Below are 138477 nucleotides of genomic sequence, written 5' to 3' on the forward strand. Positions count from 1 at the left end.
TAGATGATTGTTTACTGAAACACAAGTTGTTATTCCAGTCAGAGAGTACACTTGCCCTATACATCAAAACATTCAAACCTTTTAATTACTTGATGGAAATAGGCAGCTTCCTTTCCCCAGCCCTTCCTGAATGAAATAACATAAAATTTTTACCTCGTATCAATGTTTCATATCACATTATTAGAGATCTGTCAAAGAAATAAGGACATGTAATTTTGATAATGGTAAAATTGGCAAGCAAAAGCATCAACAAATTCAGATATTATTACTAAAGAAGGGGGAAAACAATAACTTCCACACAAATACCTTAGATAGCTGTCTATCTTTTAGAGTCCCCATGGTAACAAAAACTCAAGAAGACTCACTGTCAAAATACTTGTTAGCTTCAGTATGTCAGGATGGGCTCAGAGGAAACTGAATCCTTAATCCTTCTTTTAAGAAACGGATAACACAAGTTGCATTAGTAGGCTCTTTACACAGCTTCATTCACGTGGCCACAGTCTAACTTCAAGTCAAAGATTAGAACTTTATTATCAGTGAATTGAGCGGAAATGGTCCCCAATCCTTATCAGAGATTTTTAATAGCACATTTTTCAATCTTTCCTCACTTAGGAATAAGGAAGAAAAAGTAGAGAACTTCTGACTGCAGGTTACGGCTGTGAATGGAAAAGGTATTACTTAATGCTATGAAGTATGCAAGTTTTCTTAATATGATAGACGGCAAAGAAGTGGATGTTTAATGAGAGAGAACTAGTTTTCTGAAAAGTAAAATAAAAAATGCTATAGGTTCTTGCATCAACAAATACAAAAAATCATGCATGGATTTAAAAAAAACGCTACCTTTTTCATTTAAAATCGTAGAAAAGAAAACTGACAGGACATATGATGTGGGAGGAAGAGAGTTATTGACTGTGAGATGCAGATCACAGAGGGAGAGAGATGAAAGAAAAATTAAATGGATAATTTTCCCTGATAGATTGGGTAGTTGTCTACATTTCATATATGCATAAATAAATTGTGTGTGAAAAGAAGTGGTAGTCTGAATTGCATGTCCCTATTAGAGTGATACGTTATCTTTTGTTTTAAAATATGGCTTACTCCTAAGGATATAGTTCAAAGATTATTCAATCAAGTATAGTTAATGCATGATGGCAACTGTAAATAGAGAAAAATAGGAACAGAGAATTATAATTAAAGTCTTTCTCAAAAGTGCAAAGTTTGAAATAAATAAATAATGATAACCTTAAAGGGGCTGGATGGGGAACAGAGTGTATGTGGTGTTTATTTAGCAGAGCACGTCTGTTGTAAGGACTGATGTGAGCACTGAACAGGAGGGAACTCCAAGATGTGGCAATGAGACAGACAAGAAATTGCGGGCAACAGGAACCGAATTTATTTGCCGTACAGGTAACTGAAATCACACTGATCGAGAGCGTGTGACAGGACAGCGGGGAGCGGCTCCATAGAGGACAACAGTTGCATGTCTTTGCACTCTAAAGGGTGAGTCCTACATTATTTCATATATTCGCATCCCAGTCTAAGCTAAAAAGAGGGAGAAGTTAATGGGAAAGTAGGAGGGAAGTAGATGCCACAAGTGGCATCGACAACTGTTTATAGAGACAATTATATATATTTGCATTAAAACAATCCCCAAGATATATCCTTTCTGGGCAGCATGAAAGAAAACATCTGTTGCAGAGAGCGCAGAGGCTTTGCATTCAGATGATGTTCAATCTTTTATGCGCAATTTGGTCTTTTATGCATATTACGAGACTTTTATAGTGGTGCCTCACATAAACTGTGTCTCCCTTGTGGAATCTCACATTGGGGTAGGATATTGGAAGCCAGTAGCCATTACAGTGGTAATTTGAGCTGGGACAGAGTAATGGCACCACATTATGAACCAATAATGGGATACTAATGTTTGTAGTACGCTCTTGCAGTGCATAATAATGAACGGGAAGTGTAAGTTTAAAATCAATCCTTAATTAGGTGGATGACTTTCTGATTCTGACAAACACTGAAACTTGCCCAGAACTTCAGCGCTGAATCACAGTGTTTGCAGTGTTTCTGCCTTATGAAGCACAGGTCCCTACCACGCCATATTTCAGGGCCTGTTTGCTTTAGCTTTTATTGAATAAAGCCACCTGAGCCTCTGAGTAGCTTTCCGAATCCCTTAGATTTGCATACAGTTTTATTTCTGTAGTGCAAGTGATCTTATGCCATTTGGCAGCAGCCACTGCTGTGGTGAACACGTCATGATTTCAGCAGAATGAAAAAGGCAACAAAAAGGGAAAACGCTGACATTTTGGGAGCAGTTGGCTCACTTTCGATCAGTGTGAGGAAACAGACACTTAGCTGATGAAAATTATTTCAGTAAATATCCTCTAAGCGTGCTTCCAGATGTCACCAGTGGCAAAGGTTGTGAACCTTCCCAGCGTGGGTCATGGCTGGCTACAGGACACCTTGCGTGGGGAGGGCAGCGTTTAAATCAACCTGTTGCGTTAGATCCAGTGTGAATGGCACCCACAGGGAATGCCGTGGATGCAGCTCTTTTCATCTCCTGGAAGGCCTGAATATCATGCGTTAGTCATATGTGGGGGAGGAATTGATAAAATAAACAAACATATGGAATGATTAAGCCTGCCACAGTACTTACACACTGGCCCAGATTCTCTTCTGCTGCACAGTGGCATCAGTCAGAGTTTATAGTCATGTAAATGGAGGGTGAAGTTGGGCTCCTCAAAGCTAACAGAACCTCTTTTTTTTATTTCTATGTTTGTGGTTCTGTTTTAATAAACTTTTTTTTATTTAGGAACTTTTTTTTTTAAGAACAGTGCGTAAGGCTTCTGTGTGTACCCTCAGGTTCAGCTGTACCAGCTTCATAGTCCATTAAGCTAAATGTCCCTGCCATTTTCGCTAATTTTATGGATTTGGTGTAGGGGTTATGGAACTCTGCTAAGTATCTAGGAAACACATTAAAATCCAAAGAGCACAAATACTGTATATAGAGCACGTTCATCAGTCCATGTCTTCAAACATCTGTGAAAGCTGACAGACCGTTTGCCGGGCACTCACAGCACAAAGGAGACGGGAGTTAAGTGAAGTAGGAAAACAGAGCAGCAGAAAGAAAACTGCCCATTCAGCATCTCCTGCTTTAAATGCTTATATTGGGAACTCCTTCATTCAAAATATTATTTGAAGTCCCCTTGCTGAAGCCTTTGGGTCTTCCTAGAAATGAATGGAAACAGATTTAAAATGGTAATCTTCATGGGCCAGGAATTATTATATAAATTATTTGTATTTTCCTATAGAGATGCTTTCTCTTCCTCTCAGAATATACATTTATTATCAATCCCTCCTCAGTTTGTTATTTACTGCCTGCTCACAGGTCAGGCTAACCAATTCCATTTTTTAATATCCGATCATGATTTTAGGTCATTTAATTTAGGGCAATTAAGTAAGTTGTCAGAAATTTCAGCATATTCCAGGCCAATTCATTAAGTTTTATAATTCTTCTGAATTTTAAATTTAACACTTTTCTGCTGAATTACAACTCTAATTAATTATCTTCTACGCTACGCATCAAAAGGACTCTTCCTCTCCTATCTTAACCTGCTAATAAATGGCAGTGTTTATGAAGAGGAATGTGCTAGATTCTCATTTGCACTACGGCTCTTTACAAGAAATGACAGTAAAAGAGGCCTAATAGGGGTGTAAGATGCTTTGTCTCCAGTTTTAAAGACCCCTCTCTACTGATATAATGGGCAGTAATATTGACAGTGTCTAAATAAGCAAAGATCTAAGATTTTGTGAGTAGAGATGTGAATAGGCAATGAATGACAAATGCTAGTTCTAGGATTTAGAACCCATTATAAGTATATACACAATTTTTTGTTTGATACACTGTTCATATATTACAATAGGAAGAGATCTTTACCCAGTATCCCTAGGGACATGCCTAACTCCTTGTTGACTTTTTAAGGTTTGTATTTTTTCTTCTACCAGCTCCATTGTTTTTAAAAGCCAGTCTTAGCAGTTACAGAAATTGAAGGGGGAGACAGAGAATGGGATTTTTTTTGTTTGTTTCTCTGACAAACAGGTATTTCCAGAAGCATGCTGACATTTCATCATCCTCTGGACTCTTCTGTTCTGGAAGAGCTATATTTTGTGGGTGATTGCTTCCAATACACAGAATTACAGCTTCATTCCTGTCCAGTATTAGTTTAAGCACATAACCTTTCTGTCCTGAATGAAATTATTATGAGCTGTTTCGAATGCAAGGAAGGGGAGATGAGCAGTGAGCACAACTGCCCACGGCAGGTATTTGCACAGCTTCTATTCCCTGACCTGAAAAATACAGATAAATTACAGGAAAGTGATTACTTTTAATCAGCTGCAATTGTACTATGACAGAGGCATTGTTGCTGTTCCTGCATTTTTGTGACTATTCTTTTTTTATATATATATATTCCTACTTTAGTATTCCAGTCTTATTTTTCTTCTTAAGAATATCTCTATCCAGTTGAACAGCTCCTGTATGCATAAACATTGTCAGGGACAGTGGGGGCTCCCTGGGGATCAGCAGGACGGGGCCTGGCAACCAGGGCTGGTCCCACCGCCCCAGCCAGGGAGCAGGGCAGCCGAGGCACCAGGGGCAACCCCAGCCCCGGCACTGGGCTGCTCCCTGGGGATGGGGACGGACAGAGGCCAGGACGTCAGTCCACAGGTGGGGGTTCATAAAGAGGCAGACTGGCAGCTTTGCTTACAATTCAAGCATCCCAGACATTTTTTAAACTGTAACTCATCTGCCACCTAAACCTCCAGGTATCTGCCCATCCATCATCACCTAACTACCCAAATGCCTGCAACCTGAGTACACACCAAAGGGTTACACCCCAGGGCTTGTACCCAGGAACAGTCTCCAGCTTATCCAGCAGAACATCTGCACAGCCACATCTGCCACCTTCTGGAATCCCTTTGCTGCTCCGGATTTCCCCGAAAGCCTGATTTTTTTTTAATGAGGTGAGGGACGCACCTGTCGTGCTGTTGGGGATGTTAGTGATGCTGGAGCTGAGCAGTCGTTCCCCGTCGCAGATCTGTGTCCGATACGCAGCACTGCTGCAATGCAATCAGTCAAAAGGCAGCTGGTGAAGAAAGCACCGTGAGCGGATGCTCAAGGAGGGGGAAGGGAAGGTCTGCGCTGGGAGGCAATTATCAGTTCAGTGAAAGGGTGGATTAATCAGAGAGAAAGTTTTCTGGGCCAGACAAGGTTGGCAGAACTTAGAAATGCCTCTCTTCATTTCCCTACTATTCAACTTAATTCTCTTCTGGAGGCATGTTTCTACCCTCTGCAGCATGCCGGGGAAGAAATTGCAGTTTGTTTCCCATTCCACCCTCATCATCCACCTACTGAACAGTTGCTGCTTATTTTCATGCCCTTGAGTCCAGCCTCAAGCCCCCTCTCACGACCTCTCCCAAACGGCACAGAGGAGCTGCTGGCTTCCCCCCAGGAGAATCCACTGATGATTCCCACCTCAGCCTAGGAAAATCATGCTCGCTGAGCACACTGCATTTGCTTCTGCTCCCTCCAGGACCCTCCAGGGCCACTTTCCCACCCGGGTGTCATGGCGGCGCAGGGAGAGCCCAGGCACAGCTCGTGCGGCGGGGCTGTAAGCCCTCTCCTCCTGCAGCTCTGTGCCCTGCAAGTTCAGGAGAAGCTGAGATCAGCTTATGGGCATCACGCCCTGGGCCCTGCTCAGCAAGGGGCCATGCATCTGCAGGTGCCTATCTGTCTATATGGGCATCATTTAAGACTCCGTCTCTGGGGCAGCGCCTCAGCAGCTTGCTGTAGCTTGGGCAAGCATCGCGTGGTTGATATAAGTGGCTGTGTGATCTTCCGCTGCCCTCTCTGCACTTCCCACTAGCTCCGTCCTATTTTTATTCAAGGAGAGACAAAGTTGGCTGCCGGCCCAGATTTGCAGCTGGTGTCTCTAGAAGAAAGCTTACAGAGGGGAAAAAAACACAAACCAATAAACAAAATAACCCAAATTCCATGCTGAATCCGCAGACTACGCAGTTGGCATCATTCAGCCATGTAAGACATTGCAGACAGAGAAGGAGGTTAAGACTGTAACTACTTTCTCCTGTGGTGGGGAGGGTAGCACCTCTAGTGGTGTCCAATAAACTGAGAATCCCAGGTGGGAGCAATCCTTTTAGTTACATGGCTCTGCTGTGCAGCCCAGGAGTTACTGCGTGAAAAAGAAGGAAGAAAATAGGAATTTGCTCACGATGGCTTACAGAGAATACACTATGCCACTGCCAAAAAATATCCCCGCTGCCAGAAATAAATAGCACACTCTTTCAAAAAAAATGTCAAAAAAAGCAGCTTGTTTTCCCACCTGGACTGTATACAGAACAGCAGAGCACAGAAGGTACAGAAAGGGTGATTCTGCAAGGAGGACAATACATCTTTTCTACCATTCAGCATTGCACTTGGGTAATATAAGTGGACTTGCAAATGTTAAGCATTGCAACAGTTAAAGGCAGCGATGGGCCAGCAAATTGTTTCAGACAAGTGCCTTCCACAGAGGCTGAGCAGCCCCTTCCCAAGGTTGCCTTTGAGGAACTTTGGGTGGAATGTCCTATGCAGTCAGCGAGCAGAAAAGTGCCCTCCAGCCACCTACCCCAGTACTTCTGCCTGGTGGATGGGGTTCCTTGGAGAATTCAGCTGGAGATACCCTGCCTTGAGTCTCTGGAAAGGTCTGGGTCTCCATTCTTACAGGTAGCTGAGCTTGCAAAACTGTTAAATGTTCATTTTTTAAACTGTTTAACCAGTCTTTCTGAGGAACATGATGCTCTTCCAGCTATCACTCTCCCATGAGATAAGAACTCATGGCTACCAGCTGCATCAGAATATTTCTCTGCACTGCTAGGACTTGAACAGATGGGAAGCTTAAGGATGCAATTTTAAGGCATTAATCCTGCACTTGGACACCCATGGGCAAGAACCCCATTCACTCACAGACCTTTGCCCAACCATAGCATCTTGCTTAAACATTAGGCTGCAGGACTGGGGCCTATGAAAAACCATCCTCATCCATGCAGAAGCTTTCCTACCTAGTGACACATGACAAAATTTCTCAGCTATCACATACCAACCAGACTGTTCAGTATGGGAATAGGTTGTATGTAAGTGCTTTTTCCTCTATTTTGCAGTTGCATGATATGATTTGTAAGTCAGGTCATCACACAGTTGATGAGCAAACAATAGAGCAAAGTAATTTGATAAATCTTAAAAATATGAAAGTGTCAAAGAAGAAGATAGGTAATTAGGAAGATTTGGTGCAGAAAAGCATGGTCTAGACACGACTTGATTTAACTCACAAGGAGTTTCATTGATTTAAAAACAAGAGTATGAAGAGATTGTGATCTTACCCCACACTGTAATAAAGTTTAAAGAGAACCATTCTAAGGAATACTAATAGAAATTACAGAGAACAACCAATCTCTTTGCATTTATGTTACATTCATTTCAACAGTCCCAGTTCCTGTTTTGTCATTTTCAATTGTCTTGGGGCAGAAGATGAGTCTTTATGCTTAACTGTAAAGCACTAACCATGCATCTCATGCAAAATAAATAAAAAATGAATCATGATAGGCATTCTGGGATATTAAGTAAATCAGCACACGCCTACTGCATCAATAATCATTCTTACTGAATATACTTGGGTGACTGAGGCACCAGCAGGGAAGAGGAAAAAGAAATAACACATCTTCAGAACTGGGAGGAAGCATCAACCAGATAATTGCATAAGCACATGTACAGCTTAAAAACCTGGTATCTTACTGCTAAAAATAATCCTTTAATAGTTGCAGTAAAAACAAGATATGATAATTCCGGACATGGGCCCTGCATAGTATTGCAGTTTTGCTGAGATCTTCTGAAGTCAAGATCATGATGGGATGTGGCACACACCCAAAAACGTAATTCCTGGGAGTAGTATATGGCACTTGCACCATTGTTAAGACATGATCTATGAAATTACATCCGTGTTTTCTAAGGTGGGGTATTGACGGTGTTTGGGAGATGAGGCCTGTGATGGCTGCTATGAAGTCAAGCAGGATCTCAGCTCCTGATCACCAGCTAGGAACTATTCAATAAGCTGGGAGCCCCAGCCCACAGGATGTCCATCAGCAGACAATCAAGATAATCATGTGGGGAGTATGAATTTAAAGCACCTAAAGATCTCACTGCTCCCCAGGTACTTGGAGACTGGAGAAAACCACTCAAGTCACTTTCAAAGCCATGGAGAAGCTTTTTGTCCTGTTCTTGACTTTTTTCCCCCCTCTCTTCCCATCCATGACAGCTTCACTGTGTGTAGACTTACAGAGGAACACAGAAGCTTTCTGTAGATTTTCAGAAACACTGATGTACAGCTAATTTATTGGAAGCACCATTGCTTGCCTCCTACTGAGATGCCTATCACAGGCTGGCTCAGGCAACTGCTGTTTACCACAGTGTGAGAATGAGACAGATTCACAAGGAGTATTAAAACATAGCTCTTGTCAAACAAACTTGATTATTCCTTTCAGTAACCACTACAGAATTAGTGGATGAAGGGAACGGGACAGTATAGTAATTCCTGATTTCAATTTCAAGAAACTTTACTTGTAAAATTAATTCAAATTGACTTGGAGTGGAAGTGGGAAGCTGCAGTTAAAGATGATTGACAGGTCCTGTTGAATGAGGGGAAGGGCATAGGCATCATTACAGAGATAACATGAGTTTTTCAGAGACAGGAAAAAAAAAAAGAGTTTTGTGGTGAGTTGACCCTGGCTGGATGCCAGGTGCCCACCAAAGCCGCTCTATCACTCCCCTCCTCAGCTGGACAGGGGAGAGAAAATATAACGAAAGGCTCATGGGTCAAGATAAGGACAGGGAGAGGTCATTCACCAATTACCATCACAGGCAAAACAGACTCAACTTGGGGAAATTAGTTTAATTTATTACCAATCAAATCAGAGTAGAATAATGAGAAATAAAACCAAATCTTAAAAACACCTTCCCCCCACCCCTTCCTTCTTCCTGGGCTCAACTTCACTCACAAATTCTCTACCTCCTCCTCCCCTCGAGCGGCACAGGGGGACAGGGAATGGGGGTTGCGGTCAGTTCATCACACATTGTCTCTGCCGCTCCTTCCTCCTCACGGAGAGGACTCCTCACACTCTTCCCCTGCTCCAGCGTGGGGTCCCTCCCACGGGAGACAGTCCTCCATGAACTTCTCCAACGTGGGTCCTTCCCACGGGCTATAGTTCTTCATGAACTGCTCCTGTGTGGGTCCCTTCCATGGGGTGCAGTCCTTCTAGGAACAGACTGCTCCAGCGTGGGTCCCCCGCGGGGTCACAAGTCCTGACAGCAAACCTGCTCCAGCATGGGCTCCTCTCTCTCCACGGGTCCACAGGTCCTGCCAGGAGCCTGCTCCAGTGCGGGCTCTTCACAGGGTCACATCCTCCTGGGCATCCACCTGCTCCGGCATGGGGTCCTCCACAGGCTGCAGGTGGATATCTGCTCCACCGTGGAGCTCCATGGGCTGCAGGGGGACAGCCTGCCTCACCATGGTCTTCACCATGGGCTGCAGGGGAACCTCTGCTCTGGCACCTGGAGCACCTCCTCCCCCTCCTTCTTCACCGACCTTGGTGCCTGCAGAGTTGTTTCTCTCACATGTTCTCACTCCTCTCTTCTGGCTGAAACTGCTGTTGTGCAGGGTTTTTTTCCCCCCCTTCTTAAATATGTCATCCCAGAGATGCTACCACTGCTGCCGCTTGGCTTGGCCTTGGCCAGCGGCGGGTCCATCTTGGAGCTGGCTGGCACTGGCTCTATTGGACATAGGGGAAGCTTCTAGCAGCTTCTCACAGAAGCCACCCCTGTAGCCTCCCCTGCTACCAAAACCTTGCCACGCAAACCCAATACACCAAGTCTCAGTAAATGCCACAGGGAATTGGGGATCTCTCACCTGTGTGCCTTTGAAAATTTCTCTCACGGGTTTTATTTGCCATCTTCTATAATTATCTAAGATAAAGTAAGTGGCATGTTCATGAAATTCGGTTAAAAAAATAAAAAGCAAGACTCATGAGTAATTAGAAATATAGAGAAAGGTAAAATGTGACTGAACTTTTGGTCTGGTTAGAAATAATTGAAAATCTGTGCTGTGTATTTCCAGAGGGCTGGAGTAACCAGGAGAAAGAGATGTTAAAAAAAAAAAAAAAAAAAAAGTCAAGAAGAGTGATTCAGACCAGACATAAGTTTGCAATATAAGAAGGCAGTAAAAAAAGACCATACAATAATGAATTCTGTATATGGAAATCACAGTGCAGGAAGGGAATAACTTTTTTTTTCTACCTATGTCATAGAATCATAGAATCATTGAGGTTGGAAAAGACCTCTAAGATCATCGAGTCCAACCGTCAACCAACACCACCAGGCCCACTAAACCATGTCCCTAAGCGCCTCATCTACACGTCTTTTAAATACCTCCAGGGATGGGGACTCAACCACTTCCCTGGGCAGCCTGTTCCAATGTTTCACCACTCTTTCAGTAAAGAAATTTTTCCTTACATCCAATCTAAACCTCCCCTGCCGCAACTTGAGGCCATTTCCTCTCGTCCTATCGCTTGTTACTTTGGAGAAAAGACCAACACCCACCTCGCTACAACCTCCTTTCAGGTAGTTGTAGAGAGCGATGAGGTCTCCCCTCAGCCTCCTTTTCTCCAGGCTGAACAACCCCAGTTCCCTCAGCCGCTCCTCATAAGACTTGTGCTCCAGACCCCTCACCAGCCTCGTTGCCCTTCTCTGGACACGCTCCAGCACCTCAACGTCCTTCTTGTAGTGAGGGGCCCAAAACTGAACACAGTATTCGAGGTGCGGCCTCACCAGGGCCGAGTACAGGGGCACAATCACTTCCCTACTCCTACTGGCCACACTATTTCTGATACAGGCCAGGATGCCATTGGCCTTCTTGGCCGCCTGGGCACACTGCCGGCTCATGTTCAGCCGGCTGTCGACCAACACCCCCAGGTCCTTTTCCGCCAGGCAGCTTTCCAGCCACTCTTCCCCAAGCCTGTAGCGCTGCATGGGGTTGTTGTGGCCGAAGTGCAGGACCCGGCACTTGGCCTTGTTGAACCTCATACAGTTGGCCTGGGCCCATCCATCCAGCCTGTCCAGGTCCCTCTGCAGAGCCTTCCTACCCTCGAGCAGATCAACACTCCCACCCAACTTGGTGTCATCTGCAAATGTCCTTCCATTACTGACCAAAACTAAAATATGTGCATTTGCAGGTACTTCTTTCCCAAAAGAGTACTGAACAGTTGGAAGAAGTTCAAGGACAGTAACAAGACATGTTTGAAAAGACAGACCGGCACCCCATATCAGTGAAGATACTTGTCAGGGAAATTCCAGGTAATTGTTCTCATAAATTTAGTGACTGTAGTCACAAAAATAGAAGCCAAGTCTACTTTCCCTTCAGGGACCAAGGAGGCACTGCTTAATTTTTCCATGAGGACATTCTGGACTAGCATCATAAAACCTGTGAAAGAGCAACTGTTTTTTCCCAAAGACTAGGCTTAGTGAAACCAAGCTTTCCCTTGGGGAAGGGTACACAAGGGCTTCCCATCCCTCCCTGTCCAGAGATGGAAGCACCACATGCCGTGTCCTGGAGGGGCTGGGGCTTCTAACCCTTTGGGATGCCTCCAAATCCACAGTGGCATGGAGGACTATTTTTAACCCTATCTTCTTTAAGCTCATTTCTCGACTGATGGCAGGTGTTCAATCACTCAGAGTCATCTCAGCTGCTGATGTCAGAAGCTTACTAATATAATTTAAATCAAGGATAGGTATAAATCAGAACAATTCAGGGCCAAAGCGTCAGTGACTGTTTTGTGCTGCATTGAATCTAGTGCTACCTTCGACAGAAAAATGACACCACATGAAACACACAATTCATCTAAATAGGAAGCGAAACAGGAGAAAAGCTTTTTAGGGTCATTGATTGATGGTTTCCACACTTCATCCTAGGCCAAACTAGCAATCTAGTAGGGATGAGAAATATTCCATCAGGTGTTGCCCGCTGTCAAAATTTACGTTTACTGTGTACAGTATACATTTATGAAGAAAATCTTTCAGAAATTTATCATGAGGAATCTAAGCTTTGGGCACATTATGAATTGGTCAATATCAATTTAATTAATTGCATGCATGTTAAGCAGATAGTAGATAAAGTGACAGTATTTCGGTGTTAAATGTTGCTCTGGAATCTGGAAAGATTATTTATTGCCTATTTGTGATCTCCCTTCCTTTTATGTTAATTTAATTTACTTCTTGTTACTGGTACTCATCTGTTCTGGGGTGACTTCTTGCTAAAAATTACATTGCATTGTAATTGAAATACTTAACATGCTCAATACTAGAACTTCATCTAATATATGTATGAAAGATTATACGATCTAGGATCTCAGAACTAATCCCATCAAGCTATTTCTACATTCCCTTTTTCTTACATAAAGGAACATAAAGTAACATTGTGAAGAAATATAGGAATTTTAAAAGGCAATGCAACACAGAGACACAGAAATTCCCACTACCTCCATCTGGTCTGTTATCATTTTTCACAATCCCTTTTCCTTTCTTGCTATCTGAGGAGAAGAGATGGCCCAGCAAGAAGAGGAGTCGTCCTTGGGGGAGGAGAAAATTCCCAAATATTTATTGTTATATTCAACACTAACTGCACTGACTCCATTTGTGCTTTTCCCCAGTGTGTCTTACACAATCTAATGCCTGCAGCTGAAGAGTGCCAGGGTGCCAGGCTCCAAACAGATGGGAGCACAGTCGGTGCTGAGTTTCTCTTCTGGGCACCACTTGTACTCTGTTTTCTCAGCACCCCATTTCACACTGTCACGAGCCCAGTTTCAAAGAAGGAACAGTGTGCTAAAGCAGCAGAGATCGCCATCTTCTGCTGTGGATCTACATGTAGGGATACCAGGATTTGGTCCCACGGGACAGCTGTTTTCTGTGCAGTGACGATCCAGCAGAATAAAACAATGGTCCCAGTTCAGATACAGTGATGCAGGGTGTACCTCTGTGAAGGCAGGTATCCACTACAGCAGCCTGCAATAAGTAGTATATCTCCATGAAGGGACAAACTGCGTGAGTAGTAGCTCTTACAGCTGCACCAGCCTTGAGCAGCCCAGCATCACCATATCTGAACTGGGATGATCGATTTAGATGCAGTACCAACATACAGCAGGTGTAGATGGCAAACTGGATGCTGACAGCATCAGCGGCTCATTTATCGGTGAATAACATCTTTGTGGCTCGCTTCATTGGATGACTGGACAGCGCTGAAGGTCTTGGATGCCTGACAGTCTGAAAGTGAGCACGAGCTGTAGGGTGACGTGACTTTGCCTTCCAGCTTGTGCTTTATGGCATCTTGGCAGCAGTGCTGAAGGTTATTCGAACCATCAGCACTCCCAGTGTGCCCAGCTTCCCCCATCGTTTTCCAGTGTGAAGACTACGGTAGTCCCTTCTGAATTTGGATATGTGTCTTCAAGCAAGGAACAGATCAGCTCTTAAATAAAAGCGATTGTATGAATGCCCATAGTAACAATGGAAAAGAGAGGGGCAGAACGGAAATTATGACACAGGTTGAAAATTACTTCTAGGTAACAGATCCTGGGAAAGAAGAAACTACTTGACGGCCTGCAATGTATAAGCTGCAGTAATGTGTGAATGCTATTTTTATGGTAAGCCATACCAGTGGTGTGATCCTGCAAAAAGCTAAAGGTTTCTTGAGAATTTCTGAGCATCCCAAAGAGCTTGGTTCAGGACATGAGTCACTCGCAGAGGGAACGCAACGTTGCCCTCTCGTTACCAAGTATACTAAATTGGGTTTTCCACCTCCAGTAGGAAGTGTATTTTTGAATATCATTACTTGAACAAAGACAGCATTAGCAAGTCAAATGATTTTGCATAAGCACTTTTTTTTAAAGAAGGCCACAAAATGATGCTTTATACAATTTAGCAATTTTTAATTCGTTCGAAGGGAATCAAAGTGAATTCTAAAATTCTATTTCAGAATTAATTTCAATTATTCTAAGACTTGTAAATTTTTGTTAGTGGAAGAAGGGCTCAGAAACATTCCTTCAGCAATAGACTAATTAGTCCACCATGTAATTCTGATCTTTGTTCATACATTTTAAAGGTGTAAACATCATTGTATGGCAAAACTGTATCTCTATTCCCCATCTGTTCAGTTAGAACAATAAAGTATATAAAAATTGGCGCACATAACATCCATTATGAGGTCTTAAAATTAACTTTTATAGTGAATAAACATGGGCAATGATAACAGTATTTTTGCAGCAGATTCTTATATGTTACTCTGGTGAACTACTAGCTTAACTGGGAGACTACTTGTGAAGGAAGATTTTTTATCAGCTCCAAATCTTTAAACGTAATCTAGAATATAGCATTCTATATTACTGAACATGTTAAAAATTAAGAATGAAACTCGGCTGAAAAACATGAAGGGATATGTATTCCACGTTGAATTCCCAATATGACCATGATTTAAGGGATTGTGTTGATTTAGAAAAAAATTCTGAAAAAGAAATAATTCTTTTTTTTATAAGAATTACTTTCCTTCCAGAAAGATGCTTCATTTACATGTTGTATTACTTCTTTGTATTTTATCTTATTTTTTTAAATTTTTTATATGTTTTATCACAGCAATCCTCAATTACAATTAGTAATAGCAACTGCTGACTAAAAACTACTAGGTTTTTAATGACACTAAACTAAATATGTCATAATTATCACTGTAAAACATAACCCTATAAAACTTGAAATTAATCTAGAAATCGTAATTGAAATATTGAAAGAAAAATACAAACTTTATTTATTATTTACATTCTTTTTTTAATTTAAGATTGACAAATGTCAGTATTTTGATCTTTCTTTCCTTTCCAGAAAAACGTTATTTTTTAAACCCATAAACTTCATATGGAGTGGAATTTTAATGTACTGACCACCTCTGCTGAAGTCCAATAAAAGCCACAGATTCCCATGGTAGGCTATTCCTGTGTGTAACAAAGTGAATAGCTGGAAAGAAGAGAAAAAGAAGACTGAAATGGAAAAAGAAAAAGCAGCTGTCATGGAAAAGTAAGAAAAACAGAAGACAAAGGGAAGCAATCGCACCCCTCCCCCCCCATGTGCTTCTAATACACAATTTTCTTGTAACACCTGGGAATTTCCTACCAACCTTAGCCATCTAACCGTCCACAAGCTCCTCTGTTCCACCAAATGTCTCGGCTTACTTTCTCCCTAATTACACGCTGGAATCTGTAGATTAATAACCGTATAGATAGGGTTGGAGCTGTAACTGGGTGAACTGGATGAAAAGTGTGATGGGAATTAGAGAACATGACTGAAGGATTCACAGGAGCCGTTGTTTTCTCCCACTCTCTCTCCGGCTATAACACATCCCAATTTTTCACATTGAAAGGAGGAGGACAGCGTACACTGTGCATTTCCAAAACCAAAACACTTCATCTTAAGATGCCAGTGCGGTTGCTAAGTAACAGCAATGATGTAGTTTATCTGCCACATCACTCACATGCTTCGTGAACACATGGAGAGCGGTTATCATAAATCTTACGCTGCCCATGTATTAAGATAATATTCCGTTCTCCTCAAGAATGAATTAAAAATGCTCTGAGAAATTTTAGGTAGTATGTTAAAAGAAAAAATTAAAAAGCTCATAAAAACATCTATATATGGACAAATTAAAATGGATGGACAGATCAAACAAACACCTAAGCGTACCACAAGCAGCTACTGCGTGGAGTACTGAGAATAACTAAGGAGGCAAAAGAAACCTCCAAACTCAATGGTAAAGTTTAATGGGAAGGTTCAAGATGCTGTCTGAACCTAAAAGATATCATCCCAGATGGAAAATTAGCCTAAACAAAGGTAACAGAAAACAGTGTAAGGTGTGAGAAGTGCAATGAAGATAGATTCAAAAGGCCAGAAGACAACTCAGCGTGAGATTTTTAAAAGCTCTCAACAGTCTAACTTCAGACTAAATAAAACCAGAGTTGTATCCACTGGAGGTTAGTAAGTCATGGTTAAATAGTTGGAAATTTCATCAGGTAAAGACTAGGAAGCCAAAGATTAAAAGAGAGAATGCAAATGCTAAACCAAAAGGTTAAACCACGACAATGCCTAAGAAGCAAAAAACTTTCAAAAGAAGGAATGGGTCTTTTGGACCTCAGAGAAAGAAGCAAGCAAGGAACATAAAGGAACAGCTGAGAAGCCAAACGATTTCACATTGGACTGCATCAGTTCAGACTAGACTTATCCCAGCTACACTCTTTCAAATTATAAAAATGTTGTCAAAAGATGAAATGTTGGAGCCAACTGATTAACTGAGTAGGAGAGTAACTAGCTCTAGATAGGTTAAAAAAAAAAGTGAATGAAGTCGCTGAGCTGCTATCAAAAGTATGCAGTATTTTTTTAAAGTGGCCTGTTAGAAGACTGAAAAGTAATACAGGCATTAGGAATAACCCTGGAAATTACAGCACAAGAAGTCCTCTTTACTTTAGCTAAACAGTTAAAATGACCATCAGATGTAAAACATCTCTTCTGACACAACTGTACAGTTCCTGCTGTAGAATACGTGTGGGGATGAACCCTTCTAAATGTGGATGTGCATGTTTGCGTCTGTGCGCACAGTAATAATTTCAAGTCTGTAAGAACTCAGCAGCTCTGTTGCAGACTCCAGCGGCCCTTACCCATTGCAGCTATGGCTGTCTGAACCACAATCGTCTTCTTGGTGGTGGTGTAATGAGAAAGGTGTTGATTTTCCTGTATCTGGGCTGAGAAAATAGGTTTGTCATATAGAGTTGACTATTCATAGAAAACTTTTCATTTGTAAATGTAGTGCACTCTGCTGTGATCTTTTAAATCTTCTATTTCTAAGCTGATTTTTGTGAACTTGTCAAATTGGAACTGCTTTCAGCTCTGTTAGTAAAACCACTCAGTTTTTTAGTTCATTCCCTGCTGCTTCTTAGCATAACTCTTCCTCTTGGAGAGGCTGTATGGTGGTTCCAATTAAATGGCACTACCCTAAATATTTTTCACCCACTCTTGAAACGTGTTTTTGTTTTGGGTTTTTTTTCAGCAGAGTAGTTATGAAAACGTTAAACAAAAAGTAACAATTTGCTTGATTCTATTTTTAAAAAAGAGAGGAGATAACGATAGCCAAGAAAATCTACCAGATGGTTCTTTTAATAAATACATTAAAGTCTCTTTTATTTTTCTCCAATTTTCGTGACTAACATAACAGAAACTTTCAGACCACCAAACCAGTTTTCACAATCTGCCATAAGTTTGCATTTCACAGAAATAATCCTGACAAGCACTAATAGATGAACGTTGTTGGTGCAATAATAAAACAGTATAAGGCATATTTACACCATCCTTACATACAGAACACAGTACACACAAAAAAATCACAGATCCAGAACAAAGTAAATTCAATCCCTTAGACGTTTTACGTTTATAGGCTTGGTATCAAACAAATAATTCTCGAAGCAACAGACAACCTCTTGTTCTTGTGTGATTTATTTGTAACATTGTGCTCATGCAAAATAGGTATTTGCTTTATTGCATTAACATTGAAAGAACGTTGGGAATTAGTTCTGAAACCAGTTCAATCGAATTTTAAACCCTGTTTCTCTTCATCCATAGCAAGTCTGAGTCATTTTTATTGGTGACATAAACCGATGCGTTAACTGATGATTGAGATTTTTATTCTGTAAGTTCCGAAACGATAATGAAGCTCAACTGACTACAGTTTGAAAACCATCTTTCTTGACCATGCACATTTTTCTTTGCTATTATGAGGTGGTTTAGATGAGATGCCTTTTGTATTTTTTAAGTTTCTATCTTTTTATATATATTTTTAAAGAAACCATGTACTATCCAACATCCACTGTTCACAGAAAGAAATAAGCAGCAGGAATAGCTCTGGTGGCAGAGTTGGCCAGAAGGAGGACATCAGTAAGTTAGTGGCAACTTAATAAACATCAAATGCCCCAGAGATACGCCATGAAAGAGTTGATTACTATAACCCATATTTCTGTAAGAGTTCAGACTGCCAGGGACGTTTGCGCTCTGGAAAGTAATCTGGAATGTGGATTTTTTTAAAATCTTGGATACATTTTCTCATTTCTTCCTCAACACTCAGCTTCTCACATACCTTCTTTTTGGAAAGATTTGTTTCTCTGGACTTGCTAATGAGAGTTTGAAAGAGTTCACTGTTCCTGCGTTTGTCTGGTGGTGGCATCCACTGCACCGGGGCCTTCTTCGACGGACGATCCAACGTCAGCGTATTTGGCTGGTGGGCTGTGGATGGCTGAGTGCTGGTGGCGTTTTCTTGAGGGGTGCTCGCTTCTGAGTGGCTGTCACAGCTTGAGGTGGACAGCTCGTTACAGGAAGTCCCACTTTCACTGCCCTTGTCCAAGACTTTGTCGTGCTTCCTTTCTTCGTGGTCTTGTTTGGGGGAAACGGTTCGCTGGGGGGGTCCTAATACAAGGCAGGAAAGAGAAAGTATTAAGCAAGCACCGGTTTGCACAGAAAACGGATCAGCTACCACTTAGAAAAACGTGACTCAGAGTCTCGGCTGGGATAAATTGGTGGCATTTCCTTTCAGTCAAAAGAACTATACCAGACCGGTACGCAGTTTGAAGGTCTGGTCCTACATGCCTGTTCAGTTGTCAAAATTCTCGCTCCTGAAAATGTTTATGGCAAGAATAACTTCACTGCCTGCCTGAGAATCCAGGTAATGAAACGTGCATAATGCTCACAGATTATCTGCACCGGAAATCCCTGCAGGCAAGTTTAAATGAGCTAGTTTGCTATTACACCCCGAGAAGTTTATTATGAGAAATTAGATTTTGTGGTATTATGAAAATACTACCATACAATTTGAAAACTTTTTGCTTAAATAAAAACATTCCAAGGGCTTAGATTTTTTTTTGGAAGCTCTTAACTGACCTTCCCAGAGCAGTCTACTGATATTATGCTCTGCAGATGTCAACTCTGCAGAAGCCCCGGACGGAAAAATGAGTATTAATCCTAGAATAACAGAGAGATCGCTCACTACTGACAGAGGCTTTAGGCTTTTTTTTTTTTAATCATATAGTGATTTCACTGCACTTCTTACTGTCAGTTATTATCCCAGACTCGCCTCAGCGCAAGCTCAGAATTCAGTTGTACACCTCTTACTGCACAAGCTGGCAGGGAAAAGGAGGTTATGAAGTTATCAGTAAAGAGGCACTCTGCAAAGGCTGGGAGAGCCATCTGATGGCCCATCAGCAGGCACTGCTCAGCGCTTCACGCGCCTGAAAATCGGAGCTAGGCTGTTATTCTCTCCAGATATCACTTTTGCTTTGAAGTCTTAAGCAGAATATGAATGTGAAAATTAGGTGGTAGCCGCTAAATCTGTATAAGCGTTTTCATTTCTGAAGCCTTATTTCAAAACTCCAGCTGTGAAGTGAAATGATGCTATGCTGGCATCATAGAAACGTCACGATCTTAATTTAGGACACTATCTAAAGCTCACAGAAATATCTACAGAGTTCAAGAGGCATTGGATCAGACCAAAGGGAAAAATTTCAAAGATGTTTAAACATCTAAATGAAAATGAAGATTGGGACATGAGTGGCAGTTGTGTGTCTGCTATAAATCCTGAAAGAGTCCAAAGAGTTTAGGTATCTAAATATGTTAGAAAAAATAGATTATCCTTACAGTTTACCGAAAACACCACCACCAGTTAACCACCTTTGCAAGTACCAAAACTCAGGGTATGACAGCTCAACCTTGAGTTACTGGGACAGAGTTGCAAGGAGATTTTTGAGTCACTTAGTATTCTGTTTTTCATAATTACATATCAGAAATATAATTACAATTATAAAGAATGCAGGAGCAATATGAACACTAGTGTCTTTTTGACAGTGCAGTTCTATGATTCAAAGGAATCTAAGATGACTACAATATTTTATATGAGACACAGGGGAAAACAAAACAAAACAAAATACAAAAGCAAATAAATAATAATCCAACAACAGCAGCATTCAACAACCTGCTTTTCTTTTGTTTTAGCCAGCATCCCAGGATGAAGTGTCACATTTCTGCAGTCCACCTAGAGAAACCCATGAATAATGAAGGTCCAAGGAAGAGAGACAACAATCCATCAGGGCTTGTACTTGCATTATTCAGAGTGAAAAACACAAGTGATTTTCTACTTCATTATATTAATCCCAAATATTTAGCGCACAGCTGCAGCGATTTCCTTCCTCTTTCTCCTCCAAAATAGGTTCCCCTTCTTAAATACATTTACACACCTTCCTTCTGTTGTTGTAGCTGGCATTTCATTTCATACCTCAAACCATGATATGAATATGCTAAATCGAGAGTCAGCTGGCATTATGGAGTTACTCCGGCTTTGCAGCATGCGATTATAAAACTGAGTAGTTAATCGGATAGTGATTTCAGTATCATTACTCTGATTTTCAGTAACATGATTAACATCAATATCTAACTTAGTTTACAGTCTTAGCTTCTTCAAATGTAACAACACACCCTATGACTAAGAAACTAAAGTTTTCTGTTAGCAACACCCTGTAGTCTTCAACTCTCTCTTTCCTGCCCAGTTTTTTGTTGTAACTTCATAAATCAAGATATTATTTCTAGTTGGTCTATTTATACTTACTTCTTTATTGGTACTCCTTGCTTCTCAAGGGCTCAAACCTGCAATGTACTAAGAATCTATTTCAAAAAAGCGCTGAAATACACCCTCAAGAACATAAAAAATTCCATTTCCTGCTACAAGATTATTCAGGAGCTTGACAATAGGCAGGCATTTAAATGCTTTTTTGGATCAGAGCCCTGAGGTTCAGTACCTTACAGCACTGAGCTCTGTATGCTTCACTGAATCGCCTAAATTCACGATGACTTTAATCCAAACACAGGTTTCTCCCACACCTCTCCTTCTAAAAATTAACAAATCCTCCCTCACAAAGAATTCTTTATATGCTCCTGCACTTCTTTCTCAATAGTGTGTTATTAACAGAAGTAACAGTCCTGCTAGAGGGGAGGCTTTTCTCACGATATTTTCCACCTGTTAAAACTCAAAAGAATTTATAAATACATAAGAAAGGATTCTCAAAAGATAGTTGTTTAATTTTCAACATCAGGGATTATCAGATAAATGTAGCTACATCTCTAATTCAGAAAACATCTCCTTATTGCCCTCTGTGCTGGCACACTCATTTGTGGTCGGGATTGTGTGATAGGATGCTGTCTCCGCTGTACCTTCTCAGCCCTCCCAGAATAACACCAAAGACCTTCAAATAGCTCAGTCTACCTGAAACTACTTACTTTCCAGGAGTGCAGAATAGTTCTTAAAAACTCAGAGAAAGTATACTTGCTCCAACATGCACATAACACTAAAAAACTTCACTGATTTACAATCTGTCCCTCCTGCTCCTGCCCTTTCTAGGATGTCCCACCTGCTGCTGGTTCTCCAACTTCTCCTCCAGGCAGTTCCAGTAGACACTGAACTTCCCACTTCTTTTTCCTTGATTGCTCTTAAATGGCTTCTTTTCCCTCAGAAAGTTAGAAAGTAAGCTCGCCCTTTACATGGGCTTACTCACCACCTCTACCACGGCAGCTACTAGACTCCCAAGTCTTGGGAGAATATCTCAAACACATTCCTCTGATCAGGAAGAGAAATATTGCATTTACTTTGACTGTATTTATTCCTCATCTATGTTGTGCTCTGCACACATTTTAGCCAACATTTACTGGCAGAACTGACTGACAAAATAATCACTTGCAAGCAATTACTACAAAATAGTGATGGAAAAAGAACTAGAAATTTATAAACCTAATTCTCTGCAGTGAAAATCTGCTTCTGTCAGTTAGGACAATCAAAACAGGAACCAGAAGCTCTCTCTGGCTTCCCTGTCGAACAACAACTGAGCAACAGAGCTCCAGTCAGGAACAGAACATGACAAATACAACAGCAAACCATCCACTGGCCAATAACTACTGGTTGAAAATTGTAACCAAGTACTTCTGGAAGTCAGAGGAAGCTTAGATAGGTCTAAATTGCTTGTGGATATTCATAAAGTGCAATCTGATAACTATTTGAAGATTTCTTTAGCTCTATCTCCTGCGACAGAGAAAAATACCACACTGGAAACATTAAAAGCATAAAATAATTATAATCTGCTTATCTATACTTCAGTTTTTGTGTACACTTATTTTCTTAAATATGAATACAACAGGCTTAAAATAAAGGAAATAATATTTGAATCCAATTAACCTGACTGCTCCATTCTCCTCTCTCTCTCTGTAAGTCAAATGCCCAGTTTATTACATGTGCAGTGGCAGATTCACGAATAACTTCTTCCTCACTCAGCTACTTTATTCCTACGGTGTCTCAAAGATCATTCGTTTGTTTATAAATCAGTTTATTTTTACTGCAGAATGTAAAAGAAGTTGTGAACATATGCATAGATTGCTGAGGTTAGCTATTTTAATAACAACTACATTGACATGAAGAACGGAAAATCTTAGCTCTGGAGTACAACAGTTATAGCTGGATTTAAGACATGTAGATAAAAGTTGAAGCTGATATAAAAGTAGTCATTTGGAAACAAAACATAACCAACATTTTTAATGTGTTCAATATGCAGTACCTCAATCAGGAAGAACAGAATCTCTTAAAGCGATTCTATCTTTTACCGTTGGTCCAGAAAATATACATTAAAAAAGTGAAATGATTTTAGTTTTATCAATCCCCTTGCCAGCACTATAAAATTAAGCCTGTTTGTTGATTTAAATAAAAAACTAAACCAACTAAAAAACCCAACCAAACACAGCCAAAATCTTGAGGTTTTCCATGATGTAATTTTAGTGAAAACAAAGTTCTTTTATCTTTATAATTTTCTATTTCTTCAAATGCACTTTTTAAAAACCCCCCCAGTTCTACTAGATATAGTCCATAGAATGAATCAAATAATCCAATTAAGGGTTTCTTTGAACTGATAGAGCTATAAACGGAACTAACTCTTGCATAGGACAGAAATTTTTAGCAAATACTTTATTGAGAATGCATCTTAAAAACATTGCAGCAAAATTGTTAATGAAATTATGATGTAAAAAAATTCCATGTTTTAAACTGATTTCATCAAAAATGAAAACAGGAGGGCAACAGGGTTTTAAACTGACTGACTATACTGGAAGGCTCAGAAACATAACAGCAAAAAGAACAAGTTATTTTTATTTGTATCTGTAAAGAAATGATATCTAATCCAACAATACTATTTGCATTTTTATTCATAATTTTTGCACGCTTGAGAATATTGGCAGTATGTGATTTGCACATGATTTTGCATGAAATGCAATTTTTTTCACATTGTTTTGCATAGGGAAAAAATCCTATCTTTTATAGGCTACACAGGACCTTCAGTCTGGTACACAGATATGTTAAACCCCTGAATGAACTTTTCTTCTACTTACTATCTCAAAATTACATTATGTTCAGAGTGAATGTAAGATGAATCCTATTGTGTTTTATGATTTAATCTTAAGAATCTAAGTAAAATTAACTATAATTCATATACAAGCATAGAAAAAATACTCATCAAATCTCACATTATGATGAACTTATCCATCTTACATATCTAGGTATTTTTATTACCTTTCACCAACATTCAAAGTACACTGAATGCTTAGAGAGAAGTCACCTGTGAAATCTGATGACAGGTTATGTCTACTGTGGGAACATTTTCATTACCAGACTTTTGAGTACTTAATATCACACTTCAATGGAAAATTATTATCTTTTACGTTTAATTTCACTTTGATTTTATTTTTAAAAAAGATTATTTTTAAGAGCTATAAAAGGATAGCTCTAAACCCCTGACATTTTCTGTGGCATATTAATGATATTTCCAGTTTTAGAAGAAAATCCTGTTCTTAGAGCCCAGCTCAACAGATGAATTCACTCCCTGAGACCAGCAAGGGATTCAGCTTGCCTCTCACCACTAGAGCTGTAGGTTAAAACTAGCTTTATGGCAGGCAAATTGACAAGGGACTTCCTGACCACTGCACTCTGTCCTCTTTAATGCACTACAAAATCAAGTAAATCTGCTGCTTGGATTTAGCAGTGAGAGTTCATGTAGATTTTTTAATTCCATACAGTTTGTCAAGGAGACTTTTCTACTTATTTTAGGTATTGTGATTTACATCTAACAGTCCTGTTGGGAGAGGGGAGAGAGGGAAGGCCATGTTCCACTTAATTTCTACTTTAAGGCTAATATGCAGGCCTACACAGGAATTAAGTGGCACGCAGTCCTTAGCTGCCCCTCTGCCTATGGATGAATTTTATCCATTATGAACATCCCAGGCAAACAATACTAATAACTAAGTACGTAATGTGAGAAATATCTAAGTGCTTTTGACAAGCTCTGCTCTTGACAGCTTGCACTTATGGGAAAAATTGAAGAGTTCAGTGTAGAAATTTCCGTGGAACAAAACTTTGTGTGGGAGTCTTTATGCTGTGTGGTTTCAAATCACTTCAAGTAAAAAAAAAATAGATATTCAGTTTCCAATTTGGGTCTCATCTGGTAAAAAATTGCAAACCACTTTTTGGATTAAAGGCTTGATCCAAAGAATGCTTAGTATATAATAGTGAAGTATTTTTCAGAGAAGAGGATTGAAACTCAGCATTTCCTATTTTTCTTCCTCCTTTCAGATGAGTGATGAATTGCTATGGATAGCCAAATGCTCACACTTCCATGTTCTTTGACTCAACTGAGGCTTGGCTTTAGTCAATGCAAAGTAAATAGCTTCAATAAAATGCAGAGAATGTTCCCTTTGCCTTTGATTACTTCAGGGTAACATATTCATTTGGAAGAAGTGAGTTAACTTCCCTCAGGCACAAGAGAGAATTAGTATCTGGGAAGCTGTGATTTATTAATGTGCTAAGCCCTGAACTCTTGGGTAAAAGGCCAGCACTGTTGACATATCAACTTCAGTACTTTGAGCAGAACCTGAATTTTTATGTGATTTAAGAAAGCCAAGCAAGTCGGCTTCCAGTTGAGACTATCACAGAGAGGTCTTGCGAATCTCAGCAGGGCTTCCCTGACATGAAGAATAGCACTTAGGTTACTCAGATTTTATCAAAACAGTTTTGCAAATATGCCCTATGCTCTGGCAAAGCTTCAAGTTCTTATCTACAAGGCATGTAAATTGGTTTGGCTTCACTAACAAGCTAATTCTGAGCTGTGAGTCTGGGCCCAAAAGTGCATTCATTTACAAAAAAGTTTTAGACTTAAATGTTGACCCCATTCAAGTCAGAGACAACACACTCTGTGACCTTAAGTTACAAAAAATTAATTCAAAAATAAAGCCTGTTCATTCTAGTGTGAATGCAAAAAAAGATCTTAGAAGGAAAGCAATTTAATGGTGAAAGCAGAAAGGGTGACAAAATACTGTCTCTTCTTACAGAAAAAAAGGAAGTTAGAATGATTTCTATAACTTTTCATACTTTACTCAGAAAGCATAATTTTCTTGGCATCCCTGGACAATTCATCTTTAGGTGAAACCAAGCAAAAATATTGCAGATAATACTTTAGCCCCCAAATATTTGAGAAAGAACATGTGAAAATACTATGTTCTAAAGAAAACCTCACCATAGACCTCATTATCGTCTTTGCTAGAATATAGAACCTATAATAAGAGGGTGTTCAATGAGTCATTGTAGGCAAACTAAAGAAATGATGAGAAATTTAAAAAAAAATCATGGCAATTATGAGAGATGAAGGCAAAATATACTGCTTGATTATTCTGAAATGTTTTACTACATTCAGAATTTAATAGGAAATGCAAATTTTCCCATAATATTTCCTGTCCTCTATTGCCAAGCCCATGAGGCACCTCACATGCTTTGATTCCAACACAAAATTTCAAAGTGCGAAGTGTACACTGAAGTCTCCTTGGTAACGTTTAGGAGCATTAAGATTTTTAGGAGTGTTTATTTGCTGTTTCATGGATATTTCAATAGGAAGAATATGTCTGTGATTGCACTCTTGATGAAGCCTTTTATTTAAATCTCCTTACCTGCCATGGAAAGATAAAAAGACACTGTGTAGAGATTGCGGCTGTATTGGGCATAGCTCCCACAGGGGAAATTACCCTTTAATAGTGTTAAGCTCGATGGTGTGTGAATGGTTATGCGGTACTTGAAGTGAATGAACCAATTCATCTTTCAGATTAGGACCACATGCCTGTAAGTGACAAGTGCTTTGTCTCAAAAGAAAAAAAAAAGAACACAACAACATAAAAATATTTTTCTGTCACATTTACTACCACCTGATGTTAAACTAACTTCTAGAAAGGGTACAGTAGAATGACTTAAGTAAATCCATGGGGAAAATTTCTTTGCTTATTGCCAGTCAGGCCATGTTTTAAATATTAACATTTTTCACAATATAAAAAGACTAATTAATATATAGAGAGGGAACTATTTTTGTTATTTGGAATGACAGAAGATATATAATAAACAATTCTGTGCCCAACTTGAATTCATTAGATACTTCACCCTAATCTTGTTTTGAACAAATAACAAAACCATACTCTTTCCATTTGTTACTTTTCCAAGTGGGTTTCGTGGTAGGCAAAACAGTACTTAAATAGGAGAGAGCCAGTGAAATTCTGACATGGACAATATTTGTTGCATTCCAGTAAAACTAATGCAAAGTCCACAGCTTTTTATTAAATATATTAATCTGAAAATTTTGAAGTCATTCTGAGAAGTGTCTTTTCTTGTTAGATAAGCTAAAGATAACAGGAAAGACCAGTAATTTTCATATCCAGCTACAGACAGAGTCAAATATTGAAGATGATATTTTTATTTTGTGGACTTAGAGATGGCTACCGCATTAATGCTATGCTGGGGACACAAGAAGAAAATGAAATGCTTCGAATAGATAAGATACAAGCTGAATCAACATCAGAAGACGGCAAGTCAGGAAACCACCAATACTGCCAATATCCACCCACTGTGTATGACGCATGACAGATTTTATCCATTTCAGGACTGTATCACTAGGTCCGTACTTTGCAGCCAAAGATGTCAACCCTCCTGATTATCCCTGAAGAGACCACTGTTTAGCAAGCAGATTGCAAGATCTTCTGCAAAATCCCAGAAGCAAAATTTAAAAAGTCTATGCCAGCTAATGGAATATTGTAAAGTTATCTAGCAAGTTCCTAGCAGACAACACGAGCTTCCAGAGTCAACCAGATGCTTCACATTTTGTATGTAAGTTATTTGGAGAAATAGGACTTACTGAAGCAGTACAGAATTTTCTTCCTGAAGCAAACTCCAGATAAGTCATCGCATTTTTCAGTGGTGGTCATAAGCGATATTAATCTCCACTAACAGCAGAGTAATAGCAATAAAATACAAACATTATACTAGTAGCAGCCAGACTGAGCTTGATCTTGAGATTGGAGGGTTTTGCTTATTTTACAATTAAAGCAATTTGATACAAATGCATTTTACATGTAGAATGGTTGAATTGTTGTCTCTCCACCTGTAGAAATATTTTTCCCTTGCCCCAAATCTGAAAATGTAGGTGCTTAAAATAATTTTGATGCTTGAAGGAAATCTCAGAAATGAATGCATTGGTATACATGACAAATGAGAACAACTATGCCTCTTCCATAACTTCACTTGCTACAGTGAATAGCCCCGATTGCTTGTATTTCAGTAACATCTTGGCAACATCTGGCAGATGTGCTTGTCATTCATTTCCAAACTGTAAAGTATGTTCACACTCAGCTCTGTATGCTAATATTATTTGCCTTTTTTTGACTGGTTATTTTTCAGTGGCTATCAGTTAAGAGCTAAAATCTTTTGTTCTGTTGATGAAAAATGCTTATTAGTTCCTTATTAGATGCAATATTTTCCCTTATAGAAAGAGTTAATTGATATTATAGTCCACCAAATTACCTTCAAATTATTAATTTTGCATCTGAAAGTTAATAAGATTTATCTAGAGTGATATTCTCAATTTACCACAAAAAGGAGTCAGGAAAATGGTATCAAAAGCAGGACATTTTATCATGTTGCTCTTATAAGCTCCCTTAAGACTTCAGTGCTTCTTTCCCCTAACTGGTGCTGACAGAAAGTTTACTTCGTTAATGCTGATCACTGGAAGAGTGATCAGTCCCCAGTCTTCCAGCTCCCACACTAGCTCTTGCAGCTAAAAGGACAAGTACAGTCTTATTCTGTCAACACCAGGATACTTAGTACTACTAGAGAATCTCCATGTCAAGGATGCAAATGGCTTTAAGTTGTTCTTTCTTAACCATCTCCTTGAAATCACCTCTAACACAAGCTTAAAGTTACAAGAAGAAAAATAAAATAAAAGTTGACAACACACTTGCCATCACCTTATAAGGGCAGAATTGACAAAAGAGAAAGACAATCGCTCCACCTTCGCATTGCAGAAACACATCCCAGATGCGTCTCCCTCCCAGGATTCATAGGACCGACTATAAATGACTGCTTAACCTGTGGGTTTAGAGACTCAGTTCTATTTCCTATTTGGTGTCCTCAGACTGCATTCAGAGAAAACAGCTGTTGGGCTGGGGAAGGACACTGGCTTTTACATCCCTGTTTTTCCCTGATATAGCCCCCCGATTCTTGGGGGTCCCTCTGAGGTTGCCAGATATTATCATTCCCTTTCCTCGCTCCCTTCCCCTTTCTTCTAAGGACATATTTATTTGTAAGTCAATCAGGAATTTCAGTCTGTGGTCAACCACGCTGCTGGCAGCTGCCTTCTGCTTTGTAAATATTAATATTGGTTGGGCATCTGCTCAACTGTGAAATAGTCTTTTAGCCACCGGGTCTGTGTTTGGCAAAGCCCTAATCATCAGAGTTTTAGGCAACATGAAGCTGAATCTCTTTCCACCCAGATAAGCAACACTCTTCTTCTTACATTTCGTTTTTCCTGAATTAGTTTTAACTCCTCAGCTGTCAGATGTGGCTTTCTATGTGGCCACATAAATGCTTCTGCCAGAACAAAAGGCACCAGAGGGATGGGAAAGAGTATTCAAGGGGAGGGATTGCATGTTTCAGTGATGGCTTATGGGAATTTGAAACATACATGAAGCAATTACTTGCCTTCTTGTGACACACACATACATTAAATATATGGACTTAATAATGTCCTCATCAAAATATAGTTTACTTTCAATAGAAGTACACATGGAATGTAAAAAATGCCATCTCAAATAAGGTCTACCACTCAGAAACGTATTTCAGTGGGACTTCAGGGATTCAGTCACTTCCAAAATCACTGCTTCTCTTGTAGAAGCTCCAACATGAGTTAAAGCAGAGGGAGAGTGATTAACACGGTAATTTCAGGAATCTTTGTTTTGATATTTTCTTTTAAGAAAAGTTCATTCACAACTAATTGGTAAGAACTCTCCTCTTTGGGGACTGTCAGTGGCCTCAGTCTTGGTTACTTTGTTCTAACAGTATGAGCAATAGGAAAAAAACGAACAATAAAAAGGGGACAGAATCAACCGTCACCTTTGTGGCTTGCCTCCCCATGCAATTTCAGATACTAAACCGAAAATTTTCCTTGAAAATTTTTATTTCTGTTTATCTAGTATCATCTCACGTTACTTTGCTTTATCAATTATTTTGTCAATCGCTTTAGATAAAATGTGTATTCTTCATTTCTTCCTTCCAGCTCTTTCAATTTTACAGGTTTCTTTCCTACTGGCATGCAAAATAAACTAATGTGAATTTACGGAATGTGTATAAAACATGCTAGCAGAAAGTTGTCAAAATACCATGCACTGGCTTTGGCATTAGAAAAAGTCTCACATTAAAGAAATATTTCAGACACCAGCAATCTTGGCAGGCTTACATGATACTTACGATAGCACTTTAGGCAATAAGCAAGTGCAAAACAATGGGAAATGCACGCTTGAATCAAGCCTGCATTTTACTTTTGATTACTGAGAACTAGCAGTGAATTATAGGAACTGGGTAAGAGTCCACAGTGATTTATCCTAAGGGTTGAAGCACTAAGAGGGAAGCAATTCAGAATATACTCAGATTATGTTTGTACAGTTTTATGCCTTTCCTCGCTGGTCCCTGGGATAATAGAAACGTCTCAATCTGCAAGGATTCTGTGAAAAGACCAGAAATGTTTGCTGAAAGCTTTCCCTAAGCAACAGTGATGGTCATCAAGGAGGTCTTTCTCACTTCTGTGTACATAGCATGAAGTACATTTCAGACTAATATTTCAACTATAGCAGTGCCATTCATCTATTTTATCATTAAGGTCTGGTACATGAAAAATAAAATAAAACAATATGAAATTAATGGGGCATTGCATCCTAAACTATGTAAACACATGCCAATAATAACACACTATCTTTAGATCCAAATTCCTAGATCAGCCTTGTGGAACATTCAAAGCATTCACTCCAAGTAAATAGCTACAGAAAATATGAAAGCACATGCAGAAAACCAATCTTATTTATATGGTATATATTTAAGTAAAATAAAAATTATTGAATATGTAAAGGATAATGAATTCACTCTGCACACATCTTGTCCTCTGCAAAAAGCAAAATAGATTGCAAATCATTTGCATGTAAAAATATTACATATCCATACAAACAAAATATTATGACTATGTGACATAAGCCCACAAACAGATAAAAAACCTGAAGGTTGAATTCATTAAATGAATTCTCCTTGGGAAACTGTGAAACCACACAGATTACAACTACAGTATAGTAAAGACAATGTGAAGTTCTTAACAGAAATCCTGAGTATTTGCAGAACAAACCACATTTTTGACAAGACAGAACTAACAGCATTTAAGGGACAGGACTACACTGGTCACATTTAGAAATTCAAAACATACAGGGATTCCTAACAGCAATATTTGAAATATTGCAAAATTTCTTCAGACACTTCTTAGATAATACTTGAAAATAAAAGCAATGTTATGTATCTTGAACTAACCTAAGTGTTTCCTCATGACTTAATCCTATAAAAGTAATAAAAAGGAAAGTCTAAAAAGGATTTACTGCTATTACTGAGGTGTTTGTTGTTATTAATTTTATTTCCCTTGCAGACTATATGTTCTAGTAATAGGCTACACTGTGCATAATGTAGTTGGGCTGCATCATCATTAATTAATAGATGACCTTTGCCCTGAACTGGTTAAAATCTAAGAACAAGACAAGAAAAAACAGATGGGAAGAGACAGCCAGATGGGAAAGTACCAAAAAATGCAGTACTGGTCAGCACGATAGGCTGGTTGTCTCAGACCTCCAGCTGTCTAATCTTTTGTCAAAATTTATACAAGCAGCACAAACCCAGAGAGTTTTAAGGAGGATTCTGAAGGATAATAACACAACAGCTTTGCAGATGTTAGTGGTATCTTCTCCCTCAAGAAGCAGCATCAGTGGTGACATGAATGTGAGCAATAGAGAAAGTCACCATGGTCTGGTTGGGGCTAAGAGTTACCATTGCAACAGCAAATGAGAGGACAGGCAAGCAAAGGCCTTAAGTGTGAGGACAAGCAACCCACGTTTGACGTAAAAATGAGAGATTTAATGTAGGGACTGAGAAACAAGGGTCAAAGCAATAAACTACAAAAATGATTTTTTTTAACAACACAAAGCAGATGCTTTGGAAGCAGATAAAATAGTATTTTCCACAGCTAGATACTTAAAGTCTGGATGGAAGAGGTGGAAAACGAAGACCCTTGCTTAGAAATAGAATTTAATTCTTCATATTTCTAAGCGAGCCCATTTAAGGCTTAAAATCCACATTGCTTTTCATATAAACAAAAGCACCCATAAGCAATTTCCATCCAAACGCAAGACCCTACTTCTTCAGTGTATCTGAATTTAATTTGGATATAATTGAAAATATCATTTGCCAGAAGACTTTCCTCTGTCCTTGGTTAAGCAGCTACATAGGTCTATGGAGCAGCCAGGTCCTGGTTGACTTTTCCATGCTTTCCTCAAGACTTTCTACACCACTTTCTTGCCTCACTGTAGCTTTTCCCAATTAACTTCTCCCATCTTCCTGCAGCAGAACTCAAGGGATAAACAGCACCAGATCTGTTCTGAGCAACTTTAGGCTTGTAAAATTGGTCCTACAGAAACTATGTACCCTTCTGATTCAAATTTGCTTATGTGTTCAACATGATGTGTGATTTGTTAGCGGAGAGATCGTGCCTGCAGTATTTATTCCTTAAATCCCTCCCCTTACAGAAATATTTTCTGTAAGGTGACTGCTAGTTGCATCCAATAGTTGCATTTACATGTGACATTTCCATCCCCGACCAAGTAACAAAGACTCTGATTACCAGCCCAGGTGAAACCAGCATTAGAAAGAGTAGGAAGACTTCGTCCTCCTCTTATTCCAAATGTTTCAGATATTTTTCAGGAAACACAATCAATATACATAACTGAGATATTTAATCACTTAGTACAGTTTGCAATGAATAAATTATGCCCAGCTCAGACTGAAATGTGTTTGTTTAAACTCATTCTTTCTTGAAATATTAACTATATTTGCAAAGTTTTTAAATAATAAAAATGTTAAATAATAAAACATGGACTGATTTTCTACTATCCTGCAAATTGAATACCAAATGAGTACAGAAGGCTATCTAAAGAGGGTGACGGTGTTCTTCAGTGAAAATTTCATTTCTAACATTATTCTTAGAATTTTTTTTAAATAAAATATACCGGATCTTGAGAGAGTCACAAAACATGTCTTAGCAGTACTGGAATATAGATACTATTAGTCGATATCTAATTTAGCCCTAATGGAGGCAAAGAAATCAACAAAAAAAGTCCCACAAGAAAAAGTATGAGAATTTCAGAGGAGAAATACACATTTATTTACACATTTCACCACAATCCTACATTCCAGTAAATTATCTGAAGAATGTTTCAATTAGGAGCTGAGTGGCTTTTGTAGCTTTGCATAGCAACAAAAAGAATGAGAGCAAGAAGGAAAAATACTTTAAAAATCATCTTGGGAGAGTGAACTGACAGTACTATTGAAAATTTTTACATCAAATTTCATTTGCCAAACAAACCTGAGCAACTTTCATTTTACCATAGTAACCCACCTTATAGTAAAAACATTACACAGAAAATAATAACCTCATTCTGATGATCACTAATAGTTCCACCTCAGTTTGACCAAAGACGCAGTCAATAATTGTTTTACTAGAGTTTCATTAAAGCCAAACTAATTTACTTTGTCTTATTTTCTTTTCCCATCTTTGACTGGCTCAACAGAGGATTGACCAGCAGATGGAATAATTACTTTGGAATATTGTCACAAAAAAAAAAGGCACTGAGTTATAAAAGCAGCATTTGATGCATTTTAGTAAGCGATCATTTATAATGAATATAATCTTATTTTGTATTAATTGGCATTTCCATTGCATTCATGTAAAAGCTGTCATGTCTCAGTTGTACAAAAAACTAAACCGCACAAAACATGAAAATTAAGAAAAAGATAAATGGCAGTTGATATGAAAACACATCTTTCTTCTAATAGCCATAAGGCTTGGGAATATTTACCCTTTCAGAATACAAGACTCATTCATTGCCTTACAGATGTTGACATGAGTCTGCAATAACAGTTGCAGTCCTGCATTTGGAAGTTTCCAACAGCAACCTGAACTGAAACCTGCTTCTGATGACAGCTGAGGTGGTGCTTCTTTTCTGTCACCATCCAGAGCTGACAAAAAAGACCAGTCTGTATGCATAAGGACTGTCAGGGGCCAATGACGTAACTTTAGTGACTCAGATTTCCAAGTGCAAACTGTACAGTTATTAATCAGGGAAAGGGCTATGTGCGGCCTTTCTTCTCACTTTTTGTATTCCCCCAAAAGGAACCCAGGATCAAAATACTCCTTTGTTGTTACATTCACTGGTCTCAGGCTTCTTATAGTGAAATATTTTGCTTCCTACATACTTGTTTCTCCTACTATTACCATTTTGATTCCCTTATATGCTAGCTTAATTTAAGCGAGCTTTACCAATGATAGTACATCTTTCCTATTCAGCTGTACATTGAGCTTTCAAATACAACAAGGCAGTGACCCTGAGCAAATTGTTTTTGTGTCTGAAAATGTAATTTTCTTCTGCTTTTCAACGTCAATATGAAAGTCAGGGTGCTTCTGTCTCAGCGCCTGTGTTTCTCCATCTGTAAATGTAGGTCATCCCTTCTACAAAACGCTTCAAGATCTACTGCTGAAAATATTATATGACAACTGGATACTAATAATATAGTAGAATAAATCCCACTGATTTCTTACAAAATAAATTGCAAATTTATTTTGGGGTTACAAAATAAAGTACAACTGGGGCAAGAGACAGTAAAATCAAGATCATAAACTAGGTAACAGATTTATCCCATGAAACTGTAGAAGAGGTCCCTCTTGTACATTCTTACTAGTATTTCCGCTCTGCTAATGCATGTATGCCACAGTGTTACTGTGGCTTGACAAATTTAGGAAAGCAAAGGAAGTCAAAGTCCTTAGTGGAAGAGATGAATGAAAATCCAGTGATCGCAATGTTGGTTCTTCTGGCTGCTTCTGGTTGACTTTGTCTGGTTTTCACTCTGCAGTCAAAAGTTTATGAAATGATCCCTTCTTACTTGTTTTTATTAGCCTTAAAGAGTGTCAATAAATGTGGAAACGAGGAAGAAAAATGTGCTGATACAGAGTCCTACATTCTTCACACAAGATATTGTAACTTACACGCTTAAGATCTGGCTTTCGTGTTATCCTCAGCACGCACAAATGCCAGAGCTTTTGTGCTCTGTATTCCAGGCAAGGTCACAGACGGGAGATAAACACTGGCAGGGACTTTTATTGACAGAACAAAAACTTTGAGATTTCCTTTGAAAGAGACTGTCTGCATTTAAAACAAAGCAAAACAAAAAAGGAAACGTGTAGAGAGAACTCCCTTTCCTGATATATACTTCCATTTCCCCACAACCAAGCCTCACAAACTGGGAACAGTGACTGCAATACGGTGCTATTTCATTATTCCAGCTGGGTGTGTTCTTCATAATTATACTAACGTGAAGCAAGAGGCACAATCTTGGCTACATGTTCTATTTCTTTAGAGAAAGACTTTAAACCAGGTTCTTTAAACCAGTCATGAAATGCTTTCTGACATAAATACCACCAACTGTTCCTTGTATAAAAAACAAAATAAAAAACCATTCTTCACAGTAAACTTAATAGCTCCTTTGACTTTACTTTTCAACCTTCTGTCATTGATATTGTTTGTTTACAATTAATCCTCCTCAGCAGATGTTCACAATAAGAAAACAGAAAACACAGGTATTTGTAATATCTAATCATAGTGGAGGTATTGCATTTTTTTAAATATATAAGGGTCTAGAACAGAATTGCTTCTTCTCTTGCTCAGGGTGGTTTTTGACTTTTGTCTCTTGTTTTAAGACATAAGTTTTTCCATTTCAGCAAGTAGGATGCTTGTATTTTTATACAACAATGTAAAGAAAGCAGGGAAATCCACATAAGTAAAAAAAAGAATTCAAAGTTATCAAATTAACTTCCAATGCTTTTGGAAATCACCTGGTTTTCTTCTTAAAGTTACTTTTTCTAGGAAAAAAAATAATTTAAATCCATGTGCTTAAAATATTTTAGCTTTTGATGAAACCCATATTTTTCACTGAAAAAATATTTCAGCAATTTTTCTGAACACAACCAGTGCTATAAATATATCCTCCACATCTTACATCACCCTATGTCTGTGACGCAACTGAACCAATAGTTCCACAGAACACTTTTATGATATTTGTCTGAAGCTATTTAATGTCTTTATATGAAAGAATAAAAGGGAGAAAGGGACAAAGACTAGGAATAATTCTAACATGTATGGTAAAGTAATTAGAATAAGAGTATCTCTGGATTATGTAGTATCTATGGGTAATGCAGATATAGTACTAAAAATAGAGAGAAATAAATTTCTACTAATGCAAGACATTATATAATATATCCATATAACACAAAAAATGCCACTTTTTTCCTCAGCAGGTGGAGGCAGGCAATTATTTTACAATCATCATCTCCTTTGCTTCCTACTGCTATTGTTGCGCTCAATAATGAGAATTTCAATTCTGGCACATTCGTATGGATACATTTCTGATAGCGTGGCTCAGATTCTGAATGGAGTTACACCGCTGTGGATCCGGCTTCATGTTAGCAGTGCTGATGAAGGTGCTCTGGTCTTTCACCACACTCACAACGGAACACGAGTTAGGTTCAGTGAGCTCGTCTCTTTTATTCCTATACATTAACCTGAACATGTGCAAGAGAGACACGCTCCTATGTTCAGCAATGTTACAGTTGGACTTGCAGGTTCTCAGCTCCTCTTCTTTTTAGCACCTTCTAAAACCTCTTGGTTTCCAAGAACTTGGAAATGTTTTCACGGTCATCATCAAACAGCGCTGTTAGGATTATATTCTGTATTGGAACCATTGTGTCGCTCTTGCAGTTCATTTTTTATAGTTTCTGTATTTAGATATGTTTTTTAAAACAGCTGCTAGGAAAGGATTCATCATTTTTAGACGATGAATTATTTTCTGCCTTGTGGAACAACCTCAGTAGGTGGTCCAGGCACACGCGCATGGAAAGCTAAAAGCCTGGAAAGTAGGAAAATCTGCTAGAGATTGCAAGTGTTTCTAGAATGAAGCGATAGCTGAGTCAGGTTTCTTAAGATGGCATTTTGGACTTAGCTGTCTATGTTCCACCATGTATGCCTAAATCTTCTTTTTTTGATGTGGCTTTCAGTCGTCCCCTAACTGGAACACAGCTTAGAGACATTTGCTACACTCCTGTCAGGTAAGCAATGAAAAATTTCAAGGTTTCCCCCCCCTCATGTTTCTTTGACAAAGACTTCACTAAGCACATTGAGCATTTCAGTTTAATGAAAATACAAGCAACAGCTTATGGCTGGGAAGTGAATGAGTGAAAGAGGTTTGGAAGTGGTAGTATATGCAGTATATACTAGTAGCTGATCAGAGACAAAGCTAACAAAAGTAACATGGGATGAAACCCATTGCAAAATCCTGCTTTAACTGGGACATAAGTATCCACAAGAATGCGCCGTGCTCCTTTCCTGCCCTGCCTCCCGCTGCAGGTTCCTAACATCACTTGGCGGTGCCTGTCCATCCCTGCTTTGAAGCATCCATGTAGAAAACGGGTGCCTGCCTCCCGCAAAGAGGTCCACTACGGCACTGACTGTAAGGGTGGCGGGGCCAGGCGTTGTGCTCGACGTGTTTGACACGAGGTTGGATGCCCTAACGCTTGCCTAGCCTGGGTGTCGGGCCAGGGTCACCCAGGGTGAGAGCCCTCTCAGGGAAGAGCTGGGAGCTAACGCTCTCTAAGGAGGAGCATCAGTGCTGACCTTCAAGACGTGCTGCAAACCTGCTTCCCACTCGTTTCTGCTCAGGGACACAAGCTAGACAACCATTTCAGTTAAGTCTATTGCTTTTACTTGAGCTTTTTTTCCGAAATAAATGAAACTATTGCTTGCATCAAGGGACACCCTGAGAATGCACTCAATTTATAGAGAAGCAAATATTGCCTGATGTACACGACTTCAGACGTAAGAAACAGTGATAGTCACTGAATGGCAGTCCGCAGCATTAAACTAACCCCCCTCTGTGAGCAGCATGTCTTTTCAGGATTAACAATTTATGAAGTTAATGCACATCTAAGTATGCAGCTGTCCTTTTCTATTTTTAATAACCAAAAAGAAAATGTCACCAAGTAAAGGGGAAAAAGCTGCTTCTCGGTTGGGACTGTACATAAAACAGTGGCAGCATTATCCTCTGTGCTGTAAAATGGTACTAACCAGGTTTGTCATTGGGCTTAAAAATACAAGGCAGACCTAAAAATTTAAACTCTCTTCATTTTCCCTTCATGTTGTTATTAAAGTGTTCTTTGAATTAAGTTATTTTAACTGTGAGCGTAAAATGAATATGACTTCACATGTGTGGCTTGGTATAAACAAGCATTAAACAATGCTACTTGAGATAGTCCAGAATTTAATTGAATTTTCTTACTGTTTTACACAAGATTCACTATAAATAATCCCTTACTTTCCTTGGGCATTTAAGTATGAAGAATCCTTAAGTGATCTGCAAAATTATATACGTGAAGGAAAAACTTTCAGTGTTTAAATGCAGCAGTCTTTGGAGTGGGCTTTGTGTAAATATGTATTTTTTTCTGCTTGCCATGGGTTTCTTGGACTTGGGTGATGGGTGTGCTATAAATACTTTGATAGGAATAGAATCTGCAGCTGCATGAAAAGATGAATTCTGAGCAATAAATATTTTGCTAAGACATCAGTACAACTTCTCACTCATTTGAGTGTTGTGAAACTTGTGCAGCAATGATCTGCAAAAAGCCAGACAAAAAGAGGACTGATACAGGAATACAAAGGTGGCTACAGGCTTGAGTAAATGGGAGGTGAAGATGCACTGAAAATTGAATTGTTGAGCTAGTGAAAAGCGACAAGTGTTTTTTGTCAGGAATCATTCTTGAGATGAGTCTCATTTAATATTTGTAGTCATGACCTCCGCACAGAAGCATGCTGCTAAAATGTGGTGTTGACACAAAGCTGTAAGATATTACTGTTAAGAGGGAAGATCAGGATATCATACCGGAGAAACGAAGTGATGCTGAAGACCTAGATGCTAGAAACAGGACGAATTGTAATGGTACAAAATGCATCTTGGACATCATTAATAAGAATTTCTTCTTTAGGCATCCAAGTGGTAAAAAAGAGGAGAGGAAAGAATTGGTTGTGCTGATTGATCACAGTTCCTCTGAAGAAAGTAATTCAGTCATTAACGAAAAAGTTGTATGCGATTCCAGAACATGACAAGTGAGGCATACCCAGAAGGAAACGCTGTACTGCTCTACAAGGTAAAGGTAAGACCTGACCCAGAATACCGTGTTTAATTCTGGCTTCCCACGCTTATGAAAGACAATTTCAAACTAAAGAAAGTGCTTCTAGCTTTTTTCCTTCTTTTTTTTTTTAATTTGAAAACCCAAAAGAAGAAAAAGCAATGCAAACAGAAATGACAGTGTTGGTACAAAAATAAGTTGATTTTAACCAATTATGAATTCAGAAGCAACAAGGATTTGCAGTTTGATAAGTTTATAAACAGGATTATGTGTGGTTGCTTGTGATAGTACAAATTCAGTAAACTGGGAATTGTCTTCCAGCCACATCTGTGATGAGACCTCCAAATCAGCTACAGCTTTGGGTGGATCTGCCTAGATAATTTCATTATAGGTACTTCTCAAAGGCTTTTGATAAATGAGAGGAGAAAAAAAAGAACAAAACCAAAAACAGGTTTCCCTTGAATTGCTTGTGCTGTGGGCTACCAAACCTTTTTTCTGGGAATTGCGCACCTAGCAGCTTTGCAGACCTTTTCCACCCTCGGTACACCCAGTGAGGGCACCGGGCAGAAGCGGTCTTTCCTCCCTTCTCCCAGCCTATGTAAAAGAGCGCAGTGTACCAGCTTAAGGACAAATAAATGCAAAATGCATTCTGTCACGCCTCACAATGAAGCTGGTCAGTTATACACAAAATGATTTTTATAAATCCTGCATTCTGCTCAGAAAAACAAACAAAAAAACCCCTACCCAACAGGTCTTCCTGAGAACTTCCTCTGCAGCTGGCAGTAGCACACGTATTACACATGTGGTGCTACGAACACGGTGATATCAGCCAAGCTCTCGGTACGGCGTGTGGGAGCAAGACAGTGTGCCATCCCTGACAAGAAGGGGCTACAAAATATTTTGAAGTCAGATTACAATAATAATCCAAACCCAGAATGGAAAAAATATTTCACAGTTCAAACTTCATACTGATAGGAGACAGGATGAGGCTATGTTAGAAGAGCTGCGGGATTCAACCAACTTTTATTATCTATTTAGAACTATATATGCTGCTCTTGATCTTCTGGAAACGGTCTTAACAGCTCTGTTTGGGTGTAGTGATAGTGGCTCCACCTTTTAGTGAAACCCTGTCATCGTAATTGGTGGGTATGTATCCTACATGCTGTTGATTTCATAAGACTTCATCACTTCCATGGCTGTCAGTCTCAGCACTCGCAATGTTACGTTTCTTCCTCCCACACTCTAATTTCTTTAGCAGAGGGCAGGCAGTGAAGCATGATGTTTATGCTGCTATCTCTGCTGCCGTTGCTACTTCATCTAGTGCATCTGTGATATGAGTTGTTAAATCATCATGAGAATAATGATACATTATGAAGCAGACTACTTTATTATATAAGAACTATTCAGTAACGGTATTTTTAATGTACAGTTAATTTCCCATCATCACTGCAGTCTGCATAGAGCTACCTGTAAGTCTAGAACAAAAACAAATAATTGTATTCCTGTGTCATTAGTGCTACAGGTTATGAAGTAAATTCATAAACACATATGAAAACCTTTCTTCTAATTCAGTAAGGTAACTCTTTTGGGGTTATGTTAATAACCTGTACATTTCCCTAGTTTATCTGCATTAGGTATCAGTTACTCTGTTTAGATATAATAGCATACTGTGTCCAATTCTGGGGTAAAATGTAACATACTACGCTCCTTTGAAGGTCTCAGCAGCAACTGAGTACAATACAATAATTCACTGCCACTGGACCCTAAATATCTGTTCATGAGAGAGGAACCTTAAAGGTTTCTTCCATATTCATCCTGAAAACCCTAAATTTATCCACCAGTGCTTTTATTCCAGGGGGGAAACTTAGACTTACCAATCCCTCTGGAAGCCAAAGCAATTTATCTCTTCTTTGTAGTATATTTGTAGGGCAGATACCAGCAGACATCAACAGAAGCGGTCATCAACAGGGGCAGAATTCAAGGACATATAAAGTAGCAAGGACAGACATCCTCTGGTAGATCTTGCTGAAGGGGGACAGAGGATCTAAAGCTTAAACTCTCTCTTGTTCTCTGTGCACCTCTGGAAGAGGTTATTGCCCCTGAAACAGTACAGAAAATAATGTGCTGGCACCCCAGCTGCCTCAGATCACAGCCCAATAACAAAATCTATTAACAAAAAACAATTTCAGTGTTGGTTTAAAGTAATAATCACTAATAAATATCATTCTTGTTTGGTTCCATCATCGTACATCAGAGATGTTCCTTGTATCACTGAGATACCATGTATTTCTAATGTAAACAACAGTGCAGGCTGTTAATTTAGATCCTCTATTTTTTACAGGCTGTTTTGCTCAATAATCCTGTAGTTCATAGATAACATTCCTCATGAGCAAGCCTCCTGATATGTAGCAAATACTTTATCCATAACGCAATATATTTAATATAATGGCTTCATATTCTCTATAATTTCATCACTAACACTTACTGAAAGTTAAGAGAAAATGTAGATAGGTATAGCACCTCATTAATTAGTATCACAGTGTGTGCAAAAACCCCCACATAAATGCAAGATATTGTAAATTATGGAAAGATATTGTGAAGATTATCTATTATGACTTGTATTGGGATGCTAAATATTGGATAGTGCCTTGTAAAACAGTTCAATTTTACTGATACCAGTGCTGTTATAACTGTTTGTCGCAGAAATCCATTTGGCCTTATTTTTCGTTTTCAGATTTTTATGTAGCCCAGTTCCACTTTTACTACCCTGCACAGATATTTCAGTGTTGATTTTCTTCGCCCTATAACTTAAATTAATGAAATACAATGAGATCTTTGGATTGTAGCATAAGGCTGAATTGTGCAAAGAAAACCTCTACAGATAAATACATACTAGTAAATACTCAACTACTGGTCAAGGATTGGCCAGAGTGTGTAACTGCTAGCAGTCTTCTTTGAACAGCTACACCCAATGCCAACAAGCTCTTTTCCAGACAATGTTTGGACACGGTTTTGGAAAGGGCGTGGATCAGGGTCTGTTCCCACTAGGCTGGTTGCACATGGCCACAGTGTTTTTGGGTGAAGAGACTTTTGGTGTATAAATGGGGACTTTTGGTCTCAGGCACAGTTCTTACTTTTTTTTAGTTGGTATGATGAACACAGTCCAGATGTCCAAAACTGACTGAGCACTCACTTTTGCTTAGTTTTCTTCCATTCCTTTGCTGAGGAGCCTAAGAAATACTTCATGAGGGATCAAAAACATACAGTCTAAATGGTGTTGTACAAGCACATCTGCCTACATCTGCTTTGCTGCTGTTTTTCTCTAATGACCAGCTGCAGGGACAGATAACCGGCATTGAGTAACCCTGCAGCAGCTCTGACACAACCGTTGCTTTGGGTTAAGCTTCCCACAACAGCCCCCCATGCCTTTAATGCTGCCACGTGCCACATAGCCACTCTTCTGAAGTCTAAAGATACCTACTGGTACAAGACGCTCAGGACGAGAAGTGAGGGGACAGTCTTTTCTGCAGCGCTACCTCCAGATGAAACAAGTGTGCATTACAGTTTAGCAAGCTATTACAGCTGAAATCATTAGAAGTTTCTTGTTGCAAAATGATTTGGAAAAAAGAAAGCAGTTCTAGCTTGAAAGCAGATTTGCATACAGGAGCTTAATTTATCAAACTGTGGGATGTATTTTGGAAAGAGAGAGAATACAGGTGGAGAAAAAGAGAAGGATATTTAAGATGATTATGCCTTCCAGTTACATACATCTTCATGCCCTGCATACTTACTTTCTGACATGTAAAGCTTCTATTTTCCAAATAAAAAACCTCAACACCTTAATTGAAAACAAATATGTTGAAAAACAGAGGAAGCAGCATTTCCTAATCCTATAAGGTAAAGTGATATAAAGCCAGCTAACAGCATAATAAGATAAGGAATACAGTCTAATTGGTGATAAAATGTCAATATTCCAATAGATGTATACCAGCAGTCCATTAGATTTAATTAGGCTCTCCCAGCAAGCAATGAATCATGTAAAAGACAAATTGAAAAGGAAATCAGCTGACTGCTGTGAAACACTCGTGGGTTGGTTTACCAAAGCTAATCTTTGGGTAAATTAAGAAAGAACTAGCACAGACATGTTAAACAGAGGATTTGAAAAAAAGACCGATGTCTAATATTAGTACAGGATTAAGAGATTACACATGAAAATCTAAAGGCATTGTTGATCTGTTCAGGTTTTAATTATGATCTCATTTATTGATATCATTAAAAAGTATTAAGAAAGATTCGAATGAAGGGAAGCACTAGACTGGAAAACTGGGCTGCTTACGCACGGCCCCATTCTGGAAACTGATAATAATTAGCGTGCAGCACGCGGACGCTGAAGCTTCACCCTGTGTTCAGCAGGGCTCCATGTAGCTGCCTCTCTACACACTGTCAAGTGGATTAAAACCTATAGTTCACAGGGCATGAATGGAAAATGGAATGCAAATGAATCAGCAGCCTCATTTGCAGAATCAGGGCAGAAGAGTAGCAAGTGCAACACACGTTGGCTGAACACACAAAACCCCGTAGACAGAGGGGATATGACTATGAGAAACTAAAAAAAAAGTATTTCTTGGATTACTGCAACACTGAAGAGTGAAAAGCCAATAGAATTTAATACAGCCATCTGAATTAAAATTACGCTTTTAGGTTGAGATCAATGCTGGGATTTTATATTTCCATGGCTCTTCTCAGCTCCTGATTAAAAAGATGTCTGAAAAGAAGCATGTGACATGTGACAAAAAGCTTTAAAAGCAAATGAAACACAGAGCACATGGGAGCAAAAGAAGGGGAGGTTTTGTGTTGCTGTTTGGTGGAGGCCAAGGCATAATACGAATAAGAGGATACAAGAAAACACGCTTTCTGATCAAATCTGAAAATAACAACCGATTTTTTAAATTTTTTTTTTTTGCAAACTAATCACAATAGTCGCCATTTCTACTCTGTTTAAAATGGATCTGATGAAACTGGGATAGGAGAGAACTGACACAGAGTGCCATTTCCCACAAGCTAGACCTGCTCTAGTCATGTGCAAAGTGCAATAAATAGTCTTCATTTATCCAAAAGTGATGCTATGACTGTTTGCGTTACGCACTGAGACAGGTATTTAGTCTGCACGTTACAAATAGAATGGGACTGGTGAGAGGGGGAGGTTGAAAAGAAGTTTCTGGGTTTTTTGGCTTTCAGGAAAAATTCAATATTCTTTTAAACTTCTGGTCCTAGTCTGCCCTCTGTGAAATTACAGGGAGGAGAGGAAGTGAGAGTCAAAGTTCTACAAGTGTTTGTGGGTTTAACTTTGTGTTTGCCTTTTTTTAAATGTATATTAATATTCTATGAAATTAGCTCTGTGGTAAAAACGCTAACTGGAACAGTGATCAGCAGTGAATAATGGAGAATAGCAGCAGCACATAAGCTTTTCATTTGTAATCTTGTAAACTCCCAATTTGTTTCTCTGTGTGAGATTGCCTTAATGTCATATCAAAAATATTTAAAACTGAAGATTAATAACCTGTCTCTATTAACTTCCTTTAGCTGCTGTAAAAATAAGTTGAATATTTGCCTTTTTAATAGTTGTGCTTGAGGTCTGCATAAAATCGATTAAGGAAGAGAAATTTTGTTTTTAGAATAATTAACTGATCTTCATCCGTTTCCTGCAAACATACGTTTCTCTCTGTTGGACACCAGCGTGATTTCCTCTGCGAAACTCTGACCTCTCAAGAGAAGCCATATTTACCGAGGAATAAGTGGTCCTGGAGAGTTCAGTAGATGTGGATTGGGTATGCCGTACATCGAGCAGAGGTCTGGACTGTTAACTCCATGCTTTACAAACCATATGCTCTGTCCGCTTAGAAGAACAGGTTCCTGTGGATGCTGGTTTTCCAGATGTGCTTCATTCCTTCACATAGTGAGTGCCATACCAGAAGCCAAAAACACATGGATCACTAAGTCCACAACACTACTTTAAGAAGAAAAGTAGTGCCTAATGTAATGTGCTCCAGCCAGGAGTAGGGATTTATTTTCTTAGCTTATGTACAAAACCCTTTCACCATTATAACAACCACCGGCTCTGTGCTAGACTTCAGTTTGAGACTCTCCAAGTTACTGACAGCTAACACATTACACCGAGGATTATCTATGGCACATTTTCAGTGCTACACCTGAGCACCAGGGCAGTGCTAACACGCATCAAGTGTATCGCTTCTGGCATCGGGCAAGCTTCATCAGCATTTGCCTGGAGATGTGCTCCACTGCACTGCGTAGACCTGTCCTTTGGGAGGGAAAGAGCGTCCAAGCTCCACTATGCCTTAAGCAGCTCATTCTTCTTCATCTTGTTTTTATTAATTTGGAGATGTCCTTTATATTTTGAATTTATAGAAATGGAAGTGTGTCCAGGCAACCTCTGCATGGTTACTGTTTTATACGTGTAACTATTATGTCAGCAACCAGTGAGTCCACACAGAGGGGGAAAATTTGCGCAATTATTACTTTGGTATTGTGCAGTTTTTGGAAGACTGGAGTTTGTCACCTGGAACTTTCTGATAAATAAGGTTTGCTAAACTTCTATTTTTCAGTAAGTTTCCTGATAAAGTTGGTGGGTTTTCCTATTGGATAAATATATGGGAAAGGTTTAAAATCTCCGTGTAAGTTTATTTGTTGGATTTTTTTATTATTACCTTTAAGAATGTAATTTAGATGTTAGAGCATAGCCTTCTGGCAGTATTAAAGCACTTACCTATTCAAATTATTCAGTAAAAGAACTCCAGGAAAATTCTTTTGTTAGGATTTGCAACCCACACATGCAGCCACTTCCGTAGACTCACTTAGAATACATATAAAGATAGGATATTTTTGGTATTAACTTGAGGATTTAATTAGTTTGATTATCTAATTCCAGTTCAGTAGAGAATAATTTGCTGATTTGACCTTGCTGTGATAGTGCTTTATATTTGCTCGGTTTAAAATTATGTACAGTAGCCTAGGTTTGATGATGTTTTTTCGTAAGTGTTTTATTAAATCCTACTAATACTGTCACATTTTGTGAAATAAATAATTTGATTTATAACTTTTGAGGGATAAAAGGACATTAAACTCTCACCTAAATCAGTCTTTGTTTCTTGCAAAAACCTTGCACTGAACTTTTCTTGACGAAGTTACAGAACAAGAATTAAGTATAATTTGATGCTTGCAAACCATCATGTACATTAAGTAAATAAATTAATCATTACAAATTAGTTGCCTAGTGGAAACTGACTATTTAAGGAGAATTTGGCATTTAAATTCTGTTTCAAGCTGTTTATGTAGAAGAAAAAAATGAAAACAAAGAGCACCATTAAACCTGATCAATACATGATAGAGTAACCCAGCTGAGGAAGCACTTTGGTGATGGTTACTGAAAATTGCTCATACATTTCTGTTGATGCATATATTGAGCCTTTTAATAACCATAGGAACTACCCCAAAAGAAAGCTTATTTGGTGTGTTCTGAAACTGAGTCTGTATTCAGACAATGAACAGCATATACCACCCAAATCACCTCCGGTGGTACCTCTGAAGCATTTGCTGATAATGGAAGAAAAGCTATTTAGGCTACAAAAACTAGAAACTGAATGTAAAGTGTGCCGGTATGATCCAGAGCTGTTTAGCTAACCCTTAGAGGTTACCTTCATAATTCTCAGCAAGACTAAAGTAAATTTACAGGATTGCTGAGGTTGGAAGGGACCTCTGGGGATGACCTAGTCTAATCTCCCACTCAAAGCAAGGTCAACTACAGCAGGTTGCCCAGGGCCATGTCCAGTCAAGTTTTGAATATCTCCCAGGATGAAGACTCCACAACCTCTCTGGGCAACCTATACCAGTGTTCAACCATTCCCACAGTAAAAAGTTTTTTTTCTTACGTTTAAACGGAATTCCCTGTATTCCCAATTGTGCTCATTGCCCTTATCCTGTCACTGGGCACCACTTGGAAGGGTCTGGCTCCATCTTCTTTACTCTCTCCCACCAGGTATTTATACACATTGATAAGATCCCCCCCGAGCCTGTTCTTTTCCAGGCTAAACAGTCCCAGCTCTCTCTGCCTCTTCCTGTGTGACAGATGCTCTAAGCCTTTAATCGCCTTTGTGGCTGGACTCTCTCCAGTATGTCCACGTCTTTCTTGTACTGAGGAGCCCACCACAGGACACAGCACTCCAGATGTGTCTCACCAGGGCTGAGCAGCTGAGCAGTGTTCAGTATGTATCCTAAGCATTTATGCATGAAAGAATTTTGCTACTTGGGGATATTCTTGAATCTCTTGATATAGGAGGTGACAATAGGTGGTTCATAGGAGACTGCGAAACTATGCTTAACATGGAAGTATGAAGATGCAGTCATTAATAGATTTTATTATTAATTCCTGCTCTTCCATTAGTTTTATGCAGTTTGATTTAATTAATTTCAAACTAAATGGTTGAAAAGCATATAATACTGCTTTTACTCGTGTTACTGGAATCCTGTATCACACTGGCCGGAAACTTCAGATTCTCCGAACTAAGCAGTAAAGGCACAAGGGGGCACTAATTTTCTTACTCAGAATGGGAATCATCTAAAAGTATCATGCAAACAACTTCTCATAATTGATAAATAACTTCTAATTACATTTTCTCTATCAAGAGTTTTGCACAGGATCCTCATGGAGAGAACCATGTGGAAAACCAGAAGGGACTCAAGGAAGAATTGTCAAAGCTACCCAGGTACCACCTGGAATACGCAATCCCAGTTAATGCTTCCCCATCACCTCCTGGATCAGAATGTGACTTACTGAAATTCTTAAAAAAAAAGAGCTTCTTTGCTGTGAGAGGAGGGTGCACACTCCCTCTGCGTCTAGCCTGATCTTTTGAATCGGGTAGCGAGGATTATTGCCTCAGCTTTTCTCCGCTGCTTTTGCGTAGGCTACATCAACAACAGCACTAGGTTGAATGCCTGTTACACTCAGAGACCATCCTCCGGAGTAGCTCTAAACATCCCGTTCTCCACAGCCTGCTCACCTGTTCAGAGGCTGCCTCAGGAGAAGATGAGCAAGCACATATGCCAACAAGCCAAGGCACTCGGGCAAGGCTTACAGGCTTGTAGTGGTCTCTACAGGCTTGTAGGGAAAACCAGCGGCACACACCAGTTTCCAGTCAGCATCGGGGCCACCCTTAGCAGACAGCATGCACACAGATAGAGAGCTTTGTATTTCCAGCGCAGAAGCTGCACCCAAAGCTGGCATTAATGTAACAGCTGGGATGGGGGAGAGAAGCAAGAGGTTTCTTGACAACTTTCTCACGGAGATTCATGACAGAGGTGGCCACCAAAGCAGCTGCTTCTTACCATTTATCGGGCTGCTGGCAATTCATCAAAATTTACAAACCGTGTATGTTAGCTTTGGGGAGAGCAGGGAGGAGCAGATTACTCTAGTCTCCATTTCTACTACAGAACACGGGAAAGGGCAGGAGATACAGGAGTGTCCTAATAGGGTATTACACTGTTTATCTCAAGAAACTTACAACTTAATATATTGTCACAGTTACTGTGTTTGCTTCAAAGCTTTCTATTCTTCTATTAGTGTACTCCCCATCACCTATGCTTTCCTTAACCTTTCTTTCAGATAAAGAAGTAAAATGCTTCGATGTTTCTGAAAACTAATAGTTGTAAGGAAGGAAAACTTCTGTCAAATTGTCATTTTTATAAAAATATTAAACCATTTTTAACAGCTATACCTGATAAATATAAAGATGAGGAACAGTGTGTGCATGTGGACAGCCTTCATACCTAGCGTTATTTCGTTCAAAACTTTATGTATTTCTCTAACCCTACAGGTGGTCATCAGAAATGTGAGCTTCAGAAGAGTTCAAAGTATCCCTAGTTTAGGTATCTTTTTTTGCTATCTATGGTACCCATATGTCACTGTATCACTGCTTATATGGCATCACTACTGTACTGTAAAGAGAAGTGGTTTATTTACTAATAGAGGAACATGGGCAACAAACATTACTTAGAAAATGGAAAATAAGTGAGACTGAATTCAGTGCCTGTTGCAAATATTTTAAATGCTACACATAACAGTTCATTTCTTTTATTCATCGACTGTTCATCCAAATAATATGAATGAGTACGTTCTAATAAAACTAAATTTAACACCTACAAATATTCAGAAGGAAAATGCTTTTCCTTTGGGGCACATATTCATTCATTCGTTCTACCTAACGAGTATCAGCATCCAGACAAATTCCATGATGAGAAATTGGTATTATCCACACGTGGTGTAAAGTTTGTAATTTGTGACTGAATACTGTTTTTTTGTAGACATGAGGCATCAATTTCCCAATAGCGATCCTTCTATAAGAAGCTGAAGAATTCTAAAGGTTAGTACTTTCTGAAGTTCTGAAGGTTTTAAAGCTTAAGGAAATTTTTAATAAAAAATGGCAGGGTACAGGAAGCCTGAAGGAGTTTTTTTAGGCTGGATGACATGAATTAGGCTACAGACCATGACTTCAAAGTTATATGTACAAGGTATAGAGTAATATTTTGAAATCTTTGAGGTTTGCTTTTTATACTTTCAACTTTTTAAGCATTTTGAGTCACACAACCATATATGAGTAGAAAGGTTGATAGCTATACCCTTTGATGATAAATTATTATAGTTTGGGGATATTTTCATTTAATCTGTTCATCAAATACAGACTTTATAAAAGTCTTGTTTTCTCATGTCTTTTAAATAAATGATAAAACATTAAGAATAAGCATGTAATCAAGTGCACAAGGTATATATATATGTAGGTATATTTTCCTAGATATAATAGACTGAATTCTATAGAGAAAGTTACAAGTAAAAAGGGCAATAAGGTTAATGAGAAAATAGTTTTATAGAATCATAGAATCATTTAGGTTGGAAAAGACCTGTAAGATCATCGAGTCCATCCGTAAACCTGACACTACCAAGTCCACCACTAAACCATGTCCCCAAGCACCACATCTACACGTCTTTTAAATACCTCCAGGGATGGTGACTCCACCACCTCCCTGGGCAGCCTCTTCCAATGCTTGACAACCCTTTCGGTGAAGAGATTTTTCCTAATATCCAATCTAAACCTCCCCTGGCGCAACTTGAGGCCATTTCCTCTCGTCCTATCGCTAGTTACTTGGGAGAAGAGACCGACACCCACCTTGCTACAACCTCCTTTCAGGGAGTTGCAGAGAGCGATGAGGTCTCCCCTCAGCCTCCTTTTCTCCAAGCTAAACAACCCCAGTTCCCTCAGCCGCTCCTCAGAAGACTTGTTCTTCGGACCCTTCACCAGCTTCGCTGCCCTTCTTTGGACATGCAAAATATTTAAATTTCTAAATATTTAGAAATATTTAGAAAGCCCCTTCTTGAGGGAAGAAGGCTATTTACTGAACACCTTCCAGTTTACAGAACTTACCCCAGCGACTATAGACTGAAGGAGTCACAGGACTAGGGTGTCAACACTCTGACTTTTAGGACCTCAATCCAAATTTTATCAACAACTAGTGCAGAATAAACACCACAAAATGAGCACTGTTTTGGTGAAATGGATGTTTATTTCCTCCTTACTAATTATCCATAGACAGGCTGACTGGCTCATTATTAACTCAGTTGTGTGGAAAAATGTGAGCTGGAATTTCTCTACTGTGGATAAACTCCTTTGACTATTCAAAGTCAAACAGCTACATGCTTTGCTATATCAACAAAACTGTACAGGCTATGTTCTGCCTAAACATCCTAACCTTTGAAAAGGGAAAATGTAATACACAAAGAATGCTTATAGATATTTACAGAAAATTAATTATTGGGCCAGATGCTCAAGAGAAGAAATAAGAAATCTCCATCCCCACAGTGGAGACCAAGAAAAACTGATACTCCAAAAAGATGTTAAACTTTTTTTTTTTTTATTTCAAGCAATACTTAATAAATACCAATAAGTAAATCTCCTCTAAGGGGTTGATAAACTGTCTGATAATAGAAACTTATAGAAAGAATCCTAGTTAACTTAAATTACTGAATTTCACAATGAATAACTATGAAAAAATCTGGTATCCTTCTCAGGAATTTTATAGTTACAGCGGTTATATTCTGGATGCTGAAAACAGCAAAATAATATGATATAATGGGACTGAGAGGTAAGAACGTTAACTCCTTTATTATAAAACTATAACTCAGTAGCATGAGAAGCACCAGCATATCCTAAAGACATATTTTGGAAAGAATGATTTCACTTTTATATAAAACAGAGCAATTAAAAATCCTGTTCAAGTGATCTCACTTATACACACTTACCTACTTCATGCCTGCCACTATATTGTGCCAGTAATCAGCAGCGGCAATCATATTTTTCTGTTTCCATTGAGATGCAGAAGTATTTTCAGCCTGTATGATGAGATTGTTTGAAATAAAACCCTTTTCTCGCTTGACAACCATGTCATCCAAACAGAGGTGAAGCTTTTCCGCCCTCTCAAGAAAAAGAAGCATCGTTTGTCCTTGAAAGCACATGGACACAAAAGGCTTTATTAATGAAGAGTCAGAGAATACCAGTCACCTGCTAGGCCACAGCAGTGATGGGGAACTGAAGCACAATAATCTTACGCTTTTCGCAGTCACCAAAATGCTTAATCCTAGATACCCCTTTTCTCCCCACTATCCCACCAGTTGCCACAGTTCACTCACACGCAGCACGTAAGTGAAGACGTCAGGAGACAAGAACACAAATGGAAAAAACCAGCTGAAATGGATTCTTTGAGTACTGAATCTCTTCCTGAACAGTGGCTACAAGCACGACCAAAAGGTACTTTGCCTTCTTCAAAATCAGGTTATAAATGCAGTGCCTGAGAGAGTGAGTTTGAATTTTCTGCACGTAGCTTCAAATTCTCAATTACCTGTTTTGTGAATCCCATGAAGTCCAGTCGTAGAACATGCTCTCCAGAACAGGAGAAAACACGCTTCCTTAACTATATTTGTAACTGTACGTACATCAGATCAAAAAAATAAATAGCTTTCTACCTGATGTAACCTAATAGCAAATGTGTGACCCAGACTGAGCTATCAGGCTGACCCAAGGAACTCTGGGTTTAGCTGACGCTAAACATTGCAAGGATATGGAAAAGCCACCGTTAGAGATCAATACGAAAGTCAACGGTGACTGCACTTTAGTGTAGAAGCACATAGTTTAGCTTCAGTTAACTTTAAGCTATTCCGTTAGACATCTAATTACATTAGCACAGAGCTCAGCCCAGCCTCACACCAAAGAATTTATTCTGTTCCTTGAGCGATGCTGTGAACCTCACAGCTACAAACCCTGTATCGCAGTCAGGGCAAAGAACAGCAACAACTGCAAAAGAAATAAATACTATTCCTGGAGGAAGGCACGGAAGGTGGTAAGTTTACTAGAGCAATGAAGAGGTATATAAATCTTGCAGCAGCATCTCAGCATCTTCAGTTTAAGGGGCAGGAAAAAATATTAGTTCACCCTGAAATTCCTCCTGTTCTCCTTTCTGATGGATAAGAGACAACTATTGACTTAATAGTGCCGATAAATGAATGAGTAGTTTGGTTGAGGTCTGTGAAATGGCACTTTCCAAAGTAAATTCCAATTTGTGTTGCAGTCAGAAGCAAAATAGCTGTCAGAGAGATTTAATTCTCAAGGAGCAGTGTTTGGTAGGAGGGTATGTTAAGTTTTATATTCTTATCAAAACACTAACTCAAAACATATTTACATTTTAGGAATGAAAACTGATAGATCAAGAATGTTTAAATTATCTTAAGTAAATAAAAACCACAAGAGAGGAGTAATTCACTTTCATTAATGCTTCAGGCTGTCCTTCTCTTGAGAATTGATCCAGGAAGAAAAGTTATTTGTCCACTCCATCCCAGTACTACTGAAATTGGCTCCTGCTATTCAAGCAATAAGGAAGCATCCACTCAGATCAGGTGGTATAATCAACCATCTTACGAAAGAAATGTATTTGATTAGTTTTAGCTTAGACTGGCAGGTCTTGAAGAGCAGATGATAGATTGATTTTTTCTTTTCTATGTAATATGCTAAATAAAGGAATTACAAAGTATAATTTATAACCCGAAATGATCAAGTACTTGGCAGACAGCTCTGAAACAGTGTTTTCAGGGTTTCTCTCTCAACTTCTTTTTCCTGTTCCCCACTGTACCTCAGCCCCAAACACAGGACAGTCTTTCAGCAACAGGTCACTGACATGTTTCTCTCCTAAACCAGTGGCTTCATGAATGCTTTCTGCTGTCACTTCCACTTTAAGAAAACAGTCAATACATATTCAGATTATAAAAAAAATTCTGAATTCCAAGCCAATATTGACATAACTGAGCAATTATGTCATTTTACCAGCACAAGAAATGTATCTTAACTTACATCTTTCTATAACCCACTTTATTATTATTATTATTATTATGTTTCTTTAAAGAAAGTAGAGAAACAGAAATTCAGTGGCAAACTTCAGGAAAGTGTTTCCACTTTTTTATTTATATACAGTTAAAACCCCCCATGATTACAGGTACTGTAATAATAAAGCTTAATAATAATCCTTTCGGATCTGTCACCAAATAATATTTTCTTAGTTTTCTGGCCACTTCGTTGTAAGGAGGAAGATTAACATAGTACGATTTTGTTAAAACTGGTGAGTCTATGGAGTCTGTCTGAAAATAATCTGTAGTTCAAGTGGAATGAGAAATATTTCACATCCTCTGCTGTAGCATGAGATGCAAAAGCATTTTAAAAGAACAATATATACACACAAGAAAAGAATTTACTGGAGAGAAGGAGCAAAAACTCAAACAAAAAACCCCAAACCAAACCAACAACATAGAACAGGCATCAAAGTGGAACCTGGACAGGATTATATTCATAACTCTTAAATGGATGATTCTGTAGTGTATTGCCTGTAAAGGAGGCAAAAATCTATTGGTATCTTATTATTCAAGTGTTGGCTAAACTCAAATGACATACAGTAAACAGGCCTCCAGCAAAGTCAAAGCACTATAAATTGCTAGATATAGAAATAGAGTATTAGATATGGATTTCCAATGCACTATGACTTTGCCAATTTTCTCATGTGAAGCCTCCCTGTAAAAGATCAAGAACCACTAATGGTAGACTGGCAGATTTCCTACCAATACACACAGGCGCGCACAGACTGCACTCATCACCTGTGTGTTGAGCTAAAACCAGACGAGAAACTGTGGTGTGAGAGGAACACATGTCCAAGATAATGAGCTTTGCTGAGAGAACGCGCATTTCTGTTAACCAGACTCAGCACACGTTGCAATGCCACACGCTGAGCAGTGTTTGGATTGGAGCTTGCTCAGAACTTAGGCAGGTTTCATCTGCATCAGCCTGAAATCTAAGAGGGAAAGAGCCTAAGAGGGAGAATTACGCTGGTACAGAGACCGCCTGCAATAGGGATGTGCAGACTTGCGGCTCTTTAATGCATCTCCCAGGGGCCTCAAGCTTACTCACCTCAAAGTACCCCAGAGTCATCACCGCCTGCCTTTAAACAACTTCTGAAAATCAGCAACTCCACCTATGCAATTTTCAGTACCAAAATACATACTGGGAAAGATTCCTATGTCAGAGCAGTTATGCAAGTATTTCTTCATAGAAGATTAAGAAAAAGTCCAACTGAACAGCAGCAAAAGCTGCAGAAGGAGCCCAAGAGGTTAACACTAAAGTCTTCATATGTTTTAGTTCACTAAAGTCTTAATATGTTTCATTTTATTTTATAAGAAGATTTATAAGCACCCTTGAAGAAACAATATCATTTTCAGATAAATTCTATCTTTATCTACTGGAACCAGAAGACAAATAAATTTTAGAATCCTAATTACAAGAGGAGAGATACAAGTCTAGACACTCAATCAAAACCAAAAAACCAATAGGGGCAGATGGCCTGAAATAAGAATTCTTTCATGCAGTGCAAAAATCTCTTAATCCTTAAGATGGAAAAAAAATCAGACAGTTTCTAAAAGTACTTGGCCTAAAGAGTTATATTTTTAATGTGATAACTACTTCTGATGTTTTTCTTTACACAGTATTCAGTGTAGGCTGTAATGCATTTTCAAGTATTTCCATGTTAAAGTGGGAGAATATTTTACTTAAAACATTTCCGCAGGATGAGGATTAACAATACTTCATTGTATAAAAAAACCCCCACCTCTGATAGCCCTTGTTAGAATTTCATTTCCTTTTTGGTAAGATTTCCTACATAATTTCTTTTCAACCTCTTCCATTTGGTGATGTCATATTAAAATCCCAAAATATTTCATGAAGACAAGGCAAGATGCATCCTTGAAAATTCAGGATTTTCCCTGGGAAATCTACACATTAGCTGATGGAGACAAAAGATAAAACAGGGCAGCAGTTTTCTGTGTCTCAGCTGTAAGCTTGAGAGAGGTAACTGATCCTTAACATAATGGAATACAACTGTGTAGTAATTTTTAAAAAAAGCTGTATGCTGCTTGAAAATCATAGCCTAAAGATTGTCAAGCTTTTCAATCCGTACCATTTGGGTCTGGATTTCCATAAACTTCCAAGAAAGTTTTAGGTGAATTCAAGTTCTTACCAGGGTCTGAAGTTAATGATAGCAAAATCCTCATAAATAAGCTCCAATTTTCACATCCTGTTATACTAGCCAAATAAAGAGAGCAGTAATTAACAACTGCTTCCTCAGCTAGGAACCGCTCTATGAAGTCCATACAATCTCTTAAAACAAATGGCCATGGTGTGCTAATTAACATTCAAATAGGTAGATGACCCTTTCAGATGATCAAAGGGTTTAAGTGCCTAAAAAACTGAATTGATCCTATGACCTTAGTTGTATGTCTTTGCAGGACTGAATCTAGCATGTTTAGGAAAAGACTGATTCGACTCCTACCACCATCGATTGGTAGGATTAGGTGGAAATGAATGCCTGGCAGAGATGTTTGTTTTGTTTGATGTTATTTCCTTAAACATATATATATAAAATAAACAATTCTTTCTAATTGCTACAATAACCTCAGCTCTTTAGCAGATAGGAGGTTTCATTATTTGGCTCAGAAGCTGACTTCTTTGACCTTATTTTGTAGGGAACAATCCAGATGGTCTAACCTTGCTGTTGGCAGCATTAGAGATGAAGCTGATCTTAATTCCAGTTAAAGCCTTGCTTTCTCTTTGATCACACTAAACAAGGTTGAATTTATTTTACCTGAAGGTGTACCCTGTAAAACTCAAAAGAGAAAGTGCTACAAAGAAGCAATAGAAGCATTCATAATTTAAATGACAGCATGTTTTATACAAAGGACTGTCAAGGAATATGACAAGGCTATGAAGGAAATTGAATAGAATTTAAGGAATCTAATGCAGTTGGTAGAGCTAAATGAGAAGGATTAAAGTCCTAGGTAAAAGAAAGGGCAATGGAAACGAAAGTAGTTAGAAATAGATGTAAAATCACTTTAGTGACTGCCTAGCACATTTCTAGTATTTTACAAATAAAAAATAATTGCCAATTAGGAGAAAATAGTTATTAACAGCGTAATAAAAAAGAGAATTGAAAGATAGAAACTTGAAGAACCAAAAGACTTAGAAAAGAAGATGGGGCAGCCTACAAACAATATTTGAGTTATAAGTTGAGGTTCTTTTAGTGGTTGAAGTTCTTTTACTGATGAAAACATGTAGGGGGTCTTACACAGCTCACGTGGTCTTGTATAAGTGTTAGCAGAAAGATGTTGTATGAAGATATCATGGAAGTGAAAATGGAGTAGCTTAAATTCTGATTTTTCCACTAATTTCTTCAGGTTTTTTTGTGCAATACTATGGAACGTTGCCTCAGGTGTTTTATTTGATTTGTTAATGGTAAATAAATCGAGTTCTTTTTCCTCTCTTCAATGCACGCACAGGCACACAGCAGTCTTATAAAACATTGGAGCGACAGAAGAAATATCAAAATGCCGCAAAATTGCTTATCTAAATATAAAGCTCTATGCTATGCAAGCTCACAAGAGATGAAACTAGAGTAGGGAAAATGAGAAGAGCCACTGAAATGAATGAAGCTGTGAGTAATCTCAGGAATGGTTTCTATCTGTAGCCACGTCCCTGAGATTTTCTCATTTGCCTGGCAGTATCTCATTAAGATGAATGGGCCACTTCACAAGTCTTTGGAGAGTTACTGAAAGGGCACAGAGACATGAAAGAGAGAAATGATAGCATTTACCTTTTGCACCATTTAATGGATATTTACTGGCACGGGGATCAGGTGCTTTACATTTTAAAAAATGACAGAGAGAACTACTCAAGTTCTTTGAGATTTTTCACTTTTCTTGCCCAAACTTTCACAAGCCACTATTGAGGTTTTTTTTGTTTTGTTCTGTTTCTTCTAATTAACTAGTTTAATGTTTCAACTTCTAGGCAGTTAACAACAGGAGAACTATATAAAGTTTCTATTAATATTGTAACTCTCAAATATAGCTTCGCGACAGGTTAAGTGCTAACCTAATTACCTCCAGTATGTATAGGTTTCTTTGAAAGCCCGTTAAAGCAGCCCGCTTCTTTTTTAGTACAGATGTACCTAATGTACCTTCTCCAGCTGATCTGAAAGTTGTTAGTTTGTCTTCAGAGTTCACGCTGACTGAAATGCAAGCAATCTTTAAAGCAGCAGGATAAACCTGCTATTAGACTAGCCTAACGGAAATTTCAGCCTGCTTATTAAAAACGAAATGGTGGTAGGTAGAAAGAAATGGTGGTAGGTGAAGTTCTGGTACAGCTCTAATCAGGCCAATGTAATTTCCCAGGGAGCTGTAAGGGCTTAGAAAATTTCAAGTCTATCTCCTGTTCAAAACAAGCACAGATGGTACACTCCATCCACCACATGGTGGGATCTAACCATGCTCCTTCCCCTCTGAACCAAACTGTCTATGGATGAAGGTGAAGATATTGTTGCTGCCTGGGAAAACTGAATTTTTCCTGATGGAAAAAAAGGACATCCCACAGAACCAGAGTCCCTGCTGCATCTTCTCCTAATTCTGTACGGATTCCTCCTCTGCCTTCCTACAAGGAATTATAAAAGTAAGTCATTGTGCTATGCCTTCACTGCTAGTTTGAGGAGAGAAGGGATTTTAGCATACCTGCCATCTCCTCCAACACCTGTAAAGGAGAAGAGATTGATTGACTCCACAGCTATTCGATGGTTAGGTATACATGTAATGGAACAAAACTCCTCCTGATAGAGGCAGATAATGTAATAAGATGATGTAACCTTGTAGCAACACATTGCAGTTTGGGAAGTTCGGGCTGCACCTTAGGAGAAACTTTTGCACCAGGAGGGCGGTGCAACACTGGCACACGTTGCTCAGAGAAGCTGTGAAACCTCTTCCTTTGCAGTTTCCAAGACTCAGCTAGACAAAACTAGGCCGACGTTGTATGAGGTTGGCGCCAGTCCTGCTTCAGGTGGCAGGTTGAGCTAGACGACCTTGGGAGGTTCCTTCCAACCAATACTTCTAACATTCTGTGAGCATTATACACTTAAAGAGGCCAGGTTGGATGCCTTAAGGCAACAAGCAGAACCATATTTGTAGAACTGTCAGATGGTACAGAGGCATTTGAATCTGCTCCTTACCTGTGGGACCTTTGGGATTATGGATTTATTTCTAACTAGGTCCTTCAAGTATGTCCTGATACTCATCAAACAGTCAAAATGGACTATTAAGTTTGTTAGCATAATAAAGCTTTAGCTTTAAGGAATCTGTAGCTCCCTTAGTGAGTTTGAGAACATGAGATCTGCATTCCTTTCTCATGCTTTTAAAACCATTGTCAATGCCAGAGTGTGTTACAATGCAAAAAGGTAACAATTTTTTTTCCTGAATTGGAATTTCTCATACCCATATTTTAACAATTACTACATATAATATGGCAGTCAAAGCCTCAGCTGATGATATAACAACCCCATCTTATGGAACATTTAAGATTTATCACTATTTTAAATTTGCATGAAGACAATTATTTATACAGCTATATAAATAATAGGTTCATTGAATAGCCTAGCTGAAATTTATCTATACTACTGAACATACATGATTTTCAGCATTTTCAGTCTCTTGCTCTGGTGGATCAAGCCTTTAGCACCATAAGATTTTGTGGCACACATTGCAAATGTGAGAATAACGAAAAAGCAGAAGACATACATATTATATTTTACAATTATTTTAGCAAGTATTTAAAAGATTCAGACTTTTCTTGATGCATTGTCAGTTAAGTAGTAGTAATTTTTAAATATCCTGAAGTGTGTCTAATATGTTGTGAAGTTACAAGCTTCATAGAATTCCATTCCAAAAAGAACAATAGTCCAGAAGATCACTTCTCTCATGCTAATATTTTTCTTCACTAATTTATATTTTGCTTTGGAAATGTAGAATTATATTATTTTTGAAAATAAGTGATGTTTAAAAAATATTTTGAAGTTTATTCTTTCTAGTAAACAGATTTTAAACTGATTTTTAGTGAAAGATTGTTTATGCAAGCAATTTTCCAACTAAATCTATTTAAAATATCACTTGCTTTTGCACACTTTTCCAGGCTGTTCTGAAAAAAATGCTATCCCCAAATATGACAAGCCTACGTTCCAACAGTTTTCTAAATGCAAATTCACCCTAAGTGGACATAAATGCCAACAAAATATTTTAAGAAATACTTTTAAAGTAGGTTTTACATAGAACTTTTTCAAGAAGTGGGATTTTTTTCTCACCCCCTCCCCAAATCTGATAGAATATTTGTAATACCCAAGTATCAATTTTCTATTAAAAATACATCTTACATGAAGATTGCTCAATAGATGTGTTCATTTTTTAATCACTGCTTCTAATGTTTCAGTCTTTTCTGTTTAAGAACTGAAATGAAAAAATAAAAATATGCACTTTAAGCCAGTTGGGTTTAAGTCAACTTCACATGATTAACTGTTAGAATAGAGAAATTGTCATACTTGTAAGCAACTGAATAAACCTTCAGTCCTCATGAAACAGAGCCATAAATCTATGGGCATTAATTCTATAATTAACATAAGTGACAATAACAATGTAGAGTAGCCAAAGGACACTATTTACTGAAAGAGTGATTTTAATAACTCATAGATAAAGGAAGCGAAGTCAGGATTCTCTCCCCGTCTTTTAAAAATTCTAGTGAAAAGAACAGCTCATGTGGAGCCATTTAACTTTTCTTTTCCTATGTTGATGTCAGCTTTGCAGTTATACTTGGCATAACAGCTTTGATTAAACATTTTATATAATTGTAAGCTTCCTGAGGGGACTCAGAATGGAACTATCAGGTGCTTGGGTTACATTCCAGATGGCAAGAGATTTGCTCAGCTTCACACTCCTCTTCCCACTGATGATACTAAACCACAGTGGAATTCATTTGCAAGTAATTCCGGGAACCATCAGGTTGAATTTCAAAGAATTAAAAAAATTAGCAACTCTGCTTTTAAAACAAAGCAGATGATTTGTAGTTGTTTTTTAAACAATTCTCAGGCTTTCTCTTGAGTAATTTTTAATCCCGTGTCTGCAAGCATTACACTCTAAAAGCACCGCTGCTGCATTAAGGTTACAAGTGAACTGAAATGGCCTTCCACAGTTAATCCTTTCCCATTCCCAATTTAACGTGTAGCTAAATGGATACTAGAGTCAGCAACATCTAGCAACAGATAGGTATGGTAAGGGAACGTGGAGAAGGCAGCCCATAATCAGATTCATTTGGGCTACCACCACACCTGGCCACTATCTAGATAAACTTTCTTTACCACAGAAAGTTAGCTTCTGCAAAAGAAGGAAGCTAAGAGGCATCTAACCTCACCTGCAGAAATAGCAATGCCAAGGTACGCCTTAAGGACGTTTGGGAACAAACCTGGGGACACTGCTGCTGTATATTCCAGAGAGCTTCAGATGTGGAGGGCTCGGAGGACAATCACGATAATCATTCTCAGAAATCCCTAATAAGCCTGTTCCGCGGTTTGCCATTTCCCTGGTTCTAGTGGGTTGTTGGTTGGTTATACTTGTTTCTGACTTGCAAGTAGAACATTTTAATGTGTGCTTATACATGCATAATGATAGAGCTGGACTGGCTTCTGGAATTTTCCTATCCCATGAAAATGGGCATCTAGAATGGGACTTGAGCACAGTGGAGGTATTTCCACCCAAAGCTTCATCCCAAAAATTCTCTTTGGCGACTGAAGATTCCTAACCTCACTGTTCTGAGTTCAGATCCACGGCTTCTCGTCATGCACAAAACTGACGAGAGGCTGAGCTAAGTACCTGTTTAGCCTGGATTGGACATTCTTTTATTTTAGCACCCTGAAAGACTTCATCTGCTGGATTTCAGGCTCAACACGCAGCAACAGACTGGCTTTCCCCCTCCCATGCTCAGTAACACATGGCTGTGACAGCCTGAGGATGCCTGAGGAAGAGTAAGCGGCCATGGAGGACCGAGTACTGTTTTTGCATTTCATCAAAAGACCAATAATAATAGTGTGATTGTCCTGCAAGAACTCTGTGAAAGAGTGGCTATAGATACCCAGTCAGAGGAGGAGTTTGAAAAAATATTTTTTTCCTGACCCGGACCCAAAGTTTTGTTCTGCGTGCTGAACAAAACTGCAATGCAGAATGAGAACTGAACTAATGCTAACAACTACAAAGAGGCTACTGGCTAAAAATAAAGGCTCATCAGAGCTACTGCTACGTGCGGATTCACTCAAAGTTCTTGCAACAGGTAACAGTAGAAGTGGTGACAGCAGTGAAATTAATGCCTGATAACCAGGACAGAGAACAACAAACACAAAAGGAATTTGTTCACACCAATTCCTTTTGTTCACTCTGCATTATCCACTTTTTTACTGATAACAAGGGAAGGTGGAAGAGCAAATACTTACACAAAATTTAGACTGACTTGATTCTCATGTCAAAAGCTACAGAGGGAATGGCACACCTTTGAATGGTTACTGTTATGCTAGTAGACTGTAGTTTTCAACTGAAGATTCATCAAAATACTGACTGACAGAATTCATTTTCCTCTGTAAATCAATCAAGGAATTTAAGCATGGGTAGTAATTTGAAAAATTAACATCAGTAATCTAATGTCAGACTGTCTTACCAAAGTTAAGATAAAACCGAGCAACTCTTGGATCTCAGGTTATTTCAGGACACAGCTATTTCAAACCCTACTTCACTCTGCATAAGCAGAATAGAGAACCATTGCACTGGAGCATCTTAACATAGTAACAGTATGAACACGAACAGACTAATTCTGTGAAAGACCTCTGCTTTCTTATCAATATAGTTTGCCGATATTACCTTTGACTGACAGAAGAAAAAGTTAAAGCAGTATTTCACAATATGGGATTCTTTGAATCAAAGAATTAAAGTAATGTTAAACACAGAGTAAAGGTTAGATGAATCTGATCTTGGAAGATCAGGATTATGTACTGCAACTCTTTAAAGCTTCTGAAATCTGAAAAAAAAAATTTTAAAAGAAAGGTCAATAAAGGATTTAGTCAATTTGCTGATGAGTAACACTTTAATGAAAAATACATCTTATGTTCTATCAGATGATTAAAATGTCATGCCTGAACTGTATTACAGATCTAACAACATAAATGAGAATTAAAAAGAACATTCTTTCATCTCAAATATCTATAATATTATAGGACAAGTATTAGGAGTTTTAAACAGTAATGTATAGGTTTAAAGAGTTTTTCATAAAAATAATGCTTAGAAAAGAACAATGTAATAATAGGAAAAGTCACATAAATTTAAGTTAAAAAATGAATTTACACCCAAAAGGATATAACTTCGATTAAATTTTAAGTTTGAACTCTGTTTTGAAATTACCAAGACAGGCATTTAAAGGTATTTGTATAAAGTATTGATATTTTTTGTGTACTTAGAGCTAAACCTTAGCTCTAAGATTTTGATCCATCAGTTTGGGTTTCTTTAAATATGAAAATACCAGTCCTGAATTTGAATAAAGTCTTCAGGACATAAGCATCAATTATAACCCGCTGTTCTGATTGTCTTATTGATAAAACAAAATAAAAAATAGAAAAAACATTCAAGTAGTAATGCAGTCTTACGGGACAGGAAGCAACCCAACAGACAGAGCTACAAGAATTACTATTTTATGCCACTTTGGAGACTTGAACATGTAGAAGATTCAGAATCCATTCAAGGAACAACTACTTGAATTTAAATAATAAAGAATTACCTCTTCTGTAGTTCTTACAGAAATCTTTGTTCAAGAGAAGAGTTAAAAATGGACAGAGCTCCTTTAGCCTGGAAGGAAATCTTCAGGAACACTATTAGGCAGGATGGTGGACTTTTGCAAGTGATGATTTTGCTTGCAATTCAGCTGATTTCAATTTATGATTTTTTTTTCTCTTATCTACTTAGAAAATTCTTTACAAGAGAAATATTTTCAAAAAAATCTCTGAAATTATTCTCTTTCCATAAATAAAACTGCCAATAAATATCTCATCCCTTCTAGGAACTGCTGTGTAATTATGTAACATCCAAAAGTTCGGAAAGTTAGATTTCAATGTAATAATTACTGTGACTTCATTGGATGTCCATGGACTTTTAATCTGTCAACGATATATTAGAAAAAGTAACTATGATTACTCTGTTCATGCAAAATATTATTCTCTATTCCTATTAGAAGTATATAAAGCAGAGACAATAAACAAATCATTTTAAGCTACACTAATTCTTCATGTAAAGCTATTTTGGAACCTATGCATTATGTATTTATTCATACTCATGTTTTGTCCCTGCCAAGACTTGTCAGAAACACCTAGGAGAGATCATATTCTTCACTCGCCTCAGAGCAACCTTTATACTTTTATGAATTTGTGTTTTATCAGTCCTTCTGAAATGCTGTAACGGAACATAGTAAAAGTTTGCCTGTTGTTCTTGAATGGATAAACCAGTAAGTATTTGGAGAGGGTTGGGAGCATGTGAAATGCCAAGATGTTATGAAGACAGGATAAAATTATTTGCAGCTATAGTGACGCTACCACACTGATGTCTACTCAAGAAACCACTTTGTCATGCTACCCTGTTAACAGTACTCATTTAAAGAATAAATACCTGAAACTCGATTAATTTTTAAAATCTTAGGCACCCATTGGGTGTCTTCTGCATTTTCAATCTGGCAAGATCTTATCTGTTCAGTTTTATGACCTTTTCCCTACCTCTGAAGCTGATTCAAAAGATGACTCTCACCTACAGTGAGGTAAAATGGAAAGTCCCATGAAGAAACTGTTAATCATGTGAATAATTTCATAGATAGATAAGAAAGATTCCTCCTTTTTTTAAGAACTGTGATCAATCTGAGGCCAAGGCTGCCTGCCTGACTTGCTAGTCATTACAACCAATCAGAAAATTTGTGGGGAAAGATGTATTGATAATGAAACCGTCTTAATGCTTATAGTTTTTTCTTTTCTTTTAACGCAGACTTGTATTGTCTGTTGCTTTTAGATTTTTCAGGAGACACACACGAACATTTCAAGTAAAAATGTGGCAGCTTCTTAGGAATTTACATTGCACATATATATATATATTTCAAAGAGCAATTATAGGTCAGATGCTGCCTGGCTTCTGTGAAGCTGCATAGAGCTGCAGAAAGGAATAAATCCTCCGTATCTCCTCTTGTGCATCCATGTGGGAAGAACAGCAGCTCCGATACTGAATAACACAGCTGTTCTTTCTGCAGTTTTGCGCCGACAGAAGTCTCTGGACTGCTTGGACAATCCTTGGGAAGGCAGAAGGAAGTGAATTTTCTGGTATCTTTTAACAGATGTTGCTTGAGGTGCACATCATCTGCATGCTGTGCCTTTGGGAGGGCACTGAAAGGACATGGAATTTTCTGAAGGATTCAAAAGAAGAAAGGGAAGTAAACTGGCACGCTGGGTTTGCTAAAATACTGTTTCTTGTAAGAGCCAAGTGTAAATATACCTGACCTTCCCCCTTTCAGATGTTCCTGTGTAAAGGAATCTGGGAGAAAAGTAAATCTCCAGCTACACTAAAAAAGAGAAAGGAAATGGGGAAGATAAGGAAAGAGGCAATTTTTTGTTCCATGGCTAAGTGAAAGAAAATTCATCTCTTCTAAATAAGTTACAAATACTAGCATAGTCTTTACCCTCAAGGCAAATGAGACAGCTCAGATTGACAATGAAAACCTCCCACAGCAACCAGTAAATACAGGTTCAGCATTTTTAGGACAGAGGTTCTGGGACTGCCTACCCAAAAGATCCATCAAAAATTTACTGAATTACTATTTTTTCCTCAAATAGGACTACAATGGAAACTCACAAATGCTCAAACCTTTCTAAGAAAAGCAACAATGGACGTTATTTTTTTTTCTGAATGGACCCTTGCATCTATATCATCTTCTTATGTCAAAAATAATTTTGTGATAAGAACTTTTACAATGAAGAGAAAGGCTTTAAAGACAACGAGAAAATATAGCAAAGTATGGAATACGGCAAGCAAAGAGAGAGGCAAGTCACTTTTGGATGCTATTTTAGGGCAATGTTTTTATTAACTAAGCTCACAATCACAGCGCATCTGTCAGCTATGGCAAAGCATTAAGGAAGAATGAATGAAATATTGTACTGTAGAGAAAAAAATAGTTCATAATGAGCCATGTACAAAATTATCTCCTGTAGACCCTCAGAAGAATAGTAGATTGTATCCTATGAGGAACAAGTTAAATGTGTTCATACACCCCGTGTTGGAAATGAACACAGCCACATCTGGCCGAGTCAAAGGAAAAAAGCTACCTTGTGCTTTTACTCTCATGGGCAGTGCAGATTGACACTTTTGGGTGGCTGAAACCACAGAGCTAAATATTCATTAGAGAATATATGCATTACAAACGTAGGTAAGCTCTTTCTGAGACAATGAAGCATTTGTAGGTGTACATTTTCCAAACGCATTCATTTTTTCCATGATTCAGACAACTTGGCTGAATATATTTTTGCTGGAAAAAAATCATGAACAGCCTACCTGGACTGCTTTTGTTCCTTATTTTTGGCACAATTCTTGAAGTTATTTGTCAATAATGAAACCAAGGAGCAGAAAATAGAGAATGAGACTATGTAACTGTTTTTCAGGAAGTACCTACCAAAACGCACACATCCTGAAATTAAGGTTTAAGATGTGCATTTTTCCCTGTACAGAACTTGTATAGTGAGTAACAGATATAAGTAATGTGATTTTGATATGAATTTTAAGCAACTAATAATCTAAAAAATATTCTTAAGTCCCAAGAATTTTCACATGCAACTGGAAAGTTTCTGTGTAATCACAGCTAATGAATATTTTGACACAGAAATCACAACAGTATAGCTTTAACTTTTATTCATGGAGGTGTTTTAAACTTTACTTTTATCTCTAACCATATAACTATTCCCTGTGCATCCCAGAGCTCCGTATGGAGCACCCTTTAATCATTTCTCATTTGTTATGAACTACAGGAAAGGTTAACGCTGCCCTTTCATATTCTGTGCACTTCTTTTGCCAGAATAACCAGATAGCCATTTCCTTCAGCTGAGTGCCCAGCCATATTTTTTTGGTATGTGTGTATTCATAGCACAGTGCCAGACAAATTTGCACTGTCAGTTATATCGCAGGTTGATGCTATGCCACCAAAAATATACAGCACCACTGCTTATTGAAGAAGACAAGAAACTGAAAAGCTCCAATGCATTCTTAAAAAAGAGTTGCAGTAAAGCAGCTCTAAATCTGAGTAACTGCTATGTGGCTGCTGCTATAACCAGGAAATTTCTTACTTCCTCGGACTAAGCCTGTGGCGATATAGTGGTGAACTGGGACTGCAGAGTTCACTCATCTTTTCCTTTCCGCTTGTTATGAACAGCTATTTTATTTTATTTTTTATTTTATTTTCATATTTCATATTTTCATATTTCTACTATTTTCATATTTTCATATTCTATATTCTATGTATTCTATGTATTCTATGTATTCTATGTTCTATATTCTATTTTCATATTTCTACTCAGTATCTTTATCCTCTAATACATATACATATACATATACATTGGAGATCAAAACATGGGGAAAAATGTTTCCTTAACAATATCAAATCAATTATTAAAACTGAAGTTGCTTTTATTGTCTTGGCCTCAAATACTTACAAAACTTATGAATTTCCCCTAATTGTGCCCGAGGAATTAAAAATGTGACACTAATGTGCAATTCTGCTATTAACATATTTTATCTAATGACACTTAAATTAAATATTTTGTGTGCGTTTTATCCCTAAAAGTCAGGTTTATTTTTTATTTTCCAGGATAAAGCAATACCAGTTTTACATTCCAATTAAAAGCAATCATTGTACTGGACAGTTCCAGTTGAATACTTCCCTCTCTGCCTTAGGTGTTTATATGTCCCTTAGCACATGTCTCCTTTCTTGTAGCAGCTCAACATTTCTCGACACAGTCTAAGTCAACACAGGTTACCAAGTGCTGTGACTGAAGCTATGAAGGCAAGGAAGTAAAAGATGAGGAGGTTCTCTTACGTCTTTAAATTTCTTCTTATTACTTCCTTTCTAGATTTTCTCTTTCCCATCTTACAAAATCATTATAAACTCATCAATCATTCTGAGCCCACAGATGCTAGGAAGCAGATACTAGCAAATCGCCGTGTCTCAGGAGAGGCTGTGCCCAGAAACATGATCAGTGTGTTTGCCCAACAGGCCAACGCTGCTCGGTACAAAATGCTTCTTAGCCACATCTGCCATAGGATTAAGGTATAATCAAAATGCCTCCCATGAGCTCTCATATTGTATTCACTGAGATGCAGGACAAAATAAAAAGGAGTCTGACTTAAAAATTACTCATGCAAGCAACTTGTAACTATGTACAATGCTCTTCTCCCGCCCAAACAAGCTTTCTCTCCAGATCTTTTTTCTTTGCGGATGAAACATCTTGCAGTCCTAGCATGATTCATTTTGTTGAATATCATAATACATATGATTAAAAGTTTAATGATGTTTTGATACAAAAGAGCATTTGCATAATTACAACAGAAAGACATGAAGCTAATAATAAATATAAAATTCTGTCACTCATTCTATACGTTAAATCCAGTTAAGCTTTCACAGAGCATCTGCAAAGGTTTCCTTGAACTCTCCTAGTGTTTGCTTTGGTGTGAACCGGGTTCATCCCTCTAAATTACGATAGCTGTCAGCAACTTGAAATTATTCACAGTTAATGAGGTATAGGAAAGCCCTCAGCACTCCTGAGGTTAGAAGCACAGACGTGGTGTTAGACTGGTATTCTGTCACCCGTGGAGGCATGATGCCTGTATGGCCACTAAAACAGCCTTAAATTGATAATATGCCACTACAGCACTGAATAGTAATGGCTCTGAACCCCACAGTTCAGACCATACTGTTCTGGGTATCCTGTAAACAGAGAAGTGAATATAGCTCCTGCTACAGAGATAACAATCTATACACTAATAAACTAACAGATTATTAAATGCAATATTTTAAAAAATCTTATGACCAGTTACCAGATCTACTGTAACCTCCCTGTAATTCATTAATCGGTAGGTTTTTTCTAAAAGGTTCCAGAGTAGGTATGAAATACATCTTTTATAGTGCCTTACATAAAAAGCAAATATCATTGTTCCCATTAATTTCTAATAAAACTTTCCTACCAAAACTGGTTTAAACAGAACATAAGCATATGTTTTGACAAATAACTGACATATCCACTTTTACATCAATCAGTTCAGTCTTCTGAATTCCAGCATGCTAACAAGACATCTAGACATCCACATAGGAAAAAAAGTGCTCATTTCTAGACATGACTGCTCAGGTAACTGATGCTTCGTCTATCACATAGAATCACAGAATCATAGAATCATTGAGGTTGGAAAAGACCTCTAAGATCATCGAGTCCAACCATCGACCCAACACCACCACCCACTAAACCATGTCCCTAAGTGCCTCATCTACACGTCTTTTAAATACCTCCAGGGATGGGGACTCCACCACTTCCCTGGGCAGCCTCTTCCAATGTTTCACCACTCTTTCAGTCAAGAAATTTTTCCTCACGTCCAATCTAAACCTCCCCTGGCACAACTTGAGGCCATTTTCTCTCGTCCTATTGCTTGTTACTTGGGAAAAGAGACCGACACCCACCTCACTACAACCTCCTTTCAGGTAGTTGTAGAGAGCAATGAGGTCTCCCCTCAGCCTCCTTTTCTCCAGGCTAAACAACCCCAGTTCCCTCAGCCGCTCCTCATAAGACTTGTTCTCCAGACCCCTCACCAGCCTCGTTGCCCTTCTCTGGACACGCTCCAGCACCTCAACGTCCTTCTTGTAGTGAGGGGCCCAAAACTGAACACAGTATTCGAGGTGCGGCCTCACCAGTGCCGAGTACAGGGGCACAATCACATCCCTACTCCTGCTGGCCACACTATTTCTGATACAGGCCAGGATGCCATTGGCCTTCTTGGCCACCTGGGCACACTGCCAGCTCATATTCAGCCGGCTGTCAACCAACACCCCCAGGTCCTTTTCCACCGGGCAGCTTTCCAGCCACTCTTCCCCAAGCCTGTAGCGCTGCATGGGGTTGTTGTGGCCGAAGTGCAGGACCCGGCACTTGGCCTTGTTGAACCTCATACAGTTGGCCTGGGCCCATCGATCCAGCCTGTCCAGGTCCCTCTGCAGAGCCTTCCTACCCTCGAGCAGATCAACACTCCCGCCCAACTTGGTGTCGTCTGCAAACTTACTGAGGGTGCACTCGATCCCCTCATCCAGATCATCGATAAAGATATTGAACAAGACCGGCCCCAAAACTGAGCCCTGGGGAACACATGACCTACTGGAGACAGTGATCAACCATAGCTGTGGCCTGCAGACTTAGCTATTCCAAACCATGTAAAAACTTTGCATTGTAACACAAGACTATGAAGATACTATGATGATTATCTGCTCCCTGTGTGTTGTCTTCACTGAACACTGTGTCAGTCATCTGCTGTCTCCTGGCATTTTGGCACTGCTGTAGGACTTTTCCCACCTTGCCCCTTCTTCCCTTCCCAAGCACGGTGATTTTCTACAAGAGCTTTGTTCCACTGAAATGGTGAAACTAAGAGCAGAAGTCTTCTGAATACAAGACACTGCACATTCACTGGAACTAGAAAAAGATAAATGAACTCACTGTCTGAAGAAACAGAAAATGACTGTGGGTCATAGTTACAAGAAATTGCAAAATCAACTCTTTTCCTTGGTTCATCCTCATTGTCTCCACATGCATGCAGAAACACCTGCTGAAATACATATACAAGAAAGTACAAACACACAGGATTGTTTTCAGTCTCTTGTAAATGAATACAAATATTTGCAATGCATTCTAAAAAATAAGAAAAAAAAAGATAAAGTACATATGATTTTGTAGTTAATTCTTTTTTACAACACTTGAGATTTAATTCTTAGCTGTACCACAGTCATCTCTCTGTCAGATTGGGAATCTCTGTTAAGAAGAATCCTTAGTTTCCCACTTAGGATACCTTGACTATCTGAAATGGACACAAACTTCACCTTTTTCAATTAGGGTTGTTACAAGTTCTTTGCAGTATTTCTATAGATCACGAAATTACAAGCATGCATTAGAAAAAGTTTGTAAGTAAGAATATACATTTTCCCGTACATAGATCATTCCATTGAAACAGATTTTTGTGAAGTTTTGTAAGGAAGAGAGCAAGGTTTAGCAACAACTAGGAGGTCTCTTCCAAAGATAGAAAACTTAACAATTAAGAAGAAATTGGAAAACATATGTAATAGTACCAGCCAGTAATGCCTATCAAACCATGTCCCACTGACAGCAACCTTACTGCAGAACTCCTCAATGCAAGCCAAACATTTTGTTGATAGTTACAAATGACAAAACACATCTCCTTTAATCTTATTATACTTACTGTTATTATTAACGTTTTCTGCTAATAAAGCCATTTCGTCTTGCTATGATTTTTCTAAAGAAGTGAATGATGCTTCTTTATGATACATTAAAGTAGATACATGCACTGTATTTTTGTTGTCCATTAGGCTAATATTTTATTCTGAAACAAATCCCAAAGGCCTGCTATCAGGGGACAGCAGATGGAACTGATGAATGCATACATACCTAAGCATGGCTGCCTTCATTCTTTTTAGTGGCTGGAAAACTTCCCAAAGTAATATACGTCTTGTTCATGTATTCATCACTCACTTCTGATGTACCCTGAGTAGTTCTCAAGTTAGAAACAAACCTACACAGAAATGGAACTGAATGTATATTCCCTTTTCAGGGAAGATTTATTCTTCCGAGAGGTTCAACGGAAGCCTTGGGACCGTTCATTCAGCACTGCTGAACGCTGCGCCTGTGAGGATGTGAACTTCTTTGACTTTGTGGAAAGTCAGTGACTATGGAGATACTCAGGACTTTGATGCTAAAACTGACCTTTGATAATTAGTTAGAAGGAAAAAAGCAATCTATTACATGCATGAATAACCTTATCTTAATTGCCAGCAAATGAAACCAGCCTTTTTTTTTTAATGCCTCAGACTTCAACATATTCACCATAAAAAGTTGAATCTGTGGTACTTGCAGGCAACTGAAGCTCAGGAGAGCCAATTATGATGAGTAGAGCCAAATGGACACATTTTGACACAGGCAAGGACAGACTGTGAAAGAGTAAATGCTTTGATCTGAACCCCAGCCCAAGTAAGAGGGCACATATAATGAAACCTCATTACAAAGCACTGAATCTAGCATGAAACAGTTGCCAAGAAAAGGAGACTGGGTGCCACCTGGGTAAAAATGTGAACATCAGCATTGTGCTCGTTCAAGATTTTGGTTTATTTTCACATCTGTTTCTAGAATGAAATGAGCCAATATTGTGACATTAATGGAATATTCAAATAAATTTTATTAAATTTGGAAAAGCCCTCCTTTGGCTTCAGAACCTGCTATTTATGCTGCAAATTTCGCTCATTGTGGGAGTTTGTGACAACTTGGTTTCCTCTGTGCTCTTTCATAGGATTGTGTGTAATGGCCTTGATTTTGAGTAGGGCTTCTGGAACGCCATTTTTCAGTTTTAGATTTCCTTTTCAATAACTTTTTTTAGACCATTTTTCTCTCTCAGTATATGTATCCACTTCCGTTTCCATGTGCCACACAGGTCTTCCTGAAACCCCAGAGTTTCAGAAGTCATGTGAATATGGTTGCTTTTCAAATAAGTTTCAGTTCAGTAGTAATTACAAAATTTCACAGCAGGGTTTGCTGTTTCAGCGTGGGGCAGGCTGCTTGACGTTTCCAATATTGGCCTCCTCAATTAGGGTCCCTCACCCCCTCAGTGAGTGAAAGGCAGAAGCAAAAAGAGAAGGAAGAGAAATGAAGGAAAACCAGATGCCTGCAGCTAAATTTTGCCTCTTGTTGCATTCAAGCAAACACACTGAAGCAACTCAGCACAATTTCACCAAGGTTTTCAGTGAGCAGCAGGTAGCTGATACCACTCACAGCTCACCGCATTGCCAAAAAAAGGGGATGAGGCTGAAAGCCACAGAACTGTAGCACCCAGAAGGGTTAATTACCTGACACATTTTTGGAAACAATGAAAACACAGCTCTGAGTTATGATCTTTTTTACAATTTAACGCAAAATTTCTCAATTCTGCAGAAAGAGACGTGACTGAATACATAACACATAACATATACCTCTTTGTTAGTTCTAGTAGTCTGAAAGTGTCTTTCTCCCTAAAAGTGTATTTACTCCCTAATAATTACTGTTCTTCCACAGAGGTGTGACCATTTTGGATTATGAAAATATTATGGAATATTTCAATTCTCAACACAGTGTCCATACACGATGGAGCTATTCTGGTGTATTTTAGCAGATAGACTTACTCAGTAGGTGAACTTTTAGGTTCTGTCTCGTCTATGAGACATTAAGGACACACAAGTTCACAAAAGTAAACCATACTTAAGAATCAGGTCCTTAATGACTAGTCTGGGTAGACAAAGGTTTTTTAAACAAATAATACTAATTCACAGAAGCACAGAAACATAGAGTATCTCAAGTTGGAAGGGACCCATAAGTGTCATCGAGTCCAACTCCCTGCCATTGCAAGACTACCTAAAACTACACCATATGACCAAGAGCATCGTATAGATGCTCCTTGAACTGATAGGCTTGGTGCTGTGACCACTTCCCTGGGGACTCTGTTCCAGTGACCGACCACCCTCGCAGTGAAGAATTAGAATTCCAAGCATCCAAATTCAAAAGGTAAGTCTACAGTCATAACGTTGGGTTTAAAGTCTTGACAGGAAGAAAGGAATAGGATTTGACTTCTTTTTTTCATCCTACTGAGGTGCACTTGTCAATCTTTTCTTTGTAACCTACAAAAGCCAGTACTCATTTTAAACTGTAATAAACAAGGCTTAAATTTTGAGTAATCAGATTAATCCAGGAGCTTGGTTTTGATTTTTGGAGGAACAGGACTGAGATGGGGGCAGGGGGAGCATGTCTTGGTAAATCAATCGTGGGACACATCATGAAATCTGGGGTGGGTAAAATGTTACTTTATTTCTTTTTTTTGTAAAAAGATGTATATTCATGAATGCTATACTAATACAGTACTAATTGTATGTGGCTCTTAAAGACATTGACTTATAAATAGATATCAAAATACTTAATGAAAGTAATCAGAATCCGTACAACTACTTTACAGATGGAAAAAAACTGGGATACAAAGGACTGAAACCACTTGACAAAGGGAGCATCCAGCAACACCCTCTTATTGACCTTATATCTCAAAAATCCCACAGAAGTATTCCTTACCCAATACTGTCCCAAAAGAGGCATCTCTACACTTACGGATTTTACTCATAAACTGTCCAAGTTAAATAAAAGGCAGCTTGTTATTATGTGCAGTATCTTGCCATTTGCTCATACATTTTTTCTAAAAATCTTATTTCAATGCTTAGCATAACCACCTGATAAGAATCATTCTCCGCAAGCTTTAGATCTGATCTAAATATAAATACCTGTTCATATTGTCTTTCTGATTATGTAAAACTTTCAGGACTTAAATTAGAATGAAAACACACTAAGCAAATTCTAATTGCTTTGACTCTGTGTCTTTGACACCCAACAAATTAAGTAAGGGCAAAGTATAAAAAGAGAAGGGAAAAGTAGAAAGGATAATTTCAAGGTAATGATTAGATTAATTATTTATTTGTCATCAAGACAGAGTAAAACTTTAAATCATCAGAAGACCCAGACATAGCACATTTGTTGCTAGTTTAGCAATACAATACACCAAGATCTCCCTTTCAGTAACATTTCATCGTCTTTGCCCTAAGCAATGGAAAAAATCAAGGGGTGGCATAATATTAAAGAGAGTTTATCAAGTAGAACACTTTGTCGGTATTTAGTATAAATATTTGGCAATCCGCATCTAAATTTTATGATGTAATCCTGGGAAGACTTATGTGCAAGCTTAAATTTACTCAAATGTTTAAAGTTTATAGTGTGCATAAATCTTTGGGATCATGTCTGAGTCATCCATTTAATCCTTGTGATACAAAACAATGTGTCACTATATAAAGTAATGTATAATTGTCATTATTTTTGGAATAAGAACTTTGTCCTGGAAGCTCACTCTGACCACATGGGCTGACAAGGCAACATTTCCAAAACCACACAAGAACACTTCACACAGGCAAAGCTGGACATGAGAATAATCAGAACTTTCAGAATTACAGCTCAAGGTTTACAAGTCTCAGTGACTTGGGAATATGAAATAATTTGGCTGAGTATTTACAGGTTACAACTCTTGCCTAGCTATGACCTGTCACATATGACAAGAGGTTAAGCTCTGAAAGTGAAAAAACATTTGAATGGAAGCATGGCCCTAAAAAACCCAAAGCATAAAAATCAGCTTATACTTGTAAAGACTCGACTGTACTTTAAAAAGACAGTATTCACAGACAGCTTCCGTTCATTATGGAGTGTGTTTCTAATTTCCTACTGCTGACTCACAGCAATTAAGCTAGGAAACATAGGCGAGATAGACTCTGGCAGACAATTCACCATTGGCAGATAAGCTTATTCACAATGGTGAATTTGGCTCTAGGGGCAAGAAATGAGGTGTCGTGAAATCTTACAAAGGAAAGTTTTCATGTGCTTTAATTTGCAAATTACAGAAAATGGAAAGAGGTGTATGGAATAATTATGCTGACAACACTATGCTTTTAGTTATAGCAGGCAAAGCCATAACAAAAACAAGCAGCTGAAAGCAGAAGCAAGGTATTATAAAGCATTGGGTTTCTTTCCACTCTGAACATTTCTTTAATGATGGAATAATCTCTCACCTACAGCAAAGAAAAGGTTTCGGTAAAAAAGTGCATTGTTCTGCCAATATTAAAGCAGCATCTGCAAACAAACAAACAAAGTGTGAAGTTGCAATGGTGCAAAGCACCACAGAATTCAAGTTATAAGTGGGACTTCTGCATATGATCTCATAAGAGAAATACTCAGAGACATCAAGTTTTCAATAGTTAGGCAAATATACACCCACAGAAGCTTGGCTAATACTCTGTTACAGTAATTGTAGACCCATTTCCAAACCCATAACCTTTAATTGCGTGAGTATTTTATTTCTTTATTCATTGAAATAAACTGTGAAACTAAGTGGGCTCAGTACAGAATGAGAGGACAGAGAAGTTTCCAACAGTTGATTATAGCCCCCCATACCTATGCTTGCATGGCACCAGCTCAGACCTAGCTGTGGCGCATTACAGAAATGCAAGGTCCCAAAGGAACTGCCTGTAACAGTGAGCTGGGACAACACATGGGTACCATCTTCATCACACTCTCATAAGCATGACCATGACAAGAATTAATAGAAGAAAAAGCTGCCTCAGCTTTTTCAGCTATCTACCCTAAAGTAATTTGCCAACATCTTTACCTGTATCTGCAAAGAAAATAATTGCACTTTTATATTTTAGATTGCTTCATTCTTTTTTTCATGTCCAATTTATCTCAGAAACACTCTTTTAACAGGGAGTTTTAGCTAAAAAAAATTTTGTCACCCAGTATTAAATCCCAGATTTTTCATCCTTTCTAATGGTACTCAGTTTTTAATCTGATAAAGAATTTGTACAGCTTTCAGAAATAGGTTTTCTCAAACACTGCAACAGTAGATGTTACTTGGGGTTTATACTGCTCTGCATTTAATACCTTGCCAGTTGAATCCAGTTGCCAAGGTATGCATTTTTCCTGGGCAAATGTTTTTGAAACTGTGAGAGGGGGAACCATGCATAATTTGCTTCACACAGCTAATTCTTTACAAGTCCCTTTGTCCATTATGCGTCCTCTATTTCAAAAGCTGAGTTTTTCAAAGTAGGTTTAGTTTTCAAGTAAGTGCAGTTCAACAAAGGAACAAGTACCATGCACGTTACTGGTATTTCAGATCACCAGTAACAGGGTATTTCATGTTGTAAGATCATACATGTTCAAGAACACTAGGGTTAGTTTATGTTAGAAACGGTCCTTGCAAGAGGTGGTATTGTGATCATCATTAAGGTATAAAGTGCAAACTACAGGTCTGGGCAAGCCTTCCAGCACAGATGGGCTGCCCCTGAAGTCAGAGATTTTCAACTAGCTGAAGCAAGAAACAATTATTTCCCACTTTGCCCCTGAGCATTTAGAACAAAACAAATAAATGAAATAAATCTCTGATTGGTAGTGAAGTGAAGAAAGAAATACTCAGTGGAAAGAAATGATAGTGGAAACACTGCACAGGGACAAACACTACGTGCCTAGTTTCCTAAGTAAAAGTAGGTGCCTGAAAAAAGATACATTCAATTTAAATAACTATATATGTAAGGCTAGAGAGCTTACAAATATTTTTACAATCAAATGCAGAAAGGGGTGTAATTTTTTTTGTTATGCAGACTATGTTAATATCCTTCACTAACTTATTGCCATTTACAACTTTCAAGCACATAGCAATATTATTTGGACTAGGAGACTATTTATCATTCTCAAGGTCAGATGTTTATCTACAACCAACTAGACTTTAATCAGCACCACTGCTCTGTGAGAATAAACATCTCAGACTGTGGATTCTCTTTCATACTATGAAGAAAACATGAGGGTGGGAAATTCCATCTCTCGTGAATTCTATAAAAGCACTTGTAGTTCCCTGTTACTGGTCTCTATCATTTGATTATATTTTTTTCTCTTCTCCCTACTTTCTCTGCTCCCTGATCATGTTGTCATTGATCCCATTACGAACTTGTTCTAAGTTTAGAAACATCTGCACTTAACACTCTTTTTCACTGTCACAAACATTATAGCGTTTACTCATTTTTAGGGGAAAAGATATTATATTCTATTTTTACTGAACATTCTCCAGTGAAAGAATTTCAGTATCATTGGTCATGGACTTCAGAACTCCAGACAGGAAATCACGGAGACATCTGAAGCCTGAGATGCTAACATCTACCAAAAAAAAAAAAAAAAAAAATCATTCTTTATTCTCATTTCTACTAGTAGAGTGTTGTACAGAGTTACAGCTAAGGGACAAAAATAGCCTATTAGTCCAAACATGTCAAGTGTTTGTAAATTCAATGACTGTTGACAAAAAAACCTACTGACTAAAAATTATGAACTTAACTTAAAACTAACCCAGTTCTCAACACCTAAAAATTTGATACTGGGAAACTGTTCTATGTGAAGTATTCATGAAGGAGAGGAAAAAAAAAATAAAATCTATCAAATAAATTATGAATTATTTCCTCAGCTCTTTTCAGGACACCAAGTGATGTGCTTTGGTGTCTCAAAGTTTTCTCTGCTTTAAACATAAAACATTATCATATTTTAAAATTTAATGAACAAGTCATAAAGATATTACAAAGGATCTGTGAATAATAGTTACTTTAAAAGTATTTTAGGTAGGTAAATTTTAATGTTGGCTTTAAAATAAGCAGTTCATCATTTGCCAACAAAATAGTCTACCTTTTGGTGGTGAGACATCTTCTTTTGGGCAAGATGTATTAAATTCTAGGGAAAATACATAGTTTGCAAAATTATTTCCCAAAGTGTATCCAGACATCTATTTCCAGGCCTCGTGCTTTGGTGCGCCAGCATCTACATTTCAAATATTAACAACAAAATATTCTTCTATCTTTATATATAAGTAGAGGAAGTATCACTATAGGATCACCAGTATTCATACACTTTTCTGGGCATTTGCTATTTGACATTAATCTTACCTGTTCTTCATGCCTCTCTCTAACTAAATACCTGCTCCACCCATATGCATCTCTGACTAAATACCCCCTCCACGCACAAAAAAGGCCTACTGGCTGCTGTTCTGGACAGAGATGGTGGCCTACACAGACATTTGGTTTGATGCAGCACAGCCACTATGCTCTTTTGTAGCATAAGTTTTAAGACAAGCTGTACTTCATTTTCCTAGATGACACTTTCCGCCAGCAGATCTTCTCTCTTTTGATACTTCCAAACTCTATTTCTTCTAAATGGCTAAACAGCTCATTTTGTATTACAACATTATGACTAGTTTCATATCACCTCTTAAAAATATTTAAGACCTATTTAAAAAATTACAGTTTTATTCAGAAGTAGTTTTACACTTGAGAGCATGAACTTACCCCCAGTTGAAATCAAGTTAACACTAAAGGAGGTAATCTCATTACCTTAAAATAGGCGTGCAACTTCAATGCTTCCAGGTTCCTCTGGAGGTCTCTCTCTCCATCAACTATACAAAACTAAACACAGATGCTTTAAACCTTACCTAGATTAAATACTTAAAGGTAGCCTAAAGTTTGCAGCGTGACGCTTCGCCATGTACACATTCAAGCCATAAGCATGTCTTTGAACATTACTCCAGATACAGTTGTTGGTATTTAGCAAAAATTCAGGAATGGACAAGCTCATATCATAGAATCATAGAATCATAGAATCATTGAGGTTGGAAGAGACCTCTAAGATCATCAAGTCCAACCGTCAACCCAACACCACCAGGCCCACTAAACCATGTCCCTAAGCGCCTCATCTACTCGTCTTTTAAATACCTCCAGGGATGGGGACTCCACCACTTCCCTGGGCAGCCTGTTCCAATGTTTCACCACTCTTTCAGTAAAGAAATTTTTCCTTACATCCAATCTAAACCTCCCCTGCCGCAACTTGAGGCCATTTCCTCTCGTCCTATCGCTTGTTACTTCGGAGAAAAGACCAACACCCACCTCGCTACAACTTCCTTTCAGGTAGTTGTAGAGAGCGATGAGGTCTCCCCTCAGCCTCCTTTTCTCCAGGCTGAACAGCCCCAGTTCCCTCAGCCGCTCCTCATAAGACTTGTGCTCCAGACCCCTCACCAGCCTCGTTGCCCTTCTCTGGACACGCTCCAGCACCTCAACGTCCTTCTTGTAGTGAGGGGCCCAAAACTGAACACAGTATTCGAGGTGCGGCCTCACCAGTGCCGAGTACAGGGGCACGATCACTTCCCTACTCCTACTGGCCACACTATTTCTGATACAGGCCAGGATGCCATTGGCCTTCTTGGCCGCCTGGGCACACTGCCGGCTCATGTTCAGCCGGCTGTATGCAACAAAAAAGGTTTTTAAACCCAAATTAAAATAGGATAGCCAACTTCCAATAGCTTGAAGTTATAAGTGAAGAAGGCCTTATTTGAACTGTGACCTAAATGCAACAATATCATAGCACCACAGCCACCAATTCTCACTAGCAAGTCTTTATTTCCAATAATTAAAATTATACCGTGTACCTAAAAAACAAAAAATTGGGATGTGGTTGAAAAATTGCTTCTAGATAAATATTTTAGATATTAATAATATGACTGTTGTTTAAATTTTGTATATTGCGCTGTCCATTATTATTTCTTAATTATGTTTTAGCACCAGCAAGTAATTAATTTTCATCATACTTTTCTACTTGAAAGACTTCAAGAACCTAAAGGCATGCTGTGAAAGCTTTGAACTTTCAATTTCCTTTGTACTTTCCATTTCTCTCCCTATTCTGCTGGATCACACTTACATGTTGAAAGATATAGCAAAGTACAAACACAAGTAAAAAAGACCGCTCTAGCAGCGCTAAAAACAATACAGTATTGCAGTAAACAGAATAAAAAGTAAATCTTTATAAACATAGTTCATGAAGGCAACAGAGACTGTTGTTGAAACAATTTAGTAAATTGCTCTTTAGTGACAGTGTCGTGGTTTAACCTCAGTCGGCAACTGAGCACCACACAGCTGCCCGCTCACTCCGCTCCCCCTGGTGGGATGGGGGAGAGAATCGGAAGAGTGAAAGTTAAATTAATTCTCAAGTGGACTTAGATTACTAAGCCCTGATGTTTTGCAAATTTCCCCAAGAATCTCATACTTTTCATATGAGAACCCTTCCTTTTATTCATTATAGACCTCTTGGAAACAGAAATCATTAACTACTCCCAACTAGGATTGTCATTTTGTATATAAACAAGTAAAATCACCCAAGTATCTTAAATGTTAGTCTTCTAAAAGGAAAAAGCCACTGAGTTGATTTCAGAGCATTTCCAAACAGTCATGACTACATGATACCCAGGTGGAATAATCAGCTTTCTGTAGCAACAATTCAACAAAGCATGTGTAATATCTTCCAGAAATATTGTTATTTGGGAACAGGGTGTAGTTTTCAAACACCAATGGCAAGACTTGACATCTACATACTTTACTATGGATCACTGTTGGTGATATACTTATGGTGACGTAGTGTACTATCGTAGCTATATTTTGTATATTGCTTAATTTAATAGTGTTACTTTTAATGTAGAGCATGTGCCCAGCTATAGTAATGATCTACTGGTGTTGTTAGCTAAGCATTTAAAAAAAGCAGCATCAGTAACATTAACAGCACTACAATAATTTTTTTTCATGAATTTATAAAAAAACAGTCAAGTTTCAAAGAATTACAAAAGGCAATTAGTAAGCAGCAAATATATCTATTGCCAATAGTTTGCTTTTTCAGTGCCAGTCAAGAAATGACATATGGACAAAACCAGACAGGCTGCTAGCTGGCAACTGGCTAAGTCAACAATAAAGAGGACAACGTTATAACAATCAAAGTCAGCATTTGCCATGTCAGGCTGTTGATGGGTTCCTGAAGAGACGCAAGGACTAAAGAAGGAAAGGTGAAGAGAAATAGCGGTATTGATAAATGCAAAGAAAGAGGTAATAGCAATAGTGGTAATGTTGGACTTGCTCATTTTTCTCTCTGAAAAGGACAGCAGACTCCTACACAGACAGGGAAATGAAAGCAGGAGGCAGAAAATATGATGTATGCATAAAAGGCCACTTTAAATTATTTGAGGTATGAATATCCAGATGAGATGCCACTGCTGTATATGCAGTATACATATACATAACATATATGTATATGTTTCTGGCCTATGAGGAAATAACGTCATGCACAGTTCCTCCCTGTGAAGGTGCAGCTGGTATGGTTTTGTTCATATTGTTAACCACAAAAAGTCACACTTGTTTGCTGCTGGCTTCTTCTGCAAGACGTACTGCTCCACAAACACAAGTCCAGGGCTCTGACAGGAAGGGTGTAATCCTGCAGAAGAATGAGCAGAACCAGCAGGAGCATGGCGCTGCTCCTCAGAGAAGGAAGCTGTGCTCCTGAGGACAAGCAGCAAGCATCACAGCGTAAAGGGCTGACACAGTCACTGAAACAGAGTGCTTGCCTGGAAAATAGATCAGCACAGCTAGGATGCATTGAGCAACTCAATATAAGTGCTTCTGCATCATGGGATTTGGTTTCAGAATTCTCTGAATTCAAGAATAATTTTGAAACAAGAGAGATTATTCCCAAACCAAAACATGCTGTTCTTTCAACTGCCCGTGTTTGCCATTATAGGTGCTTATTGCGCCTGCTGTGCTGAAGAAAAGGCATAAGACGATATCATAGCCAGTTACATTTCTGCCTACATCATCTGTCATTGACTGGATATTTCAGTTCCACAAATTCAGCAAACTGATGAGGGTACTGCTGCCCCCACCGTTGAGCTCTGATGAATCACTGAATGCGACAACATTGGCCATTCCTTCAACTACATGTTGTGAAGTCTGTGCTTCATTCATGCAGTACTTCATCTCCATCCTCGTGATGCACCACGGCAACACACTGCCATTCTACTTGTAGCAAGTCTGGGTATTCATTTCCCTCCTTGGCCAACCAAGTTCTAGAAATGACCACCACATATCCACCATCAGAACGTGTTCTCCCTGAACGTTAAGAGGAAAAACTGTTTGAAAAATTATTCAGAAGGGAAAAACCATATAACTATTCTTGAAGGAGATTGTTGAGCAATCTTAGCCATGTTGCAGCATATAAAAAAAATTCTGAGCTTGAAAGCATATCCAGAAGGAAGTGATAAATGAGTGCATCACTAGATGGGTAATTTTGTGTGACATGTGAGATGCCATCCAAGAAGCTGTTGTCTTGAATCTGTGTTGATGCCCTTGTGTTTTTCAGAAAAGAACCCCCAGTCTATGGGAGACTCTTACTTGAAATGAGTCAAGATCACAAACACCTACTGTAGCAGTTTGTGCTCTTTGTCAGGTGTGACTAATGAGTTACCAGGTCCCGTCATATCCAGCAACAGACCTTCATTTCTAATGAATTTGAGGACTTTGCCAAAAACCTAACTCATTTAAGCTATCACCATCAAACGATCAGGCTGAATAAATGATGCAGACAGTTGAAAGTACCTTATAAAGAACTCCCAAGGGAGACTGGCCAACAAGACTTGTCAGATCCCTCACCCGCAGCAGGTCATGTGCACAGCTAGGCAAGGACAATCTCTGAGCAACACAGACTCCACCTGCATCTCTGCTGAACGTACGGGGTTTTATTCCACCATTGAGTGGCTCTAATTCACAGCCCGACTCTCCTTATTCTTGTTACTCAGAGTAGAGAGACATGTTGCTGCTGTGCTTGGGGTACACGGGGAGCTCCCAAGAAACGTGCCCAGTTGAGGGAGGTAGAAGCGTTGCAGATATGTGCTGCATGTCCATGTTGTAGAGATGGGTATTTCATATAAGGAGAAGGAGTATTTATGTACAAGGGAGACCACAATTTTGGTTGCTAGAATGAAAGTTTACACAGCATGTAGGGAGAAAATAAAAATGCAGGTGGAAGAGGTAAAACTGGATTTAAAGATTGTCCCAGAAACCTCCTGGTTAGACCAGGCAGTAGAGGCAGGAAATAGGAAATTATACATACCTAGTATGTACAGTTTTGCATGCTGTGAGCAATTGTACAACTGCTGACCATCTCAGTGGTGGTGTAGAGTTGGCTATGCGTGGAATTACCCTGTGCAGATGTTTGAGCTTCATTGCATGTGGGTTAATCACCAAGTTGCTCTAGTAAAGCAGCTCTGTGGATCTCGGCAGAGCCACTCCTGTCATCAATGCCCAAGGTCCTGGCTAAGATACGAGAGACTAGACATGGGGAGGTTTTATTCACACTACTGCAGGAAACCTGTCAGCGTGTGCACTACAGGTTTCAAAGAATCTAGAAGCACAGGACAAAAATTTTAGAAAACAGAGGTTGTGGTTCTTTCACATGATCTGGTTTAGAGGAACCAAAGACTGTCCTGATGATTTATAGTCTTCTGTGCTTATGGTATTGAGCATGGGAATACCTGGGGCAAGTGAAGAGCGAACACCATCTCTTCCAATTCCCACCCACTTTTTCTTTCAGTAAGGGGCCTCTGCCAAACGTGCATTGATGATAGATACACACATTTCAGCCCCATACAGTTTCAGAGCCAGGAGGGATGAGTAGAGTTTAATGCACGCCTCTTTACCAGCTGTTGACAAGTAGGAGACTATTGCAGGAATAAGTAGACAGAAACAACAGACTTAATAGCAAATCAAGATACCTGTGCAGAACCCTGTAGCAGGCTTGAGGAGTTGCAACTAAAGGTAAAGATACAAGTATTGAGAATGAGTGCAAAAAAGAAGGAATAAAAGTCATTGTTTGGTTGTTATTGATAGAAACTTTTGAAAAGATTTATATATGTATTTATATATAAGTAAGGATGGAAAAGAAAAGGCAGATAAAACAAATGGGCATAGATGAAAGGCAGCTGGTTATGGTTGGGAAGGATGATGATTCAACGACTGAGAGCTACTCAGCAAGAGACAATCTTTGAGAACACACAGCTCAAATGAACTTATTATTTGTACAAAAGCTGCTTGAAACAAGTGTGAAAATAGGTCACAACTGCAACAGCCCGAAGTAGCATGGGAAAGATGAGCAGAACACGTTCTGCTGTCAGGCGAAGAGTCAGAAGTCTAAAATCTGAGCAGATGTATGAATGCGAATTACCACTGAAGTGCTCTCATAACAGTAATAAGTATATATATCCTCCCTCCATTCTTCTTTTATATATAATCATTTGCTAAAGATTACAATGAAGGCATCTAGGAAATTGAAGACAAATAGTTCATTTTAAGAGCAGAAACTTTACTGACTTTACTGGTGGTTGTGTGCTGGTAATGAGGAATGCTGAAAACTAAAGATTTAAATATGAAACAACTTCTTATCTTTATTGCCATATGTTCCAAAACCAAATGCTACCTATGGTCTTACTAGCAACATCAAAGCTTTTGACATTTTCGTGGAAGTCTTACATTTTCCATTTGGCTCAAAGACACAGAGGAAGGCTCTTCAAAGCCTTTGGGAATATATCACAAGCACAGTTACATGTATTAGTAAGAAAATGCCCTGGCCTTTAACAAAAAGATGAGCTTGCATATTATAGTCAAGTCCAGAGGGACATATGCAGGTGGGTTGAATTACAGGTGGACTAATAGGCAAAAATACTGATACCAGCTTATTTCCATTTCAACAGGAGCCTGATATTACACATTAGATGAAAAAGTTGGAAATCTTTCAAAGAAAAATTTGCTTGGTATTTTAAAAGCAACTATCATTTTAGCATATTATGTGGAACAAAAGGCCAGAGGAAAAGATTACTATTCAAAATGCTCTTTTTTTTTTTTTCCTTACTCAGCTACTCCCTGGCAGAAATGGTGAAAATGTAGATTTTAACCTTTCAGGTATCTACTTCACATGATTTCACTGAGTGCAGTATTACACTGTCATATTTCTCTGTGAGGCAGTTGATGATGTTGATGAAACAAATGGCATCTTACGATTACTGAGGTAACGCCACTGATTGACCAAGAATTTAATTATAGAAGTTTCACAGAGAGAATCTGAAAGATTTCAAAGCTTCAACCTGGTAGGTAAAGTCATCCTGGGCAGAGTGTTTTGACACATTGTTATTTCCATCATGGAAGTAACCAAAAAACTTAAAGCTTTTTACATGAAGTGGAAGCTTGATTAGATCTTACATCCTGGAATATAACTCAAGTATAAATGACTATGTTAACCATTTAAAATGTTGTTTGTTTGTTTTTTTAAAAAGTAGTTCAAAACCTACATAGTAGTAGTACAATTTACAATTTAATTTCATTTAAAAGCAACATGAGTACGTCTCATAAGTGGATTTCCATTATACTATCCCCAAATTACTCTATCTAATATAGTCTATAAATAGAAAGCCAACTCACAAGACACAGATTGGGCTTTGTGGTTGAGAATCAATGGGTCTGACAGTGCCAATGATGCCTTCTGTTAGAATAAAATATAGTTTCAAAGCCAAAAATTACATATGTGAATATACGTGTGTAATTGTCACTCCAAAACTCATGGCATGTTACAGTAAAACATTGAAAACAACCAATGAAAATTTTAAAATTTTGAATGCAGATGTGAAAATATCATAAAGTGGAACTTAATTAATACTTGTCGTGAAAAGGATCTGAAATAAAACTGGGTGAAATTTAAATCTCATGCTACTTCCTATTTATTGCAGAGTGCATCTACTTCACATAAAATTCTGAAGTAGACAGTCTTATCAATTTCGTGCAGAAGAATTACATTGCAGGAATGGTTTAAATTCACTTTGCACCAAAAGTCCAAGGCGAGCAAAATGTCTCAGTCAGTAGTAGGAATGTCTTTTTGCCACTAGAAGAGATAATGCATCCTATTACTAAAACACAGCAGTAAGCCTAATTTTGAAGTCACATATCAGTTATAACTTTAAAATTAGCATTTTTAATTTTATTCCTACTTTTAATATAGTTTCCTAGCAAACTGGTACATAAAAAATGTAAAGAGGAAACAGCAGGCAACAATCAACTCTTGATTATATGCTCTCAGACTCTGAAGGGCTTGGATAACCTGGGTAACCCAAAACCACAGGTAATACAAGATACACGTGAAATTCAGCCATAAGAACACACAGCAAGGGTGCAGCGGGAAAAGGGCAGCGTTGCTGATGAGTGTGGAGCAGGGAGATTCCCCAGCTGGCACCCGGCAAGCAGTCAAGAACATACTGTGCGCTCAGCCTGGGCATGCCTGCACTCCTCCTGAAATGAAACCAGCTCATGCAGAGCCAGCTCCGGTGTCTCCGCATCAGCGGCACACTTAACCCTGTATCTGGATGAGCTGAGTGCATTTATTAAACATGCCACCTGTAACTGTGGCTACAGCAAGCGAAGGGAAGTTTTCCCTTGCCATATGCTCTCTATTGAATGGGGTTCAAATGTTCAGATCTTCAGTGCGTTAGCTGCTTACTCAATTTAAAGACTAAGTTAACATTTCTCATAACGAACTTTCACCCAGTACTATGGATGCTGCTTTAGCCTGCCATTTTGCTACTGTCAGTTACCAATTTTTTACAGAAGCTCAGCATGGAGAAGCAGTTTGCACTGAACTGACTAAAAGTATTTTCTTTCTACTCTCCTTTTCTTCCTATTTCAAACACTTAAATTTATTCATGTCATTCCTCACCTTAGTTTTTAATTCTGCAAAGCACTACAATTTCCAGTTACTCACATGCTTAGTGTAGCCCTTATAAATGCCTTGCAGATTTGTATTTTCTTCTCTGATTGGATTACACTACATTTAACGGAAATGGTAATCCCACATGTCCTAGAGATGACTTGAGCACTAAATCATATATGTGAAGTGCACTAAAATCTTCAGATGTGAGGGACTATATAAGTTTAAAATATTATTACTAATACTCACCAAGAGAAATAAGACTAATTGCTGTTATACCTCCTCCTAATACTATACTGCCATTGTCTCTGGTGAAGAACAAACTATGCTGGCAACCTATCTGTTTAGCTTCAGTTAAAGGATCCAGAAACATTTTTACTAGAAACTTTGAGAACAGCTGTCAAACTTACAATATGACTGAAGAGTGCTGCTGAATTTACTGCCTAGTTGACTAAATATTGTTTTAATGTCACTTTTTATTTACTCCTGCAAAATGTAGAATTCTGACAGACTACAACCTAGAATACTCTTTTCACTCTAACACATGCTAAATTTGTAACTTCCCCTTAAAATTACTAATATTTAATAAATCATATAATTAGTACCATTCTTTAACACACAAAAAATATACTTTGTTTTTAAAACATTATAATGTTTAAGAATTCTATGCAGCTAATTTTCTTGCATCACTACATTAAAATTCATAACAATAAAATTCAAAAACAAGGCAACAAGCTACTGTGTAAAAACTTAAAAATATATTTTAAAACCAGGACAATTTAGGGCCAAACGTACAATGTAAAGTCATTTTAACCCTAATGTATGTAGCTGTATGGCTACCGCAGTTAGTAGCACAGTTAAAAAAGTAATTAGACCAACACTTTTGTACAAAGAAATATGCTGCTATTATCTCAGTGGGAGATAACCCTGGCCTTTAACTTGAAATAACTCAGCAAGTTACCTTCCTGATAAACAATGCAATATTAATATCACCATTGGGAGCAGTTCTCTGAACACTCACAGCAGGTATCAAGTTTGTTGCTCAATTTTTGTTGGAAATGCAGCATTCCTTTCTAATGGGTGTCTTTAGCTTCAAGTAAGAGGAACAAGTAGAGTTCAAGATATAATTAAAGTAATTTTATATTAAGCTAAAGGACAAAACAATCCACAGAGCAGCATGTATGAAATCATGAAAAGCATAAATGTTCCAAATTATTCAAGCCACGTGTAATGGTATGATGCAAGATTCTTAGTTATCAGTAATACACAAACAAGCATATAAAAATTAAAAAAAAACACAAAGACTTGGAGAAATGCTTGTGTATGCGTTCAGTTTGTGTTGAGATTCTAAGTTAAACTGCATGATATATTATAGCCTCATAGATAACCCACTTTAAAAAAAAAAAGTCCTCTATAAAAAAAAAAAAATGTATCAGTGACAATCTTAAGAACTTTCTACATTTTTAAAATAAAAGAAACACTGTTTTGAATAGGAAAGGGTGAAAGTCTGACACAGCTATTTCTTCCACTTTTGAACATCACCAATCCTGACATAACCACTCTACACCTTTTAGTACGCAACAAGATGAGAGGTTTTCTTTGTGACAAAGCACATTATTCGGTAACAGACTGAAAAATCAAACGTAACGCAGATGCATAGTAGGCCACTCTGCTCAATTTCTAGATTATCCCAAATTGTATAACCAAGGAATTCTCTTGGAAAAACAATAAACTGTACTTATCAAAAGATTTCCATATCTAACATAAATTTCAATTAGCAAGTTGTGATAAATGCCACTAAGTGTTCTGCTGTTCTTTTATTCTTAGCCTAATTTTACCCATAGCTCATTTTGGAGTTCATCATCGCTCCTCTTCCCCTTCTGTTAACACCTGAGATAGATCAGGGGTTTAGAGTACTGAAAAACTCAAAAATGGAAAATTATATTCCCTGAGGAAAAAAAAACCTACACTCAAAATTTGAAAAATGCTGATTTTGTCTCAGATGTTTATGATGATCATGTTGTAAGGAATTTTGTTTTACAGTATTCAGGGTTTTTTTTCAAAGTGCCTTTTACATTGTTTCTAAAGTAGCTTTGGCAATTTCAAAGAGCAAGGAGATTTTATAGCTACGGAGTGCTCAGCGGTTTATGCACCAGAACAGTCAAAAAGAAACTTCTGAAATCCCACAGTCAGCTGCTCTTATCTACAGTTGCTTTTAATTCTACATAAAATAAAGTGAGATTAATCAGAATGTCAGCTGTCCCACCTGTCAGTATTATCCGATGATGGAATAAACACACCACAGAAAGTAGAGCCTGTGTATTGTAACATATTAATGTTTTGCTGCACAACAAAAAAAACCCCAGTCAGTGATTTTTTTGTTGCCTCTTATAGAATCCTTCCTCCCAAAATTCCTTTCGTAATCTTAGCAGGTGTTGAGATCAGATAGATAGATAGACAGATAGATATAAAAAAGATGTCCAAAAGTTATTGTTAAAGGCCTCTATTCCCCGATATAGTCCCTATATTTTTCAAAAAAGATACAGGTTTATATTCTTATAAAAATAATGCCAAGAAACCAATGAAGACTGACTGTCGAAACATCTGCACGGTATGACAAACAAGACTTGATCTAAAGCAATATGAAGAAGTACCTGGACTACCCCACTCAGGTAACCACTAGAACGGCATGTCAAAGAAATAGTTTATAGAAAGGAAATTTAAAAGCAAACAAACAAACAAAAAAAGCAGCTTTGCATTCACTCTGGCCATACTATCCTGGATCTCTAGGTTGTGAGGGCTACAGTGTGGTTGCAACATGGTTGCAAAAAGACACAACAGCTTACAGACAAAAAAGAAAAAAAAGCACAGAAACAGACGAGATCAAGAAAAGCCTTCCAGACAATAGAGGGTTCAGACAAGTCAATAAGCTAAGCTCATAATATCATAAAAGAAGAATTGAAGTAGTGTCAAATGTAATGGGGTGAAATGTAATACTACCAAGTGAACTGACTGCTAGGCTAATGACAAGAAATTTCTCAGTTGGAGACAACAAAGGAAGAGAAGGAAATTACTATCTCAGTCTGGTAAACTAATGTCTGCATGATAGGGCTTTGTGAAAATAATGAATGTTATCCGAAAATGTGTAAATGCCACAGCAACGATAAAATCTCATCGAATGTACTCTATACAATTCTATCTTTCTTCAGAAAATGTACAGCTAAACAGGATCAGATGCAGAAAATAAAGCTACTAGAAAGATCAGAGGAATGACAACACTATCAAATAATAGTATACGACAAAATCATATCTTGTTCATCCTAGCAAACCAACACACAGAAAAAATATGATGGTTCTTTATAATGGAACAAGAAGACCTATTTAAACTGAAGCAGTATCAGTACGTAACAAAAAGAATAAAATGCCTCTGACTAAAGCTAAGGCTGGACATTTTAAAGTGGTTTCTAACCACCAAAAGTAGTGATAGTGAACAAAGTGATAGGTTTTTAATTGATACAGACATATTAACAGGATGATGTACATTTACTTATTAAGGCAAAGGACTGGATCATTAACATCTGGAACGTTATTCCCACGCTTACATCTTACTTTCCTACAAGCCAACCAGTACAGCTGAAAGTTGCACAGAGAGAGCAATAAAAAAGAAAGCTAAAGATGTCTCAATGGGTTACTAGAAGAAACCTGTATTTTATCTTTACCCTTGGTCTTAAGATACAGAATGTATTCCTAAATGAAGATTGAGAGAGCAAATAATCCACCTCATCCAATTCTTTGTGATATTTGATTACTAATTGTATTTTTTTCTTTAAGGAAATGTTTGGATAATATTTGGATTACTTTTCCTTTCCTACAAAAGGAGATGCAGGATTATGTACAAAAATTAAGGTTCACTACTAACCTGCGGGAAGGAAGACTGATCCTGCGACAAGAGGAAATAAAGGCACTGTCACTCCACTCCCACACAGCTGCACTAGAAAGAACTGAGAATCTCTCATCTCTGCAGACCACATCATAATGTCATCAACTGTATTTTAGCTCACAGAAATAAAGTTATTATTGTATCCCATTAATTTACATACACTTTGAAGTATTTAAAAAATGCATCAGACTGCAACTGATTCCTAGTCAGACCTTAGCTGGATCCAGTCCTTCATACTCCTCCTCAGCAGAACTACTTGAGAAATTAAGAATGTGCAGGTTTGGGGCCCACTGCTGTCTTTCCAGGAATTACACCAGCCCCACAGGTACCACTTTTCAGAGATTTCACTCCCAGAGAACAGAACATCAATAAGGTGTATCCTTATGTCACCAAACAGGCAACATACATTGGCAATTTTGAAACATAAAGTTATGCAACACCAATAGTTAAGGAAAAGAAATAGGATTTCAATCCTTATATATTATGCTATGTTTTTCATAAGGGGTCCGTAATAAAATGAAGCTAAAGGTTGCAGCTTTCTTCACTAGGCTCTTCCATTCAATAAATATAGATGAATAAAACTTTTATGCCAATGAGAAGTTAAACTGTCTATGCAGACTGACACTGAACACTACTGCCTTTATCTGCACGTCACACTGACTGCTGTTTATACTGCCATGACGAGTCAGAACCCAGTAAAACATGAAGTATAACTCATGATGCCAAACTGATCTATTCACACCAGACAACAGTACCATGTAATAAAATCAAACTTTTGCAAATATTCTATACATGTTACTGTGGAAACCTAATAAGCAGTTCTTTTTTTCTTTTTCTTTTCAGGCAGTCCATTTCATTTGCTAGAAAATTGTATTTTAAAGTCCTTCAGGAAGATCCAAAATCTTTTTTTAAGCTGGAAGGAGGAGTGAGGTAACATTTCTGATTTCCTTTTCCAAAAACCATCATACTCAGAAACAAATTCCACCCTCCAGGCAGGGAAAGGAGAATTACAAACTCGGAGTGCTGACCAGATCAGTGATTCAGCAACCTCTGCCTAAAGATTTTTGGCGAATGCTTCAAATAAAAGTTAACATCACCCCCCCCCCCCAAATGATTTAAAAAAATGTAAACAGAAAGGAGGAAATATATATGATACATGGTTTGCAAATGGAGGGAAAACTGTGATGAGATTTGGAAAGAATATGGGGAAATTAGGATTTTGTCTCTTCATTGTATCATACAAAAATCTGTAGCTGTTTTGAGGGATTTTCAATCGGTCTCTCTGATACAGTAAATAAATCGCGATTAGTACTAAAAGGTATGGATTGAAGCTAATGGAACAGAATGTTTTAGGGCAGATGTTCCACTTTGCAAGATTTAATTCAACTGATACTTTAAGTGTCAAATAGTAAAGTGAGTACACCAAGAACCAAAATGATAAAACACTAGGCATGTCCATCAAGTCCAACAGGAATGTACACGTGAACACACTGTGTTCTGGCGTTGGTACTACCAGTTGATCAACTAAATCATCCTTAGCCACTTAGAAAATGGAAAAGCTTTCTCTCACCTCACCTTGCTCTTGTTTTCAGCCTCCTACATCTGCTCTGACATTTTGTCTCTAAAAAGTATCTCAGCTCCCTTCCTGCGGACACCAGCTCGCTTTGCCCATGCCAGCCCCAGGAGAAACAGTGCTGCTGCAACCTACCCACTGTATCCGAATGTCAGACATGGAGAAGTGGGGGCGAGGCGTGAGCTGCGCAGCCGACAACAACACTCAGCATCCCAAACCGAAGACTGTCAGCAACCAGCTTCCGAAGTAAGAAAAAGAATAATTTTAATAGTGGTAACTGGGTTCCTCAGGACCAGCAATTTTGGATATTCAGATTAAAATGCCAGTTCTGTTTTTGCCTCCGTGCCGTGATCATTCCAGAAAAATATCCTGTGTCTTTTGTTGTTGACTTCTTAAGACATGGCATGATTGAATATGATGTCCCCTTCCCCCTCAAACAATTCGTCTTGAATTTTAATGCTTCCTGATTCTCTTGTCATCTTTGTAGAGAACAGTATTTTCCATAAACACTCACTTTAATATTAAATTTCAAAGTTAAAATGACTGTGAGGCAATGCTAAAATTACACACCTAAAACTGGAAAATCAAATCTACAGAATATAGGATGGGGAAGAAAAATAGCTAATAGACATTAATTTTTAGGATAGCCTTTTTTGTGATTTTTTTTTAATAAAATAATTTTCAAGTTGGGCAAAATCAGCCATTTTCCTTTTAATTTCTTAGAGACTTCTTTAAAGAGAAGAAAATTCACTACATAATTATGTAGTAACATTAGCACAGAAATTATTGCATTTCAGTTTTATAAGTTATTGCCTCTAACAGTGGGAAGGACATAAATCTACCTCACTACTTTTGCTGCTATTATTATATAGTACATTTACATAAATCGTGGTGAATCTCTGAAAGGAGGCAGAAAGTTTAAAACATGTAACAAACAACAAAATGGACAAAAATATAGACTCTAAAATCTTATTATAGCTGTTATTTCATCTTTTTGCCTTTTTTTTTGGCGTGTGTGTCTGTCTTAAGAAATAAAAATGCATAAAGCTTTACTACTTGTGGGCTGTAAGGGCAGCCACAATTTACCACAAGGCTGGTGCCTTTGAGCAGTATGTCCTGTCAGTGCTCAGGTCTTCATATAGAAAGGTAACATAACTGCTTTCCATCTGAAGGAAATAGGCATTTGCTAAATAAGAAAAGGACACCTAAATGTGGATTTCCGAATGACAGGAGTAGCCACAGCAAGCATGGGAAATCAGAGGGCCAAACACTCGCCTTCTTGGACCTGCTGCCAGCATCTGCCTGTACAGTGGGAAAACACTCACCAGAGAGCTGGGTTGGTGGGAATTCAGACATCCTGAGGCATCTTGCTGCCCATCAGCTCCTTCCTTCAATTTTTTAGAAAAGAGTCTGCATCCCATGAGAAATCATCCTCATGTACACAGCAAGGGATCTGCATATGTCGCCGACTAAGCATACTGGCTCTGTGATTAATCCAGGGCAGTTAAAATGATAGCGTGAAAAATGCTAATTTGGCTACTGTTGTAGATCCCCTGGCTGACCATATTCACAGAAGCTCTGCAGACTATAGCAGAAGTTTCTCACTTCTCCACTTGCATCTGAATCTTCTCTCTAGCAGCCAGCTTGGTTTCAGCTGGACTGAGGATTTGAATCTACGGCAGCAACCAGAAGTAGTAAATGGAAGTGAAGGATTTTGAGGATGTTGCAGAATTTTACTCATGAATGCACTAAAATAAGAAAGCTTAAACAGTGAAATCATGTATTTCAGCCCCTATTTTAAAACACATGAATTGGAAGGAAAAAAGGAAACATTTTTATAAAGAAAATACCAAGCTCTTATCTCTATTATGCCACACAAAGAACTTGCATTGATTTGGAACCGCAGGTGACCATAGGAAGTAATAGTTAAGGAATAGAAACAAGGGAAACAATGGAAACAAGCTGTTTTCCGTATGTCTGCCAGGATGGAGATGAGAAAACAAAGACAATTAAGAAACAACCAAAGCTTCTGTCTTTTAAAGGTTTTAACTTTGCTAGAAATGAAATAAAACGCAATTGAGTGGACTACATGTTAAAAACCCCACGAGTACATAGTCTTCAATTGCTGGTAGAACAATGTATTCTGCTTAGAAGCAACTGTATAAGGAAACAAAGATTTTTAAATTTAAAAAAAACCTTAAAGGTAATTAAAGAAACAGAAAAAAAAAAAAGAACGGACAAAACACTGGTGGACTTTAATAGTAACAGCAAAAAAAAAAAAATTCAAAATGCACACAAAAATCAAAACTGAGAAAAGAAAGGTAAAAGAAAAATGGTATCACAGTGGAAAGGATAATGAGTTCATTTACAAGCCTCTGAAGAGAAAGATGATGGCAACAGGAGAAAAAAGCTGTATAGGTCCAAGTAAGGAAGAGTGCTTAATGAATATTTTGCAAGAGTATGACAAGAAAAGCCATTCAAAATTGAATTTATGATAGGAAAATAACGCTTTTCCCAAGTCCATCGAGTCAGAACGGTATCTTCCAGATGATGGTTGGAGTAATTCAAGTGCAATCCGCAAAACTTGACTAATAAGTGATTGGACGGCAGAAAAGTTGCAACAAGGAATGCTAACATTAATTTAGCAAGAGTAGCAACTCTGTTGCTCCTGTTGTGGAGATGACATTTCAGAATCAGGAGGAGGCAAGTAAATTATTGGGGAGGAGAAGCAGTAGTACAAACCCATAAGCAACACTGTCTAAAGAGAACATCTTGAATGTTTCCTTCATGAATGCCAGATTACCAAAACTGGACAGACTTGACATGTTGTTTGTTTTTGTTTTTTGAAGACACAGCCACAGTAAACCCAAGAAAATAGTCTGGAAGAGCACATTGCCTTTTTGAGGAAATAAAGTTTGAATTATGGGTGTTAACATTTAACAAACAAGGGCAGTCCTTATGCTTACAAAGCCCGATTCTTGAAGACAAACCTACTGCTTACAATTATATCATGGATATGAGTAAAGACAAGTCATTTGGGTGGTTTGAAGCATCCTGTCATTCGTTTGTTCTTCAGATCTAATCAGAACTGCCATGTGAGCAAGATAAAAATCTCCTATTAGAGCGAGTTGCTCTTGGCTTGCATGAACAAAAAGAAGAGGGTTCCTGTTGCTTCCCAAAGTGCTGGGCATAGCTGTTAAAAAAAGTGAAAACGGCTACAGAACTACTGATGAGATAATCAGATTTTAATGAGACTCTCCAATTATTTTTAAAATATAGACGTCATGTTCCTTCGGTACTTACATTAAAAGTTTACAAATTACCTTTCTTCTTTTTAACTGGAATTTCATCTGCATACTACACAGATTGGTTAGAGGAGTCTCTGAAAATGCTATTATGTTAATGATAAAGAAAGCCTAGCACTGGGGTACCCAATGGGTCCCTGTATCTCCGAATACTGTGTACTACTGTACAGTGTACACTGTACTGTGTACAGTCTGTGAAACTGCGTGCTGAGGAAGACTGAAACTCTGGAAGGAATTCACTTACTCTCCATATGACTTCCTTTTCTCAGACTTCCCAAAGAGCTGTACAAAGGAAAAATCACAGTTTATCATCTGACCACAAGATGAAAGATAACCAAACCAAGACCGAACATAAAAACAACCCAACGAACCCAACACCAAACCTCCCCGAGTTCAAATTTCTGCATAATATTATTCATGTAAATACTCATTTTTTCTCAAGACACCTCATACCTTTTTCCTCAAACAAATGTGTCATGCTTCCTACTGATGTGAAGAAGCCTAATTAGAAAACAAGTTTCTGTTTTATGAAAACCTTCAAGGCAAGATATTTATATTCAAATTCAGAAAGGAAAAAATCATTGTTGCAAAGTGAATAGGTATTTCCCTTGACAACCTAACCTGGTGGTTAGAAAATTCATCTGGGAGGTGGGAGGTCTATATTCAACCATTTGTTCTTTCTGATTTAAAGGACTGGCAACTTCTACCTCCCACATAACTGCCCCAAGCACGAGGCTGACTCTCTAGCACCAAATTCCTGACAAATTCCAACTTCCATTTGGTGGTTCCCCTAACTAATAAGGAATCATCTAAGTGGCACTATCAAATATAATTTGCATTGCATTTTTATAGCAAGCCATCTGCATCTTCTGCTCTGGCAGAATGATATAATAAATCATAGGCAGGACTATCACTTTCTCTGACATGCAAAAAAATGACAGCAAATAACTGCGGCGTATTTTGCAAAAAGAGTCACTTTCTGTGAATGTTGTGGTAAACATTCCTTTGGCCTCCATTCCTTCCAGCAGTATTAATGAAATTTCAGCTACTACGGTAGATCCAGTAAAAATGAGTGAGAGAAAATTTGTTTTCCTGTATTTCAATTTGTTTTTACTCAACTCATTCAGTAGGGATGTAGCAAAAAATAAAGTAAAACTGAATAAATAAGGCAGAAGCTGCATATAGTGAGGTCACAGGGGACACCAAGTTTAGTTAAATTTTCGTTAAGAAAATGTATTTATGGCAGTATTCTTCCCAGCCTTGGGCAAGAGCTTTCCTGATTTTAAAATGTTTAACTCCAGTGAGCAAGATTAAGGTATTACATCAAATTTACCTCCCGTTTAGTATAAATTGGACTGAAACTTGAAACAATGATCTTATTTTTGAGCAAACCCCACCATGAAGAGACTTTTCAGGAATTTTAGAGGGAGAAAGTTATTTCTTTGACAGCTCTTGACTTCTTGAAACTTCTTTTTTTTCCAGGCTCTTTTATACCTTCTTTCTTTCAGTTGTTTCTCATATAATCAGTCATTCCTATGTCAGGCCTCTTTTTTCTTTATCTTTTTTCTACTGCTACTTGTCTTTTAAGGTATTTAATTTCTCCTGATAATATTATGTGACTTTTTTTTTTTTTATTTTAACTGCAGAGTCTATTGATATTTGCTGGTTTTCAAACTCCTATCTCCTCCTTTCACAGGATTAGGTGGAGGTTTTCTTTCAAGGTTATGAACACAAGATTGAAAGAATGAACATTAGAGACTCAAAAAACTAGTAACAAAGGGGGTTTTGTTTGTTTGTTTTAATAACCTTGTGTTTTTAAGGACCTCATCCATAAATTTCAAACATTATATCACAATTTCAAGTTGATTTTCAATTCCAAGCTTCCAGCTTTTAGCTTTTGCCTGTTACTGACACATTTACTTCCAGAGCCCACTTGTCTAATCATGATCTCCCCTCAGTCCTCACCAGAGTTTCACAGACTTTTCGGTTAACCAAAATACTTCAAGTTAGTAAACTTCCAGTCTTTCACCTAACATGCAATCCAGGAGTGCATCCCAGCTCAAAGGTGCGCGTATATGCCCTGGCTATCTTCTAGCTCTAACACAGCAATATCTAGGTGCACCCCATCATCTCTCAGCTCTCCATCCCCACCTCTCCAGCACCTGGTTTTCTTGGAAAGAGAAGGAAGCTGTGTTTTTCTCTCACTGACTTCTCAGTATAGACAACATATGGCTCAAAACTGTGAGGCAATCTGCTCAGAGTCTGGATGCGCTCTCAGCTCTAACTCAATACAGTGTTTCATGAGAAGTTTCTATGAACACAGTTCCTTGGGGACAGCACAGAGACACAGCCCCAGTTCATCTCATCCTACAGCCAATGCAATCCTGGTTCGATCAGCTTGAATAGATTTTCATCTGTACAAAGGAAGAGGGGAAATAATTTGCATCTTCCTTTGCCCATCCATCTGTGGCTAATCATAATCCAGTCTGCTATCTACAATTCTTTGAGCTACGTATGTAAAAGGAAACATAAACCAGAAGGATTTCTTCCCCCCCGGACAAATCAAATCAGTCCCCCTATCATGCACTACTGCTAAGGCACTGCCATCTAGTGTGGAAAATCAATATAACAAAGAAAGATGAAAAAAAAGATACAAGAGTCTTTGCAACGTGGCAGGTGAAATTCTATCGGCTTCCATCAAACGTTTTGAACACCTACACATCATATTCATAACATTAGTCATTCTACTTTATGAGAACACACATAAGCCCTCCCTTTTATAGGAAACTCCCTAACTTGATAGACTGCAATGGCTTCCATTAGATTGCACTGTGTCATGTCAGACAGGCTCAGCAGAGCCCTTAGATCCAGTAGCCTCATTTGGAGTAACTCTGTGAAACTAAAAATAAAATTCTACAGTATTTAATGGGAGGAATCTCGTGGTAGAAAAGAGCTTTTTCTTAATTACCACATATTTTATTGCAAATTTACAAACTTCATGACTTTATTCTCTAATTCACATTATATGGAAAGCATTGCAACATAACAGACAGTCTGCAGGACCAGAACATCAGGAACTTTTGAGTTTTGCCTCTGCATTTGTAGTAGCTGAAGATTTCCTCTCGTCTTCCAAGAACACTCCTGCCCACACAGCCCCAAGTTTCCATTGTTTTGTGTCCTGTGCAATTACCTACAATTGTTCAATGAACATGCAAAGGATTTAATCTGTTTCACTTGGACCACCTTTGTACAGATGAAGTTAAGCACACATGACATGAGCCAACGGAGCACAGATATGATAATTTTACAAAACTTGCAGAGCTGTCATAAAGACCAATGATTATAAACACCTTTATATTATTTATTATTGCTACAACTTGTTGTAATCTCAATATTACCACTGTGCTAATCAAGGCTTTTAAGTACTCAGGTAACACTGTAGTCTACTTTCCAGAACTGTAGCAAGACAGTGTTATATACTATTTGGCTGGTGCAGATATTCTGTATCATCCTCATCACAGCAAAACCCATTTTAGAATATAAGCTGTATCAATGACTCTGAAAGTCCATATAGCAAGATTCTGCATCCCAATAAAAATATAGTAATTTTTGTCTCCCATAATACTGGAGAAACACTGCTAACCTAGAGAACAAGACAGTAAAGAGAAAAGTGCTTTATGTGGCAGTGAGACTACTTTCCTATCCAATAAGGATTGGAACACCACAGTCTTAAAAGAGAAATATGTGGAGGGAAAATCCTATTTAAAAAGTATAACTCAGAAAGAAGAATATACAAAAAGCAGAGTTACTTTAGTATAATCTTCTATACTTGATAACATAATTCTTATGTATTTGATGTAGGATTTAGCACTACATAAAATGATTACTAAATCAATATTTATATTTGATAACTGTATATACCCTGGATCTTTACATATACATATGAAATCACTGAACTGAATGCAAAGACTTCAAGAAGCTTTGAACCAAGATGAAACAAACAGTTCTTAGTTTGTGTAAAATAATTTAGGAATTCTTTTGTATTGCAAGTTATACTGTAAAACAAACTATTTCAACATTCCAAACATTCTAATAATTGCCACGGATCACTGAGGTATTTAACTTTAAAATGTACAAAATAATGACAATTATATATGATATGCCAATACCATTCTGATTTATATTGGTACAATCATCTATTTCATGGATATTATAAAAAAGAAATAAAGTATCTTGCCAAGTATTCAAAGCCTGTCAATAACATTATAAGGAAAAATACTTTTCGTAAAGAACTTTATGTGCCTCCCACGCCACCATAATATGACTCAGTTACAATATTGAGCCAGGATAATCACAATCTAGCTAATGCCTTTTCTTTAAATATTTAGATTGCTAAATATAGATAGATAAATATATATACATTATATATAATGCATAGATTTAAGATTATGATATATTAGATTTAAGAAATATTTGGGAATACTCTGTTGCTAAATTACTAACGTAGTTCCAATGGTAGTCTACAAATAAGGGTGGAAAGAGGGCACTGAAAAGATAGTGAAAACATAGCATAGTAGATACTAGGCTCCTGATTCACATGATCATACACGAATTTCAGGCTTTAACTTCAAAAATATAAAGCAATTATCTGGCCCTCAAGGTTGTGAAGAAAAGCTTGTAGCTCATGACATAGACATAAGCAGAGTTATGAGACCACTTAAAGTCTGGAGAAGAGCCTGAAAGAAGTCCTGAAATGATGAGGCAGCCCATGCAAATCACTGAGGGGTTAAGCTCCGTGATCCACTGCTGCTAGGTCACCACACCAGCTTAGAAGGAGGAGAAGGGATGTGCTGAAACCCTGTGGCTGCTGTTCCTCAGGTTCCCTTCTCTAGGGAACCCATCTCCACCACTCTCCCAGAAGCAAAATACAGCCAAGCCACAGGGTTTTGAATACAGCGTCACGTAAGTTTTGTATCATATTTAATGTGGACATAAAGGGACAGACTAGTTAACACCATCAAGACATCAAAACCTTCTCTAAGTCGATGTAGGTGAGCTCGTAACAAGGATATCAGTACCAGTCTGCCCAATCCCTCCATCACCATGAATGCTGGTGGAAATGTACCTTAACAACACATGCCTTGCCCAGGAGAATAACTTTAGAGAAGAAAACATATTACCAGGCACAACTGACATAATTTCATTGACATCGAAAGTGTTTTGACAACCTACAACTGACATAAGACCTGTCTCAAGATCTGTTATTATGCTTCTTCTCTATGATTATATATTTATCTATTAGGTGTCAATCAATGCAAGCAATACTTCTGGTTTAGTTTGTTGTCATAAGAGAATTTTTAACAGCAAAAAGTCTCCAGATGCATTGCTTCAACAATGTTTTCAGTAACGTGGGAAAAGCAAGAGGAACATCCAACATTTTTTGTATAATCCTAGTTACTAGTGCCTCATATTCCATTCTTACATTAAAATTTCAAGAAGAAAAAAACCCAAATTGTTTAAGTATCCTAATAATTAACTACCTTGCTCTTATATTATACATTCATTCAGCAATGAATTAGTGAAAAGTAATTCAGCATTGTTCATGTTTGCTTTATGGTTGGGGTTTTTTTTTTTAATTTTCTAGGCTACAAAAAAAAAATCCTGTTCAGCATTTTTGCAGTTGCTACGTATATTGATTCAAGCTATGCTAGGGGAACAATTCAGAGCCTGAAAAGCTCAAGCAAAAAAATATGTCACATCAAAGAAACTCACCACTGATGGAAAATATCAAAATGGGGAAAAACCCAAAGAAATCCAAGGTGGTCTGACACCTTTGTGACAGATAGCACCTACAGAATCTACCTAAAGAATGACAATAAAAATGGTCAGAGGTTTAAATAACAGTGATTTTCAAATTTTTTGAGATTTCTTTCTTCACGCAACATGTGATCAACAACCACAGTGCTATCCAAAATTAATTTTAAACATTTTTTTCAGATACTTTCTTATCTGTGGCTTATTTAACATTCTATGGTTTTGAATTTGGGCCAGAAAGTCCTGTAAGAAACTTCCTCCTGAAGCATTTTTTTCAATTCTTACTACAAGTAGGACACACAAAAGTAAGTAAAAAATAACATAAAGTTAAGGCTTTGAAGCTTGTGATTTTCAGAACAATCAGAATTTACAGCTCTCTAGCATCTACTTCATTTCCCTGCAGCAGTTTACTCTTCCTTTCCTGAGAAGTGAGTTCAAATAGCCAATGCCAAGTTAAATCACATCAGAGAAGAGAATCACAGGATAATTTAGGAGGTCTCTAGTCCAACCTCCTGCTCAAAAGCATGGTCAGCTATGAGGTCAGACCAGGTTATCGGGGCTTGATCCAGACGAGTCTTGAAAACCTCCAAGGATGCACAACGTGCACAGCATCGCTGCACAGCCTGTTCCAATGCCTGACTGCCTTAACGCAGGAAATGTTTTTCCTTTTATCAAGGAACTTGTAAATCTATTAAGAAGCTTGAAAGCTGCGAGTGTTATACGGCTACCACAGGTAACGTTTAATAGTCTTAATTTACTGATCCACAGTCTAACACCACATACCTTCTTGAATAGAAATTATGGCAACCCACTCTGAACCAGCAGTAATTATCCAGTAACTTGCAATACTCTTGCTATATGACTGCTTGATAATACAGTAAATAGCTTTTACCACTATTGCTTTCACTATTATAAACTGATTTAATTAAGCAAATTAATGACTGAGAGCTAATCAAGATGAACTTTGGTAAAATGTCAATTTCTGTATTGCTAAACCTCTAATATAACCACAGGATAAGGAAGAAGCACACAAGTGCAGTTTATTGCCAGCCACGGAGACGATAAGAAGAATTAAATTTTCCAAACCAGCAGCCTAAACTTAAATTCGTCTATCCCTACTGCTTGCCTGGTACTCAAAGAGCAAATGGAAATTCTTACTGAACTTGGCTGGATTTTCTGGAAGTACATTCAAGATGGCAAGCATTGATTTGGAGGTCAATTTTAGACTCATTCTCAGATGTGATTCGTTATATGGTTCATTAAAAAGGACAACTATTTTTGCTAATAGCCTCACTGTTGATGATAGAGGATAACCCCAATTCCAAAAACATGCATTAAAAATATTAAAAAGAAAACAGTGCATCTTCTCAAACTTCAGAATATTTTTACCATTTTCAGAAAGCGCAGCTAAGCAACCCCCCAAGCTCCTTCGTACCTTTTATGCATTGTAAGTGTGACAATATAGAAAGGCTTGCATACCGTCACATCATTAATAATAATCATAAATAAAACATTTTTAGGTAGTATAAAAAGCAAGTCAAATTTTTTTTCCCCATGTATTTTTTTCCAGGTTACCAATTGCTTAGAACAGGCGCTCTTCTCCCTCCATATTTTGCAGCCAAATGTAAAGAATATTTAGATTAACTTTACTAAATTGAAGATTACTATTGAATTTACGCCACTTCAGCAGCATGGTCACAGAAATGCAAATACTGCGCCATGCCACTGAATACGTATTAGTTAGATGCGACTCTTGCCTTACTGTTGTCTTTGACCAAGAACACCTTGCTTTTCCTGTATAAAAATAACTCAAGGAGTTATTTCTCGTGTATTTTGTTATAAAAAGTTCAGGAAATTGTGAAAGACCCCACCCCAAATCATTGCCCTGGTATTTTAAGGCCCTGACACAGACCCGTGACTATGGCGCCCGGCCAGAGGTCCTTGGAGGACGCAGATCTTGGCTTATTTGCTGGTATTCGCAGAAAGCAGACGTGGCCACCGCAGTGCCAGGCCCCGAGGGGGCACCACCAGGCTGTACTGGCCCTGACCCACCCTCTGAGGCTCCCCATACTCTGCCCAGGGCGCCATTTCAGCCCCCCGCGGCCGACAAGTCCCCAAGGCTGCAGCAGGGCCGGGCTCCAGCTCCCCGCAACCCTGCCTGGCCACAGGCCCCGCCAAGCCAGGCCCACCCACAGGCACTGTGGGGCCCACGCATGTTTTTGGCAGGGATGAACGATGTTCAGCCTTGCTCCCAAGTCCGTGTTGGTACCCCTCAAACCAGAAAAGCAAAACCACCTTCTGAAGACATGGACTCGCACAGGCCACGCAGCTTTTATTCGTCGCATCCACAGCAATGGGATTTAGGAAGAAAGCACTGCCAGAAGTCAGTCACCGGGGATCTGATTAGACAGACAGTGTTTAACCTAATCTCCTCTACTTCAAGCGCACTCTTCTTCCTGTAATTAAATGTGATCACAGATGCAATTATTTAGGGGCATAATTCCACCAATTTAGACACCAAACTACTTCAGCTGCAGGTGGAAAAAGTAAATACTGAAGGGACAGGAATAAAAATGAGCGTTGTTATGACTGGAGGCTGGACTACTAGGCAGCTAAAAGCCATAGGAAGATATAAACTTAGCAGGTTATGAGGTAAAACTTCAAAAGTTTCAGTAGCCCTCAAAATATCACATATTGAATAACTGAAACATTTCTGAAAAGTTTGTCCCTTCTATCCTAAAGAATTACAGGATTATTTTGAAGCCATTACTCCAGATGGTTTTTGGGGAGCACACACACATAGACTTTGTCTATCTCTGCTTATAACATTTAGAAACATTACATTCATTTATTACATCCCCAGAGACAAACCGACAACGCGAAGATCAGAAATTTACGTTTGCAAGCTATGACAACACTAAAACAGGTAAATATGCACAGCTTTCTGAGGGATTGCTAACAGAGAAAGTTAAAGTCTATGGGTGCTAGGAAAGTAAAAATTCAAGCAGGATTGCGAATTACAGTGGTCTTAGTTATATTCCTTATGTAATTTTGGTTTACTCCTTTTAATATGATAAGGCTTATCTACCCATACAGATGCTGACAGTTCCTGCTCCGAAGAAGGAGTATTTCAAATGGGTAAGTCACTCGGAAAGGCAGGTGTGGGATTTGACGCCAAAATTTTGGAAGTAAGAGAGGACGGACACAACCTTACTTGAACAACTGTCCCATTCTATCTTGCATCATAAATAGCTGAATTATTTTATTCTTTTTTTTTCCCCCGAAGTCCACATAGCTTCAACAATATTGATCACACTTTTATAAGGCTGTATACTGGTATTTTTAGGATGGAATGAGTGATATTTATATTCCTAAACACTGGAAAGAGACAAAAATAGGTGGAAAAGCAAGAGTAGCCATGCCTCCGCTTTGTTTCAGATCAGCTCAAAAGCCACAGTAGACATTAACAACAGAAATAGTAACAGCTGTCTGAAGAGAACAATAGTGAGAAGTGACTGGCTATAAATGGGTGACCGTGAGAAGAAAGGGAAAGAAAGTATGTTCATTAAGAAAAACTAGCAAAAAGTATTGTTTAGTTTTAGTCTTTCTCCACCGTATTATCTACACATTACACTGATTAAATTGTTGGCGCTCCATTTTACTGACTTATTTTATCTGCCTTCTAACCCTTTTGTAGTTGATTTTCATATTATTTTGTATTCATGAGTTTCAATGAGAATGAGAGAACCTTGGATTAAGAACCAGAAATGTTAGAGAATACTTCTGTATACACAAAATAGACATTTGTCATTACTCTCAAAGTTTTGCAGGTATGGTGGTTTTAATGGGGATTTGAGTAACAGAAAAAAAAAATCTGGTTTAATTAAACTGTTAGTAAGAGATTATGAAAGTAACTGTTTTGCACACAATTTATTTATATAAACATATATATATGCGCAATTCTGGGCCTTTTTTCCTCCTATTATTAAACAAATATAAAGAGCCTCACAGATACCTGAGACATATATAAAATATTCACTGATAAAAAGCCTTTGGAATGATAGTACACTTTTAATAACTTCTGTGGAATACACTGACATCGTTGTAATCCTTACAAGAACCTCTAAACATCTATGTTCAATAAAATGTAAAACAAGTTCACTATTAACTTAAGTTGCAGGAGACTGTTTACAACAAAATGTGACAAGAGTCCCTGAGCACCAACCCATCTCTCTTTGGGAATATTTGTTAATACTACTAAAGGGAAAACCCAGTAAGGATGAAAGAGAAAAGATAAAAATGCATCTGAAGGTTATTGTTGTTTGCTTATGTAAAAAATAAAATATACTGACCGATTTCATTTCTGAATCATATCTTTCTGCTAATGCAAAGAGAACATCTCTGTATGTATGAAGTATAATACAACTGAATGTATGCTAAATGAAGACCTGGAATATTTAATTTCATTAATAAAAGTTAATGATGGTGTTGATTTCTCTCTTCAGTTTCTCAGCCCAGTCCTTCTTCCCCCAAAGAGATGTGCAGCATATCTACTTCAATGCATTAGTTGTCGTTGCCATGTGTATTCGCACTTGTGATTGAGTTGTTGTCTCTTGATTGACTTATTCATAGTATTTTTTTAAAAAGTGTTGTAGTATTCCCTTCAAAAGGAAGTACTAATATTTTTTATTCTATAAGCCACTCTAGTTTTCTTTATTCACTAAGTGCATGTCATTGGAACAGAAAACAGGTCAGGCACAGGGCACATGACTCGAGCAGTACAAAGCAAACCTGATGTGCACGCAGCCCAGAGGCGGTGGCAGTCCCCCAGAGGCGGCAGCCCCTGTCTCCACACCTCCTTTGCTCAGAGCCCCTGCCATAGGGTTCAGGCATCTGGGGAGCAATGAGAAAGGGAACAACTAAATTTTGACCCACCTACTCTCAGCTGCAAAATGTTGATGAAGGAATCATTGCACTAGCTGTAACTGAGAGCAGTCCTGATGCTGCTTATGGTCAGGCAGGCCCCACAGGGTGAAGAATGGGTAAATACACTGCTTCCTATCTTTGAATCCTGTTTTGAGCAACTTTGGGACAGACAGCATCAAGTTAGAAGTCATTCCATAAAGAAGAAATAATATTTGCATAAACATTTTTAAAGCATTGTATTCATCTTGTTGCTAGAAACATGAAACTGTCATTAACACCACTGTGGTTTTTACATGTGTGGTGAAGTCCTGAAAATATTTAGAGATGCGATGATATAAACGGAGTGATACCTTGCAGCCAGATGCACTCGTTAATTAAATGTCTTCTGAAGCTAAACTGTCAAAATGCAACAAACATGACAAGTTTGTTGCCACAACCTGATAAAATGCAACCAAAATGGAATGCCATTAGTTTCTTCAAGTGCCATGAAAATTACAAAACATCACTGCTTACCTCCTGCCAGGATTACGTGTACTAGAAACAGTTATGACACCAAATAATCACTCATGTAGTTTGAATTCCACTTTCATGTGAAAGACTAGCCCAAGACTATCTGCTGCTTCAGTCCCAGTGAAGGTCTGTCCTGCAGCTGTGAATGGGACTCGAGTGTGAGTTTCACACACTGTTAGTCCCTATTTATATGATTAATCCCATTTAGGTCAAAGAAAAAAAAGAATAAATTCACTGAATAATCCTGAATTTATATGAGGCAAAAGCTAAACGTGCAATGGCGATTACTGGTTTAAAAATAAAACATAAAAATCACACAAAATATTTAAAGAAAAGTACTTAAATGAAATTATCATTCTCACCAGAGTTTTAGACATAGCACTTTTTTGACATTTAGTCAATATATGAATTTTAAGTAATTTTTACCTCTTCTCAAAAAGAACATGCAGTTTCATCAAGCTGGAGTGAACAACCTCTCCAGGAAATCCATCAAGAAGCATTTGATTTGCTAAAGCAAAATGAAATTTGCCTGGTAATTTTTTTTAAGGATTTTCCAGTGGACTTCCAGTGGCTCAGTTTATAAAACAGCCATGATTTGCGAGTGCCATTAGTACTCCACCTGCTTGAAAAAAAATGAAGATCTTGTGAGCAGAAATGAAATAAAATCATCCTTGGATATAAAAATATCTTCTGCTTGCCAGGTTAGGATGTTAGCTGGTATAGTGACTCCAACTTTTTTCAACAATTATACCAAGTCAAATAACCACCAACCAAATAATCAGTCTGTGGCATGGAAAAGCCCTGCAGACATGACCTTGGTCAACACAACTCTGTAACAGACTTCTTAACGTGACTCTGGCAGTAAAGGAATCCAAAACTGGAAATAGAAAATCAGAGGGGAAGTCCAAAGCATGGCCATGCTATTCACTTCTCCTGCAGTGACACCCAGGATCTGCCTAGCTGCTGAGACAACATAGGGCAATGCTAAGCTGGCTGTGAGCTACATTGGGCACCACACGGGTCTCGCGCAGCCCAGGACCCCAGAGGCGTAAGATGGGTGCACACCACCTTACACACTTTCCCTCTTTGCCCATCTAGGTATCTGGCTCAGCAAAGATCTCGCCCTTAAACTGATAACGCACCAAAACATGACCGATTACTTCTGGTTGCTTTGTTCAGGCCATGCTGATGTTCAGCCGGACGAAGAAGAGAGCCTTTCTTTCTGCCACTTCTCATTCCCATAGCATATTACTTTTGACATCTATGAAAGCTGCCTGAGCAGTTTTTCATTTCTGGAGATCTACGTTTAAAGGTGGAACTGTGGCAGAAAGAGGATAATGTGAGAATCGATGAACTCCCTCTTGGTGCAATGCTTAGTGAATTTTTGTTTGCCACTCAAATTCTCATCACAGTATAACAAATTTGGTCTTTGCTGCAAAGGAGAAAACCAGCAGTGAAATACCAGCCATACCATACTGAGAAAGCAAATATATTGCAAAATGTATTTCATTAGCAGTAATGTTTTAATTTTAAATCATGTGCCTGGAACAGTATTATACGGAACACTTTTGTACACATAAATTCTGTGCTTGAACAGCAGATAACTGGAAGTTCATGTTGACAATAAAGAAAAAATAAAATATTATTTGCTGATCCTACTGTAGAGTAGTAAACATTTCCCTGCAACTACCGTCATAAATCCTTGAAAAAATGTATGAAGTGATCTGACACCAAGAAGCAGTTTTCCTGCAAAATATTACAGATCCAGCAAAGTCAGCTTCTCCAACACTGTTACTTTGTTCCCAAGTAATCCACAAGTAGTACCAGTCTGGGATAATATCAAAACCAGTGTGTTTCCATTTCCCGACATAAGAAATAACAGCTGCTTATATCAATGTGCTTATTGCTTATCTAGTATTGATCCCAGTATATAATATCCAGGATAGTTGATTTTCTCAGTTAATCTCTAATTTTACTTTCAAAATACTGCACAACAGTTCCAATCCTCAGCTCCAACTATTAAAGTGGCTCTACAGTACTTAAAAATATAATTTTATTGTAATAAGAGCAGAAACTGAATATAATAATTAAAATCTGATCACAAGTCATTGTATTACGTATTTCTAACGAAGCGAAAGAAAAATCAAAAGGTTCCTGGCATAGTTTTTTTACTGCAGCAGTGTCTTTACACCAGTTGTAGAGGAATGCAGGTTGTTTTCATTATTTATTAAAAAACCTAATTTGTTCAAACTTCTTTTTAATCTCACATTTTAAAATTATTCTCAAATAGAGTCTCTGGGTTAAAATGATGACTAAAATCAGAATACCAGTTTCAGTAGTCTAGATTATCACACGTTATGTCAAATGGTGGCATAAGAAAGATTCTCATATTAGTAATTTATGAATCAAAGCATACAGTCATCGCTTTACATTCAGGCACATACATTTTGGAAGAATGACAAGATAAAGAGTAGTCTATTATTTATGTATTTTTAAACTGTATTAGCGTTGAGCGGGAATCATGAGGCAGAATATCCTGAAGTTTTATGTCAGTCTAAAGTCACAGGACTACCTACAGAATCTCTCTTTAAAGGGCTTTGCTCAATAGTCCTACCAGAAACAACGTTCCTAGATCTTGATACTGTCAGAAATCTGAAGCTTTTCTACATTGTGCTTGTGATACTGATTTAATCCTTCTTGTCTTCCTGTACTACCAAAAACTTGTACTCTAAGGCTCTGGTTCAGGCTCAAAGTAAACTGTCCAACTTCACCTTAACGTTCCAGAAAGAAGCAATACCCTTGTTTTACTTTTGTCTTGGTCTCCTTTCTCTTCTCAGCCTAGCAAGTTTCAGATACATTTGTTCCATATAAAATAGCACAGACACACTCCATGTAGCAAAAACTCCAGCAAATAAGCAGTGATGGATGGAGAGCAGCTTGGCATGGTCATAGAAACCACCTGCAGGATGGCTCTCATACCACTCTGCCCTCAGAAGAGCAGTTTAGGGTTATCTGCCGACCCACCATCTCCTCGCTATCCCAGTGGGATGTCGAACAGGATTTAGCATTCACAGAGCAATTAACATCTCAAAGTATTTTATGTATTTGTTTGTTCCCCATGTTTCAAGTGCCACCTTCTGTTTTCTCTTTTTTATTGCAAAGACAAACAATGTTGGTTGGTGGTTTTTGTTGCTGTTGGGGTGTTGAGTTTGGTTTTATTGTTGTTTGTGGAGTTTTTTTTCAAAATACCATATTGTTTCCTAAAAGTTCATTGCTTCCAACTGCTTATTCCCCACTGATTATGAAATTATTATCACTTGTTTATGGCAATTTCCACAGCAACCAATGTAATCTCAGTGCTATGACTTCAAGTGGAAAATAAGCACCATAAATTCATGCAAATGTCACCTGTTACAAGCAAAAACAGGAGACAAGGAAACAGAAAATGTCACATGTGAAACAGGAGTGTCAAAACAGAATATGTGTCAAAGTTTTTTTTTCCACGAAGTATTACTGCATTCTTCTTACAATAAACATGTCAGTTCAGCACAGAAAGCTTCTAGCTGAGCATGATGCTCTCAACACCCATAAGTCAGATTGCATAGCAGATGTTAAATGTAAAATCCATTAAGACCAATTAGATTCTACAGAAGAAAAAAATAGTAATAGCATGCACAGGCAATCCTGCATTACACAACAGTACCGAGAGATACAGTGAACCACAAAAAAAAAAGACAAAAGCTTAAAAATGTAAATCGCACCCTTTCCTCATAAAGGGACCAGCTAACAGGTCTGTTGTGTTACCTACAGCCATGTGAAGCAAAGGTCTCCTTACTTCTAGTATCCTGTCTCCACCTAGAAGCAGCTTTTGTGAAGGCCATCAGCTATCGCGCACCAACAGGTAATGAATCAGCGGTCCTCTATGGCAGCTTGAAACTAAGCAGCAAAAGAGTTTGAGCCTCTTTCCCAAACTGCATATGCATTTCCTGTCACATTAACTGACCCAAGTCACCCTCACATGTGCTAAGGTGAGAGCTTCAATAGCTTAAAGATCCCTGTTAGCCTTCAGGCATGGAGCCAAGCTATCAGGAGGAAAAAAGGGAAAAGTTTGTGGTACACTGTGGTAGAGCCTTTTCAATACCACTTTAAAAGTTACTCCTTTTATTGACCATTAAGAGAGAGGATTTGTAACAGGCATGTGGAACGGATCTGTGAGCACTTTTCAGAACTAAGCCACCAATGCAAGGTGCAAGTTAAATTCTGGCCTTGTTGTAATGGGCCATGTAGACAAATGAAGCTGTCATTGCATACATGAGAGCTTGCACACCACTGGGGGCAAAGAACCTCATGTTTTTTATAGGAATTATGCATACCAAGAAGGAAAGTCAGTCTCTGTACTTGTCAGGACATGTTGCCAAAGGCTGAAGCATTATTTCCTGGTAAGCAGTTTCAAACGACCTCTGGTTCTTCAATAAGAACTAGTCTGCAACAACTAATCCATCTCTAGATATTAAGAAATCCATAAATTAAGTAAATATATGTGTAGTATCCAAGGTGAATTTCATCTGCAGTAATGTTTAAGAAAAAATAATTTCAATTTTTTAAAAAAGTGATAGGTGGTCATTTCAGCTCAAAATACCTACCGAAGTTTGAGAGATACTAGAAACAGACCTGAAATCTGTTCCACAAACCACAGGTTAAAGGCCACTTTTGGCCTTCAAACATTCCTTAGTAGCTCTCGGTGAGAAACTCATTCAGCTACATATGACCTAAGGAAATGGGCGGAATGTATATATCCTTACATATTTTTCCAATCGCTTTGCTATCTACCATTATTAGAAAACAGGTATGTCCACAAGTCCTCAGGAGAAATGGTGAAAGAGAAGTTTGTGTGGCTGCTATAGAATTACAGACCAACAACTAATATAGTTGCTGGTTGCAGATGCTGATGCTGTGCCTAACAAGTGCAGATGCAGCTAGGGCTTTTTCCAGTGGAACAGAAAACTAGGTTTCTTCTCCACTAACACCAAATTAAGTCTCAGACACTGGCCAAAACCAGAATAGGCTCTCCAAAGTTTTTTGCCTTTATATTTTTGTCTGTAAGGCACAGCCCAGGGTTGGACATTGTCCAAGACAGCTCTTGAAATCAGCAACCTCCCAACAAAAACTACCTCCTTTCTAGGGTTCATGGCGACACGTGGCAAGGAATAAATTGAAGAATGACTGCTCTTCTCTTTGTGTATTAAGCTCTGTTTATGAGCGAGGAAGGAATACAGTCCTGGCAAATCCTGTTGGAGAGCCTACAGCCAGTAACCCTGTCCACTCTTCTCACCCCTGGTGCAGAGCACTAAGGCTTCCAAGGTTTCCTCTCCCTTCAATGGCTTCTTGTGCAGCAGTCCGGCAAAGCAACAGCAAGCACCCAATCCAACCAGGGCATTTAATAATAATAATAATAATAATAATAATAATAATAATAATAATAATAATAATGTATTGTTTTATCAATGGTCTCCATCAACTGGACATTTAGTCAGTTTAAAAAAAAAAAAAACACAAACAACAAAAAAACCCAAAGAAACTAAAGCATTACTTCAGGCATTGTATTTTGCTTGTTTCTCTTCCCGTTTCGGTGATTTTTTTAAGTTTGTCTCCATGTTGCTATATTTCATACAAAAATGTATAAAATTGTTAAACAAAAAGGTTGCTAAGTGCATAACAAGCAACCAAAGTGAAAATATGCTCCCCATCTTTTCAACGTACTTTTCTCTCATTTTTTATACTCAGAAGTAAAAAAAAAACCACCACACCCAAAACCATCAAGCAAAAACATACATTTTCAATTAACTGTATCAGTTTAAGTAATTAACTAACTATTTTACTTTTCACAACATTGTAAGCCGGAAGACTAAAAATCAAAACAAAAAATCATGATGTACAACATCCAATTCATCCCTGGCATTATTCCACATAGATCAGTGGTATTACACCAGGGATTAGTTTGGAACACTGATCTGAATTAGAGCACTGTTCTATACAGCAACCTCATCATAACACACACACACAAAAACCCCAAAACATTATGAGTATCACAAACGCACACAAATAATTAGGCACCTAAAAATCTGTTTCTGAGCAGAACAGGCTATTTAATAGTCTTGATAATAACAATAAGGAATTTCTACTATTTTGAAAATCAGTACATCCATTTTTCTTTGAAAGGAGATTTAAAAGTCATGTAAAATACTTGCTAAAAGTCCACCCAGAAGAATGCAAAGCTCCTCTACAGCTCAGTTTTTATACATCCTAATGAAAGATGACTGGCGATAGGTTATGCAAGGAATCTTCAAGAACTGTTTTAATATAGTTTTGAAGATTGATTTGAAGTACTTAAGTCTGCTCAGCAAAGGGTGGTCTCCACCTATATAATATACAGCAATGTAAACTATTTAATTAATTTCTCCTCCAAGTAGAAAACCATTCACGCTTCCCTCCTCTACCAAATACCGTGCCTAGGTCCAGTTTTGCACACAAAACAGGTTGCTTCTGTTTAGCTGCCCTACTGGTGAAGTTAGAGGCTGCATCTCCCACCTCACCACAGAGGCAGGCAGATGCCCTACCAAAGCATCCCTCCTGCGCTCAGGGAGCGTGAGACCATGCAGAGGCAGGAGAAGAAAGAAGTGAATGGAGAACACCTCGCTTCCACAGCCTTACTCAACTCTCAAACCCATCAGTAAGGTTTAAGGCTGCCTCTGCCTTCCAAAGACAAATCTCTGCCAGGGGCTGGTGTTGTCCATCCAGCTGCGGTTTCATTACCCAAAACCACTGCCCAGCCAGTGCCCTACATAGCACAACATACTTTGCCAGACTGAAACTCGTTCGTCATCGCTCGATTTTCCTATTTGCCAGTGACCTGAAACCTTTAAGGCTACCCACAGCCAACTAGCAGTCGCTTAGGAGCTGTGTACTAGCTACGGGGTGGTTTATTTTCGGTTTTCCATTTTTTTTCCCTTGGAGCCAGACTCTTTCTTGCTCCTCGGGAAGTTGGCTGTGCCCTCGCTGCCCCTTCTCTCAGGGAGACCGTGCCCAGGCGCAGTGCGCTCACTCGGGAAGGAAACGCAGCGATAAAATATTAAAACCCTTCCTTGCTCGGGGCTCCGCCGTTGCAACCTCTGCACCGCCTCGCTGGGAGGGAGCGCCGCAACCCTCCGCGGCGGAGCCAGCGCTGCGCCCGCACCTCGCCCGCACCCCCGCCCGGCCAGCGGGGCTAGGACCCCCCCACACCCGCCGCCGCAGCCCCCTGATCCGGCACCGGCCCGACGCCCGCCTGGGAGACCCCGGCACGGGGCAGGCGGTGCGGGGGGACTGGTTCTCCCCGCGGCACACTCGGCACCGAAAGGTGGGAGCAGCCCCGATTGCTCCAAGGAGTGGGGGGAGCTGCTCCCCCGCCGCGCTCCGGACGGGGCATTAGGCAGCCCTGTCCCGCCCCCCCCAACGCACAAAAAAAAATTTGAACTGTGGCGGTGACAGCGCCGAATGAGAGGGGAAAGGGGGCAGCCCCGATTTCTCTCGAGCTACATGTTGCTTTGGGACAGCAAGGGTTGGAGTTTACGGGTGCAGATGTACTTTTAACTGCACACCGCCATGCACCCCCCGGGAACGGGTCGGGGGGGGGCGGCAAGGGCGCGAGCAGCACTTACTGAAGAAGATGTACTCGGTGTAGCTGCTCCAGATCTTGTCGTCCCTGTACTGGTTGATGAAAGCGGCGGTGCCGGTGGAGTTGCAAGCCACCATGTGGAAGCCCGCCTCGGAGAGCCGGTCGAAGGCTTGCTCCAGGTAGGTGAATTTGAGGTAGAAGCGGGAGGTGTACTTCTCGGGGGGGCGGTCGGGGTCGCGGCTCTCGTTGAGGGTCTCGCCGAAGACCTCCTTGGCCAGGGCGATCCTGCCGCACACCATGATGCGGGCGACGCGGCGGAACTTGGCGTCCGCCTGGTTGTCCCGCACTGTGGTGTAGGAGCCGCGGTAGCCCACGGTGAGGAAGCCCGAGCGCTTGTCCAGCGCCGCCCGCTGCAGCCGGTCGCTGCTGCCCTGCGAGTTGCTGTCCTCCAGGTCGCTCTGGCAGCCCTCGTCGTTGAGCGAGCTCTGCTTGGTGACCTTGGGCGAGAGCAGCTTCACCAGGTCGCCCAGCTGGAAGTACTCGGCCTCCCGCAGCAGCCTCTCCTTCTCGGGGAAGTGCTCGGGCAGCGCCAGCTGCTTGTCCCGCAGGTAATCCAGCACGTACCTGAAGAGGAAGCCGTCGCGGTCGATGAAGAAGCGCGCCCGGCTGTCCCTGGGCAGCTGGCGGGCCGCCGCCGGGCCGCCCCGGCAGGGGGAGAACATGGTGGCCAGCGTGCTGTCCGGGACGCTGAGCAGCGTGGAGTGCCTCGTCACGTACACCTGGCCCCCCACGTTCAGCTCCACCACCTCGGGGAACGGCGAGCCCGACGGCCCCGACACCATGTCGCTGATGGGCAGGATACTGCCGCCCGCCTCCTTCAAAGCCATGGCTGCGAGCGGGCGGCCGCGAAGGAGGGTCTCCCTCCTAAAAAAGGCGGCCTCCCTCCCTCCCTCCCCTCCACCCACCCCACCCCTCCTTCTCCTCCTCCTTCTTCCCCCGCCGCCCGGAGCGCCCGGAAGCGCCTGGACGGAGCCGCTGCTCCCGCCGCCCTCCGGCACGGCGGCGGGCGGCACGGCCCCGGGGCGCGGCGCCGGCCCTCGCCTGCCCCGCGGCGCCCCCTCGCTGCCCCGGCGGCGGGACGGGCTGGGCTAGGCCGTGGGCTGGGCTGGCCCCGGAGCGACCCGACCCGACCCGACCGCTGCCCCTGCCCCGCCTCGCCCGGCCGCGCGCTCCGCCCGGCGGCGCCGGCAGGCGCGGGGGCCCCCAGCCGCGCTGGCCTCAAGGCCGAGCGGCCGCCAGAGCCGGCTGCCACTTGGCACAGCGCTGCCGCGCTGCCAGGCTCGGCCCAGGGAAGAGCCAAGCCCCTACCCCGGCTCCTCCCCTCGGCTGGGTGGCATTTCTGGTTCGCTTTGGACTTTTTATCGGGCCCCCCCCCCAAAAAAAAAAAAAAAACCAAACCTCCCTGCCTCCCCCAAATCCCTCTGCCTTCCTTATACTGTCGCTCAGGTCGGTCCTTGCGGAGTGCCAGAATGATGGTCGTCCTTGCAAAAGTAGCATCCAGCAGGATGCATATGACGGCATTTTTCACCATCTTCCCTATATCGGCATGCCTTTACCATGAGGGAAGCGGGGGGGATTTAATTGAGGGCACAAATGAACCCAGTGTTCAGCTGTGCTGGTGGTACAAATCTAACAGGCCCTGGGTGGGACACAAATGCTGTATTTGATGTCCTGCTGCTTCACTGGGGCACAGCACACTGGGATCTCGATTTTCAGAGAAGCTTAGCATGCTCTCTAGCTTGACAATGGAATTGGGGTGATTCAAAGCAGAAAAGAAAGCTGCCATTAGGATCCAGATGCCAGGCACAGATTTTGGAATCATAGAATCATTTAGGTTGGAAAAGACCTTTAAGGTCATCAAATCCAACCGTTAACCTAGCACTGCCAAGTCCACCACTAAACCATGTCCCTAAGCACCACATCTACACGTCTTTTAAATACCTCCAGGGATGGTGAATCCACCACTTCCCTGGGCAGCCTCTTCCAATGCTTGACAACCCTTTCGGTGAAGAGATTTTTCCTAATGTCCAATCTAAACCTCCCCTGGTGCAACTTGAGGCCATTTCCTCTCGTCCTATCACTAGTTACTTGGGAGAAGAGACCGACACCCACCTCGCTACATCCTCCTTTCAGGTAGTTGTAGAGAGCGATGAGGTCTCCCCTCAGCCTCCTTTTCTCCAGGCTAAACAACCCCAGTTCCCTCAGCCGCTCCTCATAAGACTTGTGCCCCTTCACCAGCCTCGTTGCCCTTCTTTGGACACGCTCCAGCACCTCAATTTTGATTTGGAACACGTTAGTATCTGGGTTTGTGGCTGTGAAGCAACTAAATTTGTACTTTATTTAAGCAGTAGATTTTTTAATTTTTATTTATTTGTTTTTAGCCGGAGCCACAACTCACCTGCATCCAGATTTCTGATGCATGTACTTTCAGGCTGTGCTACTGGAATGTATTAGAGCACAGACCTGTGCCCATGTGTTGGATGAGAGATGTACGATTGCTCTTGCCAGTAAAAACTGAGGCCTAAACCTGACTGCATTTCTCTGACTACCAGTGCCGGATCTACGTGTGACTCTGTGGTGCTGGGTGGTTCATGCATGGGAACACTTCAGCTTTGTTTTTTATAATCCTTTAAAAGTTAAGGTTTCAACCCTTGATTGTGCCACATAGAGGCAGGAGCCCAACTTGTTCTTCATTTAAACAAGGGTCACTTCAGGCCTGGGGGTAAAAGTCATCAGTTTGCAGGCAGAAACAGTTGCAGTCTGTTACCTCCTCACTAGTGTGCAGTGATCAAGATGACCAGTCATCCAAAGCTTAGTCATGTTCTTTAAACTACTCGTGTACACTCCTCACTTTTAAAGCAGTAACATAGACGTCTCTACAGCACTTCATCCCACCTACCTTAGATATCTCTTTCAAGGTGGGATGAATCAGTCTATGGTGCTACCTTCCTCCCTCCATTTGCTATAGACAAGCCCTAAATCTATGTTTAGAGAGAACTCCTAGCTTTTACATGGCTAATGCTAGGGGAGGCACATCCACCACCCACCCATTGGGTGAGGAGCGTTGGAAAGACTGAGCAAAGACTCCTAGAAAACTAGGTATGTTGTGCTTCAAACATAAGAATTATGTGGGAGTGAAAGGGCTTGTAACAGAGAACAAATGTGCAGGAAAGATTTCTGCAGTGCCCCTTCTTGACCACTTACTGAAACCAATTAATAAGTTTTGAAAATGGGGATGACTGTAAGAAACTAAGTAAAATTCTCTCTCTTTCCTTGGTTATTTTGTTTGAAATGCTCTTAAAGGTCAGAAAAATCATTCAAACTGCTGGGCACCAAGAAAGCAGGGCATCGTTGTTTATTGACCATTTTGTCATATGTTTCTTTAGACTCAAATCCTTAAGGCACGAGAGGAGACAGTATTCATTGTCTTGTTCTTGCCTGCAGGGGATACTGTTTCTCCTGAGGATTCAGTTGAAATATTTCTGCGGATTTCTAAGAGGCCAGGTTTCACATCCACCCTCTTCTGTGTAATACGGAACGATAGTTTGCCCATGCCTAAGACAACTCATGCCAGAGCACTGCATGGCTGTGACACTGCAGCATCACACCGATGAGCAGCACTGAGCTACTGCCATACCCGGTGCAGTGCCATTAGCAAGGGGACAACTGGATTTCTTTCTCACTTCCAGAAGCCCATGGCTACAGCAGAACTGTATCTTAAACCTTCTCAATAGTGACTTGTGTTTGTAAGGATATATAATCTAAGGATATGTAGCTTGACAAATGTTAGAGTGAGATCATTTACCACATAGGATTTGCCCAAGTTTGGCAGGTTGCATAGAAGTCATGCATAAAATAAATGTTAACATATTACTCAGGGAAAAAAGGAATTTCTTCTCAGGATTATCAGGGAAAGAAGGGAGAATCAGTGCTTCATTTTTTCTAGGCTCAACAGCCATTGCCTGAAGCTCTTGAAAAATCCTTACACCAAATACTTGCAGTCACTTCTGTATTAAGCTCCTGTATGCTGCCTATTATTTGGTCAGCTCATGGTTTCCTCTGTGAATAAGTATATGAATAAGGCCCAACAATGTGATGAAAGAAGCTCATATAAACTCCAAAGGTAATTTTTCATGAGAACAGGCAGAGAGAGCATATTTGTGCTCTGTGGGGTAAGAAGCATCTTACATGCTTACATTATGTGTAGCGCAACAGCGTTCTGCAGCGCCATTTGAGTGGTCTAAGGCCAGTACAATGGAAACAAATAAACCTGCGAGTATGTAAGTAAATATCCTTAAGCTTCAGATATGTGAGGGTTTCTGATGCTTAAAGCAGAGAAAAAAAAATGCAGGTGAAAATCTGCCATGATCTGTTTCCTTACCTGTGGGAGTGCCTTGAGATAGGGTTGAAGACTTCATGTAAGGGAGAATTTCTTTTGGAGATTCCCTTAGGGAGGCACACTGGTGCAAGCAGCAGGCAACAACAACACCCCCTTGGAAAGCAGCCTGGAGGGACACAGGCAGGACATGTTCCTCAGCAAAAAAACTTCTTTTCACTGTAGTCCTTCCTGCCCTGGAGTCATTCAGTGTGCTGGTCTGACCAGGCTACATGATAAATCTAGATTTATCTGAGAAGATCATGCTGAGAGAGGGGGAAATGACAGAAAGGAGGGTCAGGAAGATCATCCAGACCACATCATGTAGATCAGCCAGGTCATCCTTATGAAAAATTCATGTAGATAAAAGTACGCATTTACTGCTGCTCAGACTGTCCAGTTCTGAAATGGAAATTAGGATATCTATATAACTTGGCTTATTGCTCAGTCAGGTTTTGAACTGATATACCTGGCAAAAGGTAACTTTTTTACATTTTAAAAATGTTTCAGTAATCTCTTGTGAAATTGTACTTGGTAAAAACTGTTAAATAAAACATTTAGAGTTTCTGAGAAGGAGAGAGGTGGAAGTGAGAGTTTCCTTCATAGGAGGGTTGTTTTAAAGACACACTTCAGCATTACTTAAAAAAAAAAAAAGAAAAAAAGTGTTCGCTAATACAATCCAAGGTGATTCCTGCCATTACAGTCTTATTTTTTAATGCCATTGGATAACATGAAATGAAGGATACATAACCACTTTTCAAATTAAATTGTCAAATACATCTTATTTCTCTACTGAAAATGAACAACAAAGTAGAGAATAATGTGCAGGAGAAGAACAAACACTGAAATTGGACACTTAATTGGAGGTTCTTGGAGAGAGAATGATGAAAATTCTGTAACCCCGGCAAGTGAATAAATTAGTTGAACTTTTTTAGTAAGGAGAAGATTCTTCTGGCAGACTCCCAGTGAAGTCAAAGGGAATCATTCCTTTGTCCTGAATTGCAGGATCAGGCAAGAAGAGTAGTTCGTCATGCAGAAAAAGTTCCAGATGATTACTATGAGCAGGTCTGCAATAATTACAGAAATCACCTAATAAGCATTTAAGATGATTATGTTGTCTTTCAAAAAGTCATCAGCCCAAAAAATGACATTAAAATTGTAGACAAGAGTGTGACAAACTGCCAGCAGAATCATATTTCTAACACTGCTGTACTCTGGCTCACTAAGCCCTAAGTGTCTTGGCCACTTTCACGATTCTCTCCTCCTTTTGGTTGTCATTTCTGTCATTTTCCCAGTTATTAGTATTTCCTGTTAAGAATTCTTAGATCTTACTTATTCCTTTACATCTTATTCTCTGTTGGCAATGGCTTTTCTAAAGACTCTGAGCTCATCAATTTTCCATCCACCTAACAGTGGTCATTTCAATATATATGTTATGTTTGTTCCTTATTAGCTCTTCTCCATATCACATGTTCCTTCTAGTCCCAAAATTCATCTTTTTTCAACGTTTTCAACATATTACATTATATGTAACATTGCATTATTCCAAAATGATTGGAACTCTGTCCTACAAGAATTTAGAAATGTTTTTATTTATGTAATTAATTCTCAGAGTTAAACGGAAGCACTCGGACGTGTAAAGTTAGTGCTGTGGGAATTTGTACATTCAGGACCTAAACAACATTGTATACATTTATTTGAGTATTATAGATTGTTAAGGTGCACTGCTGGGACTGAAATCAGAAGAACTTAGTCTGCACACTCGATTCTGAGAATGTGGGAATTTTCTTCTTTACAGTCCATAGTAACTCATTGCTCTAATTGAAGCTGCATTTGAAACATAGCAAGTCGTTATTAAAGTTTCAAAGATGATGCATTCTCAGGAAAAAAAAGGTTTGGTGAGAAGTTTTGTCAGTCAGGTTAAGAAAGAATTTAGCAAGTTTTGCTTCCTAAGGACTGGAAGTTTCAGTCACTAATAGCTAATGTATCTGTTTTCTGACAGTATTTATGGAGGTTACCACTGTGAAGTCAGCTCCGTCATACTGCGGCTGAAGTGATTTGTTTGAATTATTCACAGCAACAGCTGCATTAGCTTTACCTGACGAGTTCTTTGGGTCCAGAGTCATTTATGAAAGTTAAAATATAGCCTCTTCTTTCATACTGTAGCTGTTTGGAGTATTCCCTACACTATGCTAGAATACCAAAGCAAAAACAAAAGAAAGAACAACCCCAGCAATTATAAGCCAGTCTAGCTTCATTAAAATATTTCAACTATATTATTTTTCATCCGAACATACATGAGAAAAATTTGATATTTTATGTTATTGGATTTGTTCCATGAAGAATGCACAATTTCTTTTTCATCATTAAGATTAGCACTCAGAATTAGCATTCCCAAAGTACTTGGGCTCATAGTTACTTTTCAGAGCAGAAATGTGTCTTCTATGTGAATTTACACTAACCTAAATCTAACTAAATTCTAACTTCAGTGTAGCAAACTCGACATTTAGCATATTCTGCATATAAACACCCCCCGAGCAAGAATCTGTTAGCTTGCTGTTAATTAGGCCTAATAGCCTGAACAGTTACGCAAGCATATCCCGAGTATGACAATGGCATTTTTCTCACTTTTTTCAGTGTAGGCTGTATTTAGCATTTGAATGTACTATTTTTTCCTTCTTCATTCATTTATCTTTTTAAAAAACATCTTTTAAATACTGATCAATGTGAAGTGATCTCCACAGAAGTACTGCGTATTGATGTTCTGCTCAGCTGCTCGTTTCTTTCTTATTCTCAAGCAGCAATTTCCCAGAGCCTGCTAAAATCAGCAGCCCGACGGAACAAACACATCTATCTGGTACATATTGTTTCATTATAGTGGTTAGGTTATATTTCATTAACACCTGGCTCCTGAATGTTAAGCATATAATATGGTCACTTGCTATAGCAACATATTTTACGCAACCATGCTCCTTTTTGCTGTCATCGGAACAGGGACTGTCATATTCTCTCGCCGCCACTTCCCTATGAACCTAAGCTGAATCAAATCCAGAAACATGAGGTACTGCTAGCACATCCGTGTAGCGGTACGCACTTGTGCTGGAGCAGCTACAGTCTGACTGTAACTGTTTTGTCAATGTAAGATTTTGATTTTCCTGTGTTTTGATAGAGTCTACGTAATCACAGCTCCCTTTGGCTTCACCTTGTGTTTGTGGTATTCAGGAGTTCTGACAAGCAGGCACTTAATGTCTGAGTGGGTATATATCTACAGTCTAGCACACAGAAATTAATGCAGCAGTGTTTATTTCAGGAACTCCCTACAGTAGTACAAATTATGGCTCCACTAAACTCAGTATAGATTTTTCCTGTTTGCTGTAGGTTATCTAATATTGGAATGGACGATCATAATGACCTTTTCCTTCTTCATTAAGGGAGAAAACATCAAAGAAAATATAATACACAGTATTTTCTCAGTATAAGATTATGCTTGAGTCTTTAAATGCACAAAACCAAGAAATGTCATGTTTCTGGTAATATCCTAACTTGCTATATCGTACATCAACATTTCTGTTGGCTAAGTGAAAAAGGAAGAGGAAATGTCGGGCGTGGCTCTGATTCTGCAAAACACTTAAGGCCAGGTCTATAATAGGATATACTAGAACCTATCCTGATTCACTGAAATTAGTATGAGTGAAGTGCCTAAACAGAAGGTAAGTGCTTCAATACCATTTTGGCACTGGACACATAAACACTTTTGCAATCTTTGAAGAGCCCCGTCGGCTATGATGAGAGTACTGATCAATGTAAAAGTATTCACATGCAATGCAGGATCAGAGATTATACTAGGTCTTTGCTTCTCTGTCAGTTATACTGATGTTTCATTAGTATGAAACAATATTTATATAGAGCATAAAATAATTCATAATGCTTTAGAGCTTACTGTCTACCCATTTCATTCTGCAGGAGACAAAATAGCATAGTGAAATATGAATATTTGTTTGTAATTTCCATATATTTTTTCTTCTTTCTTTGTGCACTTGATACTTTCTTCCTGATGTTCCACTGAAGAACCAAATCAGAATGTAAAGATAGAATTTCTTTGTCATGCAGGCGGCTGCATTCACAAAAGAAAGCTTCAGAAGGTATTATAAGGATAAATTAATGATAGCTTTAAAAGAAAAATTATGAAAGTGACAAGGCTCCAGAGAATAGCACAATAAATTAACGCATGTGAATGCAAAAGTCAGAATTAAGTACTAATAACAATGTGCATTTGATTTTGCAGCCAACCAAATTGTTGTCACTATCAAACTAGTATTAATAAAAGCCATAAAGGAAAAAGAATAAAGTAAAATTTGTAGTGGTGAACTGCCCAAAAGGATTTAGAAATGGCTGCCTCCCACATCTGCCACGTCTGCCCAGGGAAGTGGTGGAGTCCCCATCCCTGGAGGTATTTAAAAGACGAGTAGATGAGGCGCTTAGGGACATGGTTTAGTGGGCATGGTGGTGTTGGGTCGACGGTTGGACTCGATGATCTTAGAGGTCTTTTCCAACCTCAGTGATTCTATGATTCTATGATTCTATGATCTGAGAAGACAATAAAAGAAAGAAGTCAGGATTTTCACAGCTGTTAGGGAAAACAGACAAAAAGAGACACATGAACACACATGTATAAGGGGGCGATAACACCGTAAAAGGCGTATTTCAGTTGAAACGCTGTACCATGTTTTTTTCCTTGCTGTCATGTTAATTGTTCTATGTTGTGATTGACAGACTTTTTTTTTTGTAAGGAACAAACGTATTAACAGGCATATATATAAATATATATACACTTTATATTAAAGTATGTGATGTAAAATACTGTTAATCACCTGTAAACAACTACTTCACTGTTCCAAGGTTTTTATATCAAAATAGGCAATTATATACATATTTAGGAGATTAGAAGTCACCCAACTGCCCTGTCTACTGTGAATTGCTCCTTCAATTCCTGCTGACCCTTTCTGATTTAATATATTGAATGGGGGAAGAAAGACTTCTAGAAATTACCTGAGTGCACCAGTAACTCAGGGTTTTTTTGTATTCTACTGTTAGAATAACATCTTATGATCAATAAGGTAGTATCTTATAGTCAGCTGAACCTATTCAAGCAAACCCAAATCTTTCCTGAATGTGGCCTCTCTAACAAATATTTACATAGAGAAGACGAAAACAAAAAGATAGAGTAAATGCTAACAGGGAAATGTATTTTTTGTGGTGGAAATGTGCTATATAAGAGATTAATGGGGAATTTATAGACATTAATATACAGTAATGTAAGCTCAATAATAAAAGGCTGTTACAATGCCTATATAAAAATGGAAGGAAGTCTAACAAAGTAGGTAGGAGAATGAGAGAGCTAGTCATATGAAGAAAAGTGGGATATTATGGGCCTAACAAATCTGGCTCGAAGATTACATTAACTGGGCTATTAACAATAAAAGATATAGATTAGATGAAGCCAGCAGAAATGTGAAACGGAAAGTCTGTGAAATGGGAGGCCTGCACCTTCCTTATGAGCAACAGCCCTTAGGAATGAGATTACTTCATCCCCTTTTACTTTGGGGCAGAGAACCTGGAGAAGGGTAAAAAATGTTGTAATATCAGCTTAAATCAGCCAGCAAATTCAATATGGAGAGGAGATGTATGGGTTTTCCTTCCAGCTGGTCCACTCCATGCTATGAGAAAAGGCAGAGGGGAGTCAAAGGGTTCCCTTCTGCATGCTTTCCCACGGCAGGTGTTCGTAGGGGCATCGATTTGCTTGTTCCTTGAGCAAAGAACAGTGGCGACCTGGTCATTCCTAAGGCTGCAGTGTCATTCAGGGTTGAATTTGAATCGGTCTCAGAGAATAAACTAGTTACAGGAATATGCTCTACTCCGCCTTCTCCAGAAACAGCAGCTCGAGTGTGAAATGACTGAGTAAATGAAAAGGCATATTGAAAGGTCAAGAGAGCTGTAGGAGTAATGGGAGATTTCCTTAACCTAGTCATAGATTTGAGAAAATCAAGGGGAAGAAATGAAGCTGGTAGTATATATGTGGAGATAAAACACAGCCGCTATTTTCTACATAATAAGTTTCAAAATAGTTTTAGCACAAATACTGCTGAGAATGACAAAACCCACAAATATGGAGAAGTAAGTATGGAGGATGTCAAGCATAAACCTGAGATTAAAAGAAAAAATAGAGGTGAAACAGAGGTGTGTCCTATTAAACATCAAACCAACATGCTTCAGGAACTAATAATTAAAATCCAATGGGTTGAGGTACTAGGGAATACAAAAAGATTTCAATACAATTATTGAACATACTAAAGGTACTTAGTGCTTCAAGCAGGTAATAAATGTAATATAAATACCTATACATAAAGTACAGAATTAAGAATCTGGTCAACTAATTTTGGATTTGACTAATAAACCTTGTCTAAACATTGGTTTCAGTTTTATGACGTGCACTTCGTATTATAAATCGTGAAACATTACAGGTGTTGCTCATTTTTCCATCTGTTGGCAATTGGGAATTGAAGGATCATATTCCTGAAACCCACAAAACATTCAAATCTTCAAGCCGACTTTTTTTTTATACTTTATTTATTTGTTCTTTGTGTATGTTGCAAATGCGTCTTAGACCTGTGGTTGGCAGCCTGTGCTCTGTCAGCTCTTGGGGTCACCAAAAGGTGACTAAGGCAAGCAGAATTAATGCTGTGAGGTTGAAGTTTACTACATAGTAGGTCATACCCCCTTGCAGGGGATGCTAATCAAAAGAAGTTGAAACCACCACCTTAGCTGAATATAAGATCTATCTTCTTCACAGCAGGTGTAAGTGTCCCACTTTTATCATCTCAGAGCCTTTGAAAATGTAAAATTATCAAGTAAGGTCCTCAGTTCTATTGTGGGAAGTTTGCACCACTTGGGTAGGTACTGTAGCAACAACTGTGGCAACTCTATGCAGAAGAATCTATTGGACAATTCTTCACGGCTCCCATCTATTCTTGCAAGGATATGGTATGCAGTTCTTCAAAGGTAGCATAATTCAGAGTAGTCCAGAGGCTGTTAAAAATTGTGCAAGTTGCCTACATTAACCTAAAATTAACTTTAGTTCTCATGTGTTTTAGTGCTTTGTAACAAATTACTGCAAACACCTTTTGTAACTGAATTGGAGAAGGAAGCAGAAAAAGCCTTCAGTATAATTTCGTGGATTAATTTTTCAGATTGTGACCTACATGAATACTTCCATGTTTTTTCTTGGTTTAATTTCTATCTGACAAGCTGATGACAGGTTTTGCTGGCACACACAAGAGCAACTTCACCTTTCCAAAGTGAAATATATCTTATTTCTAAGATGCATGATAGAAAAAGAGAATTGTGCTAAGGCACAATATGATAAAGGAGCATATTCTAATTATTTAGCCCAGAGAGACTGCATTGCATGTAAATCAGAGGAGAATTTGGCCTGTGGGATCACGTTTATCTCTGGGAGAAAAAGCACACCTTTTACAGTAATGTTAAACAAGGAATGAGTGTGGCCAAACTTTGCACGTGTGGAACGAATATGGTCTCAACCAGTTTATTCATCCTTTAGGCATTATGCTGTAACATGTAATTAGATTTCTACTACATAGCTAATCATAGAGGCTGGTTTCAGGTGAAGTGGAGAGGCTGGCTGCCATCCATGCATTTTTACTGCATTAGAATAAAATTTGTTGATAGTGTCAAATTCATATTCATGTCTGTGGTTGAGAGTGTCCTACCTAGGAGCACATAACACTACATTTTAATGGTGTCATGACCAAAGGATCAACACCTTTAAACTCCTCTATTTGGAAAGAGGTAGAGACAAAATACCTTCGGTCTTCTTGAAAGCTTCCCAGTTTAGTTTTCTCATGGTTGTACTTAGTGTTACCCCTATTAGTTCAGTGATGGTAATGGGCTCAGAACATAGATCAGAACGGACTCTGGCCAGAGGAGCCTACTATTGAGGAGAGGTAGTAAATTATGTGGTGGACCAGATGTATCGCTAATAGAGCAGTGCATCAAATACATTTTCATACTGATGGGTAATAATACTTCCTAAATAGCTGATTGAGACTACCTGGTCATTGGGAGGCATATTTCTAGGGAAGAAAGTGATTGCTTTCGATAGCATGGAAGTCACCTTGGAAGAAGGCACCTCTGTGTTCCACTGATCTATAAGAATAACCATGTGGAGACAGAAAAGGAGAATGCAGCAGAATAGGACAGCAGAGCAGAGATTTATCTCTTGGAGACTTAAAAAGCAAAGAAACTGAGTGAAAACCTAGCCTCCCTGAAATCGGCTGCAAAATTCTCATTTAGCCTGATAGGATTTTGCCTGAGAAATCTAGAGTGTATCTCAACTAGAACTCTGATTTAAAAAAAAAAAAATCTAAGTAGACAAATTCATAGTTATTATAATGCAGAACAATAATCTAAAGATATGATATGAAATAACTTGCTTTCCCATCCTCAGCCTTTTCTAGACCAATGCTGGCTTGAGGGGATTTGTTACACTTGGATGAAATATGTGAGACAAAAAGCTCAATGAATCATGCAAAAAAGCAATGAAAGTGCTAGGAGGTGCAGAGGGAAAGATTGCCTGTTAGAGAATTAAATAGAAGGGAGAGTGGAAAGGAATAATTTTTGAACACGTAAAAATATCACCTGAAACAAAAACCTCCAGCTCTACAAATATACTCTAGAGACTTTAGGGAAAACTAATTTTAAATGCCATTTTTCCACATCTTGCTTTTATAGAGGTTTATATCTGATCTATAGCTATTAATGATGAAATCCTCCCATGTTAAGAACCAGTACTGGGCCTATGTACTCCTTAAATCTCACTTAAACCTTCCAAATTGGGTGTGAGACAATAAAATGCTGTGCACTGTTGTGAATAATGCCGTAGAGCACATTTTCCAGGTTTTACAATGAGATTGAAATACAAGTCATTTTTTCTTCAAATGAGCAGTGAAATACTCTCACCATGGGTCAAAAACGCCCCATTGTTTTGTTATCACCTGCATGCTTTAGGCAAATATTTCGTTTCATATTCAGTTGCTATACTGCATAGGCTCGTTATACAGAGAGTTGTCTGAGTTAGGTTACATTTATATTCAAATGACAAGTCATGATTCATTTTTTAAAAGATCCTTTGATAGTGCTAAATAGCCTGATTAGAAATATATCATTATGGTACATTATGTCAACCAAATCTTTATGAGGCAGCATTCAGACTGCCTTTAATGTTTATCTTCAGTGACGTCCAGAAACGGAGACTGAAGCCAAGCATGGTCATGCGGAGAATGGAAATTTGAGGAGTCTTTTTCATTTATAATAAACACACCCAGCTGGGAGCACAGCTGCTAACTAAGGAGCCAAAGCTCTAGCTTCCTGCTACCTGGGAGGGTCTAATTACAAAACCCACCTAGACTGGCTCTCAAAACTACGAATGCAGGGTCAGGATTAATTCAGGCATGGTCCGGAATGCTATCAACATAAGGCATCTAAAACAACATCATATCACTAAGCAGTGGGGATATTTTATACAGTAATATAAATTCAAAGAGCTGTTAAATGAAACTAATGTACTTCCAGGGGTATTTAACTTCAAAATCCTAACTGACCCAGTTTGCCTGATCTCTTGTACAAAGCCATTTGGAAAAAAAAAAAAAGAAGACACCAAGCCAATCCACAGTCTCTTTTTAGAAGAGGAAGTTTAACAGTTAAACAGAAAAATAGCCCTTTTCAGTCCAACTTAGTTAGCAGATCTCATTAAATGAAGACCTAGAAAATCATATAGAAAAGTACTACGTATGGGTCCATCTTCCTTATTCTTGTTATAAAAACAAATGTTATGATAAACTAGGAAGCAAAATTGTCTCGCTATATTTAGATATTCTTGTAATTTCAGCGCAATTTCCTGCATTTTGAGAGATTTTAAGATAGTACAGGAAAAAGATTTTATAAAAAATAAAACCTGAATTTAATTAGTGTCTAGTGAGATGCCAACAAACATGGGTCAGTCGTTCCAATAGGAGGACCCCTACTCCAGAAGTCTGCAAAAGGTTTCCTTTGCTTTGTGTGCAGCAATAACTACGCTTCTTTATTAATCTACTAGAAATGGCCAGACTCTGTCAGCCTCTTTCCTCCACAGAATCATGAACATTATATCAATCAGGTGTATTTTATCATAGGATTTTGCCATGGGGCTTTCTATCTGGCAATTAAATCTGTATTTTGCATGGAATTTGTCTTCCAGGTTTGCTGATTAAATCACTCCATTTTATCTTTCCTCTTTCTGTCCATTTCTTCCTATCTTTTTTTTTATTTTTCACTTTCATCCTAGTGTAGCATACAGATTGCCATAAACATTTAATAATTAAAAAGTTTAATTATTGCACATATGTTGTACTGTACAAAAGAGAATGGGCAAACCAATTAAAGTCCAAATACTGCACTTAAAGATAATAATATGAACTGAATATGTTTTGTCCAATAAGCATGCATGCTTAGTGTATCAGTAAATTAAATAATCAATTAGCAAGTGATGAATGAATGGTGAAAGATGGTAATCAACAGGAGGATGCATGATATAATGCGCAAGAAGATCCTTTCTGCATTTTCTCTGGTTCCTGCCTTACTTTTTCTCCCATTCTGCACCTTTGTCTCCTGTCACTCCCCCCTTACTATCTGCCCCTCTTTAAGTTTCAGAGACCTCCCACTTTTCTGTGGAAGTGTCAGGAGACCTTCTATAGGAGCAACAGGTGAAAATGCTATTTTTCTTGCTTCTTCGCTTCAAGAATTGGAGGAAATGTTTGTAAGAACGGCAAATCCTTCCTCTGTCTCCCCACCTCCTTTTGTACCTGCATAGCAGGAGGAACCAAGAAAGGACAGACAATTGTCGCAGAAGAAATTAAGAAATTTCTCTTTTCTTAGCACAGACTGCTGCTTCACGACATATGCGCAGGAAGTCTGAGAAGCCAAAAACCTTCACAGAAACCTTTTAATGCTCTTACTTTGGGATTACTTTGTCTGGCGTTTCACCAAACAGTGAGGCATGCAAAATTTCATGGAGGGGGTGGGGAGATTTCTACTTTCTTTATCCCTTGAAGCATTTTGATCACTCCTGAGTTCTTTGGCTTCAACAGTCTGAAGATTCGCCAGTATGTGACGGAAGTCTTGTAGGACTTCACGAAGTGCCATTGTCCACACCGTCAAACCTCCACCTGACATGTTGTAACGTGCTTTTTGTGCACTCTGCTCTTGTGCAACTGCAGAAGGCCATCACGTTCAGACAAACTAAGGCAATGTTTGCAAGCCAGAGCTCTGTTTAAATGAGATTCGGATACCCCCAATAACTACAAATCACATCCAAAGGATCCACATTGATTTTTGGTATGGGGATTTATAGTCACCATGGTTTTGAAAAATGGACAGCGCTAAGATAATATGTCTAAAGTGCTTATGGTCTTTTCCTTCATGTTCCATCATAAGGTCATGGCAAACAACAGCAACAGTTCAGGCGTCTATCTTTCAGACAATTTAAAACCTTCACCATAACTATCACTCTTAGCCTCTCCAATCACTTACAATTTCATTTTCATTCAAAATCAGAGTTGAAGTCCAGATATTTTTCAAATTTATGCATCTATTAAAGGATACAATTCTTTCTTGCAGTCTGCTCCCCAGTGAGTTTTTCCTTCATTACTGTTACTAAGAAAATAATTTGCTCAAACACTGTATTAACTGCAGTTTTGCCCAGTCTTCATCTTCTTGCAGACACCCCCAGTGCATTCTGGTGCTCATTCTGACCCTCATTCATACCCTGAGTTATCCTCAGGGTACTCGGCCCCCCGAGCTGGAAGACGGGGACGGCGAGCAGGATGAACCCCCCGTAATCCAGGAGGAAGCAGTCAACGACCTGCTATGCCACCTGGACACTCACAAGTCTATGGGGCCGGATGGGATCCACCCGAGAGTGCTGAGGGAACTGGCGGAGGTGCTCGCCAAGCCACTCTCCATCATTTATCAGCAGTCCTGGTTAACGGGGGAGGTCCCGGATGACTGGAGGCTTGCCAATGTGACGCCCATCCACAAGAAGGGCCGGAAGGAGGATCCGGGGAACTACAGGCCTGTCAGCCTGACCTCGGTGCCGGGGAAGATTATGGAGCGGCTCATCTTGAGGGCGCTCACAAGGCATGAGCGGGACAACCAGGGGATCCGGCCTAGCCAGCACGGGTTCATGAGAGGCAGGTCCTGCTTGACCAACCTGATCTCCTTCTATGACCAGGTGACCCGCCTAGTGGATGAGGGAAAGGCTGTGGATGTGGTCTACCTGGACTTCAGCAAGGCCTTTGACACCGTCTCCCACAGCATTCTCCTAGAGAAGCTGGCAGCTCACGGCTTAGACAGGTGGACTCTGCGCTGGGTCAAAAACTGGCTGGATGGCCGGGCCCAGAGAGTTGTGGTGAATGGAGTTACATCCAGTTGGCGGCCGGTCACGAGCGGTGTTCCCCAGGGCTCAGTACTGGGGCCGGTCTTGTTTAATATCTTTATTGATGATCTGGATGAGGGGATTGAGTGCACCCTCAGTAAGTTTGCAGACGACACCAAGTTGGGTGGGAGTGTTGATCTGCTCGAGGGTAGGAAGGCTCTGCAGAGGGACCTGGACAGGCTGGATCGATGGGCCCAGGCCAACTGTATGAGGTTCAACAAGGACAAGTGCCGGGTCCTGCACTTCGGCCACAACAACCCCATGCAGCGCTACAGGCTTGGGGAAGAGTGGCTGGAAAGCTGCACAGTGGAAAAGGACCTGGGGGTGCTGGTCGACAGCCGGCTGAACATGAGCCGGCAGTGTGCCCAGGCGGCCAAGAAGGCCAATGGCATCCTGGCCTGTATCAGAAATAGTGTGGCCAGTAGGAGTAGGGAAGTGATCGTGCCCCTGTACTCGGCACTGGTGAGGCCGCACCTTGAATACTGTGTTCAGTTTTGGGCCCCTCACTACAAGAAGGACGTTGAAGTGCTGGAGCGTGTCCAGAGAAGGGCAACGAGGCTGGTGAGGGGTCTGGAGAACAAGTCTTATGAGGAGCGGCTGAGGGAACTGGGACTGTTCAGCCTGGAGAAAAGGAGGCTGAGGGGAGACCTCATCGCTCTCTACAACTACCTGAAAGGAGGTTGTAGCGAGGTGGGTGTTGGTCTCTTCTCCCAAGTAACTAGCAATAGGACGAGAGGAAATGGCCTCAAGTTGCGGCAGGGGAGGTTTAGATTGGATGTAAGGAAAAATTTCTTTACTGAAAGAGTGGTGAAACATTGGAACAGGCTGCCCAGGGAAGTGGTGGAGTCCCCATCCCTGGAGGTTTTTAAAAGACGTGTAGATGAGGCGCTTAGGGACATGGTTTAGTGGGCATGGTGGTGTTGGGTTGACGGTTGGACTCGATGATCTTAGAGGTCTTTTCCAACCTCAATGATTCTATGATTCTATGATTCCCACAGCTGCCTCTACCGCTTGTCATGGGGTGTCTTTGAGGGCTGGTCTGAACGCGACTCTGAAGAACGTGTGGGGAAACACCTGCAGACTCAGGCAGCTCTGATGAACAGCCTGGAAGTGAAAGGGAAACAGTTAAATGGAGGAGAACATTATTTGCCCTTCTTCCTAGTTTTCTACCATTAGGCTATGTTACAATAGGGTTCAGGACTCAGGAATAGATGCTGACTTATGAAAACGCAAGGCACAGACTGTATATGCATTTGCAAGTGTGCTGTGTAGGATCAGAGGATAAAAGCAAGCTTAATAATTTTTATTAATCAATCAGCTGCAAATCTGCTTCTTATGAGTGCATAAGGGTTCTATTATCTTCTTTCTAGGCATCAGCTTCCTATTGATATTAATGAGTTATGTAAGCTTAGTTATGGTGATATTAATTTTTCTGTTCTAAGCAATCTAACTGTAATTTTCTAGGACATACATGTACCCTTTTTTCATCAGTAGATGTGCCTGTGATTTGCACTAACACTTGCTAAATAAAATATGGTATTTATTTCAACATAAAATACGGACTATCCTTATTTCCTTGTTATTCTTATCACTTGGAACAGCTTGATTCTGAATATGTGATACACCTGTACCTCATTGGAATGATCTCATATTGAAAATTTCCTCCTGTAGAAAACAGAACTACAGATGCAAAATGTTTTTTTCAGTGACTCATCTATTTCTACTGATTTTTAAAACTCTGTATCAAATTGTTATTACCTGGAGTTATAATTCGCTAACCACACCTTATACCTGCGTTGCCCTAAAATTCTGCTAATTTAGGGGCTTGATTTCTGCTGTAGATGGATGGGGGGATAACTGTGTTAATTGTTCAACAGGCTCAGATAAATTTCTACCAGTTGTTACCAGTATAGTAATGGTATAGGCAAAAAGAAGTCAGGATTCCAACAAACCCGAACCTTCCAAGTGTTCCCTGCTTATTTAATATGGGAAATAACATCCCCGTGAAATCTGTTTTGTACTCACAGCCAGACGATATCTTCCTGGTGCAATTGGTCCCTCCTTTACGCAGGCACATATATGACAATCTTCCATCTTGTTCTTAATCAGAGGAAATCTCAGACCAAAAATGCAAGACAAAAATCTACTTTGACCTACTGCAGAGATTAAATGGTGTAGATATAGTTAATGGTACTTTGTTAGTTTTGAGGAAGGTTGTTACAGCAGCCAAAAGACACACACCTATATATCATAGAGCAGCACAACATCTAGCAAACAAACGCTTGATGCTGCCAGCTTCCTGGTAAAAATCCCTCTTAAATCACAATAAAAGACTCAATCCCTAGCATAATACTTTCTGAAAAGAAAAATATGGCCTGCCAGTATCCTGCCTTAGCTGGGAGGTAGGGAAGATTTCATTCACTGTTTATCAGTGTTTATGTCCATGCCCTTTCTGTACAGATGGAAATGTAGTGAAGCAGAAGCTATTTGGGGAATATAAGCAGGCTGGCAAAGACTTACAGCAAAATATGAAAATAAAAGGCTCGGTCCTATGTGTTAGAAATGGCAATGCAAACTAGCTCCGAATCTGGGATGAATCCTTCACTCTTTCAAGTGCTGTTAGTTTTATTTTTGCACGGTTTCTAGTCTTGAATTTCTATTAATAAGCGTTCTTAATCAAATGGTTGTTTTATACTTCAATTACGTATAGATGGATAGCTGGCCAAGGAGGAAGAAAAATAAGATGTCAGATTACTGTGTCTGAACGTTTGTTGAACTTTCATAAGACTGTTTAATGTGCCAGTGTCAGTGGTGGCTTCTATCATGTATTTATCTGGCTCCTGTACTAATAAATGAGCTTGATGTCTCTCGAGGGACTGACACAGTATAACCTTGGATGAGAAAGGATATTTTGTTTTCTATTAAATATGGCATATCTCTGCAGTCATTCAGAAGTGTGTGTTTCAAAATATTGGAAACAAGAATTGAAATCATTAAATACACGTACCCAAACATACATAGGTACTTTTTCTTGAAGGGTAGACAAATCATGGATCCACAAAACAAAGGCAAGAAGAAACCCCTCAGACCCCTCTACACAGGTCTACAGTCTTGAAGTTGGTGCTTGGCACACGCAGCTAAGCTTGACAACAGGCAAGCAAGGAAGGAGAGGAAATATATGGATGTGCTACAGTCCCCAAGGTATTAACTTCTCTGGGCTCTGCCTTAATCTTTGACTCTGCCCTTCCTCCACCTTAGGTGTACTGCCAGAAGGCTTACCCATATGCAATGCACTACAGTGCTGATCCAGGACTTAACTGCTCTTTTCCAGAGGAAAGCCGACTTCCGAGTGGCTGCCTCTGCCCCTGGCACAGAAACTCTTCTCATCTGCTTAGCAAAAGTAAAGGGTTGAGCTGAAGTAGTTAAAGTAGGCATCTTACTGTTATTTAATTTAAAACAAGATGAAATGCAAAATAAACACTGAGAGTGAACTGTGTGTTTTAGGACAGAGTATCTCCGGAGTCCCTTAAGCCCTTTACAATTAAAACATCATGACAGATTTCAGTGTTTTGGAATCTGTTCCTTTCCCTTACTACTTCCACAAAAACCTTGAAGTTTGATATAAGGAAAAGTTTTTAGGTCGTCTGGCTTGTCCCGTGCCAGGCTTGGATTATGTTCACTGGTATTATGCCAGTTTTCTAGCCACCTCCAGAGCAGCAGCTTATTTTTTTTTCTTTGTCAAGGATAGTGTTTTACTGGCAAGAATAGTAAGAAAAAAAAAATACTGCAGTATTTTCTATGGAGGCCAGCCAAAAAAAAAAAAAAATTGGAGTAAGGGAAAGAGACTGAGAAGAGATACAGAGGAGGAAATAATGAAATAGAAAAGAAGGAAAGAAATATGGCAACAGCAGAGGAGATTAAATAAGACACTAAGAAACAAACAGAAAATTAGCAAGGAAAATAGCAAAAATCTAAAAAGAAAAAATTCTTACAGTGGATATTATTGGAGAAAAAAAAGGGGAAATAATTTTTTTTTAAATCCTAAAATAGTGTTATGTTGGCACACAATTGCCAGAAAGACAAGAAGATAAGAAAATGTCGTGGTTTAACCCCAGCCGGCAACTAAGCACCACACAGCCGCTCGCTCACTCCCCTCTGGTGGGATGGGGGAAAGAATCAGAAGGGTAAAAGTGAGAAAACTTGTGGGTTGAGATAAAGACAGTTTAATCGGTAAAGCAAAAGCTGCACACACAAGCAAAGCAAAACAAGGAATTCATTCACTCCTTCCCATGGGCAGGCAGGTGTTCAGCCATCTCCAGGAAAGCAGGGCTCCATCACGCGTAACGGTTACTTGGGAAGACAAACACCATCACTCCAAACGTCCCCCCCTTCCTTCTTCTTCCCCCAGCTTTATATGCTGAGCATGACGTCATATGGTGTGGAATATCCCTGTGGTCAGTTGGGGTCAGCTGTCCCGGCTGTGTCCCCTCCCAGCTTCTTGTGCCCCCCCAGCCTGCTCGCTGGTGGGGTGGGGTGAGAAGCAGAAGAGGCCTTGACTCTGTGTAAGCCCTGCTCAGCAGTAACTAAAACATCCCTGTATTATCATCAACACTGTTTCCAGCACAAATCCAAAACATAGCCCCAGACTAGCTACTGTGAAGAAAATTGACTCTATCCCAGCCAAAACCAGCACAGAAAAGCTTGTCATCCTTTTATTTATTTTTTTTTTTTCCATTCCTTGGTATTTTCCTGCCCTGTACCAAATAAATTCTTTGCCACACTTTCTTTTCCTGAGTAATTTCTTTTTTCCTTTTTAGTCAGGTCTCTTAAGCTGTATTTTTCTAGATTATTGGGGCATCCTCTCACTACTACTTTCTTGCTGTGGTGCATCAACCTTTGTTATGCATCAGTGCAGTGATTTACTCATAACACAATAGCCACAGTCTTTGGCTATCTAGTATGATCATCAGTTTTAATACATCTCTTTTAAGTGATTTTTTTTCCTGTTAAAAGAGGTGGAAAATAATAACAGAGACTCAAAGATTGCACAAGAAGAACAATAATGATCTATATTTCAAATTAAATGAGAATTACTAGTAAATGCTTACCTTTGGATATCTGAAACGATAACAAAGTTTTAATTATTAATCTGGGAGTAAAAGTACAGGACAGTCAAGGATGGGCAATAATTCTGAATCAGAGCTCTTCCATAAAAGTATTAATTATTACAGGGGAGTATAGCTGTAATCCAAGTTTGTCAATATATACAAGGACATTACTAGGCACAGTAAAAATGTGGACCTTTGCCAAGATATTCAAGAGTAATTTTCCAAGCCTTATTTCTCTTAACTATCCTTAAGTTCTCTCTGCTTTGCTGAAATATGTTTTTTATACTCCCACACACAAGGGTGACATTGTGGCCATGAAAGTTTTGGTCATTCATAAACAACTTTCTTTTTCTCTCAGAAAATGTTGCAAAAAACTATGTTATAAGCATTCAGTTCAGAAATGTCTATGTACATCTGTACTGCTCTGTCACCACAAAACTACAAAATACTTCTCAGAATATGTAGAAACTAAGAATTTGTATCATAAGGGCTAAACTGGAGAGTCCAAAGAATCGCCGATGTCCCAGAGGTGTATAGTGACTGGGAATTTGTCAGGTGAAAATTCCCAGGACATCAGTTCTAGTTGCTCGTTATTACACACAAACACATCAAACCGAGTCTTTCAGATTCCTCTCGTAGATAAATACTCCATTTCTTTTTCATGGCAATATTACATTAGCATCTTACCTTTATCTGGTGGCATGCAATGGGTTATTTAATAGAAAAACAAGTGTTTCTACTACTCTGTCATTTCCAACAGAAAAGCTCACTGTTTATAGAAGAAATTCTTGCTTTAAGCCCCTAAGTTCATGCCCTCACTTTTAATATTGTTAAACTTCAGCTTTGCTTTAGCCTAAGGCCAGTTTTTTTATATGATATTCCAGTCCTTTTCTAAACTGGAGATGTTTCACAACTGATGTCCCCACATTTTGCAGCAAAAATTGTGGAAGCACTATCGAAGTTGCAATACAATCAGTATGCCTTTTCTAATACAGATGAGATCTACATGTAGGGAATTGTTTTGCTGCTTGCCCGACTGAGACTGCAGGTTTTTTCTTCTCTTCAAAAACAGTGGCAACTGAATCAGCTAACAGAAAACTCAGTCTCGCACATCCGTGTTAGTAGCTCTTTTCATTACATCTTTCAAAAACTTTTCCCTATGTGTTTTATCACAACTGATAAAATCCAGGGTAGGTCTGCCAAATAACTTTCTCATGATATATGGCCAACCAAAAGAGCTCATGTTTCATACATAACCCTTCTAGCTGAGAGAACCAAATCCTCCGCAATCCTGAGGACCACACTGTCTCAGGTATTGGTGGGGAAGGGGCGTGAATTAACAGGAATTCTTAGAGAAGCCTTCCAAGAAACACACTGGCCTACAGGTGAAAAAATACAGCAGGTCCTTGAAATACATATATAAATAAAATAAAATTCAAA

At 39.0% G+C, this 138477-nt stretch overlaps 1 protein-coding gene across 1 annotated transcript; it reads right to left on the reverse strand.

The window, feature by feature from the left end:
• Positions 1-17319: 17319 nt before the first annotated feature.
• Positions 17320-115863, reverse strand: KCTD8 (potassium channel tetramerization domain containing 8). The gene is made up of 2 exons (XM_076336186.1): positions 114991-115863; positions 17320-18640 (listed from the first exon to the last, which is right to left on the reverse strand). The coding sequence occupies exons 1-2, from the start codon at positions 115832-115834 to the stop codon at positions 18180-18182; spliced, it is 1305 nt and encodes a 434-aa protein (XP_076192301.1). The 5' UTR covers positions 115835-115863; the 3' UTR covers positions 17320-18179.
• Positions 115864-138477: the final 22614 nt, after the last annotated feature.

Source organism: Aptenodytes patagonicus, chromosome 4, assembly GCF_965638725.1.
Source record: "Aptenodytes patagonicus chromosome 4, bAptPat1.pri.cur, whole genome shotgun sequence".
Classification (NCBI taxonomy): domain Eukaryota; kingdom Metazoa; phylum Chordata; class Aves; order Sphenisciformes; family Spheniscidae; genus Aptenodytes; species Aptenodytes patagonicus.

Coding starts and splice junctions, on each gene's coding strand:
- KCTD8 (XM_076336186.1), bottom strand. CDS start 115,834: ATGGCTTTGAAGGAGGCGGGCGGCAGTATCCTGCCCATCAGCGACATG. Junction 18,641..114,990: donor CACCGAGTACATCTTCTTCA/GTAAGTGCTGCT, acceptor GCCTTGTATTAG/GACCCCCCCAGCGAACCGTT.